We start from the raw sequence: 111,296 nt of genomic DNA on the forward strand, positions 1-111,296 counted from the left end.
ATCAATATAAATATGTAATACATCTATACATATATTATAAATAAGTATTTAAATAACATTTTTGTATTTTATAGCTTCAAATAATTTCTACCTATTTATTTTAAAAAATATTATATCTATAAATAAATTTAATAAATAATATTCACAAATTATTATGATACGTATAAATTTATAATAATTTTATTTAAAATTAATAATAACTTTACTCCCTACTATTAATTTCAAATAGAAGTATTAGAATTTAGATAAAATTATTATAATAATTTTACTTAAAATTAACAATAACTCTTCTTGTATTTTACTTAAAAATTTATCTACTTTTGAAAATAAATAATAAATTTAAAAATTTTGAGTTAGACCTAAAAAAATTATGTCTTTAATCTTTTTATGGATGGAAACGTATTTTTAAATTAAAATATATAATTTTTTTAATATTACAAAAAAAATTTAAAATATTTTTTAAATTATAAAAATAAATTAAAAGTATTTTTAATGTTTTTAAAACACCAAAACAACTAGCCTCATGAAAAATTTATTCTCACAATAAATCATTTATTATAAGAACCTTATGAGTTGACCAAAAACCTTTTAAATTATAAGAAATTATTTATTTATATTAAATAAATTCAAATTAAGGGTCAATTATTATTATTATTATACAATTATTATTATATATAAGAGGAGGGAGGGAGGGGGGAAAGGAATACGTACGTAGCAGTAGCAGTAGCAGTAGCAGTACCACCAGTCAGCGTGTGAAACCAAGACTCCCATCTCTATTCATCCGGCGGCCCGCCTGCCGTATACATACATATATGTATATTGCTGATATACATGGGTATAAGATTCCTCTCTCTCTCTCTCTCTCTCTCTCTCTCTGTGGTTGGAGCTATTATCGGCTGTCAACCATGGCGGGCCAGCAGCCTCGTCATCAACATCAAGTTCTATCGCCTTTCATCGGACGATTGATTGATCTCGTTGAAGCTAAGCTATCGTTCAACTAGAATACTAAAAATTTACCATTTTCTATTTCCGCCTTTGATTGCCACCGCCTTCGCCTTGCCAAACCCCATGGTCTTTATTAAAGCAACGGAGTTCGCTGTTTCAGTCACCAAAAAGTAATATTAACAACAGTCTAATCTCATCAATAATAAATCGCGAAACCAAAGCAGATTGTTTGTTTGAGTGATTTCTTCCAGAAAGAAAAGGCCGGTCTTTTTTATATTTTTTCTGAAGAAAGAAGCACATGCGGATGTGGAAGTGGATGTGGGTGTGGGGGTGGGTCTCATTCCGTTTGTTGTCCTCTTCCTCTTCTTCTTGAAATTTCCAGGAAACTGCTCACTCAGCCGTCTGGACAAAGATTCTGTATGTGGGTGGGTTTCATCATCCAAACGGCTGTTTCTTAAGCTCTAAATCGGGGGGGAGATTTGGCAACTTTCTCCACAAACTCTGACCTTTTAGGTATTCGTGTTCTTCTCTCTATCCGTCCCTCTCATGTTTCTTTCCCACCATGTCATCGGCTAACTTTGGAGTGACCGTGAATTCGTGCCTTGATTTGTTGATCAAGCAGAGGTACTGATAACCGTTCATTTCTGTTTTTCTTCTCAACCCATATGTGAGAACTGCCTAGGATTTTGGTAGGCAGAACCCAAATTTTTTGTCGTCTCCAAATTAGGTGATTTTTTATTTGGGCGAGGACAGTTCCGTCAACTGTTTGCGAATCGGGCTGGTTCTGCTGAGATAATCGCTGAAATACGTGTATCTAATCACTGCTAAACAAAGCCCTTCTTCAACCTCGAATTTTCCTTATTCCGAATCAAGGGAAGCTTGATTTCTTTGGGATCTCATCTTTTGTGAGAATGGAGAAGCAGCAAAGCTTCAGAGGGTCTATGGAAAAACAGCAAAGTTTCAAAGGGTCGATGGAAAAACAGCAAAGTTTCAAAGGGTCCATGGAAAAACAGCAGAGTTTCCGGGGTGTAATGGAGAAGCAGAAGAGCTTCCGGGGGATACTGGAGAAGCCGAGGAGCTTCCGAATAGCCATGGAGAGGCAGCTTAGCTTTGGAGGGGAGAGGAGGAAGATCAAGGACTCGCCGGGAAAACGGGGCGATTCTCCCTTGCATTTGGCTGCAAGACCTGGGAATTTGAGTAAGGTGAGGGATATAATTCAGAGATTCGATGCTAGTGGGGTAAAGGAATTGCTATCAAAGCAGAACCAGGATGGAGAGACTGCTTTGTATGTGGCTGCTGAGAATGGACACGCTCATGTAGTTGTCGAAATCTTGAAACACTCGGACCTCCAAACTGCGTCCATTCAGGCGAAGAATGGCCTCGAGCCGCTTCATATTGCAGCTAAGAATGGTCATCTTGGTAATGTTTCGTCTTCATTCTTTTCATGCCCTTTTATTGCATCATTCTTTTGTTGATATGTAATCTAAGGCAACATCAATATTTGCTTTAAGCTCCGATTTTCTTGTTGATGCTACTAGACAATGCTGCGAAATTAACTGCCTTGATGAATCCTATTTAACTACCCTAAAATGCTCGAGATTCATTGCCGAGGACCCAGGTTTTTATAGCTAACAAGCAACAATTTATTGATTCTTTGGCCGGCACCTGTTAAGAGGGTGATAGCCTCCTGGTTTTGCAACTCTTCAAATCTTTGTTTGTTGCGCCTTTTAGAGAACCACCATTGTCGATGCATATTTTCTCCATTAATATATTAACTAGAGATGAAGAAGTGGGCGATTACAGAAAATAGAAGCTTCTTTCTACTTCGTTTCTAAAAACAAAGGTGCTTCTTCTCCTCTTCTGAAAATTTTATCCACCAATATTTGTAACTGAACACAGTTGGTCCCTAAGCAGGGAACCTGGAAATTGGGTCAAGTATGAGATAAATAAACTCGATACTTTGATTCAAAGATAGGAACTCTACTTATACAGGTTTCTATGCTATCTAGTCCTACTATTTAGGAGATAATATACTACAGATTTTAGGATACAAATGAGTCAAGATAACAACTATCTCTACTCCTATTATTTATCCTGATTTTTAGGAACTTATCTTCACGGTATTTGATCTCTTATCATCATCCGATCAGGCTCCATTCATTGCATGTCTTCTTATCAGCTACAACTTCTCTCTAATGAACTCCTTAGTAGCTAGGACTCTGCAATACCCCCCCCTCTCAAACTAAGGAATAGATATCTCTCATTCCTAGCTTGTTAATGAGAGTCTCAAAACCTGGCCTAGACATGGATTTAGTGAGTATATCTACCACTTGGTCTGCTGTAGGAATGTATATCAACCTTATACCTCCCTCTTTAATCTCTCGTTGGATGAAACTTTGATCAATCTGGGCATGTTTCATTCTATCATGCTGCAACAGGTTGTTGACAATACTTATGGCCGACTTGCTATCATTGTATAGCCTTGTTGGTTTGGTTAGAGGCATTTGTAAATCCTTTGTTAGTCTTACCACCCAAATTAGTTCACAAATCCCTTGGACAATTGCCCTAAATTCTGCTTCAGCGTTGCTTCTAGTCACAATGGATTGTTTTTTACTTCTCCATGTGACTAAGTTTCCCCATAATTTTTTACAAAAGCTTGATGTAGACCAACTGTCTATAACCGAGCCTGCCCAATCTGCATCGGAGAACCGCCCACAGCTCTTTCATTAGTCTTTTGAAATAACAATCCCTTACCCGGTGTGCCCTTTAGGTACCTCAAAATATGATAAACAACCATCAAATGTTGTTGAGTTGGAGCATGCATAAACTGGCTTATCATGCTCACGGAATAGGCTATGTCTGGACGTGTCAAAGAAAGATAAATTAATCTTCCAACTAACCGTTGATACCTCTCCTTATCCACCGGTGGATCAACATCCTTTTTTTACATACCTCCAATTTCTTTCTAGTGGGGTATGCCTTGGTTTGCATCCAAGCATTCACGTATATTTTCTTTGAGATATTGCCATACCTTCTTTGCTCCTTGTCACTTCCATCCCTAGAATGTATCTCATTGTTCCCAAGTCCTTTACCTCAAATTCTTCTTTCAATCTATGTTTTAGGGCTGCAATTTTATTAGTATCATCCTCTGTAATGATTATGTTGTCCACATATATTATCAAGATGCATCTTTTTCCATTTCTATGTTTAGTAAATAGAGTGTGGTCGGCCTCACCCTGCTTGTAGCCAAATTGTTTTAAAGTTGAGCTAAACTTCTTAAACCATGCTCTAGGGGATTGTTTCAACCCGTAAAGAGATTTGTGTAACTTGCATACCTTGCCAATTATTCCTTGTTCCTCAAAACCGGGTGGAATCTTCATATATACCTCTTCTTCTAACTCACCATTTAGGAATGCATTATTGATATCAGATTGAAACAGCTCCCAATCTAAATTCACAGCAATAGATAGAAGCACCCTAATAGAGTTTAGTTTTGCCACCGGAGCAAAAGTCTTATAATCTATCCCATGGGTTTGAGTGTACCCTTGGGCAACCAACCTTACTTTATAACGATCTATACTCCTATCTGATTTATATTTGATGGTAAAAACCCATTTCCAGCCTATATTCTTCTTGGTTTTTGGTAGAACTACTAGTTCCCATGTTTGATTGCTCTCCAATGTCTTCATCTCCTCCATCACAGCCCTTTTCCAGTTTGGATCTCTCAAAGCTTCCTGTATATTGTTGGGAATAAAGACTCCATCCATGGTTATAGTGAACGCCTTAAACTGAGGGGATAACTTGGAATAGGTTAGGTAATTTGATATTGAATATTTCACACAAGACCTTATCCCTTTCCGGATGGCAATTGGCAGATTCAAATCACTGTTTGTTGTACTGTTATCTTCACTTGTTGGACCGGTCTTTGGTTCTAACAATTGGCTGATTTGAGGATCCGGTTGCTTTAGTCTCCTTGAGTACACCTTAATTGGTTTTTTAGGACTCGAGTCTTCCTTTGTATCAGTCTCCCCTAGTTCAGTTGATGGGTGAATTGGTTTAGGGCTTGAAGAAGATAATAATTCAAGGTTACTTGGGTTAGAGGTGGCTGGCTGAGAACAATCAGCTGCATCTGTTTGAATAGGGTCTTCATTTGGAATAGAGGAAGAGATAGGTAGTGTGACAAGCATTGAAATAGTGGGATCCCAATTGTTTTCCCCTGTTTGTGACAGATTACTTGAGTGGTAGAATTTAGTTTCATCAAATGTTGCATCAGAAGAAACAAAGAATTTTTGTGATGTAGGACAATAACATTTATATCCCTTTTGTGTGGGTGAGTAACCAATGAATATGCATTTGAATGCCCTAGGTTCTAGTTTATGGCGATTAGGGTTGGTTTGGAAGACGTATACCACACATCTGAATACCTTTAGAGGAAAGTGTTGAGAATCCTAACATGAGGGAAGATGGTCATGAGGTTGTGCAACGGGGTTTGGTATTTTAGGACCTTGGTTGGCAGCCTATTGATCAAGTAAGAGGCTGTCAGGACAGCTTCACCCCAATACTTGTTTGGAGTAGAACTAGTAAACATTAGGGCTCTAGCCACTTCAAGTAAATGCCGATTTTTTCTCTCAGCTACCCCATTTTGTTGGGGTGTATAGGGGCAAGTGCTTTGATGTAAAATTTCATTTGTGGTGAGGTATTGAGTGAATGGGTACAAAAAATATTTCCGGCCATTATTAGTCCTAAGAGGCTATCAGGACAGCTTCACCCCAATACTTGTTTGGAGTAGAACTAGTAAACATTAGGGCTCTAGCCACTTTAAGTAAATGCCGATTTTTTCTCTCAACTATCCCATTTTGTTGAGGTGTATAGGGGTAAGTGCTTTGATGTAAAATTCCATTTGTGGTGAGGTATTGAGTGAATGGGTACAAAAAATATTCCTAACCATTATCAGTCCTAAGAATGCAAATAGAGGACTGAAATACGTTTAGAATAAACTTGTGGAAATTCTGAAAAATTGCACAAACCTCAAATTTTTCCTTCATTAGGTATACCCAACATACTCTTGTGTGGGTATCAATAAAAGTCACAAACCACCTAGCACTATTCAAGTTTGGAACCCTAGTTGGCCCCCAAATATCACTATGGATCAAATGAAATGGTTTGGAAGGAGTGTATGGATTTGGTTGATGAGAACTACGGGTTTGTTTGGCATGTATACAATGATCACAGTTGAGAACCAACTTGTCTTTGTCTTTATTCATGAATAAATCAGGGTACAAGTGTTTCAAATATTGAAAACTAGGATGACCAAGACGTCTATGCCATAACAAAATTTCAAACTTCAAACTAACTGAAAGAGAAAAACTAGGAGCTAACTGACTAGGGAGAGCCTTGTTGTCCAATATCCAATAAAGACCATCATTCTCCTCAGCATTGCCAATCATCTTCCTCGTGAACCGGTCCTGAAAAACATAATATGAGGGGAAGAAAGTTACAATGCAATCCGAATCCTTTGTGAGTTCACTCAGATAACAGGCTACACTTCAAATTTAAGACATATAAAACAGAATCAAGTGATAAACCAGCCACATACACACTTCATTTTCCCTTAACCGAGGATACTGTTCCATTTGCCATTAGAACTGTTAGTTCCTTATCCTTCAACTAAAAGTTTTTTAATATGGTAGTAGTTCCGGTCATATGATCAGATGTTTCGGTATCTACAACCCAATAACTATCACTCATCCTTCTGGTAGTTAAGGAAAACACTAGATTACCTCTTTGAGCTATAGGCATTGAAGGGTTGGCTGTCAATCCATCTGATTCCTTTGAAATATGGGTGCTATTCAGTAATTTCTGTAAGAACTCCACCTGATCAGTTGTTAAATTTAACCCCATACCTCTTTATGCATTCTAGACACTTGCAGTTGCTGCATTCTGAACACTTGCAATTGCATAAGCTGGCATTTCCTTCTCCTTCTTGTTTCTCAGTTGCCAGTTTGGTGGCTTTCCATGAAGCTTCTAGCAGGTTTGCTTTGTATGATAGGGCTTGTTATAGTGTTCACACCACTGTTTAGCCCTAGAAATTTCTTCTCTCTTAGAGGTTGCAAGGGTAGAACCAATGTTTGGTTCTAGTTGTGTGAGCATAACTCGCCTCCTGCTTTCCTCACGTCTGACCTCCACAAAGACTTCTCTGAGAGATGGCAATGGCTTGATGCCTAAGAGTAGTCCCCTAACTTCATCCAAGTCTGAATTAAGACCTTGGAGGAAATCAAAGACCTGTTCCTTCTCCAACATCCTGTTATAGTTCTAGCTGTCACTCAAGCATTCCTACTTTAGATCATAAAACAAATCCATCTCTTGCCATAGTTCTACTAGGTTGTTGTAGTATTCGGTGACACCAAGACCACTTTGTTTTGTAGTCCTAATGGCTGCTCTGATCTCAAAACACGGGGCTATGTTTTTGAGATCAAAGTATAGTTCTTGGACTGCATCCCACACCTCCTTTGCGGTCTTGTAGAACGGATAGGTTCAGCCTATCTTAGGTTCTATTGAGTTGATTAGCCATGCCATGAGAATAGAATTCTCTACCTCCCATTGTTGGTATTCCGCAGACTCTTTTGGAGGAGTTGGGACAGCCTCAGTGAGATAGCCGAACTTGCCCTTGCCTTTGATCACCAAGGTCACGGACTGAGACCATTCCCTAAATTTTTTTTCCATTCAACTTGTGTTGTGTAATTTGCAAGGTTTGGCTATCCATGGTGAGAGTGTTGGCAGGAGTCATGGCAGCTTGTACAACCGGTGGTTGAGAAACTGAACCTCGAGAGGATTCTTCAATCGTAGGGGCTGGGTTTACTGGGTTAGAACCATCCATATTGATCGAGAGACTTGGCTATGATACCACGAACACAAGTGGACCCTAAGCAAGGAACCTGGAAATTGGGTCGAGTATTGAGATGAATAAACTCGATACTTTGATTCAAAGATAGGAACTCTACTTATACAGGTTTCTATGCTATCTAGTCCTACTATTTAGGAGATAATATACAACAGATTTTAGGATACAAATGAGTCAAGATAACAACTATCTCTACTCCTATCTACTCCTATTATTTATCCTGATTTTTAAGAACTTATCTTCACTGTATTTGATCTCTTATCATCATCCGATCAGGCTCCATTTGCTGCATGTCTTCTTATCAGCTACAACTTCTTCTCTCTAATGAACTCCTTAGTAGCTAGGTCTCTCCAACAGTAACAATAAAACCAGGTTGTCTCTCGTCGCTGTAATCTATTGAAATCTCCAGCACAGAGATAGCTTCTTATTGTTTTTTTTTTAGCAACCTTTGACCACTAAGAATCCCTTTTGACATATGTAGCCTACTGATTGGAAGTGTAGCTGCAGCGAGTATCGTCTATGACCCTCCGTCTTGTGCAAATTCCAATGGCTGGCCCATGTCAGAGTGCATGGAGAAACATAATCTCCCTTCCTCACCATCTGTCAAACTCCTCCCATGCCCAACTTTTGTGCCATAAAAATTACACAATGACAGTCTGTGAGTGTCCAAAATGCAACAATGGATTAGGCCTTTCATATTTTGTTTTCTTTTGGTGGGAGTCCAATCATCACTGTTATGCCTCAAAAGGCTATTTAGAGAATAATTTAGATGAATAACCTTGTTTGATCAATGCTATGGATTGGAGAAATTGATATTGGAGCTATGAATTGAGTGGCCATGCTTGCTTCTTAGATGGAGATCATTGTATCCTAGATAAACAACGTAGCATGAATGGACTCCTGGATTTTCAAGGGCTCTTTTCTACCAGAGTCAATACTTGGGTTTGGATGTGAGATTCTTCTTCCCCATAAAAAAAAAAAAAAAAAAATACATGAGGCTCTTTGCAATGGTCATTTTAATACTGTCTTACCTTTGCTCTGTAAAGAGGGTGGCTCCACAAGTCAAACCTATGACCCTCTAGTTACGAAGGAGCAACCTCATTATTGTTACTAAGGCTCACTCTCCCATATTCTTTATTACATGTGCTTAAAGAATATGCTTCAGTTGTAGAGTTCACTCTTAAAATATTCAAGACTCTCGTTTTGTGCAAAACTCTATGTTACTTTGGGAGCACCATTGTCAAGCCCTGTAATTGAGGGTTGGACAATTCTAGTATTTTGGTTCTTGATTAGAAACATAAAGTGAGAAAAGAGAGAGAAAGGGGGGAGAGAAAAGAGAGAAAGAGGATTGGAGGGAAAGATCTTTCTGTTATTCCTCAACATCCATATCCACATACCCACAGGCCTTATATAGTGCCTGCATTCTAATCGAATCATAACCATCATAATCACAAGGAAGTGATCTGTTATACAGTTAGCTAACTAACCTCCTAACCAATTAACCACCCCGCTAACTGCTAATACAAGTGATTATATCTCTCTAGTAAAATAGTTTGCCCTTAGGGTCGTGACAATCCCCTCCCCTTGAAACATTTCTTGTCCTCAAGAATTGAGTAGTTCGACAGCCCTTGGAAATTGCTTCAGCAAATCAGGAAGATACTCCCAGGTGGTGTGATCAGGACGTAGATGGGGCCATTGCACCAAAACTTGGGTTAGGGGTAGCGATCCTTGGCACACAACACGTTTCTCCACAATGGCGCGGGGTTCTACCACTTCCTCCAATTCTTCCGCTACTGGTGGCAGAGTTTGGCTAGTAGAAGCACTTGGCTCTTTCAATCGCTTAAGTAGTGAGACATGGAATATGGGATGGGTGTTCACTCCCTCTGGAAGCTGCAACTTATAAGCAACTTTGCCCACCTTGGCCACAATAGAATATGGCCCGAAGTATTTGGGACTAAGTTTGGAAGTCGGAATTGATGTATAGGGGTGTTGTGGAAACCTTTGACTTTAAGGTAAACCTTGTCCCCCACGTTGAATGATCTATCACTCCTCTTTTTATTGGCTACTTGCTTCATAAGGTTTTGGGTTGTGGCCAATTCTCTCCTAAGAACTGTCAACATTTGCTGCCTTTGTTTTATGTAGTGCCCCACCGCAACCATAGTAGGAGAAGAGTCAGAAATAACAGGTAGTGGTGAAGGTTTATACCCAAACATGGCCTCAAAAGGACTCCTCTTAATAGCACTATGATAGCTGGAATTGTACCACCATTGTGCTAAGGACAACCATTTGTTCCAGCTCTTAGGAGTGGCAAAACACATACACCTTAGGCACGCCTCAAGACATTGGTTAACCCTCTTGGTTTGGCCGTCTATTTGTGGGTGATATGCAATGGACATATACAATCCCACCCCCAATTTCTTGAATAATTCTTGCCAAAAGACACTTATAAAGATTTTATCCCTATCCGATACAATGGACTTGGGTACTCCATGAATTTTTGCCACTGAGTATAGGAACACTTGAGCCACCTCTTGAGTTGTAAAGGGATGAGTTAAGCTGATGAAATGGGCAAATTTAGTTAGTTGGTCGACCACCACCATTATGGCATCATTTCCTTCTGATCTTGGCAAACCTTTCACAAAATCCATAGAAATCACTTCCCACACCTACTCGGGAATGGCTAAGGGCTGTAGCAACCCTGGATAAGAAACTCGCTCTTGCTTACAATGCTAACAAGTTACACATGACAACACAAATTCAATGACGTCCTTCTATCCTGGCTAGAAAAATAGTTGCTTCGCCTTGTGTTATGTAGCCCATACACTAGAGTGACCCCCCAACGGTGAGCAATGAAGTGCCTTTAAGATCCTTTCCTTTAAGGGTTTGTCATCTCCCATTGCTAATCTTCCTTTAAATTGTACCAATCCATTTGAAAGTGTGAAACCAAAAGTTCCCGAAGGCTGCACGGTTAATTGGGCTACAAGATCCTTCAGCCACCCTGTTTGCTCATAACTTCCCGCCAACTCCTTAGCCCAGTCTGGAACCACAACTGTAATAGCTTGGCAGTCACCTTTTTCTTCCCTCATTGACAGTGCATCAGCTACAATATTCTCCTTACCCCTTCAGTATTGGATAGTGTAGTCCAACCCCATTAATTTGGAGACCCCCTTTCGCTACAAGTGAGTATGCAACCTCTGTTGTGATGAGAAATGCAGGCTCTTATGATCTGTTTTGATTACAAAAGGACTCCCCTCTAGATAGTACTACCACCTATCCACTACCCCCAACACAGCCAATAGTTCATTGTCATACACACTTAGTCCCGGGTATTTTTGGGACAAGGCCTGGTTGATATACGCCAATGGCCTACCCTCTTGCATAAGTACAATCCCTATTCCACTGTCACATGCATTTGTTTCCACTATAAAAGGCTTGGAGAAGTTTGGTAAGCCCAACACAGGGGCTTAAGTCATGGCTTTCTTGAAAGCTAAGAAGGATGTCTCAGCTCTTGGGTTCCATTGGAAACTATCCTTTTTAAGAAGCTCTGTTAGGGCTTTACTGATCATACCGTAATGCTGAGTGAATTTTCGGTAATACCCTGTCAGCCCCAAAAAACCCCTTAATTCCTTTATGGTCATAGGCTTAGGCCACTCCACCATTGCTGCCACTTTCTTGAGATCGGTCCTCGCACCCTCACCAAAAATTATATGACCCAAATACTCTACTTCTTCCTCAACGAAGATACATTTAGAGAGTTTGACATACAATTGGTGAGATTTAAGGACCTCAAAAGTAGTACGAAGGTGTAATAAGTGTTGTTCAAAGTTGGGATTGTAAATGGGGATGTCTTAAAAAAAAAAAAACAAGTATGAACTTCCTCAAGTAGGGATGGAAGATTTGGTTCATCAATGCTTGAAAAGTAACTGGGGCATTGGTAAGTCCAAAGGGCATGACAGCAAATTCATATAGCCCTTGGTGGGTCCTAAAGGTTGTTTTTGGAATATCAGAGGGTTTAATGCAAATTTGGTGGAAATTTGGTGGTAACTGGACCTAAGATCCAATTTAGAAAAGATTTTGCCACCAAACAAATCATCAAGTAGGTCCTCAATTAGGGGTATGGCAAACTTGTTTTTGATGGTGTTGGAGTTGAGTTGCCGATAATCAATACAAAATCTTCATGTTCCATCTTTCTTTTTGACAAGAAGGACTAGAGATGTATAAGGGTTTTGGCTAGGTTGAATGATGGCTACACTCATCGTGGACATGACTTGTTTTTTAATTTTGGTTTTTTGTATGGGGAATATCTATAAGCTCTTATGTTAACAAGAGTTGAATTGTGCTTGAGATGTATGGAATGATCTAGGGGTCGTTGAGGTGGTAAAGAATTTGGCTCTTCAAACAAGTCCTTAAATTCAATCAAAAGTAAGCGCAAGTCATTTGGAAATTGTACCTTAGTGGGAAGCTGGAAAGTAGTAGAATTAGTAGTAGGTCAATGTTCCGCCTCCGATACTCCTCCTTCCCCACCCACAACTTGTATAGAATATAACTGTGCTATTTGCCCGCCCTTCTTCAGCATCATTTTCTATAACTTCCTTCCATCTATCATCTTACATTCCCCTTGCTCAAGGCTGCCCATCAAAGTCAAGTTTCTGCCCTCAATCTCCACTATGACTTCTAGCTTATTGAAGTTAAAGGTCAAAGGACTTGCAGTTCTCATCCAATCTACCCTGAGAATAATGTTGCAGCCACCCAATTCAAGGATCCTCAAATTTGCTATAAACTCCTGTCCTTGCATTACCCATTTGAAAGCCATAAATTTGTAGTGGTTGTACATTTTGCTCCTGTTTGCTACAGTCACAGATAAGGGAGTGGTAGCTGTTATTTGACACCTTAGACTTGTAGTGGTGGGCTCACTAAGGAAACTATGGGTGCTTCCACTATCAATCAGTACCATCTTTCCTTTTTCCTGCTTGGCCCTTCACTGTAATGATTTGACCCATTGGACTCCCTTTTAAGGCATGGAAGGAGATTTATCCTCCTTCCTCCCCCTGGACTTTCTCTAGAATGCCTTCTTTAGTGGTGTACACGGTTCGGTCTGGCCGGTTTTTGGCCAATTTATTGCGCCGAACTGCACATGCGGTTTTCACATGTAGTCAAACCGACCGGTTTGATTTGGCATGAAAAAACCGCACCAAACCGCACCGCGTAACACGGTGCGGTTTGGTGCGGTTTTCACGGTTTGCAAATAAATCCCAACAACCCCAATCGACATACAAATAAATCCAAATCCAAATATCTTGATCAGACAATGTCCACCAAAGATCTCAAGCTTCCACACCAAACCAAAACCATCTTAATAACAAAACATTCAGGACTGGAAGTGCAAATGGAAGAGATACCTTGTCAGAAATAGAGTTGGTATCGTTGGATATGCTGATCTAGGATGAGGGGGAAAACAGATCTGAGTCGTCCATGGACTGGTGCGACCGACGACAAGGAATGGGTCGTCGCAGCGGGGGTCGTTGCAAGTCTTCATCACTCGTGCGTGGACTAGTGCGACCAGCAGCTGGGGTCGTCGCTCGCTCGTGCGTGGACTGGTGCGGCCAGCAGCGGAGGTCATCACAAGTCTTCATCGCTCGTGCCTTGTGGTCTGGTGTGGCGGCCGACAGGGGATGGGTCAGGTGGTCTGGTGCGGCAGCCGACGGACGATGGGTGGGTGCAAGACTGGTGCGGCAGCCGGTGAGGATGGGTGCGTGTGAAGCTTTGAGAGACAAAGAGGGATAGATGAGAGAAATGCTGAAATGATTTAGGGTTTCCCCCACCCCTTTTATATTTTACATTTTATTTTTTATATTTTTTAATTATTATAATATATATTGGGCGGTTCGATTTGAAACCGAACTGCAAAACCCCCAAACCGCAAACCGTGCGGTTTGGGGGTTTCTCAAACCGTGTCGGACCGCCACTCTAAAAATCGCACGGTCTAGTGCGGTCTGGTTCGGTGTGGGCGGTTTTCGCGGTGCGTCGGTTATTTTGAACACCCCTAGCCTTCTTCCTCCATGGTTTCTTCTTCCACTTCCTTTTCCTCATCCGACCCTTCCATGTTCAACAACTGTCTCTTACATTGATGCCTAGGGCTGTATTTATCTCCACATCTGTAACATAACCCCAATTGTCTCCTCTGCTCCACAATATTGTTTTTAGGGCCATTGTTGTTGGGCTGGAATTTGGATGCTGCCTGATTAGGTCTTGTGAGCATAGGTTGTCCCGCCAGAAGGCTCTGTTTATACAAGGGTTTGTACTTCTTAAAAATGGCCTCCAACGTTAGTTCTTGTAATCGTGCCTTTTCAACTGCATGCCTCACTGATGTGGGCATCATCATCTTCACCATCAATCTTAATAAAGATGGAGACTAAGTATTGTTCCATTAACCCTGGTTGCACAGTACATGCTATGGACCTTAACTCCTCAAATTTCTCTTTATATTTCACCACCGATCCTTCTTGTTTTAATTTGCTAAACTCCTCAATTACATCAATCATGCTTCTTTCTCCAAATCGTTCACACAACCCTTCTGCAAACTCTTCCCAATTCACAACGTTTCTCTCATCTTGGATCCAACCTTGATACAGAGAATTGGTCGTATCATTCAAGTAGGCCGAGACCAAGTTTACCCTCTGTTCTTCAGACACTCAATAAAATTGAAAGAACTTTTCGCAACGTCGGATCCACCACCTTGGTTTCACCCCATCAAACATCGGAATTTCTAATCGTGGCATAGGTGTGTGATTAGTGATTTCTAGTATGGGAGTGGAAACTCCTTACCTGAACTTCCTGTTCCACGGTTGATTGGCCTTCTACATCGTGAATTATATTAGATCTAGGGAGGTTACCCTGGTGTGGCAGAATTGTGTTGGTATTAATCCGTGGAGGAAAATCTGGGGACAACTGGAATTGGGGCAATGAGGACAACATGTTGAGCATGATGTTAAGTCTCTGACCATATTGCTCCATGGTCTCCTTGTACCACTCCATGGTTTCCCTCTTCTTCTCCGACTCACCTCGTAAAGTCTCTCTTACAACCGCCGTGTCTTCCCGACTCTGAATCATCACTTCTTGAGTTTGTGACATCCCAAACTCTAAAGCTTCCATCCTAACCTCCAATTGCTTTATCCTATTGCCCTCCGCCATCCGCCGCTATCCAATAATCGCAACTCGCAACCGGTGATCGGTCAGATCGCAATTCCCGCTATGAACATGTCGGAATTGCTATTGATAGCAATTGCCGACCTTCTGCCAATCACCACGATGGATTCCCGCCGACTACCCCGCAGCTGGAAATGTCCGGGCTTTGATACCACAAATGTCAAGCCCCGTAATTGAGGGTTGGACAATTCTGGTATTTTGGTTTTCGATTAGAACCAGAAAGTGAGAAAAGAGAGCGAAAGGGGGAGAGATAAGAGAGAAAGAGGATTGGAGGGAAAGATCTTTTTGTTATTCCCCAACATGTCCACATCCGCATACCCGCAGGCCTTATATAGTTCCTGCCTTCTAACTGAATCATAACCACAAGGAAGTGATCTGTTATACAGTTAGCTAACTGACCTCCTAACCGATTAACCACCCAGCTGACCTCCTAACCAATTAACCACCCCGCTAACTTCTAATACAAGTGATTGTATCTTTCTAGAAAAATACTTGTTTGCCCTTGGGGTTGTGACAACCATCTTAACCCAAATGAATGAGAGAAGCTTATTAGAATTATGTGATGCGATTTGGCCATGTAATTCTTGGGTATCCAATAAGATGAATCCAAAAGTTTAAACCCATACCCACCATGGCTGTCCAAATTGGGATTGTATAAGATCTGTGGAGGGTTCTCAGAATTGGATTAAGGATCATAAAATTATACCAAAAGAGGAATATAAGTCTAGAAATTTTGTGTAGCATAGTAAATACTTGAAAAAATTTCAACAATAAGCTAAAGTATGCTTAAAAAAGAAGTTAAAATATCATGAATGTAAATAAAGTTTAATTTTTTTATACAGTAAAATAAAGGCAAAAGCAAAAAGAATAGTAGTCAGCATAAAAGAAAAATGCAGAATGTCTGTCTTCAGAATAAAAAGAAGGATTACTGCTGTAGAAGGAGAAAGGAAGAAGAACATAGCTGCTGCCTTAGCAGTTTGTAGAAGAAGAAACGCTACTGCTGGAGTAGCAGCTGCAGCAAAGAAGAAGAGAAATTTTGATGTTTTAGAAGCAGAAACAGCAGCAGGAGAGGTGAAGAAATGCTGCTGCTGCTGCAACAATGATGAGAAAGTAAAGAGGAAATAATGTTGCTGAGTAGCATGGGAAACATTCCTCTACTTGGGCTTGCTCTTGGTTTGAATTGCAGTTCGGCAAAGCTTCGTATTATTTTCCTAGAATGAATAAACAAACTGGAATATCTATGTATTTTATCTATTTGGGCTATGCCTATGGTCACTTGGGCCATGAGCCCCACAACCAAAATACAGATAGTAAATAGGTCAATTTTAGCACAAAAATGTGGCTTAAGCAGGATTGGATTGCCATCCTGCCAAATCCCAAATCCTACAATAAAACAATTTTTTATCTATCCTGATAGATTCCATAATGGGATTGCAGGATCTTATAATCCTTTGATCTGGGTTGGGATTTATAACTATGATACCCACCCTCAATATCATAAAACCTTTTCATGTGAAGATAGTGTTAGAATTTTATCTCATTATTCCCTTGCTAGAGGTTTGTGTCAAGAAGGGCATCCGGCATAAAATTTTGTCACATTGTTCTTTTGCATGGATTTGTATTGTTAATGTGACTTTTAGAAGTCAATTAACATTACTAATGCTGTACCACCGACCTTAACTTGATTAGAATAAGGTGCAAATATAAACCCAGTAAAGAATCACTTTAATGTTGAATCTGTTGCTGCTTTCATGTTATTGTTCATGAATTATATAAAATGTTTACTTAGTTGCAAAAGAGATGGATATTTATATTTGAAATGCTACTTTGGGGAAAATATTTTAGGTAATACGATCTTTTGCTTTATTTAGGGTATAACATAGGTGTACTGGTAATATATGTTGAATTCTGTTGCTTTATTTCACTGATCACTTTGTCATACAGTCCAAATTGAGTTTTAACCTACTCAAGGATAGAAAAACCCTTCATGTCTTTAGGTCTATGCTTTTGTTAAGATTGATTGAAAATTATTTGGATTTAAACTTTAAAGCTTACTGGTGGACTTATCCCCATATCTAGAGCAGCGTGTATCAATAATTCTGTCTTTTTTTAGCTCTGTTTCTTCCTACGCCTTGAACCTTTTGTTGGAATGATTTGCAGAGATACTAAAGGAACTTTTGCATTCTTTCCCTAACCTGGTCATGACAACTGATTCAACCAATTCCACGGCCTTGCACACTGCTGCAGCTCAAGGACATGTTGATGTGGTCAATCTGCTTCTGGAAACTGATTCAAACCTTGCCAAGATAGCTCGAAACAATGGCAAGACTGTGCTCCATACTGCAGCAAGGATGGGTTACTTGGAAGTGGTTAAATCTCTAGTAAGAACAGATTCAAGCATTGGCTTTAGAACTGACAAGAAACGCCAAACTGCATTGCACATGGCTGTGAAAGGGCAGAGTGTGGAGATTGTGCTTGAACTATGTAAATCTGACCCCTCAATTATGAGCTTGGAAGATTCCAAGGGAAATACAGCGCTGCATATTGCAACAAGGAAGGGCAAAGCTGAGGTAGTTGCCCATTACCCTTTGCTATTTTATTTATATCTTAACTTGTGCCTTGGATCTTGCAAGACATTAACATGTTTCAATTGTCTCTTGGATTTTCTTATGCATGTTATATGTCATTGTTCTGTTCAACTTGAAGTCTAATGAGGTCAAGCAAATGAATGAATACTAATGAATATCTGATTCTCGAATCTGCCAATGAATATGAGAATGGCCTTAGCCTAACACACTTGGCAACAAAAAAATGGGTAGTAAATGGGTGAATTTTTTATTCCATTATCAGTGATTAGTCATACTGGAGGTATAACTTGCTTATCTTTGGGCAAGTGGTACGGAAATTTGTCATAAGTTATACCCATGATATAGGGTTGTGACATCTAGAACCTCAATCTTTATCTGATTTTGCAAGGCATCTAGTGTATACTGGGCTGTTCTAGCCTATGTTGGTTTCTGGTCCATGCAGAAGTAAGTTGGGATACTTTATAGCAATTGTTAAATGCCAGGACTGATTCACACGAGTTAAAAAGCTACATAGCAATTTGATTATCCGTAAACTCAAACTTACAACCAACATAAACAAGTTAGCTTTAAAACTGTATGGACATTTGAAGCAGAATTCATGTCCGACAGTCAACCCTCACCAAGTCACACTGGTGGACAGGCAACACCAAGGTGGACTCATGGTTTACCTTGCTAACCAACGGACTAATGGTTGGCTGTCTGTTCATGTTATCCACAGGCTAACTCCACTCTTCCCACTTCATTTCAATCACATATTGGTTACCTGAAACCTGGGATATTATAACCTTTTGCCCAGTCCATGCATCTCTGTAACCTTTATGGCATTCAAAGAAAGTTAAAAAGAAATTATTGCTAATATCATGTTGATGCTTCTTCATCTAGTAAATTTCTACTGTGCCCTCGTATGATTTCTATACTATTTGCTACTCATTGGTAGGTACTGTGTTTATTCCCAATTATACATATTTTGCTAATCATGAGTAACATCCTCTGAATTTCATTACGGAAATGCTATATTGTTCTTTCATATATAATACCCGAGCTCAAAGCTCTGTAGTTTCCTTTGCAATCTCATTTGTGTCCATATATATTACCTGGAACCTATCCATGAATCCTATGAGTTGATTGTTGTAGGAAGAGAATCTCAAAGTCCAATCAGAATGATGATTTCATAAATAATAAGTATAACTATAAGGTTCTTGGATCTAGGATATTCAGCAAAAAGAAATCATCTCCGAGTGCAATAATGTTATGCAGTTGATTTTCTTTAAGGAGATCTAGTGAAAATGTCTGGCTTTACTCTACTGAAAAGCTATGTGATTTGCAGATTGTTCGCTGCCTGCTATCACTTGAGGGGGTTAACATTAATGCGAGAAACAAGGCTGGAGAGACCCCCCTTGACATTGCAGAGTCAGAGGAGTTTGGAACTCCAGAGCTTGTTGCGATTTTAAGAGAATCTGGGGCTTCCAATTCTAAAGATCTTGGAAAACCCCCAAACCCGGCAAAGCAACTTAAGCAGACTGTGAGTGACATAAAACATGATGTGCAGTCCCAACTCCAGCAGACCCGTCAAACAGGCTTCAAGGTCCAGAAGATTGCAAAGAGGCTAAAGAAGCTCCACATCAGCGGCCTCAACAATGCCATAAATTCAGCTACTGTTGTTGCAGTCCTCATTGCTACCGTTGCTTTTGCAGCCATCTTTACCATACCTGGCCAGTATGTTGAGGATGAAACAGATGGGTCTTCACTGGGGCAAGCGAACATAGCCAAAAAAGCAGCTTTTATAATATTCTTTATATCTGACAGTGCAGCTCTATTCATCTCTCTTGCTGTTGTTCTAGTCCAGACATCTGTGGTTGTGATAGAACAGAAAGCAAAGAGACAACTGGTGTTTGTGATTAACAAGCTCATGTGGTTGGCTTGCCTCTCCATTTCAATTGCCTTTATTTCTCTCAGCTATGTGGTGGTGGGATCAAAAGAACGGTGGCTAGCTGTGTCTACCACACTAATTGGTGGCATAATCATGCTCACTACAATTGGCGCAATGTGCTACTGTGTAATTCGGCAGAGGATGGACGAGAGGAACATAAGGAGAACCGGAACTCTGTCCCGATCATTCTCCATGTCTATGGCATCCGAGGCTGAGATACTGAATGAAAAGTACAAGAGAATAATGTATGCTGTTTGAGAGCCAATGACATGTTGGAGTAGATAAGGGCAAAGAAGATTCAATGGCCTTGCGTTGACATAAACTAGTTGCTATATTCAGCTGCATATCAGATGTGAGGATATTGGACGTTACCTGGGCGCTTTGAAATCCCTTTTCACCAAGCTTGTGTGGAAATGAGATCAAGATTCAGTCCATACAGATTGAACAGGATGAGCAGAGAAGGAAGGGGGCGCCTGTGGTTGATGATTGATGCTTCAAAGCTGCTTGTAAGTCTACATATATATAGCCAATGACTTGGGCACATATTATAATGATGGATTATGTTTCACCATGTGGTTAACGAACACCTTCTAGCATGATACTACTTCTCTTTGTCCTCTGTCGCTTTTCTGTCTTCTTGTTTGATCTGGCTACAATTGTTTGTTAGTATTGGGATATCAAAGAAAATATTCAAGGTAACTTTCATGTGATATTGCAAGCCAATAATATGCTCGCAGCATATCATTATTGGATTGCAATACCACAACATCGACACCATGACATGGTATCACGGTTATCGGGAGGATCCATGTGTTTGAAACCAGTTTCTGGGGGAAATAGCTTTTACATGGTACTAGTGCTATTAAGCAAGAACTAGAGAGAGCGAGGAAGTATATATTCATTCTGAATTATAAACCAACAGCTGCTAGAAAGAGTCTTCAGAACGTATTGAAGATTAAGCAGATAGATTCTTCTTCTGCATCTACTACTTGTTTCTTTACAATACTAATGAAGGACATATATTTGTCTAAACAAAAGAATTACAATGATGGTTGTTTCAACTAGAGAAGTTGATAAAAGAATTGTGAAGAAGAAGAAGAAGAAGAAGAAATGCTGGCCTCATGCTACAAATATAAGGGAAAATGATTGAATGTTGTCTTACATGCATAAATTTGAGGAGGAGGAGCTCCTTGACCCCCATCGTATTTACATTAACATTCTCAATTTCTAATGCTCTGAAAGAATTACACTTGACAACAATGAACAACTCTTTGAACAAGTTAAGTCTTTTCTATTCATCATCCATCTCTCCCCACAAATTGAGAGAGAGAGAAAGTCAAAGCTGTTTGTAGCTTCAGAGACCTCGTAGACTTCGAAGCTCGTCAACCATATCGGAGGCACTGCCAGTATGCCTAAGCGCAGGTCTTTGATGAGAAGATGAAGAAGATCCTGGGTTTTTTCTACCAGAAGCGCTATTTTTGGAGTCGACGCGCATTGGCTTGGCTGAGAAGCAGTGGCGCACAACAACTCTGTGACTTCTTGTCTCGATGGAGCAACTGCCCCGTACCACCACCAACAAGATCACTTCCTTATCTCGGGTGTCTTCAGACCACCAGCTCTGCGGGACACCACCATCCACAAACTCTTCTTGGGCGTGGGACTCTTCGTGGCGTACTGAGACCTCCACAACTTGATCGGCCTTGATTATGCCTGCTGCCGGTGACACCTAATGAACCAAAGTCATGAAATTAGTGATTCAGCAAGCTACAAATGCAAAACAAACACTCCCCTATTGCCATTCATCCTTAGATTAGATTGGGAGTTATCATCACCTCAAGCCAACGCGGAAAACCCAAGCCACCTCTTGCCCGGTACTCTGATGGTTGTTCATCCTCCTGGACTGTGGATTGACCTTCACACAGAATTTGAAACACAGCATGGTCTGCCCCACTCTTGTTGGTGATTCTCAAGACCGTCGTGTCTTGGTTTTGGAGGGTTATGCCATTCGTGCTGACCACTGTTTCAGGAACATAACATAATTCTTGAAGTACAGACTTTATCTTATCGTTGCATTTCATAATGTTCCCAAACTCTTCTCTCCTCACTGATCGATCTACGCGTGCAATTTCGATATTGAGTTTGCACCTCACGGGTTTATGATCGCTCTCTGTGACATCCATGCAGGCCTCATACCTGCCAAGTAGGTGATAACTAGTTAAACTATATGCCCCCTCAAGCCTCAGCCCCTGTAGATGAACAATTAAGGAAAACGGAAGGAAAGACGCATACTGTAGTATTGAGCATACTACAGGACACTCTAAGCTGCATTTAGAAGTTGAAGTCGACCGGTTGTCGCGGTATAATATCCTGTCACACCAAGCAGGAATGCGCTTCTTCTCCCCAGAATCATATCCTGACAGGGATCAACCAACAAAAAGGATTTCAATATCAAACTGAGTAAAGGGTGCTTAAAGACGATAATATACAACTATCAGGCTTACCTCCTAAGCCCGCTTTTCCTCTTTCAAACTTGTAAGTTGGAGGAAACCTGATGAGTGCCTCATGCATTCCTTGAAAGACTTTACCAGCCTTCATCTCTGCTCTAAGCTGATCCTTTTCCCTAAGCCAGTCAAAGCTTCGTTGTGAAACGAAGTCCCTTGCTTCATCATAAGATATTCCAAAAAGCCGATAATTAAAGTCACCCAGAAATATGACCATATCGGCTTCAGCTAAATCAGGTCTTGTGTCTTCAGGATTAATTCCCCCACTCTGCTGAAGCAGAAGATAGATGTTTTAATTGGAAACAGTGAATTTAAAAGGAGAATTAACTTTGGAATCAAACCTAACGTACACTGGTTGAACGAAGGATTGGAGCAGCACCAGCAACACCAGCTGTAATAGATAGGACCAGTGGCAAGCCAGAAGAGTAAAGCAGCCAGAATAAATACGTGCAGAAGGCAAGAGAGAAAGACAAAAACAGGTACGGCACCATACCAGCAGCGGCATTGAGGAGGTTAGATGACCGGCTGAAGACCATTGTTCGGAAAATATGATCGAAATCAGCATTCCGGCGATTAACTGCTTCTAAATGTGCAGCCAAGTGACAGTTCACAAAGCACATTATGCGATCATACACTCTCAGCCTCAAACCAACGCCCCCCTGCTCAGAGAAGTACAACCGTGTAAAATTAAGTTTCATAACAAAAACAACGTCAACAACAGAAGCCTTAAAATTTTGGCTTCCCTCCAATGTTATGTCTGGTTCAAATAGTATCTCATCATCTAAAGAATACAATCAACAGCGAAATAGAGATTAAAGGCTTGCCCACTTACTGGGATTAAAGGCTTTCGAGTATTGTTGTTTTTCTTTTGATTTGACAATGTACACAGGGAACCACCACACACACACAATATATAGTAGAGATTGAAGCATAATTCATTGCAACACCCGACACTTATAGCCTAAGAAAGACCTTTAGAAAGTTACTATGTTATTGCATTCAATGTCTTGTAGCCATATATGTTGTCAACTAGCGTCCAGTGATGGCCCATCTCTCCAACTTCTTGTCACCACTTAGTACAATTAATATTTGAAAACTCAACCCAAATACACCTCATGAACTACCAGAATATAAACTTATCCGGGTACCAAGTCCTGATTCCGAAGATGTTGCAAAGATTTCATATACACGTGCATCTTTTACATGTATCAAGTCTATGACTATTACAAGTCCTTGAATCTGTACTGCTGCCTCATCCTTTAGGTGAATCAAGTAGAAGAAAAATAAATTGTTTCAGTTCAAAAACAGATAAAAAAGGAACATCATTTAATAGCTATTTTGCTGCAATTTCTTCTACACAAATTCAAAATTGAAGATTTAGTTACGATTAGAAATCGACTTTTCTATCTTCATCCATAGATCTTTTAAAAGAGAGGATTCTGCTAGATAAGAGAAAGTGCAGGAAAAGAGAGAAAATGAGAAGGGAGAAGAAAATTAGATTCTGTTGTCCCACAATGAGTATGATCTGTTTCACTATGCCAATTTGCTAAGGATGACATAAGAGCTGGGAAGTTCAGGGCTAAGAAATAAAGATCAATGAAGCAGGACAGTTTTGTAGATAACAGTCAGCGGGATGCCAGATTTATTTATTAACACTATCCATTAGTAGATAAGGAAAAATGATATATCTCAAAGCCATCTTTTTTTAATTTTTTCAGTGACAAAACCACCTCAGATCAACTTTCAATCACCAATGAACACAGCGAAGAAAGATATACCTTATTACCAATGGCCCGACCTAAGCCACATGCAACAGCTGCAACATCAAGGTCCCCGGCATGTGTTCTCAGTGTCTTTCTAACCCTAGAGCCAAGGAACATCAGCCATTGTATAAGGGGCAGAGCAGCAAAAAAGATGGAATCCACAAGGATAGCATTTTAAGGCAGAAAAAATATGCCTTACCAAATATACGTCAAGAAGGTACTAACCGACCTACTGGATGTAGCAATTATGGTCCAAATTACAGAAGTAAAACCATGATCATCAGGTAATCTTCAGGGATACACACGTACCAGATAGCAATTAGCAAGCCTGCCAGCTGTCTGGATCCCACACGTTCGAAAGTTGAACCTTCATCCAAGGTCTTTCCAATTGTGTCCTGCCACCATTGCCCAACAGAACTACCTTCAAGTCCTACCTACAATTGGCATAAACCCCAGTGAAAAGAAAATTAGTGGTTTTGATATTTACAGAGTGTAAGGGTGAAAAGGGGAGGACAAAGAAGTTGAAAGAAACAATTGTCATGGACGGAGGGTTGGAAGTATTGAGAGAATTGGGCATCAATTACATCTTAATTGTATGGAGTTCAGACCAGATCAGGTTGGAGAAAGAAAACCCAAACAAATTACAGGTCGATAGAGAAAATTCATGCAGTTCCTTTTAGGGATTAACTAATCAGCAAGAAATAATTGGAAATTTTGAAAGTAAATATATAAAGTGTACTTTTAATGGACTCATAAATTCTTGCAGCTATCCATGTTGATAAGATATCCCCAGTGCTGCAAGCATTTAAAATAAGATGCCCCTATTTAAGATGCAGGGCTCAAAGAGGTAGAACGCACCCCACCGAATTTCTGCTTGAGGTTCCTTGAAAATGGTTAGCAGCAGTTGACAGAGAATATAAAAACTAATTTGGAAGAAATTTCAGTATTGACCAGAAGAGCAACAAATAACACCATTAACCTCTTATGCAAATATAATTCAAAAGCCCTTCTTTGACAGAAAAAAAGTACCCAATCAAGTAAAAAGCCAATTCTGCGTCATAAAAGGTATACTAAGGCTATAAGACCAAAGAGAGGTTAGCATGCTGGTTCACAAGCATCTGGACAAGCCAACTACAATACAGATCTACTTGTAAATGTCACCAAATTCAGGCACAACACCACGTTTGAAATTTTAAATTTAGTCTCCTGTTAAGAAAACATTTCAAACAAAAGTTCCTCATCAATGAGATTGCCAGAAATATGCATAGAAGTTCAAAGGGCCTTACAGTTTCTTTTGCTGCAGACATGGCTAAAAACCCTGCTCCCATTTCCACTTCTTGCAACCCAACAACAACAATGCTCACATCAGATACCATGGAACCCAGCCAGGACACAAGTGCATCATGCGAGGCTCTTCCTTGACCAACATTCCATGTGCCGACTAAGAGTTTAACATTTTCTTGCCTTGTATACGTTAGGTCCTTTCCAGCCAATTCTGAACGCAGTATGCCGTCTAGCGGTCCAGGAGATGAGATGTTCCATCCACGTATTCCACCATGAGTAGCCAAGCTAAAAACATAACCACCTCCTACCACTAATTTTATGGCAGGACTATTGTGAGATATCCAACCTGAAATCAAAGTCCCCTCGAGATCCAGCACCTGGACCATGCCACTCATGTAGCCAACCCATATTCGTGTTCCCAAAGTGCAAAAGCATTGAACAGCAGAAGGATGGTGGTGGAAATCTTGCAAGCGATTGCCATTTCCATCCCATTGCACAAGTAAGCCATTTGAACACCCAGTCCATATCATTCCATCTGCAGTTATCATCAGTGCTTCTGTTCTTTTAGCATCTTCAACAAATGCACCAGCACCCTTAGTTGCAACACGACGAACAGCATCTGCAGCCCCCATTATAGCATTACGTGAACGTTGCAGAAAACTGGATCCTTGGGACTTCTCTTTCTTTGATTTAGAGACAAATTTCACATTCATCTCATCTTCAACTGCTTGATCTTGAATGGATGACACGTCAACTCGATTCTCAATCTGACCTTCTGTATTGTACACTTTCAAAAGCTCCCTGGTACGAGCATCCCTAAAATTCACAAGCTGTCAGAACAATTAAGATTGACAGATGAAATCCAAAATTATGCACAGAAGTAACTAATAAAGTTATTTGCCATTGTGTACTTGTGTTTGGACATGGACTTGTTGATGGATATGAAAAGCAGGACAAAAAACACAATTTCATTTATTTCCCTTTCATTTTCCTTCATCAAAAACATATCCAAATATAAGGTAATTTTCAAGCTAGAAACAAGGGGTTTAGAATAAAGAAAGAATAGAAAGTTTTTCCTTGCAAATACCAGTGAAAATATTTATTAAAAAAAAGCATAAAAGTCCAATCAATCAATTAAAGGGTTAGTTAAGTCCATTATTACTATAGCGTAGCACAGCTCCTTTTTCTCCCAACCTAAAAGGGAGAGCTTGCAGCCTCAGTTGTGGATTCACCAAAATCCAGAAGAAAAACTTTGCCAACTTATTGAATCATGAAAGTAAAATCCAGGAATACCCCAGTCTTAGGAACACAATGTATGAAATGAAAACCTACCACAATGAGAAGGAAAAAGAACTAGCAGCCCACACTTTAGCTCTAACATGATCTGATAACAAGAACTTCACATCCGAAGAAGATATACTACAGGCACCATTAACTGTAACTTGGCTTTTAAGGTCAATGGCTGATCGCTCCACTAGTAAAGCAGCCATGTGCCTTTCCTCTGGAGATAGAGAGAGTGATTTTTCAATGGCTTCCCATGGCCAAATCTTTATAATTCCACCCTCAGAACCTGTCCACAGGTCACCTGGTTCCAAGCAACAAAAATTAAAAAACAACTGCATAATTGCAACAGTTGCCAAAACTATTTATCATGTTATCACCACAGATTTTCATCATTCATGTAAAACTATAGCAATAAAATGTTCACAAATGGAGCATTGGACATTGAAGCAAGACCGAAATAATGTCACGAGAAGATCAAATTGCCAAGTTCACATCATGGAGTGTTTCATGATTGTTTCAGGGACCCGGTTAACTACATGACCTAGCCCAAAAAACATGTATAGAAACTACAATGCAGATTGTGAAATTAAAATTTGGTTCCTCATGATTCTAGTGCCAATCAAACCCAACCATGCACTCACAAACATTTCAACACACTAAGCTACTATAGCATTTACCTAAGAAAATGTGAAATAATTCAAACTACAGTTATGATAAAAAGATCCAAAATTCTGAAGATAAGAAAGAAAGGCATAAAAACCATAGCTTCCTACTTTTAGCTTAACTTCCTACCAGGATACAGATAATCAAGATTGAATGGCAAATCACTTCCTGGTTCCTATTGCACGGTACTTATTAACCAAGGCTTTCTTGGTTTGGGCAAATGGTATGTGCATAAAATGTGACATTTTTCATGCTACAATATATTTGTGAAATGTGGTTTATAATGCACTTAAATTTCATGCTACAATATGTTCATGAAAGTATGCAAATTTATTATGGAAGTTGTCGTGTTAAGTGCATCAAATGCAGCTTTTGTAACATGCATGAAGCCCTTATCAAGAGCAACCTTACTGGCCATATTTTATACTCAGCATCGGCATATAAAAACACTTATAGATGATGAAGGTGATAGAAGGAGTAAATAGAAGGGTTCAAGTAACCTATGAAAATCATGAATCACATGATAACCGAAATGAACATAATAATTAATCACCAATGAAGCACGGGTAAGGACCTCAAATAGGATCTAACACAAGCCAAACAAAGTGACATGGGGAAAACATGGTGTGCCCAATGCACAAGGCTCCTACTTTGCAAGAGTCTGTTTTTGTGGGCAGCCTTGCGCCTTCTTTGCAAATCCTCTGAAAGTTAAGATGCAGGTATAATGGGTGCTCCATATTAATTGAATATATATGTATGTAACCATATATTTTATGCACATTAATCATAGCTTTTCTGAAAATACTAATTCTTGATGATCACTACAAGATTCAGTTGCATATTTGGCAACAATTAGCACCCAGCGAGAGATACCACTTGAATATTGGCACAAAACCGCAGACATGAAAAATGAGAAATCCGTCATTTGAGCATATAATTGCACTCCATAGTGCACCAATACTACTAAAATCACAAGAATTGAAATATATTATGTACCATCTGCACCAAGTTGCCATAAACATATTCCAGGAGGGAAAAATCAACATTTTGATTCTCTCCCACACAGCATATATATAATAATAGTACAATAGTCCCCCCCCTCCCTCTCAACGAAGGGCTAATCAGATATACATGTATGCCAAAGGTAAACAAATGCATTGGCAAGTTGCTAGATACATTATGATCAAGCAAGACCAAATACACACATAAACTGAAACGCATAACAGAAATCAATTCATTATTTGTATTGAGAAGTGGGAAGAAGAGGAGTTGTTAAGTTACCATGAGAAGTTATGGCCATGGAAAGAATGGGACCTCGGTGGGCCTGCCAAGAGAGGCCTTCCTTGAAAGTAGTGTCGTCTAAAGGCTGATCCATCTTCCAAGACCTAATTTTACCGTCCTTGTGCCCCGACCACACCAATTTGCTCCCATTGTCAACAAACAAACACAATGTGGGGGCTGTGTTGCCGGACTCATAGAACGGCGCACAGTCCTCGTCCCCTCTCCGAGCCCTACCTCCGATTCCGATCCCCGGCTCGTAGGCGTCAACCAAGTTCCAAACCCTAACGCCGGACTCTTGGCCTCCCCAAAGCTGGCTCTCCGTACAGGCGATGGTTCTGAGGAACTTCCCGACCTGAGTCTCCCTCAGCGGGTGTGGCCTGAGCTCCAGGCAGGGAGGACGGGCGGGATGGACCCCCGCCCGGACGGGGACCTTGAAGATGCCGCTGTCGCCGCCGCTGGCGACGAACTCGGGAAGCGGCTGGCGGCCGTCGTCGGAGGCGTCGAAGGAGGTGGAGAGGCGGCGGTCGAGGCGCTGGGAGTCGGCCTCGGCGGAGGAGGAGGAGTTACCGGCGGTGGCGTACGGGTAGAATTCATCGTCGGAGGAGTCGTAGAAGTTGTCGATGCCGGCGGCGCGGGGGATGCAGTCGTCGTCGAGGCTGTGGTTGCGGATCTGGTGGTGGCGCTTGGGGTAGTGGCCGCCGGTATTGGTGCGAAGTTGGTGGCTGTAAGAGTGGGACTTGCGGCGGGGAGGGGCGTTGGCGAGGGCCGCCAAGGCCTCTTTCTCTTCTTCAGCGAGGCGTTCCGCCATTAGTAATGCTGTTGGTCAGGAAGAGGGAAAATATCCACACACAAAAAAAAAAAAAAAAAACCATAAAGGAAGGAGATGGAGGGATTGAAGAAGAGGAAGAAGACAAAAGAGAAAATGTTAAGCCATGAGAGGAGAGAAGAAGAAGAAGAAAGAGAAAGAGTCAAGCGAGGAGATGTGGTTGCCGCCATCTTCGCTGCCTTCCTCCTCAGCCTGAGGACAGGATTCATGTGTCCGTTACTTTTTGTTCGTTAACTTAACGAACTTAATTTCTCTCCTCCTCTGCCCACGACACAACGCCTAAATGACCCCCACCCCTTCTCAAACCTGAACCTGCCACCACATTTATTTTTTTTTTAATTTTTTGACTCGAATATTTTTTGAGTTTTAAAATTTATTTAATTAATTTTTTAAACTTTTATTTTAAAAAATCATCACAAATGTCACATTTATATGAATACCGTACCTTATAATGATTAGAGATGTAAATGAATTGATAATTCTAGAAAATATTCATGTATTTTTCAACTATTTTTAGGTGAATAATCAAGATGATGGCATGACAAATATCAATATTCGTGTCAAAATCCTTTAAGTGTTTAGAAAAAATCAATAAATAATGATTAAAAAATTATTTTTCAAAATATAGCCATTTGAAAACTTCATCTAACATTTACATGGAGGTGTATATAGTTTTTTTTTTTTTTCTTTTAGCCTTGTTCGGAGAAATACGCTTTATTTGCTAATTTAGTTTTATTTGTTTTTTTGTGATGTTCGGGATATGCTCTATCATAAAGCTATAGATATTTTTTAATAAAATTCTTATTTATAGAAAAATTAAAATCTAAAATTTGCTATTTTAAAAGGCTATTGTGGTTAATTTTAAACAGCTTAAGGATTGATTTGACGCAATTTTTAAAATTCGAATAATGCATGTGTCAAAGGCACGTGTCTATTCAATTTACTTAAAAAGTAATACCACACACTATAGAGATATGGAGATTTAGAAGTGAGAATTTGATACTTACGAGATAATAATTTCTTAAACAAACAAACAATAGTTTGCTTGTTCGTATTCAAAGCCTAAAAAATATGTGTGCTTTTTGCTCGCTCTATCATTGTTGTTAGGTTTTTATGTGTTTGATTTACATGTTGATTTTTCAAATTTGTGTGTTCAATTTCCATTTTTAATCAAAAATTTAAAAACCATCGTAACTAGTAGTATCATCAACAGTTTCATTAAGAAGGAGCCTACAACTTTGATAAGCATAAGCATTTAGCATACTAACACCTTGTCCACACTCTTTTGTCTGTCATTTAAGTTAGTATAATAAAAACTTTTAACTTAGTCATTGTCAAGCTAGCGCCTTCGTCCTGTGATGGCATTAAATCCCAACAACTTGGCCAAGCAAGAATGTATGCACCCAGCAAGCAAGCAAGCAAACAAGAGAAATCTCATAAGCCCACATAAAATACGCCTACATATAGCTGTGGAAATTCTTTTCCAACTTTTAAAAACCGAATACCAAAATCTTATAAATGATCAACCATGTTAGCACAATTACCCACGTGGCTTGCCTTAAATAGGCAAGTAGTCAAATGTAAATACAATTGACATCCCCAACCACCGTAAGGTGAATTTAAGTGGTTGACATCCCCCAACCACCAAGAAAAGTTACGACATTAACTTTCCCAAATGTTGTATGAAGCTTGAATGTGTAGCAAATCATTTGCAACACTTTTAACACATTAAAAAATATTATTGGTATATCTTTGTATATATCTTAAGCTACATAAAAATATACAAATGACCAAAAAGTCTCTCATGAGGCGCACGAGACGCATGTGAGACGCTAGGTATTTTAGTCATAATATCCTTTTATGTAATCCAAAATGTACAAATAGGATGTACATCTAGCATGATTCTAACACATTTGCATACATAAAATTACTTTTATAGTTATTCACATCAAGATACAAGCTTGTGGGGGAGGTCTTGTGTATTGATGTTGACAAGTTAAGAAACCACGTTATATTAATGTGTTATTATCTTGTTTTCTTCAATCGTTTTATTTTTTTGTTAGTTGTATACATATTCAACTCTCTATTTTTAATCATTTTAGTATTTTAACAAATAACATAATTATTTAATCTTTACATACCTACTCGTACTATGTCTACATCAGGGTCGACTCAAGGCATAAGTCTTAGTCGACGCCTAACGCATCCAAAAAAAGAAGGGCCCAAAAAAAATGACACTTCATAACATTTGAAATTCTATTATATGATGATTTTTTTTTGTTTAAGTTCATGTTCTTTTTATTTTTTTGTTTTATTTAGATAAGGAGACCCGCAACTCTTTAAGTCCACTAATTATTTTCTAATGTTAAGTAATGATTAGTGAGGTGTTATTTAGACAAGAAAACTTCTAACTCCTTAAGTCCATGAATAATTTCTTAATTTTAAACAATAAATAATAAGATATAAACCAGTCACGCAACCAAAAAAAAAAAAAGACAAAAAGTTAAGTTATTTTAGAAAAATAATTTGATAAAACAATTATTTAGACGATGAAAATTTTGTCTAAAGAATCTGTATTAATTTAGGTATTAAAGAAAAAAAATTAATAATTTTTAAACTTGCAAGATTTGACAAACTCTTCATGTATTTATACTTATTTATATTATCAAATAAGTAATATTTTTTAAAAAATATTTTTATTATTTATTTATATTATTAAAATGCCATCAAAGTAATTCTTACTAAAAATCACAAATATTCTTAAAACCACCCTAACTTATATCTCCCACTCTCATGTTAACTTAATATAATCATAATTATTCCTTCGACTAAATAATGTACAAAAGGACGTGATTTACAAAATTTATTTAATTGTTTTGATTGGAATGTATTATATACTTAAAAGAATTATAAATATATATTTTAGATATAGATTGATGTGTCAAAAATTATTAAGATAAAAGTCTTCAAATTTAAAAGTTGATGCAATCTAAAATTAAAACAAAAATACAAAATTAGATCCTTGGTATAATTTTGTCCTATTATATATTATTACTCGCCTATACTCGTGCATAAAGACATGATATAAATAATATTAAGATTAAAATATAATTATAATTTATATATACTATGTTAGAATTTGTGAAGAATTTGTAACAATTTTGTTTGTATTAAACGTTTTACAAAACTTAGATAAGAAACAAACATATAAGATTTATAATACTCACCAATATTACAAATCAAAATATAAGAGTAAGTAAAAAAAAATTATAAACACTGAATAAAAAATAGAAATTAAAGTTATTGTATACTTGTTAACGCTTTATAATAAAAAGAAAAAAAAAATACTAAATCTATATAATAAAGTACATCAGTAAGTGCTCTACAATTTAAATAAATTAAATTAAATATTAAATATTAAACAATATATATACTAGCCTGTATTCTATAATTCCAAACAAATCAAATATAAAAAAAATAAATATCAAATAATACACAACAGTTAGTACTCTGCAATTTAAGATAAATTAAAATTAAATTACACATCAATTAGTGTTCTTAACATCAAAGGGGAACACCAGTTCGGGGTCGGAAAGAACCTTGGGTTCTCGATCGTGATTGGTCTGGAACCCTTTGATTTTTATATTATTTTAATTTAAAAAATTATTGTAATAAAATAAAATTAACAAATAAAATAAAAATTAAAAAATAATACGAATAAATGAATTCTTTTTAAATATCTGCATTTTTAAGTAACTCAATTTCACATTTCTTTAAGTATCAAAGATTCAACACCTAAAAATAAAAATATTAAATTTTGAATTAGACTTCTTACTTTGATATCATTATTAAATATTAAATGCTATAGTGCCCACGTCCGAATGCATAAGAGAAAATAAGAGAAAGCATGAGAGTGACATTCGAATATGCTCCATGCCCCATCTAAATGTTCACAAAGAGTGAGAAACCCATGTGAGTGACATCCTAATATGTGGTCTCTCCATCCGAATCTTTCCCAAGCCATCCGAATGCATCATGCCTCATCCGAATGTGGCCAAGCATCCAACACATCCGAATGGTTCAAGCCTCATTCGGATGTCTTAGGTTAAACACTATCATTTTCTTCCTTATACACTCGATCACACCCATACCATTTACACATAACACCCAAATAACTTACACCTAACATCAACATTCCAATCCATTAAATCCCATAACATTACATTTGCCTTATTTTTACAATCAGATTAACATCAAGGCATGCAAAATCATTCCCGAGTCCCAACATTGGGTTACTGCATTTGCCTTATTTTTTTAAAAAAATTGTTATGTAAAAAAATTTTTGATTAGGGAAATTTAGCTATATCTTTTGTATAAAACAAAAAAATTGATCTTGTATTGTTAGAGATACAAGATGACTTATTGCCGGTGACCTGTGGGAAGGTAATGACTTCATTAATGGTAGCCATGTCTCCTTACTCAATAGAGAAGACGATCGATTTAATAGATTATCTGAATAAAATTTTACACTAAAATTACAAATTTTAAATATCAAAACCTCTTTTTAAAAAAAGTTAAAACTTATATTGTTGGTGTTTTTTTATTTAAAAAATTTCAAATAAAATGAAGTGTTGATATTTGGAAATTAAAAAAAATGTACATTAATTTCTTTAAAAATTAAAATTTAAAAAAAAATTGAGAGCCCTCTACCATAGTTGGTTGAGGGCTTCAAAGGCCCTCGACAACAGCCGGTTGAGGGCCCGCGGGTCAGGGGTTTGTCGAACCCCTGTGGGGGGTTTCTTGAAACCCCTATTGCTGTCGATCAGGGTTTATGGGTTAGCCGTTACCAACGGCCAACTAAGTGTGTATATATATATATGTGTGTGTGCCTGTGTGTTTGGGGGCGATAGCCGATGGCAACCGTCGACCACTGGCCCCGATAAGAGTAAGAGGGGTTGTGTATATATATGTGCCAGTATAAAAAAAAATAGAGAGAAAGAATCAAAAAAACAAAGAGAAAGAGTAAAAGTTGCGAGAGGAAAAAGAATAGAAAAGGTAGACATAAGCAGGGAAAGAGAGATAAAGAGGAATTGTTGGACGGGAATACAAAGTAATCTCTGCTATTAAAAGTATATAAAATTCATCTCAATCATTAAAATGTCTCTCTCTTACATTTTATACATCTTCAAATTCATGCAAAGTTAACTTTATAAATAATAAACCCAGTTTTTTATTTAAAAAAATTAAGATAATTAATATTAATAGTCTCATTTAATTATTTGGTGCATATTAACTTAATGGCTAAAAATATAATCAAAACAAATTAAATAAAACCCATGATAAAAATATAGCCTAATATATATATGGGTTGAGATAGTGAAATGAGGCCCAAAAATAAAACTGGTCCACTTTATTTAATAAAATAAATGCCCAAGGCCCAATTCAAGCCTAGCCCATTTGAAATAAATTCATTGTTGCCCCAGATCCTTTATGGATCTTTTAACAAATCGGGCGGCCTAGATCCGACCCGATAACCCAGTTTGATCCAAACTAAAACCCATATTCTTCTTTTTATAGCTAGGTTTCTTCTTGCCTCTTTTCCTTTTTGCACCGTCGCCGACTGCATCTTCCTCTTTGCACCGCCGTTAACACAGCCTCTGTTCTCCAACGCCTGCCGCTTTCTTTCTTCATTGCAAGCAACTTTGGCCCTGGGCTCGCCTCCTCATAACAAAGACGAATACAACTCCTCTGATGAACATAGACACACACACAGAGGTATATATAAATCATATGTATGTATATTACTATATTACTCGAACACACACACGCCGTCATTGCCAAGGTCGGTCCCTAACCCATCACCATCGAGGACTTTGTGTGTGTGCGACAGTCGCGAGGTGGGTCGGCGATGGCGACCGACCCACCACATTTGTCTGGGTTCCCTGACCGCGAAGCTTGGTTTCCCTAACTCCTCACAATCGAGGAAACTTGGGTTGGCAGTGGGTCAACTGCCATTGTCAACCCACCTCGCGGCCGTCGCACATACACCCGTATATATATAGATATATACGCACACATATAGATATATACTACGTCTACATCAAGGCCAACTCAAGGCATAGGCCTTAGTTGATGCCTAGCGCCTCCAAAAAAAGAATGCCCCCCAAAAAATGAGACTTCCTATCATTTGAAATTCTATTATTTGATGATTTTTTTTGTTTAAGTTCATGTTCTTTTTAGTTTTTGTTTTATTTAGATAAGGAGACCCCCAACTCTTTAAGTCCACTAATTATTTTCTATGTTAAGCAATGATTAGTGAGGTGTTGTTTAGACGAGAAGACTTCCAACTCCTTAAGTTCACGAATAATTTTTTAATTTTAGACAATAAATAATAAGGTATAAACCAGTCACGCAACCCAAAAAAAAAAAGGCAAAAAGTTAAGTTGTTTTAAAAAGACAATTTAATAAAACGATTATTTAGACGACAAAAATTTTGTTTAGAGAATCTGTATTAATTTAGGCATTAAGAAAAAAAATCAATAATTTTTAAACTTGCAAGATTTGACAAACTCTTCATATATTAATACTTATTTATATTATCAAATAAGTAATATTTTTTTAAATATTTTTAATATTTATTTATATTATTAAAATGCCATCAAAATAATTCTTACTAAAAAACACAAATATTCTTAAAATGACCTAACTTATATCTCCCACTCCCATGTTAACTTAATATAATCGTAATTATTCCTTTGACTAAATAATGTACAAAAGGACGTGATTTACAAAATTTACTTAATTGTTTTGATTGGAATGTATTATATACTTAAAAGAATTAAAAATATATATTTTATATAGATTGATGTGTCAAAAATTATAAAGATAAAAGTCTTCAAATTTAAAAGTTGTTGCAATCTAAAATTAAAGCGAAAATACAAAATTAGATGCTTGGTATAATTTTGTCCTATTATATATTATTACTAACATATACCCGTGGCTAAAGGCACGATATAAATAATATTAAAATTAAAATATAATTATAATTTATATATATTATATAAAAATTTGTGAAGAATTTATAACAATTTTGTTTGTATTAAACGTTTTACAAAACTCAAATAAAAAACAAACATATAAGATTTATAATATTCACCAATATTGCAAATCAAAATATAAGAACAAGTAAAAAAAAATTATAAGCACTAAACAAAAAATAAAAATTAAAGTTATTATATACTCGTTAACGTTTTATAATAAAAAGAAAAAAAATTATTAAATCTATATAATAAAGCACATCAGTAAGTGCTCTACAATCTAAATAAATTAAATTAAATATTAAACAATATATACCAGCCTGTATTCTATAATTCCAAACAAATCAAATATAAAAAAAATAAATATCAAATAATGCATAGTGCTCTACAATCTAAAATAAATTAAAATTAAATTATACACTAGTTAGTGTTATTAATATCAATGGGGGAACCCTCGGAGTCGGAGAGAACCTTGGGTTCCCCGACCGCACATGATTAGGGAAGCCTTGGGTTTCCAATCGTGAGTGGTCTGAAACCCTTTGATTTTTATATTATTTTAATTTAAAAAAATATTATAATAAAATAAAATTAATAAAATAAAAATAGAATTAAAAAAATAATATGAATAAATGAATTCTTCTTGAATATCTGCATCTTTAAGTAACTCAATTTCACATTTCTTTAAGTATCAAATATTCAATACCTAAAGATAAAAATATTAAATTTTGAATTAAGCTTCTTATTTTGATATCATTATTAAATATTAAATGTTATAGTGCCTATATCCGAATGTATAAGAGAAAATAAGAGAAAGCATGAGAGTGACAATCCGAATGTGCTCCATGACCTATTTGAATGTTCACAAAGGGTGAGAAACCCATGTGAGTAACATCCGAATGTGTGGTCTCTCCATCCGAATGCATTATGCCTTATTCGAATGGCTCAAGCCTCATTCGAACGCCTTAATTTAAACACTATTATTTTCTTTTTTATACACTCGATCACACTCATACCACTTACACATAACACCCAAGCAACTTACACCTAACATCAACATTCCAATCCATTAAATCCCACAACATTACATTTGTCTTATTTTTACAATCAGATTAACCTTAAGGCATGCAAAATCATTCCGGAGTCCCAACATTGGGTCACTACATTTGCCTTATTTTTAAAAAAATTGACTAGGGAAATTTAGTTATATTTTTTTGTATAAAAAAAAAAATTGGTCTTGTATTGTTGGAGATTTGAGCAGTCGAAGATGACTCATTGCCGATGACCCATGGGAAGGTACTGACTTCATGAATGGTAGCCATGTCTCATTACTCAATAGAGAAGACGACCGATTTAATCAATTATTTAAATAAAATTTTATGCAAAAAATAACAAATTTTAAATATCAAAACTTTTTTTTTAAAAAAAAATAAAACTAATACTATTGTTTTTTTATTTAAAAATTTTCAAATAAAATGAAGTATTGGTATTTGGAAATTAAAAAAATTGTATATTACTTTTTTTTAAATTAAAATTAAAAAAAATTGAGAGCCCTCGACTGTCGTTGGTTGAGGGCTTCAAGGACCTTGATCAACAGTGATAGGGGGTTCGAGGAACCCACCACGAGGGTTCAACAGACCCTTGACTCGCGGCCAACTGAGTGTATGTATATGTGCCTATGTGTTTGGGGGGTGATGGCAACCGTCGGCCGTTGGCCCCAATAAGAGCCAGAGGGGCTGTGTATATATAAACAAAAAAACAAAGAGAAAGAGCAAAAGTTGAGAGAGGAAAAAGAATAGAAAAGGTAGACAAAGGCACGGAAAGAGAGATAAAGAGGAATTGTTGGGTGAGAATACAAAGTAATCTCAACCATCAAAAATATATAAAATTCATCTCAGCCATTAAAATGTCTCTCTCTTACATTTTATATATTTTCAAATTCATGCAAAGAGAACTTTATAAATAATAAACCCAATTTTTTATTTAAAAAAATTGAGATAATTAATATTAATAGTCTCATTTAATTATTTGGTGCATATTAACTTAATGGCTAAAATATAATCAAAAAAAATTAAATAAAACCCATGATAAAAATATAGCCTAATATATATATGGGCTGAGATAGTGAAATGAGGCCCAAAAATAAAACTGGTCCATTTTATTTAATAAAATAAATGCCCCAGGCCCAATTCAAGCCTAGCCCATTTGAAATAAATCCATTGTTGTCTCAGATCCTATAATGGATCTTTTAACAGTCGGGTGGCCCAGACCGACCCGATAGTCCAAATATGAGCCAAACTAAAACTCATCTTCTTATTTCTATGGCTAGGTTTCTTCTTGCCTCATTTCCTTCTTGCATCACCGTCGACTGCATCTTCCTCCTTGCACCACTGCTAACACAACCTCTGTTCTCAATGTTGGGCACTTTCTTCCTTCATTGCCGGCGGCTTTGGCCTCGGGCTCGCCTCCTCAAAATAAAGACGAATACAACTCCTTTGATGAACACAGACACACACAGGTATATATAAATCATATGTATGTATATTATTGTATTACCCGAACACACACACACCGCCATTGCCAAGGTCAGCCCTCGACCCATCGCCATCGGGGGACTCTCTCTCTTTCTTTGTGTGTGTGCAACAGTCGCGAGGTGGGTCGACGATGGCAGCCGACCCACCGCTATTGCCTGGGTTCCCCGATCGTGAAGCTTGGTTTCCCCGACCCCTGGCAATCAAGGAAGCTTGGGTTGGCGGTGGGTCGACTACCATTACCGACCCACCTCGCGGCCGTCCCCACACACACCCGTATATATATATATAGAGAGAGAGAGATATATATATATATATACGCACACATATAGATATATACACACACAGAACACACGTATATACATAATATACACACGGAGTTAGTATATAAACACACACACATACATATACACAACAAACATCAAATACCTCTAAGATCTGACCGCAACAGCAAACGGCGGAAAGAGGGGCGACGACGGTGTGAGTGGGTGCGTCTGTGAGAGAGAGAGAGAGAGAGAGAGAGAGAGAGAGAGGAAGTGAGTGGGTGGGTGGGAATGAATGAGAGAAAGATAGAGGGAGAAGGAGAGAGACAGTGAGATGGCTGCGCTTAGGTGGGAAAATTTTTAATCTCAACCATTGAAATGTTAAAAATTGATTCCACCCATTAATTGGCCATGGCGGCTGCCTAGTCGCATGGGTCGCCTAGCCCCATGAACCATCTCGGCCGTTTGCTCTCTTTGTTGCGGTGCCTAAGAAGATTTAGAGTTTTTTCCCCCTTACCTATTCTCTCTCTCGTCTCTCCGTTACCACTTGCTCTCTTTATTGTTGTCGTCGCCGACCTTCTCTCATCACTTTTTCTTTGTATCTCAGCCTCTCTCGTCGCATGTCGCCGCCGCCTCCTTTGGACAGTGAACTCACCATCTCCTCTTGCTCCTTCTAGTTGTAGTCGCCATCGACACTTGTAGAAGATTTGCTCTCTCTCTAAGTCTCAATCTTTGCTTTCTCTCTATTGCGACAATGCCATCGCCTTTTGTGGCCTATCCCCCTTTATATAAGCACAAGATTATATATATATATATATAATACAATAATTCTATTAATATATAAGTCTAACATATATATGTGTTTATAACTTTATATATATAGAGTGAGAGATAGATTTATATATATAATTTATTTATATATATATGAGTAGATATTAATATATGTGTATTTAAAATAATATAAATTTTATTTAAATAATTTTTTCATATACTGTCTAGGCTTTGCCTAAGTGCTCTAGGCACTAAGCCCCAGTCTGACACTTGATTAGCACCTTTTAGAATACTAATATATATATTTAATTTTAAAGGAATCTAAATTATAGTGAGATTGGAATTAATAATTCTAATTCAAATAATTAACTTCATATGCAATGGAAGTGGAAAGGATTAAAAACCAGAAGATCAGCTGGCGGATAGACTCAATACGAGGATTTGTGCTGCCGGCCGCCGGGGAGAAGCCATCGTCGGCCGATTCAAATTCCTTTGCTCGCCGGTAAGTTTTTATGCCCCCCCCCCCCCTTCTCTGTCTCTCTCTCTGTGAAACCTTCCCATCGAGCTTCACACGGTCACCTCTTCCATGTTTCTCTTCAATATTGGACCTGCTGGCAACCGCACTCGTGGTGGCCACCATACAGTGCGCCACCGACAGCCTCTGGAATTGTAGAGGCTTGCGGCGGGTGGTCCAGGGTCTTCTACAACTGCAGCAACCTTGGGGTTGGAGAAGCCCTAATGGGATTGCTTTTGGGTCGGCTCCTTTGGGTGGGGTCTTGGGGTTGTTGAGCCAAGCAATGACTTGGGTTGATTTTCATCTTACTAGGGGGTTGATTTCATCTCTCTTAATTTGATTTATGTACTGGACCTGTCTTGAATGAGTTGGGACTTGGGCGAAGAAAAATTTCAACAAATTTCAAAAACTGGCTTTGTTTGATTATTAGGCGGCTGCAAGAACCACTTAAAATCCCAATATTACAAGCATTACAACTTGTATATATTCTGTGTGTGTCTGTGTATGTGTGTGTGTATATATATATATATATAGAGAGAGAGAGAGAGAGAGAGAGAGAGAGAGAGAGAGAGCGTAACTTATATATATATATATGTATATATCCTACTCCAAGGGTGATGGCCTTAATGGGACTAGTCAATATTGATATAATCCATTTTGGTTTGGTGCAATGCATTTTGATGCTTAAGGGTTGACAGATCCTAGATGGAGTGCTTATCGCTAGTGAGGTGGTGGAAGCGGCTAGAAGGCTAAGGAAAAGGTAGCTTTCCTTAAACTGGATTTCTGTAAGGCTTTTGACAGTGTGGATTGGGGGTACCTCACGGGGTGATGGAAGCTATGGGGTTCGGGGCTAAATGGATAGGTTGGATAAGAAATAGTGTTTTGAATCAGCAGATATCGGTGTTAGTGAATGGTTCTATAGCGAGTAAGTTTGATATGGAGCGTGGTCTTCGCCAAGGGGACCCGTTGTCCCATCTCCTGTTCTTATTGGCAGCCGAGGGGCTTAACAGGTTGTTCTCGCAGGCCGTGGATCTAGATGTGTTTTCGTGTATCCTGGTGGGGTCTCCTCCTATGCAAATCCCTCTTCTCCAGTTTGCAGACGACGCATTGATATTCTGTCTAGCTGATCTAGGAAGTATGCGTGCCCTCAAGCGGATTCTTAGATGCTTTGAGCTCATGTTTGGCTTGCGTATTAGCTTCAAAAAGTCCAGCCTCTCTGCAGTTAATGTTAGCCAAGATTGGTTGATGGAGGCTGCAACTCTATTGAGGTGTAAATCTACCCCTTTCCTAATTTCATACTCGGGTTTCCAGCTGGGAATTAATCCAAAGAGGCTTGTGGCTTGGAAGGCGGTTGTGGACAGGATAAAGAGTCGATTGGCTTCATGGAAGGCTGGGATTCTATCTATGGCTGGTTGGTTATCTTTGATAAAATCGGTTCTGAACTATTTGCCAATTTACTACATGTCTCTCTTCAGAATTCCTGTTGGGGTGGCGAAACAGATTGCTAAGCTGCACAGAAAGTTCTTATGGCCTGGGAACGAGGGCGTGGCAAAAATGGCTCTTGCTAGATGGGAATTGGTTGAGTTGCCTAAGAAGTTGGGTGGGCTAGGGGTGGGGTCTTTGTTGGCCAAAAACAAAGCCTTGCTCTTTAAATGGCTTTGGAGGATGATTAGTAAGGGTGATCAGCTTTGGTGTAAAGTCATTGCAGCTAGGCATAATGGTATCTTCGTTGGAATCAATGATGTGGAGGTTAAGCGAAGTTTCAGTTCTTGGTGGAGGGGCACTGTTGTCTCCTATTCTAGCAGTGATGAGGCTCAGTCTGTGGCCATGGAAGGGGTTAAAATCCGGCTAGGTAAGGGCAATTTGGCTCGGTTTTGGGAAGACACTTGGGTGGGTACCACCTCTCTGTCGAGTTTATTCCCTTGGTTGTATTCGGTGTCCCTGGATAAAGGGAAGAGAGTGGCAGACTTGGGGTTTTGGGTGATTAACAATTGGTTTTGGAGCCTTAGCTGGAGAAGATCGCTTCTTGACAGAGAAGAGTCCATCTGGGCTGAGCTGTTGAGAGTTATCTCCTAAGTTCACTTGGTGAAGGGAATGAGGGATACAGTCTTTTGGTCTCTTGATGCAGCTGGTTCCTTTTCATCACACTCATTCAATGAGAGGCTTTGCTCCCTAATGTTTGGTTCCAATGTCCCTCAAATTAATTCAGTGGCAGCTCGTGTTTGGGGCAGCCTAGCTCCTCCAAAAGTGGAGTTGTTTGTGTGGCTGGTCATTTGGGGTAAAATTAGCGCGAAGGACAACCTGGGCAGGAAAGGAATCTTGTAGGGGGATGATCTGATTTGCGTCTTTTGTGGCTCTGCTCCAGAGTCTGTGGACCACCTCTTCGTCCATTGTGAGGTTGTTTTGTGCTTGTGGCAACAAATCTTTAGTTGGTGGGGCTTTGAGTGGGTTTGTCTGAGATCAGTTGGGGGTCTATTTGAGCAGTGGGATTTCTTTGCTCAGGGTAAAGATCAAAGGAAGGTATGGAAGTCTCTTTTTTATTCAGTGCTATGGATTATATGGTGTCATGACCCCAAGGAACCCTAAGGATATATTAGTAATACATGTCATGTATTTTCCTTATTAGTTGCATTAGTTGCATTTTATGTTGTTGTTATTAGCATATTCAATTTTGAGCCTATAAATAGGCTTTAGTAGTTAGAGAAAGGAGCTCAATGAATGATTTGAATCTCAATTCCCTCTCTCGATACTCTCCCATGGCTTTTCTCTCTCTCTCTCCCTCAATTCTGTTATGTTCTTACTTCCCCTCCCTTTCTGCTCTTCCTTTCTCTTAATTCTTATCCAAATTCCTTCCTAGACCCTAGCTAAACCCTAGGGTCATGTCATTTGGTATCAGAGATATCGTTCCTCAGCGATTTTCTTTGTGAGAAATTCCGACGATTATCGACAGTGAATTTTGGCCATTTTGGTTTGACTTTTGAAGCAGAAGTAAACCAGGTTATCCTTGGCTGTGATCCGGAAGTTTAGCCATTGACCAAGGCGATTCCGTGCAGCAAATTCTGAAGGTTGATTGTCAGAATTTGAAGGCTGTCGCGATCGGAAGCAAAGTTTGGGAATAAGTAGCGATTTCCGACGATGCAAGCTTGAAGTGGACGGTGATTGGGTGGCGAATCCACTGCGGATCTTGATTGGCGTTGGTTGTGAGTAGATAGCGACCAGTTGCAGCCGGAGTTGAACTCAGATTTGGAAGGCGAAGCCGAGCAAAGCAATTTCTGCTCGGAATTGAAGATGACGTGTCGGGAGAGTTCCAACAGTGATCAACGAATTCTGATTGGTTTCTGGCAGCCACAAAAACCAATCGATTCCTTAGAAAGACTACCGCAAAGCAGGATCGTGACAATTTAGCTGCAATAGATCCGATAGTCCTCGGCAAATTAGTGAGGGTCAGAATTGCAGGTAACGCAAGGCGAACGGCTCTCAGAACCAGTCTAGGTCACTGCATGTGACCAAGGTAGGAGTAAGGAAGGCTGTCGATTGTGGATCAGTTGCTAGGAGCGAAACAAGGCTAGGCAATTCAGGCAATCCAGAAGCTAAAGACGAAGCAGGTGGTAGCCTAGTGGATGGGAACTCGGTTGTATGGATAGCTACGATTCGATTGTAATTCTGGCAGCTCTTTGCGGTGAGACTCGAAATTGTTGAAGGTGCAATCAATCAGCTGCATCTTGGTGGCTACTTGGGAGTAAGCGAATCAGGATAGGGCTGATCGAGGCAGATTTGTGAGATTCCAATGACGGAATTCTGGTGAAGTTGGAAGCTGTGAGTAGGTGAAATTGAAGGCCAAACACAAATTCGATCCTCGATTGTTGAAGTAAGATTGAGGCGAGAAGGAAGCTTAGGTCAGAAGTGAATATTGAGTAATCGCTGCACCTCGGAGTGTGATTCAATTCGGAGAAATTATCAGCTGACTTGATCGAATTAATCGAGCAGCTCCTTGGCCGCTGATTCTTGTTTGAGTTAATCTAGCAGATCCAGATCCATATCTCAGTGCATTTCATTTGAGGTGGAATTAGGTTGGCCAAACTTGAAGCTGCTAAGGTTGCGGATTTGGAAGCGATCGATTATCAGTAGGTCTTGGCAATTTATCGAAACAATTTCAGTGACTGAATTTTCAGTGAATGAATTCCGATGAACTTGAAGGCCGAACAACCTGATCAGATTTCGGAAATTGATTTGGAGGCCATTCAGCAGCAACTAAAAAGATGATTCAGATCTAGGCTACTGCTAGGGCAATGTCTGAAGCGGATTAAGTTTGCTGAATTGGAAGCAACAATTACATTGGCTTGGGTTGCTGATTTTTAGTACCGGAATCAATTTTCGGAGATATTCTTAAAAGCTGAACAAGAGGTTGTTACAGCAGTGAATTTTCAAGGAATTGGATGGAGGAGATGGCTAATGGACTATGTGCTGCAACAAGGGAAGGGGAGGTCAGGTGGACTGACTTTGCTAAAGATCTGTGTGACCAATTTGGGGAGAAGAACATGATTGATGTGATTGAGGAGTTCAACAAGCTTAAGCAGGAAGGATCAGTGACTGAATATCAAGAGAGGTTTGAAGAATTAAGGGCATTGATGTGGAGCTTTCAGCTAGCCTTGTCAAAACATTACTTTGTATCAAGATTCATTAATGGTCTTGACGATTCGTTAAGGCTTAGTGTGAAAATGTTTTGCCCTACTACGGTGGAACAAGCTGCAAAGAAAGCGAGGCTGCAAGAATTGGCACTAGAAGCCATTTGTAGAAAGCATGGACTGCCACCGGAAAGTTATCGTAAGAGCAGCTCGCAAGTTTGTAAAGGACCATATGTAGCTAAAGGAGATTTAACGGAAAAATCCGGGCTGGAACTACTTAACGATAGTTCTTAGGAAGCTAATACTGAAGTTGTTGAAGGAAAAAATGCAATCGATGAAGATTTAGACCAAAGGAAAAAGCAGAAGGCTGAGGACTTGCACAATACTGCAGCTGCTGAGAACAACCATGTGGTTCAAAAGATGAGGGAAAAGGAGGCTGCTGCCACACGGTTTAGAAATTCGGATATTGGAGAAGAGATAGTTGACATGGAGGTCCAGGAAATCTCTATTGAAGATAAGGAAGGAGAAGAGGTTGTGAAGAAGGGAGAGGATATGACTACGCCAACCTCAGAGTTTCAAGATTACAATGAAAATTTTGTTGAGGGGAACAAAACTTTTGCTATTTTGTTTATTCCTCTTTCAGTTGGAGAGCTACAACGCTGAATCAGATTTTGGCCTGCAACAAAGTTGGAATTCCTTTCTATGATTGGAAGTGATATGGGTGCAGCTATAACGGATCAATTGGAACCATTCTCAATGGAAATCAGAATGAGGGGGATGGCTGGACTTGCTGTTGCAGCAAGTCATAGTACTGATGTTTTGGAAGAAAAAGACACAAAAAGGCAAAAGAAAAGGAAGATACGAGATAAGCACAAGAAAATGCGAAGAAGAAACCAGATTGCTAAGGTTGGAATCGGCTGAGGAATGGGGTCAACAACTATCAATTCTTGAGGACAAGAATTGTTTGAAGGGGTGGGGATTGTCATGACCCCAAGGAACCCTAAGGATATATTAGTAATACATGTCAAGTATTTTCCTTATTAGTTGCATTTTATGTTGTTGTTATTAGCATCTTCAATTGTGAGCCTATAAATAGGCTTTAGTAGTTAGAGAAAGGAGCTCAATGAATGATTTGAATCTCAATTCCCTCTCTCAATACTCTCCCACGGCTTTTCTCTCTCTCTCTCTCCCTCAATTCTGTTATGTTCTTACTTCCCCTCCCTTTCTACTCTTCCTTCCTCTTAATTCTTATCCAAATTCCTTCCTAGACCCTAGCTGAACCCTATGGTCATGTCATATGGCTGGAGCGGAATACGCTAATTTTCAAAGATCGGGGGTCAGGTGCAGTTGATATCTTTATCTTGGTGCTTGCTAGGTTAGTCACTTGGGTGAAGGCTGTGGAGCCTTCTTTCCCTTACTCAATGGATCAGGTTATCATGTTAGCCTCTGCTCTGGGCTGCTAGGTTCTTCTCCCTCTCCTCGGCTTGTTGGCTTTAGTGTCAGTTTTGGGTTGTCGTTGTCCCCTAATGGCTTGTGTTGGGGGGGGGGGGGGGGGGGGAGTTTGGTCAGCTTAATTTTGTTTGGAACTCTCTTGTTCTGAGTTTTTGATGTACATCTTCTATACTTTCATTAATATAATTGAGCTCACATATTTCAAAAAAAAAAAAATGTTGAAGTCTCATATTTTGATGAATTAGAAGGTAGAGTAGTTGCCTCGTTGAAGATGCTTTTGCTAAAGTAGGAGGAGATAACCATCATTTACCCATGGAGCATTTGGTAAACAAAAGGGTTTGTGTTATTTATATTCACAATGACAGAATAATGATACTATGGATTATGATGGTCAAAGGGATAATGGTATTATTAAGTGAGAGTTTTGCAGCCACTTGTCACAGGGCCATTTTGGCTCTTTTCCATGCTCCATAAAAACTTGGAATCCTATTGGACCATTTGGTAGTTAAAAATTTAAAATGAGGAAAAGGGAATGTGCTCTTCTTGATTTGAAAAAGATTTTGACTGTTATATGTAGTTAAGGATGAATCTACTTAAATGTGCATTTAGAGTAACCTTAGGAAAGTTATTGGGCCTGATCGAGCAAAAACAAATAAACAATTACTATTATTTTCATGCCTCTGTGGATCAATGTAGAAGAACTAGTCTATTAGGAAAACTTCCAGCATTGGTAGAAATCATGTATGCAGCGGCCCTTAACTGACATGGGATAAAACGTTACTCCTTCTAGGTTTGTGTCTGGTGTACTTGTATCCTATCTTTGAGAGTAAAATTTGTCAAGAATTAGGAGAAAATAAACCTTCCGTCTTACATTACTCACGGGTTAGGAAAGACTCTTTACATGATTTAGAAAGATACTAAACTTAGCTTAGGAAGGAATTCTAAATCTAGATTTAGGAACTATACAGATTTAGGATACAAACAGATTAGGAAACATATGCTAATCCATAAGATACAATTCTACTTTTAGAAAATATAGACAATCAATCAATCACCAATCAATTAACCACTGATTAGAACCTTCCATTAATACCAGCTGCCATCTTTCCTAGACTAGAAACCAAACCCTAGCTGTCATCATCTGATGGAAACCCTATTTGCCGACAAAATTTACCCTACCTCCTGCCTTGTGTGTGCAGAATTCCATTAAAGTGAGAGATTCCTCTCATTTCAACCCCAAGGAGCCTTCAACTGATGTTTACATGTGTCGTTCCTCTCATAGCTGATCTCTTTGTTATTTGTGGGGCATGGTCGATCTTCAAGGTGATAGTCATTCTCGCGACCATCTGTCAAATGACGGCATTCAATGATTCAGATCCTTGGCGCTCAGATCCAACCCAATTTCTGACATTTTCTTAATAGAGATTGACTGGAATTTATCCTTTTGAGGGTGTAATAATGGGCTAATTTTGTTCCTGTCCACATTTATACAGACAGAAATTGCAGTTTTTATCAAGTATAGTTCAAGAAAGTAGATGAGAGAAGGTGTATGAATATATCTGCGCCGATACAGTTGCTCTATAAAAGCAATTATGGGGGTCATAAAAGACGGGACTATTTCTGGAAATTTACCTAGTGCCCAGGCTTTTGCAGTTCACTATCCTGGCTATCCTTCATCAACCACGCGTGCCGTTGAGACTCTTGGAGGAAGCAACGGAATCCTCAAGGTATGTGTGACAGAACATGTTATATATCTATTATACAAAGTATGAAATCTGATGTGTTATTTTTTATATTAGGAACCAAATAAGGATACAAGACATAATGCATCATGGTATTGCTGCCTTCTTATATTAGCAAAAATACTTGGCTGTATCCCACTGTTGCTATTTTCTGTGGTTTGAGTGTTTATACTTTAAAACAAATGCCATATAGATATACATGTTAATGCTTGTAATGCGTTCAATTCTCAGGGCCTGTTTAACAGAGCTTTTAGTTTTCCATTTTCAATTTTCAGTCTTAGTTTTCATTCTTTTTGGGGTTCAATTTTCACTTTCATTTGAAAAAAGAAAACTTAACATAATTTGTTAACCTTGGTATGTCTTCATTTTTGTATTTTTATTTCCTGTCCCTTATCCTCCTTCCTGCCAGCAGCATTGGCTGTCGACTTGTTGGGGTTCCAGTAACTAAGGTCGCTAGCAGGGAAAGGGTAGGGAGGAGACAGAAAAGGAGAATGAAATGGAAAATGTGAGAGAACCTTTTCTTGTTCCTCCCCCCCCAACCACCCCCCCACACACAAGCTTTCAAGATTTTGAAAACAAAAATAAGCAATCAAATGCCATTTCCTATTTTTACTCTCAAAATAATGAAAATGAAAATGAAAACTGAAAACTGAAAAAGAAAAGTCTACAATAAGGGCTGTTAGAAATTGGGTTTGCAGAAGCGGGCTAGTAGCATTAGGATAAAATTAACTGTCTGCTTTTGCTCTCTCTACTTTTCTCTCATGGTCTGGTTGAACTAAAGTTCAATTTTATTTTGTAATTTCTATTTGTGTCAGAACATTGTTTTATTATCTTTTAATTCTGAGTTAGTAATAGGAGTTTTTTTTGGCTAGAAATACGTAGGAGGCTTTAGTAGTTGTAAATTGTAACTTGCTGCTTTAATATTATTTGGAATTCCAGAAGTCTTGTAAAATAGCAAATAATGCTTTGAAAGATACTGGATAGAACTATTGTGATTTCTACCACTTGAATAGTAGAATCACTAGGACTTTGTATTTGTTTCAATTTTCAAATTTATCATTCTTTTTGTTCTGAAATAGTTGCCTCAAGAAATTGGTTTATAAATAATTTTGCAAATAGAACTCCTACAAAAGCTCCTAATAATAAATACACTGGCAATTTATTGTCATGTTGATGCTGTGAAATGACACACTGAAGGAACTCCATACACAAAGTGCCCAACACCTATAGCTTCACTTTCATAAGATGGAAGCATGCGATACATATATACAAGAGCTTTCCATTTGCTTCTTATATAAATATGGCTAATTGGCTTTAGCAAATTTATGAAGGTAGGTTAGAGGGAATGTTCTAGAGAGAGGAGAAAAAGTTGTTGAAGGCTTTCTCAATATTCACCCTCTACACCATCTCTAGAACAAGCAATATCACTCCCCTATTTTTGCACAGTTTTGGCGTTATGCTATGTTGTTAGAGGAGATGACACACTGTTGCTATGGTGTATTATAAAGTTACTCTACACAACTAATACTTCATCCATTTTAGTCAACCATGGAAGCCTATGTGTGGTTGGCAGACCACCTATTAGTGAATAAGGAATAGATAAAGTTGAGCATGATCATAAGTAAAACCAACACTAAATAAAACATATATTGCAATCTGACCATTAGTGAACAAACAGGTGATTGTGTTAGAAAGCTTGATTTGGGCCATTTCCAAATAATTTAAGCTTTGGGACAGGGGGTGTCTTAATATGGTATTGGAGCTCTAGTTCCAAGAACACATGGGTTCTCTCTTGTCATGATCAGTGGTTTCCCATCTTTTGATGTTTGTTGTGCATGGTAGTTTTCTTCATGTTTCTGTATCTTAAGTTTAGTTTGTCACAAATTCTTGTGGTTTCACTTGAGGGAGTGTTAGAAACATGATGTATATTGTTGGGTCCTTTTTGTAACAGCTTAAGCTTTTGGGCTTACTGGTAATTTAAGAGATTGATTGTTTCCATGCCTTTGTAGAGATACAACTCTAATAAATGTAAATTTGCTGCCTCCTATTCCAAGTATCAATGGTATGAATCTTGCCATTGACATCTTTTATGAGGAACCTAATTCCATTATCTAGCCTATAATTCAATTTATCAAAGTTAATGGTTTTGGAAAGGAAAGGGACATATCCTTGGGTCTCCTTTGATGGCTAGAATCAAAAGTGAGAAAACTTTAAACCATCCAGGCCTAGATGCCACAGGCTTAATTCCATGGCCAAAATCATGGAGTTTATTCAAATGAAAATCTAGGTGTGTTTAGGTTTGGCAGAACTTGGTTAACTCTTTGTTGAAGTCAATCATAATGAACCTGCTTCAAAAAGTCATGCCTCTCCCAACCCAAGATTTTCAAAGATCTGCATCTATCTTGTCAGTTCTGCCTTATTGCTTAGTTTTGTTCATTGGTTTTCCTTGGGACGTCAACTTTTTCTAATCTGGGATGGTTTGTAGGGTGTGCAATAGAAGGAAGAAGTTACTACACTATTCTTTCTTTCCTTTTCTTTTTTTGATTAAACAAAAAAGAAACACCTAGTCAAGGATTGATGGTTGTGGTTGTATAAAGTAAGCAGCAAGCAACACCACCTTAAGGTATCAACCCCTGTAAAACAAAAGACTAGCCTGCATGTATACAAGAAAGAAAAGCCTATATATCCATGCCAGACGCAACTGGAGGACTTCCATTGGAGTAGAACATGGTTCTAAGGATAACTAACACCAAACATACATAATATTGCAGACAACCAATTAGCGAACAAGGATATGATTGTGTTAGAAACCTAGATTTGGGCCATTTCCCAATAATTTAGCATTTTGGGACAACTGGTGTCTTATTATGGTATTACTGTATTAGAGCTTTAGTTCCAAGAAATCATAGTTAGAAGGCAAGGATTTTGATTGTTTCCACGTCTTGTGTTGACATCCAACTCCAGTAAACAAGGATTTGCTGCCTCCTATTCCAATTTGAATGGTATGGATCTTGCCGGAATTATTTTTTTTTTGTGTGTGTTGGGGGAGGGGGGTTAGAAACCTAATGGTGTTATCTAGCATATGCTTCAATTTGTCAAAGTTAATGGTTCCCCCAAGGAAAGAGCTTATTGCCTCCTTGGGCCTCCCTTGGGCTAGACTTAAGAGTTGAAAAAAAGAAAGGACTTGGTAAACCATCTAGGACTAGATGCTGCAGCAGGCTAACTCCATGGCTGGATTCATGTGGTTTTTCTTTTTCTTTGACTGAAAATTTAGGTGTGTGGTTGGCTTAGCTTGGTCTCTTTGTTGACATCTTAAATCATAATGAACTTGCTCCAAAGAATCAAGCATCCCCCTAATCCATGATTTTGAATGATCTGCCTTTATCTTGTCATTTGTGCATTATTGTGGTTTTGGTTGTTGTTCTTAAATTCTATTATAACAATGCCTTGTTCCCTCCAACAGAGCCCCCCCCTCCAAACCCAAAAAAGAAAAAAAAAAAAAAAGAAAAAGAAAATGTTTTAAGTATCTTATGTTGTTGTGTCTTAGCCCTTTAAACAGACAAACTGCTTTTGCGAATTGTCATATACTTCTTACTTTAATGTTGTATATCTAGAGAATTCTTGATGAAAATTTCATGACACTGACAATCATTCCACCATAAACACCTTAATCTATGCAGGCTCGCAGCTCACAATCCAACAAATTGGAGCTCCATTTTCGCCCTGAGGATCCATATTCACACCCTGCTTTTGCGAACCTTTGCCCCAGTAATAATTTTCTTTTGAAATTATCCAAAAGGAAAGATAAGAATGATGATAATACTGAAGACAATGGGAGGATATCTGAGTATTTACCAGAAGATGAGATTCATCTTCCTGAGAAGAGTTTCTGTCCTGAATTGATCAAAACTGGTGAACAAGGGGATGAATGTTCAAGTGGACCAATTACTGCTCAAACAGAACTCAAGGACAAGCCATCTCAAAATGTGCAAGAGCTTTCTGCTGATATTGTCGTGCAAGTTTCAGAAGCTTATCATTTTAATGGTTAGAAATGTTTTTTTTTTTTTATATTCTGGCTTCATACTTCTCATTTTCATCCCCCCTCCCCTGCCCCCAAGTTTGTTCTTTTTTTTTTTTTTTTCTTTTTTGCCTGTGTTTCAGTTTCATTTGGGTGCATTCATTTCCTAAAGGGATGGTAGATTACCAGCATGTTCTTGCTGTTCATGCGGATGCTCGGAGAAAGAAAAGAAAGTGGACTGATTTGAAACCACAATTTGGTTAGCTCTCATATTTCATAGTTTACACATTCTGCATGGTTTATCCTTATTAGTTTTCTTACTCATGTTTCCCTTTAGAGAAGGGTGGCCTTATGGATGTGGAACAGGAGGATTTGATGATTCTAGTGCCTCCACTTTTCTCAACAAAAGATGTGCCAGAGAAAATAGTGTAAGACTTTATCTTGATTTGTATCGTTTTCCCTTCGTTTGATTCTTTTCCTCTATGTAATTCTTAGATGTCTAATTAAAGTGATGCCGAGTCAGTGGATGACCTTCCTCCACTGTTTGGTGGTGTTCAAAGTTTGTCTTTTCTCATAGATGTCATGTGGGTTATGATAGCGTTCTTTGCATTCTTGGGGTTAGGTCCCCCTTTGGGTGTCAGAGAGCATTGTGGTGTCTATGATGGGAGAGAAACAGGAAAACTTTTGACAGTCTGGAGAACCCTATTTCTTGCTTGAACAGACACTTCTTATCATGGTTGACGAAGGCATGCCTAGGCTCAAGCTCAGCTGAGGGTGCCTCGCTATATGAGGCACATGCCTAGGTGCTAAGTGTGCCTCACACTAAGGTGCAAGGCGCATGTGCTTTGCTCCTCTGTAATTATTTTTTCGATTTTTTGATGGACTTGTTAAAATCTAACCAGTAATAACTAAAAAAATTCCATTTACCTCTTTACAGGTATATATTGAAAATAGTGATGTATACATATTTTTTATATATATTTTTTTAAATTTGTCTTGCATCCAAAAAAGGCTTGCACCTGTGCTTTGCGCCTCTCACCTCGCTCCTCAGCTCCAAGCACTCTTGTGCCTCTGTGCACCTTGAGCATTTGACTACTATTCTTCTTATCCATTTTTGTTATGTGGCTGAGGGAGGACACTTCTTTCTGTTAGTCCTTGCTTCAGTTCTTATTTGATATTCTTTTACTAGTATCCAGGTAGTTGACCTCTGGTTTCAGAAGTTTCAAAGAATCATGTCTATAGCAGTGAATCTCAAATGTTGATCAGTTGTTGATTTTCTGACGTTAGATTAATTTGAAATCACATTCCTGCCACTGCTATCTTTTGAATTTGATATGATGTAGCTTTGCTGCCTTTCAGGTTAAAGCCATCAGTTTATCTGAGTTCAAAGAAAAAACAAGTGGGAGTTGTACAACACCATTGGGAGGTATTTTTATGCTGTTGCCAAGTAAATTTTTCTTTTAGTTGTGCAAACATAAATCGTTATCTTTGGCACTTTTAATCTATGAGTTAAGTGGTACCTTTATTAAATGTTAGGTAATGTATTTTTGTTGTGAACTAAGTATGTAGGAAGTAGTTTCAGAAGCAATATATACTATCTACCTAACCAACCACACTAATGTGTTCAAATAAATGCATGCCTCTGCTACCTTTTGGATATCCTCTCTGCACAGAAACTGTCTCCTTGAGACTGCCCTTTGGCCTGTAGGTTGAGACCTTTCATTGTTGGAAAAGAAGATAGCTTCAGTTGATGAACAGTGGATAATTGGACGTGTGTGCATGATCTGTAGTTGTTTGTAATTAACTTCATGCTGGCTGTCTTCTTTATTTTGTTGAATTGAATGCTTAGTTCAAGTTTTCTTATCTTTGCTATGTTCAACTGGGAAAGGCCAAGAAGAATTCTTGATCAAGTTAGAAGAGTCTCCATGTTCATTCTGTGGTTTCTTGCTACTTATCTTGCCTTAAGTACTTTAATTTTGAGAAAATTGTTTATTAAGTCTCCTATGATCTTATTTGATGATAAATCTTACTTTTTTGTTGACTGTGGATCTATGTTTCCCATCTTCTCCAATTCCTTTTAGTAATTTGGGATGGTAGTTTAAAGTGGCCAACTATCCAATTGTTTCTTGGTAGGGTCCCTGAATCTTAACATGGTTTATTGATAAGGAACTGACATTTTTCTTTTTGTTTTTCAGATGGATATAGAGCCAAGTCTTGCTATTGACTTCGACATTAAAGATATCCTTATTACTTTTCTTTTATGATTTACTCATATCTTTGTTATGTACTTTTTTCTTTGTGCCTACCCTGCTAAATTAGGCCAATCATTGACCATTTTGCACATTGTGTTTCTACTAATGGACATGCATTGAATGAAACTGTATTGAAGATGCATCTGACAAGGAAAGGGAATGTAGGTAATTAAGCAAAGTCCATGACTAGTTCCAAGTATACAGTTTTAGCATCTTGGGAAACTCGTAACTCATGAAACCAGATATCTGGCTTACTTCAATCTCACAATGTTTAGTCATTTATCTTGAAAATAAGTTTTTTATGTCAAACCACAGCTTTGCCATAGCCCTACATCACATATTAGATGTTTCCTTGTTTTTATTTTTTGTTGCACTTAACCAGTCATACAGATTCCTAAGAAAGTATATTGGGAGAAATATATAACAAAAGACTCAGAACAATGGGAGTGGCAGATGGCCGTATGCAAGTTGTTTGATGAGCGACCTATATGGGTGAAAAGTTCCCTGACTGAGCGGTTGTTTGATAAGGGTCTAGAATTTGGAGGTCATTTGCTTAGAAGGTGGGTTACCCTAATTCATTTTGTGTGGTAATTGAATGAGTTTAACATTTTCTTTTTGGTGATTGTTTACTTGTTTAATCTGACAGGCTGCTCTTCAGGACAGCATATTACTTTTCAAATGGACCATTTCTTAGGTTCTGGATCAGGAAGGGTTATGATCCCCGCAAAGATCCTGAATCTCGCATGTGAGAATTCTTCTCAGATGCACTTTTGTTTGTTCTTTGCATTTATACATCTATTTTAGCTATCTTTGGCATATATATAATATATAATTTTATTAACTTTTACTGGTTCTATTTATTATAAAACTTGGAACAAGTATATCTTCAATATTACATGGAGCCTTTCATTTCGAGGTGGCTATATATATATATATGTATGTATATGTAGGCATATAAATGAGGCTCCAATTAACCCCATTTATATGCTTGCTTCAAATGAGGTTGTACCTATACCTCATTTTTGTACTTGTTTTCACTTTAAATGGGGTTAATTGGGACCCAGTGGGGACCATTTACATTCCTATATATATGTATCAGGTGGGAGGATTGGAACATTTTGATGTCAGTTATATATTCTCTTCATGCATTAGTTACACACACTCTCTCTCTCTCTCTACACGCACACTCTTTTTTGGGTTGCTTTTGCCTTTTCTCAACATTCTTTTTGTCTCTTGCTCAAAAAGTTTGTCCCTAATGTACTATTTTGGTTGCTCAGAAGCATAAATGTTTTGAAAACACTGGGGAAATAGTAAAACATTGAAAATGTGTGAAAATAGAAACTGAAGTCTATATAAATATTTGTGCAAGCTCAAAAATAGAAGAATTGACGCAACGATAATCTCTAGTGACGGATTGATAGATTTTGAGATGGATGACTTGCTCCTTTTCTTCATTTCGTGGGTTGTTTCTTTACCTCTTTTCATACAAGAAAGTCTGCCTCTTTGAGACTTGAGAGTGGTGTCCTTTAACAACCCATAATGTTTTGTCCATGGCATGTACCTTGGTATGTGGATGTAGGTGGGTTATTGGCCTTGTATGATTATGCAATTGTGTGAATGAGGTGATTACAGGATGAGTGAACAATTGAGTAAAAAGTTGACTTTGTGGTCAACTATGTCTAAGTGGAGTTGGCAGCCGGCCGAGAGCCAACTGTAGAGAACAGTGATCAAAGAGGGTTGAGTGTTGAGTAATAAGTTGGTTGTGGACATTGGTTGAGTTGAGGAAAGTAGACACAGTGAGAAAGTCGATTATGAGACTGTTCTAGCTAGTTGACAGATCTTTGACGATTATCCTGAAGCTGATTTTAGGTATTGAATTGCTGGCCTAAAGGAATGATGTTTTGTACCTTTTTTAGATGCAAAAACGAGACCAAGTTTTAGGACTTAGCTCAAGTTCCTAGTAGTGGGCATTATGGTAACTGCAACCCGTCTCAGATGCATATATGCATGTGCTGGGAAGTTGAGCTGCATAAGGCCAAAAAGAAAACAGAAACGGAGGAAGATATAAAAGCTAAAAAAGGTTTCATCTTTTTTCAGAAGGGCCTTCAGCTTCCCAGTAAATCTTATAGAAGGCCAAATTTTGGCAAGTTTTGTGCAAGGATTATTATCAGCTTATCGGTCAAGCAAAATAAGATTATCCAAGGTTGTAATGGGCTGATAAAAGGAGCCTGCAAAGGGGGATTTGATGGCTAAGAAAGCTAAGAATAGTTGATTGGTCTGGATTAAAAGTGGAGACAAGCTAAGAAAAGCTGATTATTTTCTGAAAATGCTGTGAGGAAGAGGGGCAACCAGTGATAAGTTTAGCATTTCACCTAACACTGCCACAAGCCGAGCATAAAACAGAGGCTTGGGATAGAAGGAATTCTCCCAGCAATTCTTCCTTCACGTTCTGTAATGCTGTGTGTGTGAGACCTGAGAACTTTGAGCTTGCTGTGAGAGGGCGGTCAGACTCTGGTGGTTGCTGATTTGTCGTGTTGAGGGCTGAGGGCTTGTTGTAGAATAATGCCTACAGGTTTTCACCATAATCCACAATGTGTGTGTGTACAGCAACTACTTACCATTGAGTTGGTCAGGCAAGGTGTCTAAGATTTATTCCCACATCGTTTTCCATCAAAATATGATCATGGGTTCAATTTTTATCCCATCTACTGGCTATGCTCTGGGGGTTCTGGATTCACTAGCACCTAATGAGCCTAGTGTTAGGCTATGGTTCAACCTCCAAGGTTCCCATCTTTGTTCTTGTTCCCCAGTTATGGGACGGTCACTTTTAGACAAAGTCAACCACAAACCCCCTACTACCCTTTCTCAACTCAACATAAAGAACAAAATAAGATAAAAGATTTAATATTTTTTATTCTATTTTGAATTTTTTGATTAAATTTCTACACCTTTCTTGATACCCATGTCACTTTGTGCCAACATTTATTTCTTCAAAGAACCATAAAAGCGCAAAAAGATGAGAACCAATTTGATTAAATTTCCCTTCCTGTGATGCTGTCTACTTGCATGCCTTTGTTAAAGGTTATTTTAATAAGAAAATATGCATGCGAAAAGAAACTGACTTATCACCGAGGTGCTTAGCCAAATGGCTTAAGATTTACCTCTATAGGATTTTCCATTACATATGTTCACAAATTAAATTCTTGTCTGATGCACTAGTTTGTCTAGGGTTATAGATTCACTTGCACCTTGTCAGCCTGGAGGCCTAGGATCTAGTTATGGCTCAAACCATTGAGGTCCCAATCTTTGTTCTTATCATATCTAGGAATTTTTTTTAGACAAAAAAAAGAAAAAGGTGCTATGCTATAATTGATTTTATATAATGCATGGATTCTTTTTTTATATGTTCAACTTTTCTTTTATGGTTGTAGTAGTAATTCATCCACGACTAGTTCTTTTTTTCTTTTTTGGGGATCAAATCCACTATGAGTTAATTAAATCAAGGGTTACTTACTTTGATGCTCACTCATGAAATTTTCTTTATCAGATATCAGCGAATTGATTTTCGGGTCCCCCCATCATTGCGAAGCTATTGTGATGCTAACATAGCCCTTGGGTGAGTTCTTATCATGAAACTTACCTATGCCTTTTACAAGTTTACTTTTACCTCTAATGCCCCATTTTGATTGTTTAATTTATCTGCACTTGACATATGATTCTTTAGAACATAGACCAATTTATCATTTGTACAGTGAGGAACTTATTTTATCCCATTGCATCAGCTTATATGACTGAGTGCCAAAAAACAAAAAAGACTGAGAATCAAATGTTTTCTGAAGAACATTGGCAAGAATGGCGTAGGGATATGAATAGACAACCTTTGCTTAATTGAAGAAGAAGAATTGACATATGCATAAATATATTTTATTGTTTGGGGAAAAAAAGAGAAAAAAGCTTGCAAGATTAACAATCACTATTTTATTGTTCCCTTTTTATCTTCAATCAGTGACTCACTTAAATTTTATCTATAATTGATCATTTTTTAATAATAAAATAGTTTTCTAATAATTGTATGATTTCACTGAATTTGTCTTCTTGGTGGCATGAAGCCAGTAGTTATGGCCTTCTTCCTTAATCTTAAAAATCTTGATTATGTAATATTACAATTTTTAATGGTCTTTTCCATTTTGAGGCAGTTATTCTGGTGTTAATTGTTATGTAGTTAGTTTAGGATTATTTCAAATTTCTTTATTGTTTGAGAATAATTGTTCTATTTTTATAATATATTGTGGCCTTCAAAGATTTGAAGTTAGTGTCCAAAATGTTGAAGTAGAATTTTTTATTTCCTCAATTTTTGTTTAGTTTATCTCTTTCTGGGTGCTGATAGCTAAATTTTTTTGCATAATTTTAAAACTTATAGTAGGGAGTGTCTAGTAATTGAAATATGAATTGTATATATATATATATATGTTCATACCAAGCCAAAACATGACGCACTACACTTAATATCTTTCTTGACTATAAGAGTCCTATACTTTTAGTAGTTACTCTTTTTCCTTTTTTTTTTTTTTTCTTATTTCACAAAGTAAGGGAATTTCAAACATTTGAGTAATGGTCGTCTAGCAATTACAAATTTTAACTTCTGAAAAAATAAATTGTAATACACCAAATCGAACAATCTCTGCTGAAACAACCCTTGCCCATACAAGATGATATCCATAACAGAAAGTACATAAAGGTATCATTCATTCAAGTTCCAAAAAGAACAATCAACTGTTAATCAATAGACACCAGATGAAATTATTCAACCCCAAAAGTTCAACAAATAATTCTAGGAAAAACAGAAATCTTCAACAAATAAACATGCATTATAAATATAAATAAAAGATCATAACAATTCATATGGGTAAACCATGTTTACCTTGGGCATTCTACGATTTGGGAGAGATCATGCAAAAAGGATGATTTTCCTCTAATGTAAAAAATATTTGCAATCATAGATTCTTTGTGCCGCTCGGAGGGGTCGGTGGCAGCAGTTACCCAGTTATTTGAGAGTTGAAATCCAGGAGACACTATTAAAATGTCATCTATTTATAATCACTTTTGTCCAAAGGATCCAGTAAAATTTGGGTTGGGGATGTCCAGAATTCAGCAGTGCCCCCTAAACAAGCATTTATCTTATGGCTCAGTACTAATTCTGGACTGCTTACGAAAGACAGCCTGCATTTTCTGGACATTTAGAGAGGTTGCAGGCTTTGTGGTTCATGCGATGAATCCCACCAGCATCTATTCTTCCAATGTTTAGTGAGTTCGGGTATTTGGGGGCAGATTAAAGCTTGGATTGGCATCCGTCGATCTATGTCATCTATTGTCAGCGCTTTGAACTGGATAAAAAAAGAGGGTCGAGGATCTTCTTGGCAGCCCAAGGCCAAGAGAATAGCTCTTGCCAGCACAGTCTACTACTTATGGACAACCCGCAATCACCACATTTTTGAAGGCCAAAGACCATCTATGGACAACATCGTTTGTAGGGTTAAAATACAAGTATATAGGACTATTTTTTCGTTGTATTCTTATGTTTGAACTCATTTTGAATCCCTCGCTATGGGTCATTAGCCTTGGTCCTTTCATTTGTGTAACGTCCCATTCGAGCGATAGGAAGGACCGGAACAACTTACCCTGATGGGCCTACACGAACTTCCCAGGGGGGTCACCCATCCCTGGATTACCCCAGGTTAAGCACGCTTAACTTGGGAGTTCTTTGCCAACATTCAGCCCAAAAGGTATCCAGCTGGTGTTGTTTTCTTTCTTACACTATCCTCGATATATACTAACTTCTCTGGGCTCTCGGGTATTACATTCTCCCCCCCTTAAGCACATGACGTCCCCGTCATGCGACCTTACAATCGGTCCCAGATCTCTCCCCCCTTGCATGGTCGATGTGGGATTCGCCTAAGGTGCCTACACACACCCCCCATAGGGGCCTCACACCCCCCTCGAAACTCAGCCTCCTCGCTGAGGTTTGCCCCACCACCGCGCTCAGAGGCTCGGGAGTCGGCTCTGATATCACTTGTAACGTTCCATTCGAGCGATAGGAAGGACCGGAACAACTTACTCTGATGGGCCTACAAGAACTTCCCAGGGGGGTCACCCATCCCTGGATTACCCCAGGTTAAGCACGCTTAACTTGGGAGTTCTTTGCCAACATTCAGCCCAAAAGGTATCCAACTGGTGTTGTTTCCTTTCTTACACTATCCTCGATATATACTAACTTCTCTGAGCTCTCGGGGTATTACAATTTGTTTCTCCTGGGTAAGTCCAATGTATTTGTATAGTCCATTTTGATCAATGCATACATTTATTTACTGATAAAAAAAAAAAAAAAGATCCTAACACCACTTTTTTAAGGAAATATACCATTGGGTTCTATTCCTATCGATCTACAATTGTAGAATAACGAGTCAATTAGATGGCTTAGTTAAGTAATCGTGGCACGATTGGATTGTGTCATTGCTGTACTGTGACAATAGCAACTTTTCTAATTTAGTGTGAATTAGAAGAGTGTACTGGAGAACAGTGAAGAAGAATGGAGGGAGAATGAAAGAGGGAGAAAGAGAGAGATTGAAGAGGGAAAAGTTTGAGAGAAGAAAATATCAGATTTCTTGATTGATTCTCGATGGTCTCTTACAGTAGGATTCAAGAGCATGTATAGTTTATTCTATGGGTGCTGCCACAGCAGATCACCTCTCCTATAGCCAACTATTTTGTCCTATTCTTGTCACTTTTACACCTAGCGGTACTAGCTAATAAACTACCCACCTAGAAAAGGAAAATACAATTAAAAGTAGTAAAAGACTTTAGTAATACAATAAATAGCAACAAAATCATCAGCAAAATTCAGTTTCCTTTATGTCTTGTGATAATACCCCTCCCTTCAGCAATTTCTTGTCCTCAAGAAATATTCAAGAGGCTGGTTGCCCTTGGAAACTGTTGTAGCAATTTTTTTTTTTTTTCCTGTAAGTGAGAGATTCATAAAACACAAACCAAAGCTGAAACAGCTACAAGCCAAGGTCAAGGCATAACTCGGACCGACCAAAAACCAGGGGTAAGAACAAAACAACGATCACCCACTGGGCCAAAAGAAGAAAAAAAAAAGCTAAAAATAAGAAAAACATAGGAAGAAGCAAAATAAAAGACAATATGTGTAGAAAAAAAAAGAAGCCTGGAAGTGATCAAAAGCAACAACCCATCTCGGAAGAACAAGCTTGTTGTACTAATCATGAGCAAGAAAACTGCAAACGAAGCGAGCCCCAACTGGAGAGGCAACATCGAACACAAGGCACTGAAAGGACTGGTGCTGAACAAGAACACAAAAACCAGCCTTCAGCAACAAGCAAGCATCAACTCAATGGGGAGGGAGAACCTGGTCCCTCGGAAGACACCAAATATGACAAATAACATAACTCTAAATAGACGGTCTAAGTCGAAGGGTTGTCAAACGGGCCCACATAGCGCACTGAATTTGATAAGTCAACTGAGAGGCAGATCTCTCCTGATCATGGAAGCACCTGTTATTGCGCTCTCTACAAATGAAATACACCAAAACATGAAGCACCAGTTTGTTTGCCACCTGCCACGGACCCTTGCCACTCCATCTCGCAGCAGCCCAAAGCACTCCAGAATCCCATCAACGCCAAGGCCAATTGAATTTCTTTGATCTGTGGAAGAATGTCATCACCTCTCTAGAATAAAGGCACTCGAAGAAAAGGTGACTATGTCTCTCCGCATTCATCCTGGAAAGGAAACATCTATTCGGAAAAGACAAAAAATAGTTAATATGGTCAAGTGTAGAAAAATGCTCCCGAATTGCTAACCACAGAATAAAAGAATGGGCTGGAATACACTCCGAAGACCACATGAGCCTATGCTAATGGACTCGGGGGCGCTGTTCCTGGAAGTCCTTAAGAGCAGCCCTAACCGAAAAAACATCGTTCACAGCTGGGAGCCAAAAATTCTCATCCCGGTGTTGAATGCGGGGGAGACTAGAAAGGTGATTCCTAAAAATATCATAAGTCGGATAGGGGAAAAGGTCAAGCCAATTCCAAGAGCCATTCTCAATGAAATCAGAGATCTTGGCCAAGGTATGGATGCCTAATTGCCGAGGCAATTGGCGAGAGAAACGATCAATAAGTACACCCAAAGGGTGCCATTGATCATGCCAAAGGAACACACTACGACCATCACCAATTTTCCACCCACTCTAGATCACACAACTCCCCTGAGGGAGAGCAGCTTCCTCCAGTGCCATGGACAAGCATATGGCACTTTAAGGAGCTAGAAGCATGCCCCTTTAACTCGATAGGTATGCACCCACTTCACCCAGAATGACTCCCCATTGCCTGAGAGCAAGCGCCAAATAATCTTGACAACAAGGGCTTGATTCCAGACATAGAGAGGCTTGAGACCTAGACCTCCTTGCTCCTTGGGGCAATAGATCTCCCGCCAAGCCACTTTAGCTCTATGGGGGTCAGCGTCATCACCACTCCATAACAAATTAAGAATTGATTGCTCAATCGCATGGATCACCCGTTTCAACAAAATAAACATAGAGGCCCAGTACACATAGACAGTGAAAAGAACAGACTAAGCTAATTGAAGGTGGCCCTCAAAGGAGAGCAACCTACTCCGCCAAGAGCAAATCTTATTCTTAACCTTATCAATGATAGGCCGGCAATCCCCATAAGATAACTTGGTGGAAAGAAGAGGCATCCCCAAGTATCGCATAGGCATCACACCTCTCTGGAAACTCGCAACAGTCAAAATATTCTCCCTTAAGGACTCATCTCTACAAGAGACGAAGCAACTGCTTTTTAAGGCATTGGCCTTGAGGCCAGACAAAGTAGAGAATCTCTCCAAGCAAGATTTCAAGATACCACCGAAGCAGGATCACCATGGGAGAACAAAAGGAGATCATCTGCAAACATGAGCATCACTAGCCGAGTTTGCTCACATTTCCAGTGAAGCTGAAAATCTGGAGACCTTATTTGATAGCTAACAATGCCATGTAGGATCTGCATCACAAGGACGAAGAGATAAGGAGATAGAGGGTCCCCTTGCCAAAGGCCCCGACCACCAGGGAAGAATATGTTGTAGCAATTAGGGAAGGTATTCCCAGGTGTCCTCCTCCGAAGATCCTCCTTGCCATGACTTAACACTTGAATGAGAGGGGCTCCTTAGTGGTAGACTACTCTTCTTTCCATTATGGCATCCGGCTCCTTTGTGGCTTCCTTCTCCTTAGAAAGTGTGGGTAGCTCCGGATTAACCCGCTCATTGCCAATTGTCTTCTTCAATAAAGAAACATGAAAGACTGGGTGGATTTTGGATCCCTCAGGTAGCTGCAAGCGGTAGGCCACTTTGCCTACCCTAGCTATTATGGGGAATGAACCAAAGTATTTAGAGCTGAGCTTAGATACTTGCCCTTGGGAGACGGACTTTAGATGAGGATACCTAAGCCTTAGGTAAACATTTTCCCCAACTTCGAACTCCCGGTCACTCCTCCTCCTATCTGCATATTGTTTCATCCGATTTTGAGCTGATGCTAACTCCTGCTTCAGTTGCTGCAACACCCCCCTCCTCTACTGCAAATACTCCTCAATTGCTATGGTCGTGGTATGCCCTTCAATGGCTGGTAGGATAGGGGGTTCATACCCAAATATAGACTCGAATGGTGACATTTTTATAGAGGCATGGTGGTTGGAGTTATACCACCATTGTGCCAAAGCCAGCCACCTATGCCAACTCTTGGGTTGCAACAAACACATTCATCGAAGGTAGGTTTATAGGCTTTGATTTACCCTTTTTGTTTTCCCATTAGATTAGGGATGGTAGGTTGTGTCATGTACTTAGGTTACCAGATTGTAATAAAGAAGAGATTGTAAGGGTAAGATAGGAAAAAAGACGGTAGTTAGGTGCACGCATGTGCATTGCTGTAACAGAAATTGGCGCCTAATCTTTTAGCTGAGGAACTCTTTAAAAATAGAGTTTCGACTTATGGGAAGATCATCTAATGAAAATTTGAATTGCTGATTCTTTCAATTCCCCCCCCCCCCTCTTTCTCTCTCTCTTTCCCTCGTTTCTTCTCATTCCTCAATTCTCTCCTTCCGCCTAAAATCCCTCGATCAAATCGGTGATCTGACAGGCTGTTGATAGGTTGAGTTCAATGCCCATGTTCTTTATCAACTCCCTCCAAAAGTGGCTCGTAAACACCTTATCTTGGTCAGATATAATGTACTTAGGAATCCCATGTAGAGCTACCACCCGATCCATGAATGCCCTTGCCACTTCTTGGGCTGTGTAGGGGTGGGCTAATCCTACAAAATGTGCACACTTAGTAAGTCTTCCGACCACCACCATTACACAATCCTTCCCTTCAGATTTTTCCTGACCTTCAATGAAGTCCATGGACACTTGTCCATGACTATTCCGAAATTGGTAGGGGCTGTAGCAGGCCCCGGATAGACTACATTTTCACGTTTGCATCTCTTGCACGTATCACATGCCAAAACAAATTCCTTCACTGTCACCCTGACCCCCAGGCCAATCGAACAGCTATCTCACCCTCAAATAAGTATTTTGGAAGCCCGAATGCCCTCTAAAGGGGACTTGCAAGGATTGCAAAATTTTCCTCTTGAGTTCATCACTGTTGCCCACTACTATCCTGCCTTTATATCTCAACAGACCATCTATCAAAGTGTACCCCTCTGCTTCCTTATTTCCCAAAGCCAGTTTCTCCAGCATGCTTTTTATGTGTTCATCTCTCTCATAGTTGTCCACCACTTCCTTGCACCACTCTGGAATTATCACAATCACCATAGCTGCACTCCCTTCTTCTTGGCATCTCAATAGGGCATTCGCTACCAAGTTTTCCTTGCCCTTCTTATATTGTATGGAGTAATCTAACCCCATTAACTTGGCCATTTTCTTCTTTTACAATTGAGTTTGCAGCTTTTGCTGTAGTAAAAACTATAGACTCATGGTCAGTTTTGATTACAAACCTCCCCATCTCAAGTAATGTCGCCACTTCTCCACGGCCATGAGGACAACCAAAATTTCCTTCTCGTATATACTTAGGCCTAAGTGCCTTGGACTGAGGGCTTGCCATCTTGCATCAAGACGACCCCAACACCCACTTCACATGCATCTATTTCAAACACAAAAGGCTTGTTGAAGTCAGGCCGCCCCAACATTGGTACCCTACTCATTGCCACTTTTAACTTTTCAAAAGCCACTTCCACCTCTTGTCCCCAATGGAAGTTCCCCTTCTTCAATAAATTTGTGAGGGGTTTGCTAATAACTCCATAACCCCTAACAAATCTACGATAGTACCCTGTGAGCCCAAGAAAACCCCTAAGGGCCCTTATTATAGTGGGCTTGGGCCAATTCAGCATAGCCTCCACCTTCCTTAGATCAGTATTGACCCCCTCTCTGAGATTAAGTGCCCCAAGTACTCCACCTAGTTCTAGTTAGGGCCACCTTGTTGGTGGCTCACAGTTAATTGTAGCTCCCCATATTCTCCTCCGTTGTGCTTCTCCTCTACTCCACTTACTCATGAGGACTCTCTGCAGCCTCTTACTTGTAATCATTTTGCAGGTAGCAGTCTCCTTCTCACCTGTAAGAGTCATTCTTCTACACCCCTTTTCAAATGACACTTCCATTCGGTTGAAGTCGAAACTTATGGGACTCACCCCCTTCATCCAATCCACCCCCAAAACATCACACTCCCCTAGTTGAAGCAGCTTGAGACTTGCCTCAAACTTCTCCTCTTGCATTTCCCACATGAATCCAAGGCAAGTTGAGTAACTCAATACTTGGTTCCCATTAGCAACAATCACACTTAGAGGCGGTGTGCCTGTGAGTGGACATTTGAGTCTCTTGGCGATGCTCTCATCTCGGAAGTTGTGGGTGCTTCCACTATCAATAAAGATTAACAAGTTGCTCTCCTTCACCTTGATTCTCTTGTTATTGGTGATTCCTTTGAGTGCATGGAGAGATATCTCTCCATTATCCTCCTCCAGTTTCTCCAAAACCTTCCACCTCTTCTCCTTCTTCCTCCTCTAGTTCTTGCTCTTTATCTCCTTCTAACAGTAACAACTAGCATTTGCATTGGTGCCCAAGATAGTATTTATCCCCGCACTTGTAACACACACTAGGTTGCCTCTTTGGTTCAGTAGCCCTCCCTCCAGAATATGGACCTCCAAAATTTCTTCCCCCTGCATTTCCCTTGATCGAATCTCTATTGAACCCCTTGTTGTTTCCCCTTTGCTTCCAATTCCCCATGGATACAGCCTTTTGCTGCTACTTCTGTTTTTTCATCAAGGCCTCAACTACCAACTCCTGCAATTTGGCAGTCTCGGTTGCTTATTTCACTGTTCGCGGTCTTATCATCTTCACCATAGGCCTCAAATCCTCACTAAGGCCGCTAATGAAGCTAGAAACAAAATATGTTTCAGACAAGTGAGGGTCATGAATCATGATTACTCATTAATGACCTTAACTCTTCGATCCTCCTAAAGTATAACCCAACGTCCCCAACTTGCCTTAACTTGTTGAATTTTTCTATGGTATCTGACATGCTTCTTTCTCCGAATCTCTCACATAGCTTTTCGGGGAATTCCCCCCAAGTATAATTCTCCCTTGTTTGGGTCCATCCTTAGAACCATGCATCCACCTTGTCATCAAAGTAGGCAACAACAGAAAGCTACCGTTCTCTCCTGAGGCACATTGTACCATTCAAACAATCGTTCACACTTCCTAACCCACCATCTAGGATTAGTTCCCTCAAACACGGGTATTTCTATACAAGGCATGAGGAACCCCGGTTAAGGTGGGTTAACTCGATCCTCATGACCTCTTCCTATCATAGTTTCAACCTCATCCTCCTGTTCTACTTCAATTTCAGATGTCCCATTTCCCCGGTTCACCCTCTCATTATGTAAAAGCAGCTCTACTCTAGTTCTAGGGGAAAAGTCAAGGGCCATTCTTACTTGATTTTGTTGGGTAAATATCAACATGAACTGTTGAAGTTGGTTTCCCATCTCTTCCCTCATCTGAATTAGTCAGCCCTCTAGCCTCCGCTCTAGTCCGCTTATCGCATCATAGTTCTTCTCGATGCCCCGTTCCAATCGGTCCACCCGGTTCCGAAACTCCCCCATGGCCGAATTAACTTGCTAGAGTTGTGACTCCATATTCTTCATGTGAGTCCCCTAGGCCATCTCTCACGTCGCTAACAAGCTTCTTGCCGAAATCAAAGCTCTGATACCAAATGTCACTGCTATGATGTGACAATAGCAACTCTTCTAATTCAGTGTGAATTAGAAGGGTGTGCTGGAGAACAGTGAAGAAGAACAGGGGAGAATGAAGAAGGGAGAAAGAGAGAAAGATTGAAGAGAGAAAAGTTTGAGAGAAGAAGAGATCAGATTTCTTGATTGATTCTCGATGGTCTCCTATAGTAGGATTCAAGAGCATATATAGTTTGTTCTATGGGTGCTGTCACAACAAATCACCTCTCCTATATGTGGTCCTATTCTAGTCACCTTTACACCTGGCGATACTAGCTAACAAAATATCTAGCTGGAAAAGGAAATATAATTAAAAGCAGTAAAAGACAAGCAATACAATAAGTAGCAACAAAATCAGCAGCAAAATTCAGTTTGCTTTATGTCCTGTGACAGATTGGATCTAGTACATAAATATTTTTGTTCTGTTCAACAAGTCATAACAAAGGTGTAAATGATATTCCAACCTGGGCATACTTAAGCATTTGGTACAAGTCATATATTATGAATTTATCATTTTGGAATAGATAAAGAGAGGGCACAATCAAATGCCTTAAACACCATGCAATCTGTGTTTAATGCATGTAAGCTCAAGTCTTTCTTAGTAGGGCCGTCTTTGCCATGGCCCTGGTCCAAACCACATTTATTTGTATGGTTGATGGCCAAAAGAGAACTTACCTCTATGCCAACCCTCATTAGGGAAGGGTCTAAATCATAGTCAAACTAAGAGGTATACTACAAATCCATAGAATGCATCTTCAAACATTTTGATAGCCATAAATAAATCTTCGTAATAATTTCCAAGAAAATAAAGGTATCAATGAGAATTCTCATACCTGATCCGTGCTCCAAGTAAATTCTTAGACTCAAGAAACTTAGCCAAAAAGTTCTTCTTCTTCTTCTTTTAACTTGGAAACCTTGAGAACACTCTACCTATGGATTCCTATTTACACTTAGTTTCATTCACAATAAAGGAAGAGCATTGCATTAGATAGTTGATAGCCAACTGTCACGCTCCAACCAAGGTTTTTTTTTTTTTTTCTGTAAATAAATGCTCCAAGGTTTAACCTAGGGTTTGTAAGGGAATTTGGAAGAAATCAGGGAAGAGATAATAGAAAGGGAGGGAGAAATGAGAAGAATGGATGGAGATTAGGGAGAACAGAGAGAAAGGGAGAGAAGAGCAGAAAGATGCAAGAGAGAAATCAGGGAGAAAATTGAAGAGAGAGAAGCATTCAACCAGTTATTATTCAATATTCTCCAAAATATCCTCTTGAGTAGCTTATATAGCTACTCTTACAGTTAGTGCTTTCAGTTATAATTTGTAACTGAAAGTATTACAGCTTTCCATTCTAAAACAGAAATATAACTGAAAAAAATACAAGTTGTAAAAGAAAATACAAAGTAGTAATTGCAGCATGCTTTAATGACCATTATACCCTAGGGTCATGACACCAACATAAAATTTATCGGATCAAACCGCATGAACTCTAGACAAATAAGCAAATTGCTGGGCTGTAACCCTCTTATTGATGCAAGCTGCATTCTGAGTGCAGTGAAAAATGAGTTATGGTTGCTACATTGGCACCCAGATATAGTATTAAATTTGTAAGGGTCCTCGCATTTCATGGATGGATGTGAATAAAGAAGTTTGTCCAGGATTATAGATTAAAGGTTGGATCATGGAATACCAGGACTCTGGCATGAAAATATATGGAAGTGAACATGATGATTAGGAGAAAGATTAATGTTATGTGCCTCCAAGAGACAAGATGGGTTGAAGAAAGGCTAAAATGTTGATAGAATCTAGATACAAACTTTAGTACTCAGAGAAGGATTGGGAAAGGAATAGAGTGGGGATTATTTTAAAGGATGGGGTAATGGATGTGAAGAGAATAGGAGATGTGATTATTGCAACTAAAGTTGTTTTAAGAGAAAATACTATGAATATTTTTCCTACATATCGACCACAACTTAGGTCAGGAGAAAAGATGAAGACAATTTTGGGAAAATTTAGAGGAGTTGGTACAAGAAATACATAGAGGATAGAAGATCATTATAGGAGGTAACTTAAATGGCACGTGGGTAGAGAATGCATATAGAGATGTACATGGAGGTTATGGATTTGACAAAATAAATGATGAAGGTAAAGCTATTTTGGATTTTGCCATATCTTATGATGTCATCAGCCAACACTAAGTTTAATGGAACAAACACTTAAATCACTTATAAAAATGGCTTTATCTACTACTGAAATAGACTGCTTATGAGAGAAGAGGGCTGCTTATTTTGTAAGGATTCTAAAGTTATACTATGACAATGTCTAAGCACTCCAAACTGATTTATGGTAATTGACACTCAAAAAATGGAGAAAAATGGTACAAGATGAAGCAAGAATTAGATGCTGGGATTTAACAGGTGAAAGGCAAATTATTTTCGAGAAAAAAAGTTGTGGCATAAGAGACTGGACTGTAAAAGGAGAGGCTAACCAAATGTCGATTGAAATAGCGACTGCTATTTAAAATATAACAAAAATGATTCTAGGAGAGTCAAAGGGTAAAGTCACAAATCAAAAAGAGCCTTGAGTGGAATGAAGAGGTTCAAGAAAACAATAAAAATAAGAGAATTTGCTACAAGACTTCACATAAATGTCATAATGAAGAAAATTTAGAGGTATGTTTTTGTAGAAAAAATAATCTAAGAAGGCCGCTTGTATCGGAAAGTTAAGCTTGATACAAAAAATGGGGAAATATATAAACATATATATACTTATAAGCTAGCTAAAGCAAGAGAAGGAAAACAAGGAATTTAAGCCAAGCGAAATGGATAAAAGAGACTCCAAGGAGACAGAGAATAAGGGGCTGTTCAATTGTGGAAAACTGCACCAGTTTTCTAGAAAATTACTCCACAGAAAATGAAAAACCATAAAACTTGTTGAAATACAAAAGGTTTCCAAATGAAAAATAGAGGTATGGAAAACGTGGTTTTCCAAAATTGAACTAACCATGGAAAACTATTAAAATGAGTTTTTTAAGTTTTTCTTGTTAATTTGGAGATTTGTAAAATATTGTTTTCCAATAGTCTTCCACAAATCATATTTGTCTTATTATCAAACACAAATTAAAAAAAAAAACTTAAAACATCTCCCTTCTTTTGAACATATATTTATAATTTTCTAGATTGGAAATTAGTTTTGTATGTCTAATATTTAAAGGCGTTCTCTAATTTTTTTTATAGAAAATGAAAACTAGAGATTTTATAGAAAATTGGAGATAGAAAACTAGAAATCATTTTCCACAGCTAAACATTCTATAAGTATTTCTCAAAGTTAGTATTTCTCAAAATTAGTTTATGTTTGCTTCTGATTCACACAGGTCGAAGCACAGATGGGAGGATATATGCTCATTTGGGGTTTTTCCTCACAAGTGCCAAACTTCGTTACAGCTTTTTGAACTTGCAGATGATTACATTCAACAGGAGATTAGGGAACCACCAAATCTGGAAACTTGCACTGTAAGCTACTATGTCCACTCTGTGTTAAAGTATTTCCATTTCACAAAAATCACCTGTAAGTTCACACTACGTCTGCTTGTCAAAGATATCATATTCTACCATGAAAAGTAAAGTGATCTTAGGTTAAGAATTGTCAACATTCAGACTAAGAGGGTGTTTGGCTTAAGCTTAAATTTTGGTCAAAGGTAGCTTATAAACAACAACAACAACAACATATCCAGCCTTTATCCCACTATGTGGGGTCGGCTACATGAATTCTAGACTTCCATGTATTTCTATCTTTTGTCATATCTTCATTGAGATCCATACACTTCATATCAAATTTTAATGTCTCCCCCAAAGTCTTCTTAAGTCTGCCTCTACCTTTTTTTTTATTAATTGTTCTATTTCATCAACTCTCCTCACAGGAGCGTCTCTTGGTCTCCTTCTCACATGAACAAACCATCTTAGTCTAGTCTCTCTCATCTTCTCCTCTATTGGCACTACTCTTATCTTATTACGAATAACTTCATTTCTAATTTTATCTTTTCTTGTATGGCTGCACATCCATCTTAACATCCTCATCTCCGCTACACTCGTCTTTTGTTCATGTTGGTATTTGACTGCCCAACATTCTGAGCCGTACAACAAAACTGGTCTTATAGCTGTCCTATAGAATTTTCCTTTCAATTTTAATGGGATTTTACCATCACATAACACCCCCGATGCATTTCTCCATTTTAACCAACCTGCCTTAATTCTATGTGTGACATCCTCGTGAATTTCTCCATCTTTTTGAATCACTGATCCCAAATATCGAAAATGGTATTTTCTTTGTAAGATTTGGTCTTCCAATTTTATTATAACATCCTCCACTCTTGCATTCTTACTAAATTTACATTCCATATATTCTATTTTCTTTCTACTTAATTTAAATCCCTTAGATTCTAAATTGTTTCTCCATAACTCAAGCTTAGTGTTCACTCTTTCTTTTGTTTCATCCACCAACACTATGTCATCTGCAAATAGCGTACACCATGGCACCTCTGTCTGAATATCTTTAGTGAGTTCATCCATTAGTAAAGCAAATAAGTATGGACTTAGTGCAGAACCTTGATGCAATCCTATTGTAATTTTAAACGGTTCAGTATCCCCTCCGCATGTTCTGACCCTTGTCTCTGCACCATGATACATGTCCTTAAGGGCTTGTATATAGGCTATTCGAACTCCTTTCTTCTCTAAAACCCTCCATAATATTTCTCTTGGGACCCTATCATAGGCCTTTTCTAGATCTATAAACACCATATGTAGGTCCTTCTGATGATCCCGATACCTTTCCATTAGGCATCTCAGTAGGTATATTGCTTTCATTGTTGACCTACCAGGCATGAAACCAAATTGATTTTCTAAGACTTCTGTTTCTTTTCTGAGCCTCTGCTCTATTACTCTCTCCTAGAGTTTCATGGTATGGCTCATTAACTTAATTCCTCTATAATTTTCACAGTTTTGAACATCTCCTTTGTTCTTATATATAGGAACCAAAGTACTCTTCCTCCACTCATCTGGCATCTTTTTTTATTTAAGAATCGCGTTAAATAATTTCGTTAGCCAGGAGATACCCTCTTCTCCCATGCATTTCCATGCTTCTATTGGTATATTATCCGGTCCTACCACCTTATGATTTTTCATCTTTTTTAATGCTTGCCTTATTTCATTTGGACTTATGCGTCAATAAAATGTATAGCTTACGTTCCCTTCGGAGTTACTAAGATGTCCCAACCTAACTCTTGTGTCGCCATCAATATTGAATAATTTTGTGAAATACTCCTTCCATCTCTCCTTAATCGCTCCCTCATTCACTAATACATTTTGATTTTCATCTTTTATGCATTTCACTTGATTTAAATCCCCTGTTTTTCTTTCTCTTGCTTTAGCTAATTTATATATATCCCTTTCTCCATCTTTTGTATCAAGTCGTTTATATAGATTCTCGTATGCTTTTGACCTTGCTTCACTAATAGCTTTTTTTGCTGCCTTTTTTTATTTTTTATAATTTTTTTGATTTTCTTCATTGTTGCACTGATATACAGCCTTATAGCAATTTTTCTTATTTTTAATTTTCAATTGCACTTCTTCATTCCACCACCAAGACTCCTTAAGGTTAAGGGCTCTACCATTTGTCTCTCCAAGCACTACCTTTGCTGTGTTTCTCAGGGCATTAGACATTTCTCTCCACATTTGGTTTGTCTGTCCTTCTCCATTCCATTCTCTTCTAACCCTTAATTTTTCTTTGAAGATTAGTTGTTTCTCCCCTTTTAAATCCCACAACCTGATTCTTGGATTTTATTTTATGTGATTTTTTCTCTTCCAATTTCTTACTTGGACGTCAAGTACTAGAAGTCTATGTTGAGTAGTCAAACACTCTCCCGGTATCACCTTACAATCCCTACAACATACCCGATCCTCTTGTCTCATGAGGAAGTAATCTATTTGGGTGCTTGATGTGACATTTTTATATGTGATTAAGTGTTCGTCCCGTTTTTTGAACCTAGTATTGGTTATGATGAGCCCATATGCCATTGCAAAATCTAGAATAGACTTATCTCATTATTAATTTCCCCGAATCCATACCCTCCATGTACCTCTCTATAGCCGTTTCCGTCTCTACCCACGTGACCATTTAAGTCACCTCCTATAATTATTTTCTCTTCTCTTGGTATCATTTGTATGAGTCATTCTAGGTCCTCCCAGAATTTTGCTTTTATCTCCTCACCTAACCCCGCTTGTGGTGCATATGTACTAAAGATATTCATAGTTATTCTTCCTAAAATAACCTTCATCATAATAATCCTATCTCCTATTCTCTTTACATCCACTACCTCATCTACTAAGCTTTTATCCATAATGATCCCCACTCCATTTTTTGCTCGATCATTTCCTGTGTGTACCATATTTTATATCCATTTTCTGACAAAGTTTTTGCTTTTTTCCCTACCCATCTCGTCTCTTGAAGGCACATAATATTAATCTTTCTCCTAATCATCACATCTACCACTTCCATAGCTTTACCTGTTAATATTCCTGTGTTCCATGACCCAATCCTTAATCTATGATTTTGTTTTTGGCTTTGACTTTGAATTTGCTTTTGTTTTTTATTTTGGTTTTGGTTTTGGTTTTGATTTTGATTTTGATTTTGATTTTGATGTTGGACTAACTTCTTTACCCACATCCATCCAAGCAAATGCGGGAACCCTTGCTCATTTGTCACTACACCCGGGCGCCGATGCAGCGGCTCTAGCTCACTTGACACTACACGCGGGCAGTGTAGCGCGTCGCTATGAAGGGTTATGCCCTCGCCCAAACATTTTTTCATAAAGAGCTTGTAAACTACACAGCTTATTTGGTAAGCTAGTACCCTATAGCTTATTTTTGGGTAGCTTATAGGCTACCTCGAAATAAATAGGTGTTGACCAAGTAAATGCTCAAATTACCCTCATCAAGATAAGCTCTCTATCCAAACACTTTGGCAACTTATTAGCAAATAAGCTCTTAGAGCTTACAAGCTCTAAAACGTATAAGCTTAGGCTATGCCAAATGGGCACTAATTCTGAACTTATAGCTATTAGTATTGAACAAATGCCTAATATGCTTATTAGTTTGTTTTTTCTGTTTCCTTTACATATATAATGTATGTATATATATTTACAAGGTCCACATGGAAATTTATCATGTATCCTCTTCCTTTTTACACTTAGAGCATGACATGTATCCTCTCTCACTCCCATTGCACTGAAACCATCACATATTCATATCCTTACTGGTATGTTGAAGATAAAATTGTGGAACGATGCAGTTAAAGAAACTTGAACCCAAGACCTCATAGAACTCAAGTTTGGCACCCCATGTTTGATGAGTAGTTCCCTTGAAATGTTTCCCGCGGGGGGGTGGAGAGAGAGAGAGAGAGAATGTGATTTTAATTAAATATGGTTTGTAGTTTTGTTTTTCATCCAAAGATTTTACAAGGTATTTCTGTTAGTTCTCATCTTGGTTATAACCTTTTCTGTTTGAATTTAAGGATGTCTTTCTATGGTCATTTTGAACTAGTTAATATTTTTTTATAATCCATTATTCTATATGTTGACTTAGATGAAGAACTTTGTCCAGTAGGTACTAATTGATGAAAATAGTGTCTCCAGTGTGGTGGCCTTTTCGCTGCGAGTGTAAAAGAGAGAACAATCTTGTTATAAGTGAAAAGAAAAATCTTGATGCTAACAGCTGGCCTAAATTCAGATAAAGTAGGTATCAGCTCCTGGATGTAGTGTTAAATCTACAAGGGTTCTTGCATTTCCATGGACTGATGCGAGTAAAATTGTTAGCCCAAAGTCATAGATAAAATTTGGATCATCATGGAATATCAGGACTTTTACATGAAAAAATCTAGGGAGATGGTGGATGTGATGACTGGGAGAAAAATTAATTTTATGTGCCTCCAAGAGATGAGATGGGTTGGAGAGAAGGCTAAAATGTTCACAGAATCTAAATATAAGCTTTAGTAATTAGGGAAGGTCTGAGCAAAGAATAAAATGGGAATATTTGTGGATATGATTTTAGCATGGGGCAGTGAATGTGATGAAAATAGATACGTGTTTGTTGCAGCTGAACTTTTTGGAGAAGATACTACAAATATTTTTAGTACATATCCGCTACAACTTGGATTAGGAGAGGACATAAAGACAAAATTTTGGGTAAATTAGAGGGGTTGATACAAGAAACACTTCAGGATAGAGAAGAGAATGGGTATAGAGATGTGCATGGAGGTTATGGATTTGGAGAAAGAAATGATGAGGGTAAAGATATTTTGAATTTTGCTATGGCATATGAGCTCAGTCTAGATATAAGAGACAGGACAAAAACCTAATCACACATAAAATGGCTCTATCAACTACCAAATAGACTACCTATGAGACGAGAACCACTTATGTTGTAAAGATTGTAAACTTGAGACCAACAATGTTGGATCAGTCAAAATTGACTCATGGTAATTGACATCTATACAAACAAATTGAGAAAAGGAATTATACAAACTGAAATCTAAAAATCAGTTGGTGGTTTTAAAAGGTGGAAACAACTATTTTCCAAAAAAAATGTGGCAAAAGAAATTGTAGTGCTGCAAGCTCCAAGCATATGCTAAATTTTCACTGTTGTAACATGATTATCTTATTATATTTGCTTTGCAGTGTGCAACAGGATGGTTCTCGCCCAATGTGCTTTATAGATTGAGATTGCGTGTTTCTATGAGGTTCCTCTCTGTATACCCTAGAACCGGTGCAGAGTCCATGCTGAGATCTGCTTCTGAACGTTTTGAAAAGTCAAAAAGGATGCCGATTTATAATAAGGACTCAAGACTTGATGAAGAGGCACAACAAGTGAATGCAGGTTCAAACTAATACGAATACTTGATAGTTTCATGACAAAAGATTTTATTGTTGGAGCTGTGATTGATCAAGCATTATTGGTCCATCCAGGTTCCTACAAAATTGCAAATTTTGAGAGTAGCTTCTTGTTGTGCCATAATTTTCATGTAATTTGATTAACCTTACAGTTCCATTTTGCCTAGCTTGATGATCTCTCCTCTTCTTGCCTCAGGCTTTACTTTTTCTTTGATGTTTTTTGCTTTAATACTAAACTTAGTCTGAGTTCTGCTTTTGTTGTTTTCACGAGTTTCTTTCTTAAGTTCTGCATTGTTTTTGGCATTGAGATAAATTAGATCTTAGTTGGTGAATGTTGTTGGTAAAGCTACTCAACATTTTCTTTTTCCTAAATGTGGACTTGGTGTTTAATTTTTGAAATGTAACTTCATCATATTTTATGATCCAGAACTATTAAATAATGATGATAAAGAACTGAATGACGATGAAGAAGATGAAGAAGATGAAATGGATGATGACAATGTTGAGGAGGAATTGGATCCATACGAGGTATTTATATGATAAACTCTGGTGTTCTTTAGTTTCTGATATTATTTTAATTCAGCAATGTGGTTCTGGTTCCTTCTCTTTTCTGAACCATACAGACACATCATTTTTTTATTGCTTTGATATACTGTGCTTCATATTATTTCCCTCTTGTATCTCTTGACTGTAGGATGGCGAGGATGTCAGTTTTGATCAACAGCCATGTTCATGTATCCTTGAAACTACAATTTTTTTTTTCCTTATTCTGAAGGCCGCCTTCAGAAATAACAAACTAAAATCAAGCCCACAGGCAAGTTTCAAAACTTTCAACTTGGAAAATTCTTTTTGCTGAAAATACAGCAGTAGTATTTCCTCTTGAATCAAAGCCACCATTCACTAATAATTTCCTTTTTTATCTAAAAGGAAATTCTGGAAAATTCTCCTTAAACTTTTTGTTGAGGGATGAATTTGACTTTAAAATCAAGACCTGTTCCTTGCCCCTAATATTTCAGAGCAAGTTTGGAATGCAGTAAGGCTTTAGTCAACCGCCCCAAACTTGCTGCATTTATGTGATGAAATACTTTTTATATTCCTATTATATAGTAAAATTACAGAAAGATATCCTTATTATAGGATAAACATCGATTTTTTGTTTACAAAATTTTGTAGAGCATCTTTTTTTGCATTTTTTGCTGCATTTTTTGGTTTTTTTGTGATATTTACATTTATTTAATTTTGATTCAACTTTGTTTTTTATATGTGAGTTGTATATGGTTTAGCTTGTCTGGAATCACTCAACTCATCTAACTCTATGTGATTTAACATAGGCTTTGTTTGGAGTGGGATGATTGAGATTAAACTTTTCGTCAAAATGGAATGAAGGGATTTGGCCTATCATGATTTTGGATGCTTGTGGGAAAGGTTTGTTATTATAGGGGTGGGGTAAGGTTTAGCTAAACTCATCCAGTACCTGTCTGTTCCCATCCCTAGTTCTATCCAAGGTTCTGGAAATCAGACCAGGTTAGCCAGTCAGATCGGATTAGTCAATCCGTAGAAGGAGAAGAGGGAGAGAGCCTGAGAGGGAAGGGAGGTCCTTATGTCTACTACTGCAGGAGACTGATTGGGGTGAAGGAGATTGAGAAGAAGAATAAATATCCCGTATTATTACTTAATTTTGTATACAAAAAAAAAAATTAAGAATGATATATAAAAAATGATTACCCATTATACATATATTTTGTAACATACATTGTTAATTTTTTTTTAAGTCTAATGTGTGATTTTTTTAGTTTTTTATTCTTGATTTGATTAATTTTTTTGAAATTCAGTTTGAACCCAGTCCAAGAAGTAAACCTGTTGACCCTTTTCCCTTTTAGGGTTCAATGCCTTTCTAGAACATCCTCATTTCTATCACATATCAATTATTTGAGATCTTATAACACATTAGATTAGCATGGATTTCCTTAACGTTGTCTGGACATAGATAGCGGAAACATGTCAAAGATGTACTTGCAAGAGCTTTTTGGTAGTTTTCCATCCAGTGGATTATGTGGAGACAGGTCGCAAGATGCTGACAACAGTGATGGAGAATATCAGATATACGAGCAGGATAATGATGACAGCTGCTTTGATGATGACAACGAAGACTGATCATTGCATTCATTCATGAAAGCATACGTGGTATTGGAGGGTGGTTTTTTGGGGGGCTCCTATTATGTCATGCTGAGCTGCAGCACAGCAATGCCAATGGCATCTAATTTTAATCCTGGTTGTTGTCTGAGTCAGAGTCAGACCTACCTTGGCAGTGGTGTGTGTCTTGAATCTTGATGGGTTCTTACAGCCATTTTCTTGAGCATTTAGGGAAGTAGTAGTACAAACTTACATACAAAGACATCCCTCCAATTAGCAGCAGTAGAGCAAAGTTGCAAGTTATATGGCAGGGCATGGCAGGAAAACTCTTTTCTGAATTCTGAATTTGCTGAGTTCCAGTGCCAATGTATGGATGATGGAATGGAATCTCTCCTCCTGTAGAGTGCAGAGACATGATCCATCTAGAACGGAAATGTGCTGCTTCCCTGGATAAGGTGAGGTAGTTTCCTTCCGCAGGTGTTATTCTATTACGCAGCCACCCACCCACCTATTTGGCGAAATACTTTTTAAGCTGAGACACTATTTAGATCGTCCTCTCTCAATCTCTCAGCTGCAAGGCGGTTATCATTTTTCTGTTGTTGGATGTTTTGTATTTTAAGGCAGTGAATAGTGAGTGATGGGATGGCTCCATCCAACTTGTATTTTGTACAATCTAGCTGCTTGCTGGGTAGACTTTCTCTTAACTTATTTTTCTTACTGTTTCTGGAACTGGGTGGTGGGGGTATTGAAGGCAAGCATGCTTCCTTCCCCATCATTTTATTTTTTTTGTGAGACTTAAAAGTAAGCAGGATATCACAAGTCATTGTAATAAGAAAATTATATGCACATTAATGTTATAACAAAATGTATTCTTGTAAACTCCATCTGTTTGCATGCATCTGGTGTGTTCTCCTGTTCTGTTGCTCTACTGTATGAATCATCGGGATATAATCCATTATGCGATACTTGTAGTAAACTTTGTCATTTCAAATATTAATTAAGAATAATCTTGTTTACAAATAATTTTATTTATAGGTTATTTTTCGTTCAAATTTGAGAATAATGAGTTTAATAATTGGGGCTCGAGGTTGGAACCCCACCCCCATGCCATTCCTATTAGGCTCTTCTTAATAGGAGGGGGGATCCAACAAGCAAATACAATAGCAGACTAAACTTGAACTCATCAAAGCACATAGTTCGCTATCAAACTTACCATGTCTATAACACATTATTCTCAATTGTAACCCGTCATTATAAGTGTTAAATTTAAATATTTAAACAATAACATTATTTTAGAAATATGTATATATATACATATATATAAAGAAGAAGAAGAAAGAAGCAAGCAAGCAAATGATGAATCGCACGAGTCAATTTTCATAAAATGTCATTGATTTTCCTTTCAAAATCTCCCTCTGTACTGCCAGTTGACACAGCCACTTTAGCTAGCTTTTTCTCATCCATGCCCTGCCCTGAATTTTCATAGATAATCAGCAAGACCTGTTCATTCAACTAATTTACAAATAAAAAAATGCCCTACCCTCTCTTTCTTGAGCAATGTCAATGTATATGAACAAATGGGCAAACTTGGTTCTCATCATTTAGTCCAAGTAAAAAAGGGTCACAATCTTTCTAAGATTCTTGGCTTCTTGACATGTTTCCATGAGCAACTTGCTGTCATGGAAAGCAAAGCATATGACTTGCTGAACATGTGAAATGATGTCCATGTTGCATAGCCTGCACTTTTACCAACATAACAGCAATCAACACATACCCAACAAATCCATTACAGAAAGAGGTAAAAATCACAGTTCTCGAGCATGGTCTCCAACTTTAGGTACCAAGGAAGATAGCCCAAACAAGTTATCATGACAGGTCACAATTTATGCACACTACCCAAATGCCCTAATGGAGGAGCTGGAAAAAACAAAACAAAAAGACACTTAGTGATTCCAATAGTCAGAGATTGTGCTCGCATCATTCCTCGGTGTTTAGAAAATCTCATTAACAAACATGCAACCTTAATCAGCTTATCAACAGTTCTAAATTTCTCAGCTCGTGTACATCAGATAACAATATGAACAAATATCACTGGCATCTGGTGACAGCTACCAAAATATCCACAATGTCTTCTATTTAAAATAGAAGTTAATTGTAGGGGAAACCAAGAAAAACATAGCCAAGAAAAGCAGCAGCATGAAATACATATTCTGTATGAATTATTCATGGAAATTGTTAGTTTCAGAAGTGGCAGAATTCCAAGCAAAGGGCAAAAATTAGATTATGCTATGGCTTACATTTCAAGTTTAATTGAGAATGCGCTAATATAGACATGGTACACATGTAGGTTTCAGTGGATGCTGATGAGTGTGTGTGTGCGCATGCACGTACAAGTAGAGAAGAATATAGCACCATTCAGGAGAGTAGAGGGAGAGAGAGTCTAGACAAAAATAAGCAACACAACCACAATGAGAAATGAAAGTGAGAAAGCTTATGGCAGCTTTGCTCACCTACTGGCTTCTATCAACGGCAAATGATCATTGTGAGGTTTCTCTATTACATTCTTCACCTGCAACATGCACGCATAAATAAAATAGCCATCACTGCACCCAGAACATATGTCTCAGAGAAATCAAACCAATATACACATCAACAATTTGAATTAGGGACATTTTCCACACATCTTGAGGAGTGTTTGGTCAGAACCAATTTCCTAACCTCAGATCATAATCAATCACCAATTTTCCTACCAGAAAAGAAAGAAATACCATCAATAATTTTCACCTATCTCTGCCCCAATCCTACTCGGGTCTTGAAAAACCACATTCTATGGCATACTCACGTATTCAACTTTAGCTTCAATTTCTACAAATTCAGAAAAAAATAGGGCAACTCAGTGCAAAAAACCCCCTATTAAGGTATGGAGGGAGAGAGATAAATACTAACTTACCCTTGCAAGCAAAGATGATGTTTCCATAGTTTTAAATAACCTTCTCATGTAGACATAAAATATAACCTGAAATAAGCACCCTCCTTTACTCTTACATTTTAAAGAGGATTGGCTAGCTATTGAAATGGTATAAAATCGAGGGTAAATTACTAAAAAAAAAACCCAACTTTCACCTTGTTTTCAAATCTAGACTCAACTTTTAATTTTACCAATGCTGACGTGTAACTTTGAAAATTATGCGGCTGGCAGCTGTGGCTGCCACGCCAGCACCTCCTCCCTCCCTCTGCATCACTGGCAACAACCCTAATGTCACAAGTGCCTCAACCGCGATGGAGGTTAACCCGCATTGCCTCATCATCGCCTCAGCCTGCTTCGTCTTCTTCTTCCTCTGCACCATATGTACAAGAAGCACAAGAACAGGAGGTGGCAGAGATCAAGATCATCAAGGCCAAAACAAGACCAAGAAATCGCCCTTCATCTTGATGGTTTTCTCGATGAAGACCACAACCTTGTGGTGGGCCATCCGCAGAGTCTGGTTCCAGCCATCAATCATCAGCACAATCACAGTTTGCAAGTGCAAGAGAGGCAATGGGCTTGTTGAAGGTACAGAGTGCTCGTTTTGCTTGAACAAATTTCAGGAAGATGAGACCCTACACCTGCTGCCCAAGTGCAACCACGCCTTTCACATCCATTGTATCAACACTTGGCTCCGATCCCCCACACCAATCGCCCCACGTGTTACGCTGGAATTGTCACTAATCCCACCAGATTGCTGCTGCCAGCAGCAGCAGAGCAGGGTGTTGGTAGTGATTATCCAGTTGCTAGGGAGGAACCCCCACCAGTGATCCCAGGGAGGAGTGGTGAATTGAGTATAGAAACAAAGGGAGAAGGAGAATTGTGTGTTGAGAGTGAAGAAAACATGCAAGAAGCTTCAAAAGATGATCCGATGGAAGAGGTTCAACCAATGAGAAGATAAGTTTCCATGGATTTTGAGGCTGCTTCGATGACTGCAATAGCTAACGCTCATTCAACTGAAAGAGAGATGACCTCCATCGCAGTTGAGGCACTTGCAACATTAGGGCTGTTGCCGAGAGAGAGAGAGAGAGAGAGAGAGAGAGAGAGATGTGCTGACATGGCAGCCACATCATTTTCAAAGTTACACATCAGCACTCCATATCAGCAGATAACTTAAACAGCTTAACAGCAGTTCATAATAAGTGAAACTGAAAGTTGGATACCTCAATTGATAAAATTAAAAATTGAGTCTAGATTTGATAATAAGGTGAAACTTGGGTATTGTTTTGGTGATTTACCCTAAAATCAAATAGTTTTAAGTGAATAAAGGTTAACGGCGACCTCAGGAACGAAGATCTAATGGTTTTTCATCACACATACCAGAAAAAGAACAGGGAAGAGGGGTAATAACTGTAAATTGGCAACTTCTAAATACCCACCAAGCGGAATATAAAGAAAAAGAACAGAAAAACCATAATCTTACTTTTGCTAGTAGTTCCTGGCTCTCAGGAGGTTGCTTGCTCAAACTTTGAGGCAATATTACAGTAAGAAGCTCTGGTTTCTCTGCTCTTAAAGCACCTCTAATAACAGCTGCATTAGTCCCAGATGAACCAGATGTATATATGTGGTTTTTCTGCAACCAAAGGAATTTTAAAGAAAAAATGGGGAGAGTTAGGAGACATAACAATCTAATGAAAAGTAAACAATTGGCAAGGCTGAGATCTGACTTTAATATATATCCTCTCATTTTGACTGAAAACCAACTGTTCCATGTATAAAAGTAGAACCAACTTGAAGATAATACCGTTATAACCATAGCATAGCTAAGAATCTCAATAAGTTCTTGATGCATGAATCCCATATTCCGTGTCCCAAAAAACCCAATAGCTCTTGGCCCTTGCTGTTGAATTGCAAGTAACTCCTGACAAAAGGAAGGAGGATTGATCATTTGCACAAACATACTACAAAGTTGTAGAAATCATAAAAGTTCATTTCAGTCAACACAAAATGTGTTAGAACCACACATGCTACCAAGTTTACATGGGTGCATGCAAATTGCAGCTGAGACTCAGATTTAAAACCTGTTGTTAAAACCACAACCCAACATCGCATATGTTTTCATCGCATATGTTGTAAGTTTGCTAGCTTACAACACAGGCACTCCATTTACCACTAGTGTTGTCGGTACATGATACCTGTTTGGTATCTTAACCATGATGTCTGCGACAAAAATTCTTTGGCAAGATTTACAGCAAATCTGTAGCTCAAGAAAGAAACAAACCTGGAGATAATCTACATCACGCACAGGCTCATACTCCGAAACCAGAACTTCCCCTGATCCTTTTACTACAGATTGAGCTTGGGTTGGGATCTGGGTGATGACTTCTTCATCAGAACCAAACATCTGCAGCATGGGGTTGTCTCCATTCCTTCCACTATCAATGTTTTGATCATTTTTGGCGCATCCACAAAGCCACTATACCAGCACATAAAAACAGAGGCCCCTGGTAGTAAATCATTAGTGAAAACCAACTGTGCATAAAAAGAAATGAAGATGAATTCAGTTTAATGACTACAGTACACACAAAAAGTGCAACAGCCTAAGTTGGCACGATCAATTTCAACAAAGTCATTTTTCAAATAGTTAACTTATTCCATTTGTTCCCTACTAATTTTTGAAGAGCATAACAGCTGTGTGATGCGTATTAGAAACTGATCCACATATACGTACAAATGGCCTAATGGTCACATAAGTGTCTATGACTGTGGCACATCACCTAACAATGAGATTAAGAAACCATTTAAGGTAACAAGGAATTACCTAGAGAAACACAAGTTAGATGACAAGATTTCCCTTGAAAAAATTTTAAAGAGAACTGGCGATCCCAGAAATATACAAGACAGATTTTGTTTTACATGCCTGCAACTTCAGGAACGCTACGTCAATATAAAACAACAACATATTCAGCCTTTATCCCACTATGTGGGGTCGGCTACATGAATTCTAGACTTCCATGTATTTCTGTCTTTTATCATATCTTCATTTAGGTCCATATACTTCATATCAAATTTTAATGTCTCTCCCAAAGTCTTCTTGGATTTACCTCTACCTCTTTTTTTGACTAATTGTTCCATTTCATCAACTCTCCTCACAGGAGCGTCTCTTGGTCTCTTTCTCACATGACCAAATCATCTTAGTCTAGTCTCTCTCAACTTCTCCTCGATTGGCACTACAGCTACCTTATTACGAATAACCTCATTTCTAATTTTATCTTTTCTTGTATAGCCGCACATCCATCTTAGCATTTTCATCTCCACTACGCTTGTCTTTTGCTCATGCTGGTATTTGACTGCCTAACATTCTGAGCCATACAACAGGGCTGGTCTTATAACATAGCAAATATATCTCCCTAAATTAACCATTCACATAGATCTGTTTGGCAAGGACTAAAGATATCATAACAGGGAAACCAGTGAGGGGGAACCCCTGTATGGCAAAATAAACCAAAACCTATATAAACAGGTAAGCACAGCTTGTCTAGCATAAAATAGAAAAAAAGGTAAATGCAGTGCCCTCAAACCACAAAAATAGGGAAACAAGAATGATTGTCCTTAAACAATGAATAAAGATATACACATAGATTGCTCAACTCCTTCAAAAAAAAAAATGTTATTCCTGTCCTATCATACCACATATGCAAGTGAGCACACAAAAGAAAGCGACAAAGCCAAGTGCACCTTTAAATCCAAGACAAGGAACTCTGGCCCACCCCATAGGAACATATAATTTAACACTGGAACTGGCTTCAACGATTGTACATCAAAGCCTACAACTCCCCTCCACTCGTCATTTAATGTGTAGAAGAAGGTAATCCTCAGGCACCTTGCCCTAATTGTGCATACAGCATCAATTCACCAGAATCTACATCCCCTTTCACAAGCTACCAGAAGTATATATGGAATCAATCAAATCAAACCATACAAGGCAGGGAACCTTAGAAGGGCCCCTTGAACTCTAAATTGCTTTCCACGAGAAATGCTCCCCAAGTGGCAAACATCATATGCTACAAAATAAACTAATTAAAAAAAAAAAAAAAACACATCATAATCATAATCACATCCTTATTCATAACCAACTAAAATTAGTTGATGAAAATCTTGCATAGGAGTTTGCGCAAGCGCCATCCAACCAAAATCACCCTAGCAGCACTATCTACCAGACAAACAAAATAAGATGACTTCCTAAACTCTCAAAATCACCCTCCATAATCAAGAGAAACTCTGCCCAAAGAACACCCACTCCACACTGGCTTGTACACTCCCTTACCTGTTCCCAGTTATCCATGGCAAGATGTCAATATGAATTGTCTTATGTCTTCCCCACACCCATAAAAGACTGTTGAGAATCTCACATCGCCTCCACAAGGGAGACCTGGACTATATATAAGGAGGAGGATCCCTCCACCTGTTAAAGCTAGCTTTTCAGGTTGGAGTTAACTTCTCACACGGTATCAGAGTTAACCCTTGGCTGTCGTGGTTGTGGACTAGTACCCTACCCGATCACCTGGGCATATATTAGTTACTGGAGAAGCTTCGGCGTGGGGGAGAGTATTGAGAATCCCACATCGCCTCCACAAGGGAGACCTGGGCTATATATAAGGAGGAGGATCCCTCCACCTGTTAAGCTAGCTTTTCAGTTTGGAGTTCTACCTCTAACTTCTCACAAAGACATCACTCAAATACCATGGTCATGGAATGTTATTTCAAGATAGCATATTTTATCCTATGCAACAAAGCTTCTCATGCTTCTAAGTTCTACAGTTGCACAGTTATATGATAAGAACCCTGATAGAAATCCAAACAATAATCAAATATCAATAGCTATCAATACTTTTCAGCAAGAAAACAAAAACAATCCAGGGCATTCGAGAGGCCCTTACTCTCCCAATTCTTCTATCAAAAACCAGCTACCCTCTCCCTCTTCTTCTCAGCTATTTATACCTCTCCTCTGCCCCTCTCTAACCGAATTCCCTTGCACATGCAAATTATTCTCTCAGCCTATGGATTACAAAACTACCCCCCATGCGCACATGCTGGTTGTAACAACCTGCATATACTAATTCCCTATTCTAACCTTCAAGCATGTTGTTGTTTGTGGTGTCTTTGGTAGGTCTGGTATACCGGTGGCCTATCATTATACTTTAGTGAAATTGTCAAACTACATGGCCTTCCTAAGACCACAGTTATTGACCAAGGCGTAGTTACTTTTGGAAAACCCTATCACACCTAATAGGCACCAAGCTAAAATTTTCCATTGCTTACCATCCCCAAACAAATAAACAAACTGAGGTTGTCAATTGAAGTCAAGGAAATTTGCAGAGTTGCTTGGTGCGAGACAACCAAAGTAATTGGGATTGGATTCTCCCCATTACTCAATTTGGATAACAATTCTATCAATAGGTCTACTAGTATCAGTCCATTTGAGATAGTACATGGTTACAAACCTAAAAGCCTTTACTCATCCCCATGTGAGCAACATGTTCGAGTGTCAAACTCTATTAAGTCATTTGCACGCTCTTGGACGATGAGATTGGGTGTTCAAGTTTAAAAAGGAAGATAGGGTGGTTGGATAAGATAATACTTCAAGATTTAAAAGATAAGGCAGACTAGAAGATAAGATAAAGCTCCAAGATTCAAGGGAAAGTTACAACTTGAAAGTAGAAGATAAATTCCAGCATTTCGAATATTAGTTACTGTTATCTAAATTTGAATTTATTCTTATTTTCTAGGAGATAGAATAGATGTTTTGTACTTGTATAAATACCTCTTCTCGGATTCAATAATATTCAAGTAAGTTTTCAAGAATTTAGCTTATTTCACACACAACATTTGTGATTTGCATGTTGAGATCAATAAACAGCTCAAGGAAAGTATACACTCTACAAAATTCAAACTGACATTCATAGATGTCATGTAGAATTTAGTATTGGTGATTCTGTGATGAATTTAGTATTGGTGATTCTGTGATGATCCATCTTAGTGCAGAGCAGTTTCCTCTGAAGACTGACTCTAAGCTGCAACCTTGTAGTGTGGATTCTTTTAAAATTTTAATCAATGATGAACCAAGTGCACATCATTGATCTACACCTGATTTTTGTTTTAGCTCTATATTTAATGTTGAGGAACTTGCTGCATATAGGAGCCATATCACACCACATTATGATCCTTTCTTGATTCACCTACTGAACCTCTTAAACTCAAGCCTAACACCTCGATACCTTTGCATAAGTTCATACAATGATAAAATTGATGCTATTTTAGATGAACACCAGGAATGGAGGGGTTCAGTAATTCAGTTTGTTGGAAAGATCATCCTGATTTTGATTCCACTTGGATCACTAGAGCTGAATTACAACATCTTGACCTTGACTATAGAAGCCGGCAGGATCTAGACATGCACTAGAGCTGAATTACAACATCTTGACCTTGACTATTGAAGCCAGCAGGATCTAGACATGGCAGCAACAAATTCTTCCAATCCTAAGCAAGTTGGTGTTGATGACAACAGTCGCCCCTCAATTACATCAGTGTATAGCAGCGATGACAAAAGACCAACCAACCACTTTATTTATGATTGGTGCTTACATAGTCAGAGCCACAAAACTTGAGAACAATTTTTTTCTCCTACCTAGAGAAACCACAAACTCCGCCTGGGGATGTTATCCACTCTCGGTCCCAACCCCGAATAAAGGAGGAGAGTTGTCTTAGGTAGCCGACAACCAACGTAAAATCTAGTCGGATCCAAAACATGAACTTTAGACAAATTATGAAAAACCCTTGGGGCATAACAATTCATAGCGACGCGCTACACTACCCGCGTGTAGTGTTAAATGAGATAGGGCCGCTGCATCGGCACCCGAATGTAGTGACAAATGAGCAAGGGTCCTCGCATTTGCTTGGACAGATGTGGGTAAAGAAGCTAGTCCAAAATCAAAATAAAAATCAAAAACAAAGTCAGCCAAAATCAAAATCATAATCATAGATTAAGGATTGGGTCATGGAACATAGGAACATTAACAGGCAAAGCTATGGAAGTGGTAGATGTGATGATTAAGAGAAAAATTAATATTATGTGTCTTCAAGAGACGAGATGGGTAAGGAAAAAAGTAAAAGTTTTATCAAAAACTGGATATAAAATATGGTGTACAAAAAATGATCGAGCGAAAAATGGAGTTGAGATTATTATGAATTAAAGCTTAGTAGATGAGGTAGTGGATGTAAAGAGAATAGGGGATAGGATTATTATGGTGAAGGTTGGTCTAGGAAGAATAATTATAAATATCTTTAGTACATATGCACTACAAGCGGGGTTAGGTGAGGAGATAAAAGCAAAATTCTGGGAGGACCTAGAGGGACTCATACAAATGATATCAAGAGGAGAGAAAATGATTATAGAAGATGACTTAAATGGTCACGTGGGTAAAGACGGAAGCGACTATAGAGAGGTACATGGAGGGTATGGATTCGGAGAAATTAATAATAAAGGTAAGTCTATTCTAAATTTTGCTATGACATATGGGCTCATCATAACCAATACTAGGTTCAAAAAACGGGACGAACACTTATCACATATACAAATATTACATCAAACACCCAAATAGATTACTTTCTTATGAGACAAGAGGATCGGTTATGTTATAGGGATTGTAAGGTGATACCGGGAGAGTGTTTGACTACTCAACATAGACTTTTGGTACTTCACATCCAAGTAAGAAATCGGAAGGGAAAAAATCACATAAAACAAAATCCAAAAATTAGGTGGTGGGATTTACAAGGGGAAAAACAATTAATCTTCAAAGAAAAAGAAAAAGAAAAATTAAGAAATAGAAGGGAATGGAATGGAGAAGAACAGGCAAACCAAATGTAGAGAGAAATGGCTACTACCCTGAGAAGCACGACAAAGGTAGTCCTTAGAGAGACAAATGGTAGAGTCCCAAACCTTAAGGAGTCTTGGTGGTGGAATGAAGAGGTACAATTGAAAATTAGAAAAAAAAAAAAAAAAAAACTTGCTATAAGGTTGTATATCAATGCAGCAATGAAGAAAACCTAAAAAATTATAAAAAAACGAAAAAGACAGCAAAATGAGCTATTAGTGAAACAAGGTCAAAAGTATATGAGAATCTATATAAACGACTTGATACAAAAGATGGAAAAAGGGATATATATAAATTAGCTAAAGCAAGAGAAAGAAAAACAAGGGATCTAAACTAAGTGAAATGCATAAAAGATGAAAACCAAAATGTATTAGTGAATGAGGGAGCGATTAAGGAGAGATAAAAGGAATATTTCACAAAATTATTCAATGATGGTGAGGACACAAGAGTTAGGTTGGGACATCTTAATAACTCCGAAGGGAACGTGAACTATATATTTTATCGACGTATAAGTTCAAAAGAAATAAGGCAAACATTAAAAAAGATGAAAAATCATAAGGCAGTGAGACTAGATATTATATCAATAGAAGCATGGAAATGCATGGGAGAAGAGAGCATCTCCTTCCTAACGAAATTATTTAACGTGATCTTTAAATCAAAAAAGATGTCAAATGAGGGGAGGAATAGTATTTTGGTTCCTATATACAAGCACAAATGAAATGTTCAAAATTGTGAAAATTACAAAGGAATTAGGTTAATGAGTCATACCATGAAACTCTGGGAGAGAGTAATAGAGGAGAGGCTCAGAAAAGAAACAAACGTCTCAGAAAATCAGTTTGGTTTCATACCTGATAAGTCAACAATGGAAGCTATATACCTACTGAGGCATCTAATGGAAAGGTATCAGGATCATCAGAAGGACCTGCATATGGTGTTTATAGATCTAGAAAAGGCATATAATAAAGTCCCTAGAGAAGTATTATGGAGGGTTTTAGAAAAGAAATGAGTCCGAATAACCTATATACAAGCCCTTAAGGACATGTATCACGGTGCAGAGACAAGGGTCAGAACATGCGGAGAGGATACTGAACCGTTTAAAATTACAATGGGACTGCAACAATATTCTGCACTAAGTCCATACTTACTTGCTTTAGTAATAAATGAACTCACTAAACACATTCAGACAAATGTGCCATGGTGTATATTATTTGCAGATGACATAGTGTTGGTGGATGAAACAAAAGAGGGAATGAACACTAAGCTTGAGTTGTGGAGAAACAATTTAGAATCTAAGGGATTTAAATTAAGTAAAAGGAAAATAGAATATATGGAATGTAAATTTAATAAGAATGCAAGAGTGGAGGATGTTATAATAAAATTGGAAGATCAAATCATATAAAGAAAAGACCATTTTTTGATATTTGGGATCTGTGATTTAAAAAAATGGAGAAATTCATGAGAATGTCACGCATAGAATTAAGCCAAGTTAGCTAAAATGGAGAAATGCATCGGGGGTGTTATGTGATGGTAAAATTCCATTAAAACTGAAAAGAAAATTCTATAGGAAAGCTATAAGACCAGTTTTGTTGTATGGCTCAGAATGTTGAGCAGTCAAATACCAGCATGAGTAAAAGGCGAGTATAGCGGAGATGAGGATGTTAAGATAGATGTGCGGCCATACAAGAAAAGATAAAATTAGAAATGAGCATAGTTATCAAAGGCGCGCCTAGACGCAAGGCGCCAGTTTAGCGCCTCGCCTGCGCCAAGGCGAGGCAGTTTTGGCAAGGCCCTCGCCTTACGCGCCTAGGCGCTAGGGCGTGAGGCGCGCCTCATGAAACTTAGGTCTTTTAATTAAAACTAGCAGCCCAATCGCTCCTCACTCCTCCCGACTCCAGCATCTAACCACACCCTCATCCTCTCCAGCTCGCCCAATCTTCCTCTCCCTCTCCTTTCCAGCCCCAACCACGCCCGCCTCCTCTCTTCCTCTCCTCTCCAACTCGCCCGATCTTCTTCTTCCTCTCATCTCCAGCCGCACCCGCATCCCATCTTCCTCTCCAGCTCGACCCGATCTTCTTCTTCCTCTCCTCTCCAGCCGCGACCCCCTTCTCTCTTCCTCTCCTCTCCAACTCGGCCTGATCTTCCTCTTCCTTTCCTCTCCGACCGCGCATGCCTCCTCTCCTCTCCAGCCACACCCGCCTCCCATCTTGTTAATTTCCTCTCCAACCGCGCCCTCTTCCTCTATTCTCCTCTGCTCACGCTCTTCTCATCTCTTCCTCACCTCTCTTCTCATTTGCTCTTCAAGTTCAAGCTATTAAGAAGCAGCCCGCTACCCACCGAAAGTAGCTGCCAATCTCGGTTCCATTCTAGCCTTCCCTCTTCTTGGTTCTAGCTTGCTCTTGTGAGTTCTTTACTTGTTTTTTATTTGATTATTTCTTGCATTCTTACTTAATTTCTCTTGTTGGTTGCTGCTCTCTCTTTATAGTTTATACGGTGGTTGTTTTCGTGTTGATTGGAGAATTTTGTGGAAGTTGGAACTATGTTGCAATAGCCCAATAAATGTCGTCAACCACTTCCAAAATTGACCCGGCATAGAATTATTTTGAAGCTAATCCTAATAATAGAAATACCACCACATGTAAATTTTGTCGTAAAGTAACAAAAGGTGGTATATTTCGGGCAAAACAACATCTCGTGGGTGGTTTTAGGAATACTAAAGCTTGTCCAAAATGTCCTCCATCAGTAAAAGAAGAGATTAGAGAATACATGCAAAAGAAGAAAAATAACAGGGATGAGCGAAATATGGCACCGTTAGATGATGATCTTCAATTTGATGAAGTGTATGATGATGATGATAAGACGCCGCCTCAAAATTTTGCAATTAAAATTCTTAGATTGATTTGTAGTTCATCTGGGTGTGAACGTAATTAGAGTGTGTTTGAAAATGTAAGTGCATTGTACATATAACACTTACAATTTTTATTAGTAGTTGGTTTGTTTCCTGTAGCTTATTCTTAGTATGTTTTTGCATAAATTGTTGTAGCTTCATACTAAACGGAGAAACAGACTTGATCAACTTCGTTTAAATGACTTGATGTTTGTGAAATACAATAAAGCATTGAAGCGTCGGTATCAAATGCGTGATACCATTGACCCTATCATATTGACCCACATTGATGAAAGCAATGAATGGTTGACTAGAAAACTTGATGAGGAGAATGATAAAGATGATGAAATTGTTTTTCCAGATGAGTTGGGGATGGGTTGACATGGAGTAATGTCGTTACGGCTGCAGGAGTTGGAGAGCTTAGTTATCGATTTAGAATTAAACAAACTCAATCACAATCGAGTTCAACTTCGACTTCGACTTCAAAGCAGCAAGTAACTCAGGAGATTGAAGAAGAGGAGGAAAGTGAGGCAGAGACCGAAGATGATGAAGACTTGGAAGAAGGAGAAGAATTGGGAGATGAAGAAGAAGATGAAGGGGTGATTGAAAGGGATGACGAAGATATTGACATTGATGATGATTGATTAAAACTTCTTTATATTGATTGTGGACTTGTAGTGTTTATGCATTTGTTTAGAACTTTGCATTATAATTGGTACTTGTTTGAGTTTGAGACTTTAAGTTTGAACTTTGATGATATTTCTAGTTTAGAATTTGCATGATGAATAAATCAATTTTGATGTTATTAGTTTAGAATTTGAAGATAATGAATCATGAATGATATCAATGTGTTATTATTGATAATTTGATAGTTGTTTATGATTTTATAATATTTTGAATTTTTTTTCTAAAAGGTGCGCCTCACTTCGCAAAGGCCTTGTGCGCCTTACGCCTCAGGCTCCAGGACCCTTTGCGCCTCGCTGCACCTCTCGCCTTTCAGAACTATGGAAATGAGGTTATTCGTAATAAGATAGGAGTAATGTCAATCGACGAGAAGATAAGAGAGGCTAGACTAAGATGGTTTGGTCATGTGAGAAGAAGACCAAGAGACGCTCCTGTGAGGAGAGTTGATGAAATGGAACAATTAGTCAAAAAAAGAAATAGAGGCAGACCCAAGAAGACTTTAAGATAGACATTAAAGTTTGATATAAAGTGTATGGGCCTAAATGAAGATATGACAAAAGAAGATATGATATGAAATGTATGGGCCTAAATGAAATGAAGATATGATATGAAGTGTATCTGACCCCATATAGTGGGATAAAGGTTGGATATGTTGTTGTTGTAGTTGTACCTAGAGAGACCACAAAACTCGAGAACAAGTTTTTTCTCTTACCTGGAGAGAATGATAGGAAAATGATTTTATTACTTGTTCTAATTTTAATTTATATTTCATCTCTTTAGCTTTTTATATTTAGAAAGATTTTATTAGCTTTATTTTTGGTATGCTCAGCATTTATTTTTAGCATGGTCCTGTAGTCAAAGGCAATCAACTTCCTTGCCCAGGCATTCAAGCACCTCAAGGCACCATGGAAGTGCAATGTTCCTTTAAGCGAAGCAACTTCAATCATGCAATGCCTAAGTGAGCACTTTAGACTTTAGATGAGGCAACAAACACATAACATGCTCAAGTAGGTATAAGGAAGAAGAAGAAGACACTAAAAATAAGAAAAAAAGACATGCAAAAAGGAACTTACAATCTAAACAATGGAAAATAGAAGTAAAATAGGAACTGAGAAACATCAGTATTGAATTATTGCTACTATTCACATGATCACCATAAGTTGACTTTTCAATTTATTCCCCTCATTTTAGTAACTAGAAAGTCACCATTGCATAGGGGTAAGTTGGAGAAGAGTCAGTGTGTCACTAGAAGTCAGCCAGAGCTCTCACGTGTCCAGTGCTTTCAAAAGAGCTAAAGTGCGCTTAAGCGCAAAAGGCCTATGGAGCTTAAACTCAAAGCAAAGTACATGCTTAAGTGAAGTGAAGCACACATAATATAAAGAGCATAAACCTTTATAAGAATAAAAAGCATAAACTATTAAAAAGCAATCATTAAAAAAAAAACTAAATAAGAATAAGGGTTGCAAATTTAACAAATGATGAGATAAAATATTTCATTTATATTTTATACATGTTTACAAGTTCATACAATCATAAAAAAAAAAAAAAAAAGAGCATAAGGAGAAAAAACCATCCCTAATTTAGGCCTATCCCCAATCAATTAACCCCTAATTTACAGGTCCCCAAACAATCAATCCCTGTCTTACAAGCAACCAACAAATTGTAATTTACAGCAATTAGGAATCGATCATCAATCTCTAATTTACAACAATCAAGAATATATCAGCAATCCCTAATTTATCCTTAATTACATGCTTCCATCAATATTTTTTGATCAATAAATACAATCGACTCTTCTTTTTCTTTTTCTTTTTCTTTTTTTGTTTAAATGTACATATGATTTTAGCATATCTTAAACAGCTTTTTTAGGTAAAAGCACAACTTTAAGCATGGTTTAATCACACTCAGCTAAAGTTCACTGAGTTTCACACACAAAAAGCCCCCTAAGCATGTTGCGCTTTGCACTTAAAGCACACTTTTTTAAACACTAAATCCATCGAGGGGTTTTCTCAAGCAACGTTTGTTTCTTGTCGATGATCACATAGCATGCAAAATTATACGTGGTCAAACTTTCTAGTTGCTCATCCCTCGATGCCCATGATTCTCCCTTGGTTTGGTGTCTGTGGCTTAGTGAAGTGGCAAAAACCCAATTTCCGTGTTTCTCCCTTTTGGAATTATAGTGTGTGCCATTTTTTGGGCCTATAATTAGGTTATTGATGGTTACTATATTGTACAATTAGTTTGGCTTCTGTTAATTGAAAACTGATCGAAAACTCAAATTAGACTTGCAAAAAAGAAAAAAAAGACGGAAGACGAAAAACCACGCTAATTGCCCACACCTCACAGAGAGTAATGGAACACCACAGAACCATATTCAGCTTCACCAAAAAAATAAATAGATAAAACAAAAACAACCCCTAGGCTCAGTCAGAATCTGGGGCAAATTTTGTATGCCCCAACCACCTGAAAAAATGAAACCCAAATCTGGAGAGTGGATCTCGAAGCATAAAGACGCGGCTAAAAGCCTGATAGAAAAACATACACAGATACAGCGGGGGGAGGGGTAGCGTACCGTCCGTCTAGAAGAGAGAAGAGGGGATAGGCTACGGAAGGACGTATTTCTTCGACCAACAAAGCGTCTTTGAGAGGAAGATAACGATGAGGACGAGGAGGGGAAAGAAGAGAAATTGTTGAAGGGGCAACTAGGGTTTGGAGAATGGAAGAAGAAGAGATTGGAGGAGGAGAAAGTGAACGGAGGCGGAAGAGGCTGTAACAGCATTAGCCTCAAACTCAAAGTCAAACACGGTGTCGCCGTCATTTTCAGGCCCTCCCCTCTCCCTCTCTCTCTCTCGCGTCCAGCTGCTGCTGCTGCTGCTACAAATTTCGGCGGCGCTGCGACTTTCTTTCCCGAGAAAAATCAAGGTCAGATGATGAAGATCTTCTTGTTGTTGTTCTACAGGTATGAGATTGGGAGAAGCCTTTTGGCTCGCTTTCACCCTTTCTTACTTTCTCAAATCCCCTTTTTCCCAGCCGCTGGAGAGATAGATTTGATAGATAGATGGACCAGAAGAAGAAGAAAGAAGAAGAAGAAGACACTACTAATTAAGTGTGGGTGTGGCTGCAAGTTTGATGAGAAATGGGTGGCCCACATCACTACCTTTTACCATTTTCTTTCTTAATTAATTCCAAATCATATATATTCTAACATCCCAACGGTTAGATACTCCCTATCCTATCTTATCTTATCTTATTATATATATATATTTATAATAATATAATAATATAATTAAGTGTTGAAATAATATATTTATTTTTAAAATTATTTTTATTTAAACTTAGCGTCAAGGTTGGGTCGCGCCACTATTAAGAGGAGGAATCCATTTTCATCTCATTATTATGAATTTATTGATATATTTCTACAAATAGAAATGTGTTATATTATTTGCATGTCTTATAAATAATATATATATATATATTCATATTAAACAGAAACAAGATAAATATATTCATTTACATCTCTTATCATCTTAAAGTTTGATCATAACTTGAAAATAATACTCGGACAAGATTAATACAAATTTGATGATTCAATTAATGATTTTTTTAAATAATATAAAATAATCATCGAGTCAACCGACAATTCTTTGGATTGGACCACAAATTCTTTTCACTTATTTAATCAATGATTCTTATTCTAGTCATAATCAACATAGTTAAAAGTAACATTTTTGAAAAATATTCTAAAGATTATATTATTTTGGAGAACTTCGTTCAAATGGTATTATTATTATTTGTGAAAAAAACAATCTTTATTTATCTTATTGTTAATTCAATAATAATAATAAAGACAATTGGATTATTCGTCCATGAATGCTGAATTGTGAAAGAATGTTGAATGGAATCTTTGAATAATAATCACACCAAATGATACTGAATGTTTTAAAGTTTATCTTTACTTAAATCTATACTATAACAATTATTATTATTATTATTATGCTATAATATTATAATAATAATTCTTGGGATGGGAGATATATTGGGTATGATCAAAATTACAAAAATATCCTTATTTTAAAATACCCACATATGCGTCTCTCTAGATGTAAGTTAAAAGAGGAGTCCAACCCATCCCACTTCACCATATCCAACTTGATACATAATAATTAGATATTTGCTTGTTCAAGTTGGCTCATGAGCTACTCTATTAAATGTATCTTGAAGGAAGCGTGAAAGAAAAATATGTTATGAAAATAATAATAATAATAATAATATATTTAGAGACGCAAGTTTAACACTTATAATAATAATAATAATATTTTATTTTATATTGTATATTAATATTAATATAATAAATACACAAATATCATCAATACAAAATATTAGTAAAAATACCCAACCAGCATTTTGGAAAAACAAAGAGAGGGACATAAAAAAAATCAGAATGAATGGATGGCAATGCGATGCCGTGCTGCTGGACTTTTTGTCTGCCTCGTTGATTCCCAGAGATATTGTCTTTCAAGTTACTTCAACACATTCACATTCGCATCCCACATTAATGTATATCTTTGGACGTTTCTTCTTCCATAAACCTCAACGACAATGACTTAATGTATAATAAGTAACAAAATTGACCCCCAAATATCAAATTACAATGATTTATCATAGCCCTCCTTAAAACATAATAATAATAATACTCAAAATATAATAAATTAGTTGGTAGTTCACCCAATCAAAATAAATAAAACTTTATAAATTCATGAATAAAAATAGCTAAAATTCTAAATTTATGTAATCTCAATTACTAGAATTAAGACTTATAAAACTAATAAAATATAACCCAAATTGCAATAGGTTTGGTAATTGGTGGGCCTCACCTATGTGGAAGGTCTAAAATGAACCCTTAGTGAGATTAAGCCTTGTGATTCTTGTAAAAAGAGGCCCCACCCATTGTTGTTGTCCTGCTAGGAAGAGTTCTGATCAGATAACAGAATCTTATTAGATAAACTTTCAACATCCCAGTGGGCTCTGGCAAACAGATGATGAGCAATAAATACCATTCCACAGCCATAGATAGCCATAGCCACGGCACACTGTTTTCACTCCATTTGTAGCCCAAATGGCAGATGCCAGTGCTACTACTATTGCAAGTATATATGCACCTTTGAGAAGAAGATAATAATATGAATAGAGACTACAAACTTACTGTTTCAGGGGGGCAATGGATGGATATTACTACAACAGTTTGAGCAGGCCGAGAAGGCATCCGACGACAACCGAACGAACGAACGAACAAACAGATTCAGATGTCCCACCTCTTTTTCACGCGAAACATCAAGGCCGATGATTTGATATCATCTCGCGGCACCTGGAGCATGAACTGGATTTTCATTTTCATCGGAGCTGTCTTTGCTTTCCCGCTTTCATCTCCAATCTAAATAACAGTAAATTATCAAGTCAGCAACCAATCCTTCCAATTACTTCAAACAAAAGTTTTGAACGACAGGTGAACAATGAAGAAATGAGGTGCCATTGTTCAAGCCTCAAGTTGCAGAATAATCGCAGCTCTTCTTTCTTTCTTTTTCATGATAAAATGAAATGGCCGAAGGGGGGCAACACCCAGGACAAAAGAAGAAAAAGAAAAGAAAACAACCAACTGCTATATAACTCATCTACCAAACGGAAAAAAATGTTTCCCCTTAAAACAAAAGCTCTGATTCTCTAAATCCTCAAAAGCTCAGATTCTTTTCACTCCAAAAATGCCACATGATGTCAAAATAATCAGCCTCCAAATGTCACACAACCTCCTGCTAGGGCAGACCCAACTCCAAGCGACCAGAAAGCCTAATCCACACCAAAAAGAGAGAAACCCGTGATCCTATCCCTGGCTACATGCCCAATGCAAAACTAAATGGTTCACTAATCCTCCATCCCTTTTACACAAATGGCACCAGTCAACGCACTGTGCAACCTCTCGATTCACACTTCATACCTCAATTAAATAGGCCATTTTTGCATGTTGAACATTCCCTGCCTTTTGTTCTACATATTCATATAAATACTCCTGAAGCCTATATTACAACTGATTCTTCATTCTTTAAGTAACTCAGTAAAGACAGGATTCCAACCCACCCACACAAAAGAAAGCAGTTCTTAAGTTGTGCACTGGATTTTACACAAAAACCTTTAGATGCATTCTTATCCATAGACAACATGCTACAACAATTTGCCCAAGACCAGGCTTCAACCCTGCACATTTCCCTTTTAGGATGGTAGGAGAAAGTACTCATGTTACTAGCCAGCATTTTCAACCAGTTACTAATAATAATACAAGACTCTTCAATTCTTTTTATTTTGGGGTGTGGGGAGGAGGTTAAGTATAATGCAAGCTCACGATATGAATGCAAGCCCTGACCTTTTATTTAAACCCAATATAATGACATCCTTGAGTTTACCTAATGAAATAGCCTTGGGATATAACTTTGGGGCCATTGAGGCAGAGGGTGATAGGGAGGAAGAGCCGATTCAATACTAGAGAAAAGCCAGACATGAAATTAATATTACATATTCTAATAAAAAAAATTAGGAAACTTGGACATCTCATTACAAAATGCACAGCTATTCTTTGTTTAATATGAAAATGCACCTGCACATAATATAATGTACAAAAGAAACGTGCAGGACAATTTTCCCATTTCCTGGCAGTGTATAGACATTAATTGATTTTATAAACAATTCTGTTTCCTGGCATTATGCTAGTGATTCAGTTTATTCTGTAATGACATGAAGTATATAAACACTGAAATCCACAAGAAATACAAAGAGCGGACCAAGCAGTCAGAAGCCAATGAGAAAAGCAAATTCCACAGGCAAGAATATATCAAATACCAAATTCACAATTTACAGGGGGGTAGAAAAAGAAAATTGCATACCCAAAGAGATGCCCATCCCAGTTGCACCTCGGAATCATAACCAACTTTGAATTTGTACTCCTTGCCAACATTGTGCTTGTACACTGTACTCCAGAAGTTTGAATCAAAATTGTACCAATAGCTGACAACAGGATAATAAAAGCAACTTTAGAGACTTGTGCGCACCATATGCCAGGCTGAACATTATGTGAGCTTGGAAAAACATACTGGAAACAGTAAATAGCCATTCAACAGATAAATTACTTTAGTTAAGTACAAAAATGACTTCATTCATTTTTCTGTCTTGCTGGTACCAGCTTCAGGACTTCATTTTTTTTATTTCTTTTGTTTATTTTGGTAACTTAACAGATTTTTTACAGATTCATTTACTATTTTCTTCATATTTCTTTTTTAAAACACACACACACAGAGCAATTGAGATAATCCTTGGTAACACCAGCATCATGAATTCTCAGATAAATTCCTACTGTACTGTTTTTTGTTTTTTGTTTTTCTGGGCCAAGTCAATTACTGTACAGTTGACATGAAATAATACTTATCAAATTATATAGCATTTCACTTACTTTATACTAACATTCTGTACAGAAAATCATGTACGTAGATAAGCATATGGCCAGTAAAGTGGAGATAACTCCTACACTTCTAACTATAAGTAGGAGGGCAGGCATCCTGAGAGGGATGAATGCATATATTATAAAAAAGAAAAGGTGTGGATGGCAAAGGAACAGATCTTCAATAGAGCCCCCTTCCTGAACCCACCAATCCAGCAATGAGACTCCCTATAAACCTATAGCAAACTGGCATCTGATGAAACATTTTTGTTCTAAATACCACTTCTTAAGCAGCAGACACCAACATTATTCCACACCCCAAAACAGCAGGCAGGAGAGAGAGAGAGAGAGAGAGAGATGCCACAGGCATCAATTCAGAAAACGTGTGGCTTTGTGGCCCTTGGCTACAAGAGAAAAGAGAAGACAACGAAGCTGATGATGATGATGGAATGTCAGAAAGAGAGAGGGGTCAGAGGGAGTAGCTATAATGGTGGTTGTGTCAATCATACAGATTTCAGTGATCTTGCAATATGAACAATATCAGACAGCAAGTTAGTTGTGGTTTCAAGAATAGTTTCTCACAGGAAAAAGACGATAACACATGTAGAAATAGGAGAACTCAACTACAGAAGTTGAGCTGCTGAATCCATAGGCTCGTATGATCATACTCACCCATATAAGCAATGCAATAATTAGGGCACGAAGGTAAAAGATAAAAGGGATATTTTGGTAAGTACTTGATATGACCACAGTGGAACAAGGAGCTCTATTCCTTGCTAAAAGGTAGAATACACTCCTCAAAGGCACACATACAATATGAGAGTATATAGATATTGGCACTTTGATAATGTGCTGCCATTTATTCCTTTTGCTGCAACTTACCAAGGGTCGTGAATAGTAAGGATTCAGAATCAGATCAAACCTAAAATACTGGAAACTGAATGGACGTTCCCCTTTTCACAAAAGATATAAACTTGGAAAATAAGTAAATGTAGAAGTACAATAAGCAATTCCTTAATGCATAAAGACAAACATTGCATGGTGGACACTTACCTTTCGCGATTGATATTGTCTTGCCAGCACCATAACAGGAAACAGTTTGCGCACAATCAAGCGATTGCACGATTCAAGTACCAATTTTACATTAAGGTTGACTTGAAAAGTATGTTGCATATATAAGAGCTAAGTTGTTAATCAGGAGCTCAGAGAGAAAAGAGAATGAGAGATCACCTCAGCTTGTCTGAAGGTCCAAATCGGCGCTTAAATGCAAATGCTAATGCATTTGAAGGCAATGAAATGCTTGGAATGAAGGCCATTTGCTCATCCTGCAAGAAATTTGAGTTCTCAATTCCATAAACATGAAGTGCCCAGAAATAGGAAATACAACCAGCAATGAACCCAGAGTCCTATTGGTAAGCCAACCACTCTGGACCCAATTGCAAAATTACAAAATTCCAGCCATCCAATGAGCTTCACTGGACACAAAATTAATTGTTGTTCTTCAATCACCCAGAAAAGAAATTTTAGGTAAAGAATATCCATGTAAAATTCACAAGGTAGACAAAATTTATATAGAAAATCACCTTGTATAAATATCTTAAATTTAAGCTTTCTTCCTTGTACTGAGCTGTGCAAACCCCATCTAAGAGATGACCTTTGACAATTCCATTTATAGACATCATTTTCTTCACTTCCTCTCCCTCATCTTTCTCTTCCAATGACACTTCACCCAGAGGAAACTTAAAGGTGGCCCTTGGCTGCAGCAACCCAAGGACAATTAATTATATAGGAATAAAATAATCTTGCAGAAATAGAGCAAATCAGGCAATGCGTGATATGCAGTGCACGAAAGCCACCAAAGCACAAACTCAAATCATCAGTCACAATGGTGTACCTTGTGATACATGTTTCAACATTTCACTGCAAATGAACTGACATGATACCAATAGAAACTGAGAAAATTAATGCCCTGCTATTGGTCAAACCTGATCCATAGTAAAGATCATTCTCATTCAAAGTATTATGCTCACCAGACCAACAGATGGAACAGCTGATGAAAGTTCAAATTTGTAGGAAGGACCAGCAAGATCAGCAACCATAGCCACCTCTCCTTGTTGTGCCTAAGCCATGCATAGGATTCATGTAAGCAAAATAAAATGGAACAGCCCTGTTATATAGCATGAAATATTCAGCAGAAAGCACCAACATTTGCAAAACCAAGGTACTCAAGGGTGAAAAGGTGCCCTTAAGGTGCAGTGATGTTTGTATCAGCTGAGGAGCTAGGCGCCTAAAAAGCGCTCACCCAAGCAAAGTGAGGCACTAAATTAATAAAAAATTAACAATAAATATATTTAATATAAAAAAGACAATCAAATAATGCATATAATATAAAACACCTAAAACATTCCTAAATACAAATTCTTTTAATATTTTTCAAGCAAAGACATAAAATGTAGTAGCAGATAGACGATGTTGAGTTTACTTTTCTCTATTTGATTTCTCATTTTTCCTCTTCCTATTAGATTCTCTAGGATATTCGCATCCCTTCTCTAATTTTCAAAGACAACAATCTTTTATTTTTAATTCTTTTATTTTTTTTCCCTTTTTACAGCCCAGGCAAGTGCCTAAGGGCCTAGACACCTCTGATGAGGCACTTGCCTAAGTTGTGGAGCCTCGCCTGGCAGTACACATGGCACCTTGCCTTGCCCCCAAGTGCGTAGGTGAGAGAAGGTGAGCACCTCTATCACCTTTGACTAGACTGTGAAAAACATGAGTGTAATGAAGATGAAGATTATATAGTGAATGTGCAATTACACAAGAAAAGACATAATTAGAAGTGAGGTTATACCGGAGTAACTCCTATTGAAGATAGCCAATGGCATACATAAGATGCAATTAAAATAGTTTGATCATATGAGAAGAAGACTAACAGATATTCATGTGAGAAGAGTGGATGTGGTAAGAAATTTGTAGCAACAAAGATAAAGTACGGCCATGAAAACTTAGTGAAAAACTCTTCAGCATGATATGGGTCATAATGGGTTCTAAAAGATGTAGTCATAGACAAAAGATGATTGCTGAACTAGAATCCATGTAGTTGATACCATCTTGGTGTGTTGTAATATAAAAAGAATGGGATGTAGTAAAGGAACCAGTTTCAGCTCAAGAGAAAGCAAATGAGATAACATCATGTTTAAAAATGGGTTCCACTCTAGGGGGAAAAAGTGTCGAACTCAAAATCCAAAATAATTGTTGGTCCTACTTTTAGTGCAGAAGTTTATATCATGAAAAGGTGTTTTGTGGCAGCAAAATTGACACAGACAGCTGTATTAAAGTCTAGTTTTCCTAGGCTTTTTGGCCCTTTAACAAATAAATAATAATGATAAAATTTTCTCCTCAATGTTTGGCTTACTCCACTTCACAGTTGCCCATTACAATTGAGTTCAAGAGTAATATTGTTTGCTTATTTCCTGTTATCACAGGCAATACCATGTGAATATTGCTTAAAAGCCTGCAAGGGAATAAACAAGGTTTCCATTTCTCCAACATACAAGCTGTTTAGCCTCTCTAGTTACAATTTGCGTTACCTACACCAACTATGCCAATGATTCATATTTGGAACTCTTTCCTTAGTTCAGAGCTAATCATTTTTTCTTTAATTTTATTTTAATTGTTTCATTATTGTATATACAGGCTAGAAGTGTATGCAGAACCAATGCATGTGCAATAATACTATATTCCCACAAATACCTACTATTATTTACAAGAATACGTATAGAATAGAGTCACTTACAGAGTATTTTATCTTCAAATATTTTTTAATACATATAATAACAACAATCACGGGCCTTAATCCCTCTAGGTAGGGCCAGTTATATGAATTCTAATTCTCCAATCATCTCTATCCATGGTCGCATCATTATACTAATTACATAAAGGGACATAATCAATTTGGGTCTCTCACCATTTGAAGCTTTGCCAGTATTTTTCTACACCAAATTTATCCTCAGAAAATGATTTGATGGCATATTTAAGGATGATTAACTTCCTTAACCTAAGTGGACAAAAATGTCAAAGATGTTACACATATAATTATCCACTATTGTGTAACTCAATCTTTGAAATCCTTTGCAATACAATACATAATCGTTGAATAATTTGAGTTGTGAAACAACCTGCTTGCAAGGGACCAAAAAAAAAGCAATGGGGTGTGCACACATCTAGTATGTAGTCATTCAGCATAGAAAACATTGACAAGACCTTCAAAACAGCAGGAGGCAAAAATACGTTATTGCCCTTTACAGATTAGTATGCATCAAATGCTTGTCCGTGAAATTTTATTCTTTTTAAGACCTAGATAGAAAACGCAGTATTCAAGAGTCGTGTATTTGGACAAGCATTTAGTTTCTTCATTTATTAATATGTAACCAGCATATTACAGCTCAGAAGATGACATGCAAACAAGTGCGCGTAAGAAAAAGTTGTTTTTAATTTTATGGCATTTGAATCCACACACTAAAAATTTTGAAAATATATATACATATATATAACAGACATCAGAATACGAAGAAGTATCTCGAGTTTAGAAAAAGTTAAAAGTCTCTGCATCAAAACGTGTAGATGATATAGCAACGCAGAAGTAACAGCACAGCAGCCAAATTTAAGTAGTTAATTGAAGTACAATGACTCGGAACGGACAAACTACCGATATTACCGCAATTATAGAAAGAGATGGAAAGAAATAGACCTTGACGTCATGAGCAGCCCTGAAACGCAAAGCAGGGCCAACATCGAACGAGCTCTTGACGAGAGCGTTGTGGTCTTCAAGATCGTAGTGGAGGGACAAATACTTGGAGGTGAGGGCCAGCTGCGGCTCCGATATCTCGCCCTTATCATTGTTCTGGAAAGACAGCTTCAGCTTGGCGAGACTATCGAAGAACTTGCAGGATATCTTGTGGAAGAACAAGGAAGAGTCGCTGTCGAACTCCGTGGTCACTCGTACGCCCGGGCGCCGGGGAAGCCACGGAGAGCCGCCGGCAGGGGCTGGATCTGGGGGCGGAGAGTCCAGCGTGGCGGCCGGCGGTGGAAGAAAGTTAGGGTTCGGTGGAACGGATTCCGCCATTGTTTGTATCGGCGGCGAATTGATGAGGTAAGTGAGGACTGAGAAATTTGGGCATTTGAGGCGGAAACGTAGATGGGCAGCTTTTGATTCCGATAATTTGTCTACGTCAATGGGCGCTATTTTCAAATTTACAAGAAGCATTAAATTTAAATTTCAAAAAGCCCCTTCTAATTCTAATAATAACACTTTATATTAATATAATACACAAGACACAAATTAGATTATATTTGTGTTATATTAATATAACACACGAGACATCTGTATTAAACTTTAGTATTTATATAGTATTTTTTATTTATATTTGTGATTTGGGCTTTGAAATATTTATAAATTTGAGCAGTACACTCGATAATTTATCTAAACTAATATAATTGAGGTTAATTATATTAATAATTACTCAACTTTACATTCTGTTACCGTTTAGTCAATGAACTTTGAAATATTATTTGTTAGTTATTAATATTTTAAAATTGTTACTGCTTAATTACTAAATTTCAAAATGTTACCTACTAGTCATTAATATTTCAAAATCGTTTCTTACTCGTCATTTGTTAGTCACTAAACTTTAAGTTCGCGAATGACGAATGAGAAACAGTTTTGAAATATTAGTGACTAATAGGTAACATTTTAAAATTCAGTAACTAAATAGTAACAACCTTAAAATATTTGTAACCAACAGATAATATTTCAAAATTTAATGATCAAATAGTAACAGAATTCAAAGTTAAGTGATTATTGGTGTAATTAATCCAATATAATTGAGTTAATTTAGTTTGATATTTTTTTAGTGGTCAAAGTTATATTTTTGTTTTTTGTTTTTTCGTATGTTCACTCAAAATTTTCATTATTTCTATTACATTCATATATTTATATTTTTAAATCAATTTAATTCTCTGTACTTTTATATTTTTTTTTTGTGATAACTTGAATTTTTCATTATTTCAATTACATTGTTATACACGTATTTTCATGTTAATTTAATTTTTATATTTTAATGTGTAAAAATAAAAATTTAAAGTGATATAAGTCAATTTAATCTCATTTTTTTACACTTCACAATACATGGGTTAAAATTATTAAAAAATATAGATACAAAATATAATTGAAATAATGAAAAATTCAAATTGTCACGTGAAAAAAATATTTAAGTACATAAATTAAATTTATTCAAAAATACAAATATGTGAATATAATCAAAATAAAGAAAAATTCACATCACCACACAAAAAAATATATATAAAAGTACATGAATACAAATATGGATTTAGTCATTCTTTTTAGTTTTATATATTTCTATAGAATAATATATAAATAATATTAAAGTTTCATTATGTCTTAATTAGTAATGCTATTTATACATTAATTTTTGCACTTATATAGTTATAGATACTTTTTCAATTAAAATAAAAAATAATTAATAATTTATAAAGAAATGTTGTTAATTACGTGAACAAATATTTATAATTTTATGAGTGTCAAAAGTTAGTATACAAATAATATATTGTTTACTAATATATTTTTATACTACTTTCTATGCTTCTACTTATAGTGTGTTTGATTACACACATTTTTTATGAAAAATATGTAATTATTACACATTTTCTATGAAAAATAATCAAACACTTTTAATTTTTCTATGAAAAAATATATATGGTACCAGCATTTAAAGCTTATTTCCATGGAATTCATTTTCTAAGGAGTGGGGTGGTTTTTCGTTTTCTATGTAATATTACCTAGAATTAAATTATAAGTAATGCAATCAAACACACCTTTAGAGTGTGTTTGATTACACACATTTTTTATGAAAAATATGTAATTATTACACATTTTCTATGAAAAATAATCAAACACTTTTAATTTTTCTATGAAAAAATATATATGGTACAAGCATTTAAAGCTTATTTCCATGGAATTCATTTTTTAAGGGGTGGGGTGGTTTTTGTTTTCTATGTAATATTACCTATAATTAAATTCTAGGTAATGCAATCAAACATACCTTTAGAGTGTGTTTGATTGCACACATTTTTCATGAAAAATATGTAATTATTACACATTTTTTATGGAAAACAATCAAACACTCTTAATTTTTTCATGAAAAAATATATATGGTACAACTATTTAAAGTTTATTTCCATATAATTCATTTTCCAAGGGGGTGAGATGGTTTTTGTTTTTTAGACAATATTATCTAGAATTAAATTCCAGGTGATCTAATCAAACACACCTTTATAGAATTTGTGGTACGAAATATTTTATAGATTTTAATATTTAAACAACCTTGAAGGTTTGTATTAATATTAATTACAGACACGTACATTAATATTTTTTATTGTCAATTATAAATATAAAATAACAATTTTACCCTTATTATCTTTCTTATCTTCCTCTCATTTTTTATTTTATCAAATAATAAAAAAAATATCAGTAGTGGTAAGTCATCTAGTATTGTCAACAATCGAGTTGAGGTTCAATTGCTGAAACCAAACAATTATTGGAGTATTATTTGTTTCCATCATAAAAACTAAAAAGAAATATAGAGACAGAGATAATGAAGAAAAAATAAATTACATCTCAAATTAGTCGACAAAACCCTAACGCGGGCCATTGTAAACATTTCATAGCTGCATGATCTAATTTTCTCCTCATTATAAATTGATCTCTCGTCTCTCTATGTATCTATTTCTCACATTTTATGTCGAGTCAACTCTATTTAACCTCGATCAAAGTTATTGGCACTGATGAAACAATAAACAATAACCATTTATTCAACAAAACTAATGTTGGAAAACATTGCCTTTTTAACGATAGGTTTGTTGTTATAAATAATAGATGAGGAGATATAGTGAGTGATAGTAGATAAACGATCGCAACGCTATCGCCTATTTGATAAAAAATGTGTGTTGGAGAGAGAGAAATTACGTGTGAGTGAGAATTATTATTTTTTAACTAGTATTAACTAATGACATGGATTAAGTTACAATGTAATATTAAAATACAAGTATAATAAAAAAAAATAGATGATTGAATGAACAAATAATTGGTTATCAACACTAAAAAAAATAAATTGTTAATTTCTTGTAGCTAACATTTTAGGAGGTGTATTCGAAAGTAATACTAAACAATGTCATCTTTAGCATTGAGATAACTTTAGCCATTCAAAATGATATGCAAAAAGGAAAGACTTATCGAGATTTTGCTTTGTTACTATAAAATTGAATTTTGCCTTATTTTTCCCCATTTTCACTTTCTTGATTGTTTTGTTTCTAATGTACTATACATATTTGGAATGAAAACAATATCTTGAATTTTCCCATTCTTCATGTTTTTTTTTTTTTTTTTGCATTTGTTTATTTGTCATGATAATTGTTAGCTTAATATTTGCTTTTGTAGTTCAATAGTAGCTTTGCCCATAACTTCGATTGTTATGTCTATTGGTTTTCATTATGTCTATTGATTTTCACTGAATGAACAACTTTTCAACTTGCAAATATGCATTTGGGCTTGGGCAACTTTGTGAAAGCTTCGAGGGTCACTTTCTCAACCCTTTATTTGTTGAGTTAATAAGGTTTTGGTGAGTATGGATCATCTATGATTTTGTATTGATTTTTGAAGTATCGAGACAACATGACACCATGATCATGATGATGGCTGAAATGAGGCCTGAAACACCAATTATATTATATTGTTATTCATTATTTTCACACACAATATATCTATTAGGAACTTTTTTAGCCTTTAGGTACTTAGCTTGGTTGGCTTGAGCTTCCCCTCCATTACGAGTGGTTCCATCCTAGGTTGAAGCCTTTTTTTTTTTTTTTTTCTTCCACATATAGGTTACATTTTTCTACAACACCATTGGGTAAGCAGTTTGGCCAAATTTTTATGATTGAACGGCCTTGCGTTGGTTAGCTTAGCAATTTCTTAGGCGTTATATTGCCAAGACAATGGTTCAAGGCATGTGATAAGCAATAATTGATGGTGTTTCGCTAAGCAATTGCTAAGTGTCTAAGTCAATTGGCTTGGTGTGCACCTAGGTTTGTTAACTCATCAATTCCTCTAAGGTTGCACCCCCAATTTGGGTGACCTTAAAATCATAATTCTCGTGGTGCATCTTAGATTGTTGGACTTTATTCATACTATTTTGTTGGGTGGTTTTAAAGGATGTTATCAAGACAAAAGTCATATATGTTATTTGATGCAGTGGCTAAAGGCACTTTTGAGGCAAAGGTACACTATCAAGTATAGTGGTTGAAAACGCTTGCTAAGGTACAAATTTGCATGCATTATCTAATGCACTAGCCGAGGACACTTGTCGAGGTAAAGATCAAATGCATTGTCTGTTGTAGTGGCTAAAGTAACTAGTAGAGGCAAAGACTAAATACACTGTTTGATGTAGTTATTGAATGCACTAGCCAAGGTAAAGATTAAATGTTACATCTTTGAAGTGTGTTTTATTTACTCTATATATTGGGGGGGGGGGGGGAGAGGGGGAAGAAAGCCTTGTATTGAAAGTTCAGTCAAATCAAAACATTGTTCTAATTGGAATCAAGAATGAAACCAAATTTAAAAGAGATTGTTGGCAACATTTCTTGGAGTGGAGAAGACTTGTCAAAGTGTTGCAACCCAGCATAACCAAGAAGCAACAATTTGGTTGCTTAGAACAACCCTTGATCCTTTTGCTTGGTCGTCACCAAGTAATATTATGATGAATTATTATGTTGGGTCTTTTTTTAGTTTCTCAATGCTTCGTGTTGTGTAGAACTTCAACATATATGAAACATGACATTAAAGATGTTGGATGCCTTGTCTAATGGTAATCTAGTTATGACCCATTTAATCGGGTCTTATACATTTACAATTTTGATTACTCGTATCCAGATATAGACTCTTTTAAATATAAATCAAATCGATTGAATATGTTTAATAATATAGATTACTTAGTATGGAATTCATTTAAATATATAATTAATAATGCACTATATATTATATATAATACATAACATATAATATAATAGATTATATAAAGAGATAATTAACTAATTTGATTAAAAAGTTCAAAACATACAAATCTAACTCACTTAAAAGTTTACAACTTAACACTCAATTCTTATTTCACTTTTCACAAATACATTTTAAAACCTTAATCCTTAAGTTTCTCTCCTAACTATATAGTAGTGCACTACTCTCAATAACCCTCGACCTTGAAGTTTCATCGCCATTTGTGACTATGTGCTTCACAATCCACGATATCTGCATGCCTCTTGTCAATCTATCACTTTTTTCATTTTGTACTTCAAAGATTGTGGCATATTCCATAGAGAAAATTGTTATCAAATGCTCAAATAGGTGTAATGTGTCTTGGAGGCTACTTTAGAATGCTCAAATAGGTGTAATGTGTTTTGGAGGCTACTTTAGATTGCGAACTAAATGGATCCTACTTCAATCAT

General features: G+C 37.6%; 5 protein-coding genes across 26 annotated transcripts; 2 read left to right on the plus strand and 3 right to left on the minus strand.

Annotated features, from left to right (window-relative positions):
• Positions 1 to 880: 880 nt before the first annotated feature.
• Positions 881 to 20,189, plus strand: LOC127788475 (ankyrin repeat-containing protein At5g02620). The gene is made up of 3 exons (XM_052316788.1): positions 881 to 2,364; positions 17,213 to 17,622; positions 18,968 to 20,189. The coding sequence occupies exons 1-3, from the start codon at positions 1,857 to 1,859 to the stop codon at positions 19,826 to 19,828; spliced, it is 1,779 nt and encodes a 592-aa protein (XP_052172748.1). The 5' UTR covers positions 881 to 1,856; the 3' UTR covers positions 19,829 to 20,189.
• A 219-nt stretch (positions 20,190 to 20,408) lies between these two features.
• On the minus strand, positions 20,409 to 29,420 carry LOC127788474 (type I inositol polyphosphate 5-phosphatase 12-like). Of its 7 annotated transcripts, XM_052316787.1 has the most exons (11): positions 28,347 to 29,420; positions 26,451 to 26,703; positions 25,121 to 25,934; positions 24,144 to 24,268; positions 23,850 to 23,934; positions 22,565 to 22,730; positions 22,422 to 22,462; positions 22,072 to 22,339; positions 21,860 to 21,983; positions 21,403 to 21,763; positions 20,409 to 21,296 (listed from the first exon to the last, which is right to left on the minus strand). In XM_052316787.1, the coding sequence occupies exons 1-11, from the start codon at positions 29,152 to 29,154 to the stop codon at positions 20,925 to 20,927; spliced, it is 3,417 nt and encodes a 1,138-aa protein (XP_052172747.1). In that variant the 5' UTR covers positions 29,155 to 29,420; the 3' UTR covers positions 20,409 to 20,924. The 7 variants fall into 7 exon arrangements, with proteins under 7 accessions (XP_052172747.1, XP_052172746.1, XP_052172745.1 ...); XM_052316786.1 differs by having other exon boundaries at positions 21,403 to 21,983; XM_052316785.1 differs by having other exon boundaries at positions 21,403 to 21,983; positions 22,072 to 22,342.
• A 10,720-nt stretch (positions 29,421 to 40,140) lies between these two features.
• On the plus strand, positions 40,141 to 79,659 carry LOC127789077 (uncharacterized). The gene is made up of 15 exons (XM_052317842.1): positions 40,141 to 40,273; positions 47,856 to 48,089; positions 51,785 to 52,148; positions 52,295 to 52,381; positions 52,460 to 52,550; positions 53,482 to 53,548; positions 54,318 to 54,360; positions 54,763 to 54,934; positions 55,021 to 55,119; positions 57,922 to 57,990; positions 71,080 to 71,218; positions 76,435 to 76,633; positions 77,075 to 77,175; positions 77,342 to 77,381; positions 78,635 to 79,659. Exons 2-15 carry the CDS (start codon positions 47,955 to 47,957, stop codon positions 78,799 to 78,801), a joined length of 1,773 nt encoding a protein of 590 aa, XP_052173802.1. The 5' UTR covers positions 40,141 to 40,273; positions 47,856 to 47,954; the 3' UTR covers positions 78,802 to 79,659.
• A 475-nt stretch (positions 79,660 to 80,134) lies between these two features.
• On the minus strand, positions 80,135 to 96,328 carry LOC127789078 (uncharacterized). 16 transcript variants are annotated; one of them, XR_008020483.1, is made up of 8 exons: positions 95,790 to 96,328; positions 84,027 to 84,221; positions 83,550 to 83,666; positions 83,229 to 83,378; positions 81,731 to 81,796; positions 81,291 to 81,349; positions 80,321 to 80,522; positions 80,135 to 80,252 (listed from the first exon to the last, which is right to left on the minus strand). XR_008020483.1 is itself a non-coding variant. In XM_052317849.1 (8 exons), the coding sequence occupies exons 1-7, from the start codon at positions 96,063 to 96,065 to the stop codon at positions 81,511 to 81,513; spliced, it is 843 nt and encodes a 280-aa protein (XP_052173809.1). In that variant the 5' UTR covers positions 96,066 to 96,327; the 3' UTR covers positions 81,291 to 81,349; positions 81,499 to 81,510. The 16 variants fall into 16 exon arrangements, 12 of the variants coding, with proteins under 12 accessions (XP_052173805.1, XP_052173804.1, XP_052173806.1 ...); XR_008020482.1 differs by having other exon boundaries at positions 80,321 to 80,517; positions 95,790 to 96,326; XR_008020484.1 differs by lacking the exon at positions 80,135 to 80,252 and adding an exon at positions 81,565 to 81,645 and having other exon boundaries at positions 80,428 to 80,517; positions 95,790 to 96,327.
• Positions 96,329 to 98,218: 1,890 nt separating this feature from the next.
• LOC127789174 (outer envelope pore protein 37, chloroplastic) lies at positions 98,219 to 105,940 on the minus strand. The gene is made up of 6 exons (XM_052317985.1): positions 105,475 to 105,940; positions 102,758 to 102,847; positions 102,311 to 102,484; positions 101,958 to 102,052; positions 100,177 to 100,297; positions 98,219 to 98,678 (listed from the first exon to the last, which is right to left on the minus strand). Exons 1-6 carry the CDS (start codon positions 105,847 to 105,849, stop codon positions 98,547 to 98,549), a joined length of 987 nt encoding a protein of 328 aa, XP_052173945.1. The 5' UTR covers positions 105,850 to 105,940; the 3' UTR covers positions 98,219 to 98,546.
• Positions 105,941 to 111,296: the final 5,356 nt, after the last annotated feature.

This window comes from Diospyros lotus, chromosome 13 (genome assembly GCF_014633365.1).
Source record: "Diospyros lotus cultivar Yz01 chromosome 13, ASM1463336v1, whole genome shotgun sequence".
NCBI classification, from domain to species: Eukaryota; Viridiplantae; Streptophyta; class Magnoliopsida; order Ericales; family Ebenaceae; genus Diospyros; species Diospyros lotus.

Bases quoted from the DNA above. Each gene is read 5' to 3' on its own strand.
- LOC127788475 (XM_052316788.1), top strand. From the start codon at position 1,857: ATGGAGAAGCAGCAAAGCTTCAGAGGGTCTATGGAAAAACAGCAAAGT. The intron at 2,365-17,212 runs GTAATGTTTCGT...AATGATTTGCAG, and splicing joins AGCTAAGAATGGTCATCTTG to AGATACTAAAGGAACTTTTG. The intron at 17,623-18,967 runs GTAGTTGCCCAT...TGTGATTTGCAG, and splicing joins CAAGGAAGGGCAAAGCTGAG to ATTGTTCGCTGCCTGCTATC.
- LOC127788474 (XM_052316780.1), bottom strand. From the start codon at position 29,154: ATGGCGGAACGCCTCGCTGAAGAAGAGAAAGAGGCCTTGGCGGCCCTC. The intron at 23,935-24,143 runs GTACGTGTGTAT...CCTTGGCTCTAG, and splicing joins GGCTTGCTAATTGCTATCTG to GGTTAGAAAGACACTGAGAA. The intron at 21,984-22,071 runs GTAAGCCTGATA...GATCCCTGTCAG, and splicing joins AGGAAAAGCGGGCTTAGGAG to GATATGATTCTGGGGAGAAG.
- LOC127789077 (XM_052317842.1), top strand. From the start codon at position 47,955: ATGGGGGTCATAAAAGACGGGACTATTTCTGGAAATTTACCTAGTGCC. The intron at 52,551-53,481 runs GTAAGACTTTAT...GCTGCCTTTCAG, and splicing joins GATGTGCCAGAGAAAATAGT to GTTAAAGCCATCAGTTTATC. The intron at 76,634-77,074 runs GTTCAAACTAAT...TTTATGATCCAG, and splicing joins GGCACAACAAGTGAATGCAG to AACTATTAAATAATGATGAT.
- LOC127789078 (XM_052317844.1), bottom strand. From the start codon at position 96,065: ATGACGGCGACACCGTGTTTGACTTTGAGTTTGAGGCTAATGCTGTTA. The intron at 83,667-84,026 runs GTTTGTTTCTTT...TCCTTTTGTCAG, and splicing joins GTGATGTAGATTATCTCCAG to GAGTTACTTGCAATTCAACA. The intron at 83,379-83,549 runs GTATTATCTTCA...CTTTGGTTGCAG, and splicing joins GCTATGCTATGGTTATAACG to AAAAACCACATATATACATC.
- LOC127789174 (XM_052317985.1), bottom strand. From the start codon at position 105,849: ATGGCGGAATCCGTTCCACCGAACCCTAACTTTCTTCCACCGCCGGCC. The intron at 100,298-101,957 runs GTGATCTCTCAT...TCCTGTTGTCAG, and splicing joins GGACCTTCAGACAAGCTGAG to CTATTGGTACAATTTTGATT. The intron at 98,679-100,176 runs GTATGCAATTTT...ACTGTTATTTAG, and splicing joins TGGGATGGGCATCTCTTTGG to ATTGGAGATGAAAGCGGGAA.